Raw genomic sequence first — 144,179 nt, 5'->3', positions numbered from 1 at the left:
TCTTCCAGTGCACAATGTCAGTTGCTGATCAAATGTACTTATTGATGCGCACATTAGTGGTGTGACGTAATGCAACTGTCCAGGCTGGTGTCAGTGCATGCTTCATTACATTTTGAATCTGAAGCATTCGTTATCCTGGTTGGTGTTCATTGGTTATCCTGCTTCTAATTTATGTGGCCTTTTGCTTGTTTGGAGAAATGCAGTGTGCATCCCAGGACACACCATGTGTTAAATGTTTTAGGACGCACTGTAGATAACAGAACTAAGACAACATAGATTTGTCTCAATCTCAAACCTCCACTTTGTCCATCCTGTCTGTGTCCTTGTTTTCAGTCTCTAACACATGCTTGCGCACATACTCACATGTGCATGCACAGTTACACAGAGAATTCTCATTACCTCATTAGCAGAGGCAGCTCTCATTAGCTCTTTAATGACGGTTCTAGATGATGGGCCTGGTGCTGATCCCAGCGCTGTGACTGGATTAGTGATAATGACTGATCTATGGGAAGTGGACAGCCTCATCTCAACTCTCCCCAGGTCTCATCCTCTTGCCTCGGGCCAACCAAATTGAGGTCCATTGGAGGAACTTCGGCCCTTTATACAATTTAGGAGAAACCAAAAGATTTGAGTCTTTACATTTTCAAAGCATTTAGCCAAGACGGTGACAGTAATTACAAAGTATTTTAGCATTTATATTCAAGCTCTAAATATTTCCCACAAGTCGATCAACACTAATAGAGTTCATTTACATAATGATAGAGGCGACTTAATAGTATTTTCAATGATACTAAACATATTGTTGTGTTGTTAGTTTAAATGCTCCAAAATAATACTGTTTATTAATTTACAATCTGTATTGGCACCTTTTAAAGTTTAGCCAAACAGTGGCAATTCCACTTATTATATGGTGCTATAATAATAATAATAATAATAATAATAATAAATAATAATAATAATAATAAGACAAGCAGCAGACATGCTAGTAACCCAGCAATGACAGAACCCTTCAAATATAAATTAGAATTCTATATAGATGCACATTCCTGAAGTGTCCAGCAGGGGACACTGTTGTTCAGGTCAGGTTCCTTTCATGCATAATCGAGAACAATGTTTTTGAAGGTTTGGCATCACCCTAAGTCAAAAGTTTTATCTGTCCATTAATTCCAGTTTGACCTAGCCCATTCTGTTATATTGTCTGAGGCCCAGGGCCGAGCATCAGCCCACCCCCTTTTTGAAAAAAGTTGGTTAAATGCCCACCTGAAATTAAATTATTATTATTAAATACCCACCTAAAATGATAAATGACTGCATTTATATAATGCTTTTCCACCTGCATCAGAAGATCAAAGTGCGTTACAATTATGCCTCACATTCACCCATTCACACAGACACACTCATACACTGATGTCAGGGTGCAGCCCATGCAAGGTGCTCTCTACACACTGGGAGCAACCTAGGGGATTAAGGACCTTGCCCAAGGGCCATTTGTGATTTCCCGTTCTGGCTGGCTTTGAACAGAGGATCTTCTGGTCTGAAACCCAACGTTTAACACTGGACGATCACCTCCCCAAGTGAGGTGATGGTCACCTCACTTGGGGAACATCACCCCAAGTGTTGTCCCCAAGTGAGGTCATGAATTAATTAAAATAAATTAATTTCATGACCTCTAGCACATAGTAAAAAGCAAAACATAATGGTTTTCAACAATGTTTTTCTCGTCTCTGACTTGAATGACATCATCTGTTTGACCTGTGGTCTTATTGTGAAAGCCTCTTGTGCAAGAAACAGGAGTGTTCTGTTGACAGTGTGACTAGCTATATGCAAGCTCCAGTCTCATGGTGGAGGAGCTACTATCAGTTGTTTGTTGTTGTCCAAACAATCATTTTTACATCTGTAAAATGAGTTCCTTGTCACCTGATATGTGCAATGTTTGACAGAAAATTTTTTATTTTTCCTGCTGTTATCTGATGGATCATTCTGACTTTCCTTTTTTTTTTGGGGTTGTCAGCTGATGTGCACAAAGTTCGACAGAAAGTTTTGTGCGTGTTCAAAACTTTGAGTAGAGATGAGGCAGAGACCTTTAATGCTGCTTGCACCTTTGTTTGCCAGTGCTTGTTTTAAAAATGGTTTTTTTTTCTTGCGGCTGTCTGATGGATCAGTCTGGCATTCTGATTAACCAAAACTACAGCACCAACCAACAAAAGACCAACACAGCACAGGAGAGAAGTCTTGCTGTCTTTCTATTCTTCCCCCTCCCCCTTCTCTCGCTCTTTTTCTCTCTCAGGGAGGAGGCACAGGTCTCATGAACAGTAAAAAAACATGACTTTGTGCTTTCAGACCACCAAACCTCTACTGAAATCCAAAATTTAAAAACTGGGAAAATCCTTCAGCGCATTACAGATTCTCTGTGGAAGGTGATGTCATCTCTCCATTAGCGCCTCAACCCCACAAGAGACTGCTGAATTTGCCATGGACAAAATATTTAAATACTTTGTCAGTCAGAGTGTGACTGTGTGAGCACACACAGAGCTTCTGGACCTTGTGGGCGTGAACACATGTTGACAGTCAGTGACAGTCTGGATGTTCCACTGTTTTCAGTGAGAAGCGGACAGGAAAATTATGGATTTTTTTAATATCACCAACTGGAATCACAGACAACAAAAACTAAATATTCAACCTGCAGAGTCGCCTGGATTTAAAAGGGTAGGGTTTGAAAAGGGTTTTGAAGCTTCCATGCGTGCCACGGGATGAGGACAACGGGATGCTGGACTGACCGTGTGATATCATGCCTGAAACTGATGCAGCAGATATTGCTTTGATTTCCTGTTTTCTGTTTCTTCACCTTTGTAAAAACCTTGTACTTGTCAGAATGGCCTAAGCAGTGGGTCACCCCTCTGAGTCTGGTCTACTTGAGGTTTCTTCCTCAGTAATCTTCAGAGGGAGTTTTTCCTTACCACTTCACCTGTGTGCTTGCTCTAGGGGTTGGTAAGGTTAGACCGTACTTGTGTGAAGTGCCTTGAGGCAACTTTATTGTGATTTGGTGCATATAAAATGAAATAAATTGAAATTACCAGAGTTTTCTGTTTTAATATAACTCTGTGCAAAATGTTTCAGTGAAGTCAATTATTGTCTTGTGGATAACATTGAAAACTGATGGTGCACGTCATGTCACGTCACTTTTTTGTGTTGTGCCATACACCAACTGGCAAGAAACACAGTGATGAAAAAAATAAGTGACAAGATTTAGGAAGAAAAAAAAATCACAGACAGGTGATTTATTCTTTATTTGTGAGGAAATCAGACATTTTATTGAAATGGGCAGTCCAACAAGAATATTTGGCGGAGTTGGTGCAAATCCACACCCCCACTTCAAGCAGAATTTTGTGCGAACACCCAGGACGCTCCGACATGAGAATAGGTTGTATGTTTCAGTCCATATTTTGATGTTTTTTTCAAAGGGAATTGAGACAATGTTAAAACACAGATGTTTTAAGGTTTTGAAACATTTCAAAGCAGTGTTTTTTTCGACTTAGCCATCACTCTGCAGAAGCGATAATTTCAATGATAATTGAAATTAGTGATAGTGAAATTAGTGATAATTTTAATGTGCTATATTAAAGGTTATGAGCATTTGTACTGAATCTTTTCTACATTGAGTCTTTTCAGTGTAGTCTTTTGACTATATGCATTATAAGTATGTACTTAGGATTTTTCACAAGAACAAACTCTATATATTGAACAAAACTTGTAGCGCACACACACTGAACAAACCTGTTCAACATGTGTGCTACAGATGTGTGTTAGTCTATAACTTGTCCTCAGGGAGTGCATACTGACACGTGCTCATCTCAAATACTTATCCTCTGTTATCTCATTGGTTGTCCCTCATCTTGAACATTCCAGTGAGTGAAGTTGTGCATGATTGCAGACATCTGCGGTTTGGGTGCATCATCTTGCAGATGTGATGCTCCATAAATGTTTCCACCTCACCAAAGTCCTCCTACATGGTTAACTGTCACCTCCCCATTGACTGCCACATGTTAAACCCTCAGGCCTCAGCTGATCCATCAGGACTGCCAGTCAGTCTCCCCCCCCAGCATTCGCTAACTAAGGGCTTCCAGTTTAAGACCACGGGAGACTGGGATTTTTGTCTGGAACGCACAGCAAGACCACCGAGACCAACAAGAGGCAAATAGGATGAATTAGTTCAGGCTTTTAGAGTTTGAGGTGTGTATTAAGGTTTGACTGGAACATAATAGTATTAACACTGAGCTGGTTAAAATGCTGATGAGAAAACTTTTTTCAGCCTTCGTCACTGCGTAATGCTGAATGAGTTGAAATACCAAACACGATTTTAAAAATATGAAATAAAAATGAACATTTGCACTCCGCTGCAATAACAACATGACTACTCACAAGATGTCAGGAAACTTGTTATATCAGGAAACTATATTATTTTGCACCAATAAATTATTTTGTTAAAAATATACTTTATGTAAGGTCATGGCTCTCTGGGCTGAACGCACAAGATATTGCATTGAGAACTAAAAGCTGACTTCACCACTCTCTTCTAACAAATTACATGGAAAAAGCCACTGTTAATCCTGATTTTTGTTGTAAATAATTCTCACTGGAATTTGTAGGATGTTGAAGTGACTATTTTCAAATGCTTTCTGTTAGGCTGCACAGTCGTGTTTCCTCTCACTGTATCAGTGTGTCTGTCTGTATTCGAGCGGGGTGACATGTGGATAATGTAATACTGCCCCCCTTCCCCGTCCTCCCCCACACCTTACCCCCACGGTGTGTGTGCCCAAGGCAGTGGGCGCCCTGGCTCCTGTGACAAGTGGGTTTGCTCCCTTCAGCGGCACCACTCATCTCCTTCTTTAATGTCATTTAGCTGCAGGGTGGCCGGTGCCTCGCTCGCCCATTATCCCATTCCAAATGCCATAACATTTCCCAAAAAGCCTCTGCTTCTTAAGGCCGATAATTAGAACGTCTATTTAAAGTTCACCGCTCTCTCTTTGCCGTTATCAATTAAAAGGCCTTTTAAAGGAGATCGGTGGCAATTGTCAACAAATTAAATCTCTTCTTCGCTCTTTGACGTTAAGTCTAGAATGCATAATGGGGGTCAAAGAGGCTGGTGGAAAGAAGAAAATTTTAAATTTCTAAACAATTCTGCTGAGGAGGCGGGTAGCGCTGCTTTAATATACTGTGTGGGTGCACAAGCAGTGAGATTTTTTTCAACTTTTGTAATATGAAGTGATGAGGTGAGAGAAGTTCTGATTAATATTGTCAAATCTTTATGAAAAGGGCAGTCAGACCCAATAATTAGCAAGGTTGGTAGGATTACTTTGAAAGAATACATGTGGATTACATGTAGTATGTACATACATTTGGATTACTTGTAATCCAAATGTATCAAGCAATCTTCCATTCCAGCTTATTAATTAATCAAAAACCAGACAGAGCTTTAATTCATTTGAAAGCTTGACTCTTAGTCTTGTCCATCCAAATTGGAAGTCCCAAAAACCAGTTTTATTTGTTATTATCTATCGTCCACCTGGTCATTACTGTGAGTTTCTCTGTGAATTTTCAGACCTTTTGTCTGACTTAGTGCTTAGCTCAGATAAGATAATTATAGTGGGCGATTTTAACATCCACACAGATGCTGAGAATGACAGCCTCAACACTGCATTTAATCTATTATTAGACTCAATTGGCTTTGCTCAAAATGTAAATGAGTTCACCCACCACTTTAATCATATCTTAGATCTTGTTCTGACTTATGGCATGGAAATTGAAGACTTACAGTATTCCCTGAAAACTCCCTTCTGTCTGATCATTTCTTAATAACATTTACATTTACTCTGATGGACTACCAGCAGTGGGGAATAAGTTTCATTACACTAGAAGTCTTTCAGAAAGCGCTGTAACTAGGTTTAAGGATATGATTCCTTCTTTATGTTCTCTAATGCCATATACCAACACAGTGCAGAGTAGCTACCTAAACTCTCGTCAATAGTTTTACATCCTCATTGAAGACAACTTTGGATGCTGTAGCCCCTCTGAAAAAGAGAGCTTTAAATCAGAAGTGTCTGACTCCGTGGTATAACTCACAAACTCGCAGCTTAAAGCAGATAACCCGTAAGTTGGAGAGGAAATGGCGTCTCACTAATTTAGAAGATCTTCACTTAGCCTGGAAAAAGAGTCTGTCACAAAAAAAAAGTCAACATGTTTATTAGACCCCATTCCTACCAGGCTGCTCAAGGAAGCCCTACCATTATTTAATGCTTCGATCTTAAATATGATCAATCTATCTTTGTTAGTTGGTTAGGTACCACAGGCTTTAAGGTGGCAGTAATTAAACCATTACTTAAAAAGCCATCACTTGACCCAGCTATCTTAGCTAATTATAGGCTAATCTCCAACCTTCCTTTCTCTCCAAAATTCTTGAAAGGGTAGTTGTAAAACAGCTAACTGATCATCTGCAGAGGAATGGTCTATTTGAAGAGTTTCAGTCAGGTTTTTAGAATTCATCATAGTACAGAAACAGCATTAGTGAAGGTTACAAATGATCTTCTTATGGCCTCGGACAGTGGACTCATCTCTGTGCTTGTTCTGTAGACCTCAGTGCTGCTTTTGATACTGTTGACCATAAAATTTTATTACAGAGATTAGAGCATGCCATAGGTATTAAAGGCACTGCGCTGCGGTGGTTTGAATCATATTTATCTAATAGATTACAATTTGTTCATGTAAATGGGGAATCTTCTTCACAGACTAAGGTTAATTATGCAGTTCCACAAGGTTCTGTGCTAGGACCAATTTATTCACTTTATACATGCTTCCCTTAGGCAGTATTATTAGACGGCATTGCTTAAATTTTCATTGTTACGCAGATGATACCCAGCTTTATCTATCCATGAAGCCAGAGGACACACACCAATTAGCTAAACTGCAGGATTGTCTTACAGACATAAAGACATGGATGACCTCTAATTACCTGCTTTTAAACTCAGATAAAACTGAAGTTATTGTACTTGGCCCCACAAATCTTAGAAACATGGTGTCTAACCAGATCCTTACTCTGGATGGCATTACCCTGACCTCTAGTAATACTGTGAGAAATCTTGGAGTCATTTTTGATCAGGATATGTCATTCAATGCACATATTAAACAATATGTAGGACTGCTTTTTTGCATTTACGCAATATCTCTAAAATTAGAAAGGTCTTGTCTCAGAGTGATGCTGAAAAACTAATTCATGCATTTATTTCCTCTAGGCTGGACTATTGTAATTCACTTATTATCAGGTTGTCCTAAAAGTTCCCTGAAAAGCCTTCAGTTAATTCAAATGCTGCAGCTAGAGTACTGACAGGGACTAGAAGGAGAGAGCATATCTCACCCATATTGGCCTCTCTTCATTGGCGTCCTGTTTAATTCTAGAATAGAATTTAAAATTCTTCTTCTTACTTATAAGGTTTTGAATAATCAGGTCCCATCTTATCTTAGGGACCTCATAGTACCATATCACCCCAATAGAGCGCTTCACTCTCAGACTGCAGGCTTACTTGTAGTTCCTAGGGTTTGTAAGAGTAGAATGGGAGGCAGAGCCTTCAGCTTTCAGGCTCCTCTCCTGTGGAACCAGCTCCCAATTCAGATCAGGGAGACAGACACCCTCTCTACTTTTAAGATTAGGCTTAAAACTTTCCTTTTTGCTAAAGCTTATAGTTAGGGCTGGATCAGGTGACCCTGAACCATCCCTTAGTTATGCTGCTATAGACTTAGACTGCTGGGGGGTTCCCATGATGCACTGAGTGTCTTTCTCTTTTTGCTCTGTATGCACCACTCTGCATTTAATCATTAGTGATTGATCTCTGCTCCCCTCCACAGCATGTCTTTTTCCTGGTTCTCCTCCCTCAGCCCCAACCAGTCCCAGCAGAAGACTGCCCCTCTCTGAGCCTGGTTCTGCTGGAGGTTTCTTCCTGTTAAAAGGGAGTTTTTCCTTCCCACTGTCGCCAAGTGCTTGCTCACAGGGGGTCGTTTGACCCATTGGGGTTTTTATGTAATTATTGTATGGCCTTGCCTTACAATATAAAGCGCCTTGGGGCAACTGTTTGTTGTGATTTGGCGCTATATAAATAAAATTGATTGATTGAAATTGATTGATTGATAATCTGATTACTTTTGGATTACATTTCAAAGTAATTCTACCTAACCCTGATAATTAGTAACAGTGCATTCACATGTCAGCAGTAGAGAACCAGTCATATTAGTCGTAACATCAGACTTGGGCATTTGATATTATTTTTGGGCATTTGACATTATATTTATTATTTTTCTTATTATTTTGGATATAACTAAAACTGACAAATCTATTGTCTATATATGCATATTGTGCAGTTCCCTTTGCCCAGACAGAAAATATCTTAAATAACTGGGTGAATGATATTGGTTAACTGCTAGCAACTGATGTCATTTTTACAATAAATTTCACAACAACATACTCTATTCACATTTTTACTGTAAATTAAAATGCATGATGGGAAATTTATCTACAGTCCGGTAATTTTATTGTAATTTCACTGTCAAACCTGGGATTTTACAGCCAAGTTAATGAAATTTATGCCGTAACCGATACCAAATGAAGTAATTTTGTCATTGGAGCTTGACAAAGAACACATCAGGTAAGTGACATAGGATTGAACTGGAAAGTCTGTCCGAGTGTAGTGTAGTTTATATGAGTGAAGCGGCACGAAGCCTGCTCATGGTACAGGGAGTCGCAAACAGGAAGTGCCAAATTTTGAGTCCACAGTGAAACCGGAAATGTGAAATGTTGAGCACTTCCTGCCATGGGTGGAGCTAGAGCAGAGGCCAGGATTGTGCTGGACTCCCCTGAAATCTGACTGGACACAGATGATTGACATGTCAAAACAACCCAAGCACATGAAAAAAAAGAGCTGCATTTTGACACATATTGACTGCTAGGTCCATTCTGTACAGTAGCTGGTGCTGTGTACCACAAAAAATTCTAATCAGCCTTCGTAGAAGAACAAAAATGTTTGATACATCTGAAGCTGAACACGTCTTCTGAACCACAGACTCCAAATGACACCAAAGTTATATCATGAGTAAACAACCATATTTTATGCCAGAAATGTGGTCCAGGTTGTTTAAAGCAGAATTTCTCCTTTAATTGGGTTGCCTTATATATACGTGTTTCTCCAGTGATTTTAAATGAACAGGCAGCTGTTGATTCATGAGATATAACATGAAGACACTCAGGCTGAAAGAAATACAGGTAATTTACTCCTCCTCTGTTCTGTATAAAACCTGTGTAACCTCTTAATTTTGCTCTCAAAATGACTTATTTTTAAATAACATCTTAATGTTGCTGTCTGAGTGACACACCAGTGACACAACTTTAGATAAATAAATATAAAGTTATCTTCTTTAAACTGAAACTGAAAGCAAATATCTACCACTTGATATAAATCAATTCAAAATATAAAATCCAGCTTCCTGATGGAGTGGTGTAGAGGAGGATTTTCTTAAAAAGAAGACCTGAAAGTTCAGCTACAATTTGCCAGAAAGTACATCTGACATGCAAGCCTAGAGTTGATGTTTCGGTGAACAAAACTTTTGTATTTCTTCATAATTGATGTAAATGAAGTCCAAGACATATCCATTGACTTCGAAATGTTCACATTTCCATCCCCTGACTTGTCCGAAGAAAACTGGCAATAAAACTGATTATTATTTACAGGTATTAATAAGTTTTAGAGATTTGCTTTCAGAGTTTGAGGAAGATAATTTTAGAAATGTTTATTCTTTATATTTTGTTTGTATTTCATGTATTGAAATGGCATAAACAAATTAAAATGTGTGAAATACCAATGTTCCAATACTTTTGGAGGGCACAGTATCCTAACCTTATGATGAGGGCAAAATGAGTATGGTATTATTACTGTTTTGTTTAAGAATGTTTAATTTTCACTGTTGCTGCACTTTGTGTGAAATCATAGTCAGATCGTATATCATATTGAGATATGATCATTTGGCCATACTGTACAGCCCTACTGTCAACAAGCTGAAAATTTTGAATATATTTAGATCTAGATTAAAAAATGCTTAAAGTAGGAGTTAAGAGGGCTGTAAGGGGGGGTGGAGCCCCTCAGAAGCTGAAAGGTTTTAGCCATGCTAATGCTCCCCTGAATCATTTGCTCTAAAAAAGTCTGAAGGACCTAAATGACATGGTGAGATGCTGAAGAGCTTCGCTCGTTCATGCATGCGACATATTATATTTAAGTCTATAGATCTATCTGTTATATTACTGATCTCTGAGTGATGTCTCTTTGAGCTTGTTTACGAATCATAATGACTGATATCAGAAACAGTTGATCTGTTAGCTATCGTTAGCATATTAGCTATCTGATTAGCTCAGTGGTGGGCTAATACCATACCAGATGATAGTTTACTTATGTACTTAATTCACAAACATAAACAACTAATATAATGTTTCTCAAGAACAGAGAACCGATGAGAACCAGTGTCGCTGATCGAATGGTCCCCCCTAAATATCGGTCCCCCTACCTTCACTGTGCATGCGTTATTTCGGAGCGTTAGCAGTGATTCACCGATTATCGCCTCGTTTCTGCTTGGAACTGCACTCCACTCATCATGTATCTCAGCGACAGATATCTGAAGCTTTTGTACAACAATCATGACGCATGCACAGTGAAGGCGGGGTGTTAGGGGGAGCCGTCTGGTCAGCGATACCAGTTCTCAGTTGACCAACCTGGTTATACTTTTATAATACTAAGGTTTGGATTCTATGATTTTATAATACTTTTTAATTCATTTTTTAATCATTTATAACATTTTAGATTTTTAGTATTATTCAGATTGTTGTGATTGTCATTTGCCAGCAGGTGCTACAGATTTTTTATGACCTGGCTTGTGAGGCTGCGAGAAACAGGCGGACATAACTGACCTAGAAAAAAACTATTGAACAACATATATAACAAACTAGTTCAAACCAAATAATACTAAAACACAAGGCCAAAAAAAAAAAACAGCCAGACAAACACAGATGTGATGTTGGGAGGACACTTGGAGAGAGAAAGCTGCCAGCCTGGTATTGCCACACCCATCCTTAGGCCTCCAAAAGTGGCCAGATCCACTCAGTGAACTGATTAGATGCCACAGGAGAAAAACAAGCAGACCCTGCCCAAGCAGAAGGCCATTGCGAAAAATACAGTCAGTTCATTTTCTTCTATGAGCTATAGGTTATTATTTATGGTTTCTACACAGTATTCATCACAAGAGCACATCTAGCAGATACCTAAACTTACAACTCTTTTTTTTTTTTGTGTCTTTTCAGAGCAGACGCAGAGGCAGACGGGCAGCAAGGCCGAGAGGAAATGTGGACTCTGTGCTCCTGGCTGCACTCTCTTAAGGAAACTGGACTGTGAATTGATAGGGCTGTAGGCAGTGAACAGGGGACTCTGATATTTTTCAACATGGGCCCTATTTATAGATGTCCAACTTTTCAGATATGAAATGTTGAACAAAATCTGTCCAGTATTGCATTAGAATATGAGACGTGATGTGATATTAACAGACAGAGGCCCACGTTGTGTGCAAATAAAATAGAAGATACCATTATTTTCTTTGTCATTGCAAAAGATGGAAAAACATAAATGACAGTATTTTATTGTAATATTTACAAAAACATTATGCCCTCTACTAAATTACAATATTGTAATTTTGTCCTTTCAAATTATAGGAATACAGGAAAGTTGCCTGTGCAATTATAGGAAATCACAGGCAAACCACTTCCCATAAATATACAGTAAACAATACATTAGAACATTTTACTGTAAAAAAAAAAAAAAAAATCACAGTAGCCCTCTGTATAAATACAATACTGTTCTGTATTAAAGCTACAGTAAAATTCCTGTATATTTCTTAGTGTAAGATTTACTGCAATTAGTTGCCAGAAATTTCCTGTAAAATTACAAGAAATTTCTAACAGTGTATGTGGACTGAATCTATTTTTGACCCCAGAGCTGGTTTTTCATCAATGAAAAGTAACCATTAATCTGATCACACCCCAGGGTAAAATTACGACCAATCACAATTTTGGTGGGCTGCACTTTAGAAAAGATTATTGCCAAAAGAGAAGAGAATACGTTCACCCCAATTTTCAACCAGAATGGGACATATCACTATCAGGAAGTTTCCACTGCCAATAAATGAGAGTCCACATATTTTGCGGCCCAGTAATTATGTGTAAAAATAGGAAGACCAAGGTTTCTCTGTTCCACAAGCTTCCATATGTGTAATTTAGATATATGGGGTGTTTTGCCAGTTAAACTAATGGAATAATAATCAAATATCTTCATGAAATTAGAGTGGCAAAGAAAGCAGACAGTTCTGGATAAGGTAGAGAAAGCCAGACAATATAGCTGAAACTGGAATATAAACGGAAATGAATTGACCAATCTGTCAGAATTATGAGATGATTTCAACCCAAATAGAATCCAACACACTGAGGTACAAACAAAAAAAAGGCTTGAAACACAATGATGTGAAAACAACATATAGAACCAGGACTACGTGTCACATCCACAAAAACAGACATGGATTAACAACCCAGTCTTGCTTTTTGTGCATGTGTGAGATACTGTCATGAAATGTATTACCTTTTTGTGACACAGCCACCCTTAACTAACTAATATTAACCCTAACCCCAGTGCCCCCCCCAAAATTCATCACAAATTTCATGATACCAGAACAAAATTTTTTCATGACACCATCAGAAAAATCTACTCCATTTCATGACGGTATCACAAACTAAAAGATTGGGGTTACTTTTCGTGACCCCATCGCGAACTTGGTGTGAATTCGGGTCGGGATTTACCAGAATGACAGAAAAACACAGGTGAGTTCCTACAGACTACAGGTGAAAATCCAACTACTCCACGCAAAAACAGAGGTGCACCTAAACACACATAGAAGAAAAAAACATACCGGATAAACAAAGTGTAGAATAGACAGCAGTAAACTAGAACAGCACTGATGTGAGTGCAAACAGAAGACATGGAATCAGTGATACAGAAGAAGAAGTAAGCCCTCGATAGGCCCTGAGGTGTCAGTGCTTATCTCTGCATTCCGTAGCATCAAGCAGATGAGAGTCTAGGCTACTTCCTCCAGCTGATGTCAGCTACCATTTACAGCTGGATGAACTTGGACAACATACAGAATAAGTGTCGAGCAGCATGAGCGGGATTCAAACCTAGCTCTACATATTGGCAGGCCTGAAAGTTATCCACTGAGCTATCTGCTCTACACAGATACACGTAGCCAAAAACTGAACACAGAGCAAAACCAGCTGGTACCAGCGCCAAAACCATGACACAGTCTCTGGAAGAAGGAAAAGTCTGCAGTTGTCTCTTAAATTTCAGAGAGTCCAGCACAGTTAAAAAGATCATTCTTTGCAAATTCGTTGAGTCTTTGATGATTTTAAGGCCAAGATTTGAAATGTAATCTGTTTCTTTGAGAAAAACTGCAGTTGCACATCCAGTCTAAAACTTGTGCCAAATCCTGTTACAGCTCTGTGACTCTGAGCACACAGGGACAGTCGAAAGACAACGACATATTCTTATCCTAAGCATTTTTCCTGTGGTCTTTTGTATTTATAGTTGTACTAAGAGTTAGGATACAACAAAACTGGAGACAAGGGAGTGCGTTCGTACACTGTGCCTGATTATTTTTTTCCTTCAAGGAAAGTATGGTTCGACAACGGCACTGGTCGGCTGCCTGCAGTGTGTACGAGATGACGCTGACAATCATGCTGCTGCAGCGGGAGGAGGGAGAATCTCCGTGTCGGAAAGGAAGCTAAAAGATACTGCAAAAAGGGGAGAATTCAGGACTAATAGTGCAAAGGAGCATAGGATAAAAAAAATGGCTCCACTGGTTGGGGACGTTGGACCATTTTGAGGAAAACACAGAACAATGGAGTTCATATACGGAGAGGTTTGAGTATTTCGCGCTTGTTTACAACATTAAAGGAGATCTCATTGTGTCAGCCTTCTTAAGTGTTATGGGAGGAAAGACATTCAATCTACTTAGCAGTTTAGTGCAACCTGACAAGCCAAGAGAGAAGTCATCTGACCAAACAGTGAAAAATTAGGAGCTCATTACTCTCCAAAGCCACTGCTTGTTGCAAAGAGAGTCTGATTCCATGGAACATAAACAGGACGAGCATAGTGACTGTGAGTCTGATGATGAAGCTAGAGTGCATGTTTTATCTATGGCTTACGGAGATGACGAGTGCTCAGTTACGCATCTGATTGAGAAACAAGCAGTGAGGATGCAGGTGGACACAGGTACACGTGTATCCATGGTTTCTGAAGCTGTTTACAAGGAAAAGCTATAGCACCTCATAAAGTTAAAGTTAAGGACCTACATAAGTGAGCCGGTCCTAGTGTCAGGAGTTGTGGACTCTTCCACTGTAGCTCATTTCAGCAAACCGTTTAGTAGTTGTAGTTGACGCACACAGCAAATGGCCTGAGGTTGTTGTCATAAAGAGCACCTCCTCAGAGAGAACCACTGAAACCGACATTAAAATGTGCCTTATTTTAGCTGTTTTGCAGTAAGAAGGGGAAAAGTTGAAAATTGTAAACTTTCAATGGCACATCATGGAATATTGTCGTGAATGTCTTAAATGTTATGGACCCTTTTTTGTATGAGCACAAGTGTACCGTGTCAGATTCAGCAAATGCTTGTAAATAGAAATATTCAATTCAATTTATTTATATAGCGCCAAATCCCAACATAAATCACCCCAAAAGACTTCACAAGGGTAATGTCTAATCTTACCAACCCTCCTGGGCCCGGTTTCATAAAGTAATCTAATCTTGTTTAGTCAACTAAACTCCCTTAACTGACTAATCTTTTGACTTTAGTCATGGCACAAAGCGTTTAGTCAGCTAAAGTTTCACATTACCTGACTAAAGTTCTTAGCCTGGTACAGAGGAGGCTAATCTTATTTTAGTCGACAAAACATCAGTGTCTTACCTCAAAAATGGTGGCTATGATGTACCACCACTTGATGGAACACTCAAGAGCACCTCTGTCACTTGTATTCCTCCAAAAGGAGAGCTTCCTCTGCTTTTGGCCATGGTTGTAACAGATGACTGTCATGATGTGTTTGTGACAGTTCTCACATTAGCCACCGGGCGTCGCTGAGCAGCGATGCCTGCACAAAAAGGCTTGACTGCTGGGAAAGTGTAGTGACACGGACCCACAACAGGGGGCGTAAATGAACGGACAACGGATGAGCCAAAAGATAATTTACTGTTGTGAATGTGCACAATGGAATACAGACAATCACAGATTTAGAATCCAGTCAATATACAAAGGTGACGCGTGGGCAGGCTCGAGGATAGAAGACGTCTGTCCAGAGAAAAGCCGGGTCCCACACGATTTCCACTACCAACGGATCTGGAGCACACTGGAGCCGCCAAGTCCTGAATCCCCAGGTGGCCACCGTCTCCAGCTGTCAGACCTGGTACTGCTGGCAGGAAGCAGAAACAGTTTATGGTGGGTAAGTGCGCACCCAGCAAAACAGTCAGCAAACAGTTCAGTTCCTTTTGAGGGTAAATCTCCACCTCCAACACAGGAACAAAGTTCATGCAGAGCCTGAAAGTGCTACTTATCTGGTTTGGAGTGAGGGGTGAAGAGCGTCACTCCTCTACTAACCACAAACCCAGCTCCCAGCTAAAAGTAGGTAACAGGTACTCCTGCAAAACTCAGAGAAAAAACACGTGCGTTTGGCACAGAAAAACGGCTGAGGGTTTTACCTGACGGGTAGAGCGATATCTCGGCAGGGAGGTGGAGTTGCTGCCCGGCTTTTATTGTAGGTGGTGAAGTGGTGGTGATGAGTGACAGCTGGTGATGAGGTGGTGATGAGTGACAGCTATCACTCCCGGCTGCTCCTGCGAGGCGGCTACGCCCTCTCGTGCCTGAAGCCCTCACTTCAGGCAGGGCGCCCTCTGGTGGTGGGCCAGCAGTACCTCCTCTTCAGCGGCCCACACAACAGGACCCCCCCCTCAATGGGCGCCTCCTGGCGCCTGACCAGGCTTGTCGGGATTACAGGTGTAGAAGTCGGCCAGGAGGGCCGGATCCAGGATGAAGCTCCTCTTCACCCAGGAGCGTTCTTCGGGTCCATAGCCCTCCCAGTCCACCAAATACTGGAACCCCCGGCCCTTTCGACGGACATCCAGGAGCCTGCGAACCGTCCAAGCAGGCTCCCCGTCGATGATCCGGGCAGGAGGCGGCGCCGGTCCGGGGGTGCAGAGGGGTGAGGTGTGGTGTGGTTTGATACGTGAGACGTGAAATACCGGGTGGATCTGCAGTGAAGCAGGGAGCTGTAGCTTAACTGCGGCTGGGCTGAGGATCTTGAGGATTTTGAACGGTCCAATGTAACGGTCCTTCAGCTTAGGGGAGTCCACTCGTAAGGGGATGTCCTTTGTTGAAAGCCACACCTCCTGCCAGGGCTGATATGCATGGGCCGGGGAACACTGGCGGTCTGCATGGGCCTTGGCCCTTGTCCGGGCCTTCAGCAGGGCAGAGCGGGCGGTGCGCCACACCCGACGGCATCTTCGTAGGTGGGCCTGGACCGAGGGGGCACCGACCTCTCCCTCCACCATTGGAAACAATGGGGGCTGTTACCCCAAACACACCTCAAATGGGGAGAGGCCGGTAGCAGAGGACACTTGGCTGTTATGAGCGTACTCGATCCAGGCCAGATGGTTACTCCAGGCCGCCGGGTGCGCGGACGTCACGCAGCGGAGGGCCTGTTCTAGCTCCTGGTTTGCCCGCTCTGCCTGTCTGTTCGTCTGTGGGTGATACCCGGACGAGAGGCTCACGGTGGCCCCCAGTTCTCTGCAGAAACTCCTCCAGACTTGAGAGGAGAACTGAGGACCACGATCCGAGACAATGTCAGTTGGTATCCCATGCAGACGTACAACGTGGTGGACCAGGAGGTCTGCGGTCTCCTGGGCTGTTGGGAGCTTCGGGAGGGCCACGAAGTGGGCCGCCTTGGAGAATCGGTCCACTATCGTGAGGATGGTCATCATCCCCTGGGACGGCGGGAGACCCATGACAAAGTCCAGGCCGATGTGTGACCAGGGGCGATGAGGCACCGGAAGCGGCTGGAGGAGTCCCTGGGTCTTGTATGGTCAGCCTTGCCCCTGGCACAGGTGGTACAGGCCTGGACGTACTCCCGGACATCGGCCTCCATGGACACCCACCAGAAGTGCTGCCGGACCACTACCACGGTTCTTCGCACCCCTGGGTGACAGGAGAGCTTGGAACCGTGACAGAAGTCCAGGGACTGCAGCTCTTGGCTTCTGGTGGGACGTAAAGTCGGTTCTTGCTTCGGGCCGGTTCGGTTTTGACTTCCTCTTCGTGGACCCGGGACAGGGCGTCAGATCGTTGGGTCTTGGTCCCGGGGCGGTAGTGATCTGGAAGTCAAAACGCCCGAAGAACAGTGACCAGTGGGCTTGCCTGGGGTTCAGACGCTTGGCGGTCTGGATGTACTCCAGGTTCCGATGGTCCGTGTACACCGTGAACGGTACTGCAGCTCCCTCCAACAGGGGTCTCCACTCCTCAAGAGCCTCTTGAACTAGGAGTTCCCGATTGCCAACATCATAGTTCCGCTCTCTGCCGGGGTCAACCTGCGGGAAAAATAGGCACAAGGGTGGAGGACCTTATCGGACTCCCTGCTCTGGGACAGCACGGCTCCTATCCCTGAGTCAGAGGCATCCATTTCAACGATGAACTGGCGCTAGGATCGGGCTGCTACCAGAACTGGCGCAGTTGAAAACCAGCGTTTTCAACTCCCTAAACTCGGCTTTGCACGATCCGACCAGGTGAAGGGGGACTTTTGGGAGGTCAGGGCTGTCAGGGGACTAACAACCTGATTGTAGCCCTTAATGAACCTCTGTAGAAATTTGCAAAGCCGAGGAACTGTTGCAGCTTCCTACGGGTTGTCGTTTGGGCCAATCTCTCACCGCCCGCAACCTTGGCCGAATCAGGGGCGACGAGTTGGAGGAGATTATAAACCACAGGAAGGACAAAGAAGTGCGGTGGTACTCGCACTTCTCACCCATCACAAACAGCTGGTTCTCACAACAACCGCTGCAGGACCTGACGTACATGCTTGACATGAGTCTCATGATCCGGGAGAAGATGAGAGTATTGTCCAGAATACAAGACGAACCGATGCAGGAATGCCCGCAAGACGTCATTTACCAAAGCTTGGAATGTCGCGGGGGCGTTAGTGAGGCTGACGGCATGACCAGGTACTCAAAGTGACCTCACGGGTGTGTAAATGCCATCTTCCCATTCGCTCCCTTCCGGATCTCACCAGGTGGTACGCATTTCTAAGATCCAGCTTTGTGAAGATTTTGGCTCTATGCCGGGGCGGTGAACACTGAATCCAACAGGGGCAACGGTTATCGGTTGCGAAACCGTAATCTCGTTCAGCTTTCTGTAATCAAATGCAGGGACGGAGTCCACCGTCTTTCTTCTTGCCCACAAAAAAAGAACAGCAACCATCGGGGAGGTGGAGTTTCGGATCAGCCCGGCAGCTAAAGAGTACCGGATGTAGGTCTCCATTGATTCACGCTCAGGACGTGAGAGGTTGTACAGCTGCTGGACGGGTACTCAACGCCCGTGATCAAAGCAATGGCACAATCGTACGGACGGTGCGGGGGAAGAGTGAGTGCCAGATCTTTGCTGAAGACGTCAGCAAGATCGTGGTACTCCACCGGCACCACCGGCAGATTGGGGGGGACTTTAACCTCCTCTTTAAGCGTCAAACCGGGGGGAACCGAGGATCCTAAACACTCCGGTGGCAGGTTTCGCTCCACTGAGCCACCAACCCCCAGATGGCCAATCAATCCGGGGATTGTGTTTTACCATCCATGGGAAGCCCAAAATAACGCGGGTGGTAGAAGGAGTTACATAAAACTCAATCTCCTCCCGATGATTCCCAGACACAACCAGAGTTACGGCTGTGTCTTGTGTGTGATTAAAGGGAGAAGGGTGCCATCTAGCGCCCGTACCTTCAATGATGAGGAAGGGCCACTAGAGGGAGCCCTACTTCCTTTGCATCCTCGCTATCCAACAGATTCCCTTCCGACCCCGTGACCACAAGTGCTAGGGCGTGAAGGGTTAATCCCCACAAAGGATCGGACTGGGATGCGTGCAGAAATGCGTGTGTGTCAATCAATCAATACAATCAATTTATTTATATAGTGCCAATCACAACAAACAGTGTGCCCCAAGGCGCTTTATATTGTAAGGCAAGGCCATACAATAATTACGTAAAAACCCCAATGGTCAAAACGACCCCCTGTGAGCAAGCACGTGGCGACAGTGGGAAGGAAAACTCCCTGTTAACAGGAAGAAACCTCCAGCAGAACCAGGCTCAGGGAGGGGCAGCTTCTGCTGGACTGGTTGGGGCTGAGGGACGAGAACCAGGAAAAAGACATGCTGTGGAGGGGAGCAGAGATCAATCACTAATGATTAAATGCAAGTGGTGCATACAGGAGCAAATAAGAGAAAGAAACACCTCAGTGCATCATGGGAACCCCCAGCAGTCTAAGTCTATAGCAGCATAACTAAGGATGGTAGTCAGGTCACCTGATCCAGCCCTAACTATAAGCTTTAGCAAAAAGGAAAGTTGTAAGCCTAATTCTAAAAGTAGAGAGGGTGTCTTGTCTCCCTGATCTGAATTGGGAGCTGGTTCCACAGGAGAGGAGCCTGAAAGCTGAAGGCTCTGCCTCCCATTCTACTCTCACAAACCCTAGGAACTACAGTAAGCCTGCGTCTGAGTGCGAAGCGCTCTATTGGGTGATGATGGTACTATGAGGTCCCTAAGATAAGATGGGACCTGATTATTCAAAACCTTATAAGTAAGAAGAAGAATTTTAAATTCTTTCTAGAATTAACAGGAAGCCAATGAAGAGAGGCCAATATGGGTGAGTATTGCTCTCTCCTTCTAGTCCCCGTTAGTACTCTAGCTGCAGCATTTTGAATTAACTGAAGGCTTTTCAGGGAACTTTAGGACAACCTGATAATAATGATTACAATAGTCCATCCTAGAGGAAATAAAGGCATGAATTAGTTTTTCAGCATCACTCTGAGACAAGACCTTTCTAATTTTAGAGATATTGCGTAAATGCAAAAAGCAGTCCTACATATTTGTTTAATATGCGCATTGAATGACTATTCCTGATCAAAAATGACTCCAAGATTTCTCACAGTATTTACTAGAGGTCAGGGTAATGCCATCCAGAGTAAGGACTCTGGTTAGACACCATGTTTCTAAGATTTGTGGGGTTTGGACAATGGTTTTCTGAAGTGTTCCTGAGCCCACGCAGTAAGATCCTTTACACAGTGATATCAGTTTTTAATGTAGTGCCGTCTGAGAGATCAAAGGTCACGGACATTCAGTGTTGGTTTTTGACCTTGCCGCTTACATGTAGAAAGTTCTCCAGATTCTCTGAATCTTTTGATTATATTATGGACTGTAGATGATGGAATCCCTAAATTCCTTGCAATTGAACACTGAGAAACATTGTTCTTAAACTGTTGGACTATTTTTTCACACAGTTGTTCACAAAGTGGTGATCCTCACCCCATCTTTGCTTGTGAATGGCTGAGCCTTTTGGGGATGCTCCTTTTATAACCCAGTCATGACACTCACATTAGTGTCCTCAGTTCCCAAACACTTACTGAGTGTTTTTAGAAAGAAAGGTGATGTAACACAGTGGTAAACATACCCACTGTCCAGCTTTTTTGAAACGTGTTGCAGCCATCCATTTCAAAATGAGCAAATATTTAGTTAAAAACAATAAACTTTATCAGTTTGAACATTAAATATTTTGTCTTTGTGGTGTATTCAATTGAAAATAGGTGAAGAGGATTTGCAAATCATTGTAATTCTGTTTTTATTTACATTCCACACAATGTCCCAACTTCATTGGAATTGGGGTTGTATTTTGAGATTTTCATTCGGAAGGCGTCTCATACTGTGACACATTAGTGTTGCACCATAGGAGGAGGATCATTTTCCAATGGAAGCCAAAACCGTATTGTTGGGAATTTACCATCTGGATCTCACAGGGCTGGGCTCCCACATCTATCTTCCAGAGTTGCCACATTAGTGATGAATTATGTATACTTTTAGCAATTTGGGATATTGTTAAGATAACTAAATCATGTAACCAAGTGGAGAGTAATAATTTCAGACAGGTGAACCCGTGTGTGTATATATTTAAATGTTATTCTATCTTTAACATTGGGCAGTTACTTAATTAACAGTGAATTATAATAAAGGATATTATAGTGGGCAGTTAATAGATTTTTCTTTGCTGTGTGCATGAATCCAAAGCCCGCCATCTTTGATGTGGTTCGCCGGGGCCACACAGTGTCTCCTTGTTCCTCCTACCTCTGACAGGGACAGGGCAAGCCTGAGGAGGTGTGCCCTCTAATAAACATTTATATCCAGGAAACAGCATGTCCAGCTCCAGCCACAACACAGGCTTTGACACCGGGGCACTTTTGAAGTTAGCCAACAGATTTAGAGGCTTTTCTAAAGGGGGGCCTATTGTTCAGGAGGGTCCCTCCCCCTGCATCAAGAAGCTGGGTGCTAAAGTCTCACAGTAGTCTGCAGCCACTTCAAAAGATGGCCACATGAAAGGGCTCGCTTTGACCCCTGCCCAGTAAGCAGCAGCTAAATTGGTACATCGAAAAGCAGGGCAATTTGTATCAACTCAATAAGTTACTATGCAGCCAAACAGGAAGGTCGTGCTTTAATGCCATGGCCTTAGCCCCGGCACCATAGCAACAACACATCAGTGCTCTCCAAAACACACACTGGCCCTCGCACTCTTTCAAAATGACGAGTGTAAACAAGGCCTGATTGTGGCGAGACAATCGCCCGCCAATTTTGGTAAATCGATGTGCAAAAGGAAGAAAAACTGCACACAGGAAGTGCCTTCATCGCTCTTTTCCCCTCAGTGTTACCACAAGATAACTGTCCTCTGAGATAATGTCTTTTAATGGTAGTCTAATGATGCGAGGACTGATTGAATTAGGCCAGAGGTCCAGCAGGTCAGAGCCCTGGAGCCTACGAGTGACTCACCTTCCCCCCTCCCTCACAATGCACCCTCCTGGGAAAGGCAGAGACCGGTGTCTGCCCCCCTCCAACCCAGTCCCAGTTTTTACAGCTCAACCAAAATTCTCATGGCGCTAAAATCAATGTTGCCATTGTTGAGGCCAAACGCCACGTCCTGACCCATGGCCAATGCAAAGAATTCCAAGTGGCAGGGCCTGCTGGCCTGTTGGGATCTGCAGATTTGATTATAAGGAGGGCCAACATTGTTTTTCAACCCTATCACATAAAGGGAGTCTTGTTTGAGAACAGTACAATGGGACCTCTAAGTGGCATGTGAAACTGACCCGACTGTGTGCAATAATTCAAGCCTTTGATTTGACAAATGTTTTTGTGTCGTCCTCCCACATCTGCAAATACCTCCACTTTTCTCCAATCACTCCGGTCCACTCACCAGATTCGGGTCTGGCTTACATGATATTTGAGGACTTTGGAGGAAAAAGGAATTAAAGAATCGAATGTGCTGGAGGGGAAAAGGTTGGGCGTCCAGATAAGTTTGGCTGTTTGGCTTTTGTTGTTTGAATTAAAATAAAGGTTTCCTTCTCTGCTGTCACATTAGATTAGCGGCAGCTGCGATGGCTGCTATCAGCCGTGCTCTTGGCTGCAGCTTTGTGTGGAGTGAAGCTGGCGGTGTGTGGAAACTAACACAGCCACTGTGCTGTGACCGCGTCACCTGCAATCAGGCCCAGCAGCCAGCCAGATTAATCATGACAGTAGGCAATATTTCCAACATTATTAGAAGAGAAACCTAATATTTTGGGACATCAGGGATCCCGGTGCTGGTGTCCATCAAAGTGAGAGCCTTCATTTAATGCGCCTTGGATGGGTAACCCTGGCACTTAACCCCTTTTAGATATTCCATCTTGCTGCTCTCTTCTGTCTGCACACAATTGCACACATGCACAAACACGTACACAGGCACGCGCTTACGGTTTATGATGAGCGATCCCTCCCATAGAGAGGTGATGCATTTATCCCTGAGACAATTCTCACTGCTATTACGCCACATTTTCACAAAGCCAACAGGAAATTCTACACATATATCCGCCCCATAACAGTCCAACTGCAAAGAGCAGCGGGGGGTCAATGAAAACGAACGGACCTCCTGGCACACATGCACAGAGACGTCCACCTGTATGTTTCTGGTCCCACTTTTTATTCTTTACAGGTGTGTGTGCTCGGTCGGTGTGTTTTAGCTGTGTTGCTGATTTTGATGTGATTGGGTGTGACGTCGTGGTGCAGGTGCTGTGAATAGTAAGATTCTTAATGGTGACTCTCTCGCCGTTCCCCAGGATGTTTCACCCGTCAGAAGGTCAGTCGATGGATGAAGTGTTGTGTACAGATTAACAAATAACCAGACAAACTCACACATGCTGCACCTATACAGTAGTATTCAGAATAATAGTAGTGCTATGTGACTAAAAAGATTAATCCAGGTTTTGAGTATATTTCTTATTGTTACATGGGAAACAAGGTACCAGTAGATTCAGTAGATTCTCACAAATCCAACAAGACCAAGCATTCATGATATGCACACTCTTAAGGCTATGAAATTGGGCTATTATTAAAAAAAAGTAGAAAAGGGGGTGTTCACAATAATAGTATTTAGTTGTATGACAGTTTTTCATGATTTCTTCACATCTGCGAGGCATTAATTTTGTTGGTTTGGAACAAAGATTTTGCTCATTTACTAGTGTGCTTGGGGTCACTGTCTTGTTGAAACACCCATTTCAAGGGCATGTCCTCTTCAGCATAAGGCAACATGACCTCTTCAAGTATTTTGACATATCCAAACTGATCCATGATACCTGGTATGTGATATATAGGCCCAACACCATAGTAGGAGAAACGTGCCCATATCATGATGCTTGCACCACCATGCTTCACTGTCTTCACTGTGAACTGTGGCTTGAATTCAGAGTTTGGGGGGTCATCTCACAAACTGTCTGCGGCCCTTGGACCTAAAAAGAACAATTTTACTCTCATCAGTCCACAAAATATTCCTCCATTTCTCTTTAGGCCAGTTGATGTGTTCTTTGGCAAATTGTAACCTCTTCTGCACATATCTTTTATTTATCAGAGGGACTTTGCGGGGGATTCTTGCAAATAAATTAGCTTCACACAGACATCTTCTAACTGTCACAGCACTTACAGGTAACTCCAGACTGTCTTTGATCATCCTGGAGCTGATCAATGGGTGAGCCTTTGCCATTCTAGTTATTCTTCTATCCATTTTGATGGTTGTTTTCCATTTTCTTCCATGCTTCTCTGTTTTTTTTTTTTTTTTTGTCCATTTTAAAGCATTGGAGATCATTGTAGATGAACAGCCTATAATTTTTTGCACCTGTGTATAAGTTTTCCCCTCTCCAATCACTTTTTAATCAAACTATGCTGTTCTTCTGAACAATGTCTTGAACGTCCCATTTTCCTCAGGCTTTCAAAGAGAAAAGCATGTTCAACAGGTGCTGGCTTCATCCTTAAATAGGGCACACCTGATTCACACCTGTTTGTTCCACAAAATTGATGAACTCACTGACTGAATGCCACACTACTATTATTGTGAACACCCCCTTTTCTACCTTTTTTTACTAATAGCCCAATTTCATAGCCTTAAGAGTGTGCATATCATGAATGCTTGGTGTTGTTGGATTTGTGAGAATCTACTGAATCTACTGGTACCTTGTTTCCCATGTAACAATAAGAAATATACTCAAAACCTGGATTAATGTTTTTAGTCACATAGCACTACTATTATTCTGAACACTACTGTATAGTGCAGCAGATAACTGAAACAATTGTGCAAATGGTGATAAAGCACCAGAGTTGGCACAAATACTCTTTTGAAAAAACCGAATGGCCACTAGAATTTTCAATAAGTGAGCAGGTAGGGGTCAATTAAAGAATTACACAGGGATCAAAAGTAAAAATGCTCAAATCATTTTGAAAACTACACCACAGTATTTGTCTGATCGCAAAGATTCCAAAAAGGTATAGTGTGGACTATCTATGACTGAATGATCAGGAGTTATGGGGTAAAAACAGCAAAAATGGTGACAAAGGTCAGTTTTCAGTTTGTACAGGGGTCAAAAGTTAAAGTTCCTTCAATTTTGGTAAAAAGTTATGCAAATTATTGGTTGAGCTAATAGGATTAATAAATGGAATAGTTTTGATTGTGTTGAATGTTTGGTCTCCAAAGTAAAGGTCAAACAAGGTCAACATCCATTGGATTCTATGACATGTGACATATGTTACCCCGTAACATGATAACTAAGCATGATACATGGTCCAAACTATTCCTTTTAAAAAACCCTGTTACCTCAACTAATAATTTCCATGATTATTTTGCTCTAAATATTCTCTTAGCCGCTGCACTAGTATTGTGTGACCCCATCAGGGCCCTGTCGTGATGATCTACGGTGCTAGTTGAAAGTGCAAATACGTTTTGCGCATATCCAGTTCCATTTTGTAGAGCAGGTAGCTCAGTCCAGTTGTGATACTATCATGAACTGTAGTAGGTTGAATACTGAGTACTGTTCAATAGGAGATGGAGCATTTCTCAAAACAAATGTGAGAATTTGCTGCTTGATTTGTTTGGCTGATGCGATTTTCTTGCATGATTTTTGCCGTCTTATTATTTTGCTGCTGTGAAGTACTGCATCAATGGCCAAATGACTACTAATGATATTGATCTCCAGAATCGGTGCTGTTTATTTGCTTGTCAAAGAGGTTGATGGCAATCAATGCATGGTTAGTTTTCCTTTGCTCATTGACTAGATGTGTGTGTTTGTGCGTAGTTTAACATGTGGGCCATGTCGTCTACATTGTCAGAGCCCTTATTAAGGGAAAGGGAGGGGAGAAATATGTGTGGGCCTTGCTTGTGTTCATCAGGGGGATTGGGGTGCCTAATCCACCATAACAGACCCCCCATTTGTTTAATTTGTAAGGCTCTGACATCAATTTTTGAGCTTCATTTGCCCCGTCGAAACGTCACGTCAGCACTAATGGGACAAGCTGTACACGTGCAAAGTGTGTTTTTGCATGTTTGTGTATGTGATTGTTTTGCTGAGACGGTGGTTTGGGAATGCTTTTAGTTTTCTCCTTGGCACATTGTATGTTTTATTCTAAGATAAAAACAGAATACAAAAAAAAAAAAAAAAGTGATAATTGTAGCAGGAACTGTTGGACCCAAAAACACAGACATCAGGATAAATGCACACTAGAAAAATTAATCAGGTTTTTTGTACTGGTGTCATTCCATTTTTTTTTTGTTCCAATTATTTTGCTGATTTCATTGAACCTGGGTTTCACAGTATGAGCTACTGGGTATTAGTGCCTCTGACCACAAAACCAGTAAAGACTAAGACAAGCTGACATTTGAGCCCGAAAGACCTGGCTTAGTGGTTAGCACTGTTGCTTCACAGCAAGAAGGCCATGGGTTTGAATCTCACCTGAGGCCTTTCTGTGTGGAGTTTGCATGTTGTCCTCATGTTTGCGTGGCTTCCCTCGTGATGCTCCGACTTCCTCCCACATCCAATGACATGCAAGTTAGATGGATTGGAAACTTTAAATCGTCCGTAGGCATGCGTGCAGGTGTGAATGTGTTTGTTTGTCTTTATGTGACCGTGCGACAGACTGGCGTTCTGTCCAAGGTGTACCGTGCCTCATGCTCTGTGTCTGCTGGGATAGGCTTCAGCCCCCCGCGACCCTTAATTGGAGTAAGCAGTTGAAGATGAGTGAGTGTGTGACCTTGACATCCGCCCAAATTGCCTCACCTTGCCAGTGCAATTTTGGAATTCACCAAAGTGTGTGCCACAATTGGTCCAAATTGGTTTAAAAATAAAATTACTTGATTTTAGCCAAAATCAATTATTTTAAGGCAATTTTGTGGTCAACCTTCAATGACTTATCAAATGAAATCAGCAAAAGGACCTGGGAGGAATAGGCCAACCAACACAGAGGAAGACATGGCCGTGTAACCAATTATTGACCTTGGCAGAATTGAACTTTCAATTGCCTGGGCAATTCCAGAACTTATGTGTGCCAGATCTGGTGCACGTTGGAGTGGAAAAACTTAAATTTTGACGTTAGACCTAATGAAGTTGACCCCAGTGATTGACCCTTGCAAATTTATCCTCACCTGGGCAATTCCAGAACCCACCCCCATATGTATGCCACGTTTGGTGCAAATCGAAGACGAAAATGTAAATTTTGTCTTTTGACCTCAGTGACCTTGCTTCCAGAGTTTGACCACTGGTAAATTTGATCTTGCCTGGGCAATACAACAACCCAGCTACAGATGTGTGCCAACTTTGGTAGAAATTGGATTGAAAAACAAATTTTGACCTTTGTCTCCAGTGAAGGAGTGGCCTTTTATTGTGGACAGTCTAAGGCACACCTGTGCACTAATCATGGTGTCTAATCAGCATCTTGATATGGCACACCTGTGAGGTGGGATGGATTATCTCAGCAAAGGAGAAGTGCTCACTATCACAGATTTAGACTGGTTTGTGAACAATATTTGAGGGAAATGGTGATATTGTGTATGTGGAAAAAGTTTTAGATCTTTGAGTTCATCTCATACAAAATGAGAGCAAAACCAAAAGTGTTGCGTTTATATTTTGTTGAGTATATGTTTGTAGCATGGCCCAAGCAGAGGGTCACCCCTTTGAGTCTGGTCTGCTTGAGGTTTCTTCCTCAGAGGGAGTTTTCCTTACCACTGTTGCTCTGGGGGTTGGTAAGGTTAGACCTTACCTGTGTGAAGTGCTTTGAGGCAACTCTGTTGTGATTTGGCGCTATATAAATGAAAATAAATTGAAATTGAAAAAAAAAAGATAACTTTTTCCAAAACAGATCCTTTTAGGGTAATTCCATGCACAGTCATTATCACATTTAAAATAAGGGAACAAAACAGACAGACAGATGAATGTTGCTCCCATGATCATATGATTTAATTTTTTTTCCTGGATAACACAATTAAACTAGATGGGCACTCTGAGAGCACAGTCGTTTTTTTCCAAAATACTGCTGCCCGACAAACAAACCAAATAATATACATACAACCTCTTTGGTGAAGGTGGTAAAGTGCATATATGATCACCAAACTCCTCTTTACTTATGCCGTTGACCCCAGGGTTAATTCCACCTGTTTTCAGGTCATAACAACCTCACTCCTGTGCACTACCCCACTTGTGTAAGTGAATGGAATGACTCCAAATAAACATGTTTCTGAGACAGAAGAATGGATAATTTAATCCGCCTGGCTGTTTTGAAAGAATTAACTGTGTTTATTACATAGAGGACCTTCATGAGAACTGACACAGATGCTGTACGTGATACTGACCAGTGGTCTGCTTGCTGCTGGAAACGATGACTTCAGAGGTCTGTGAGACTCTTCATCTGCTACTGTGGTCCGTTCCTTTCCCCGGGCTGCAGTGACACACAAACACACACAGAGTTGCATGCATGAGCATAAGCATGGATGCACACAAAATCCGTTAGTCATGCAGTGAAAAGAAAAGTGTAGATCTGGACAAACAGAATAAGTGAAGGCCAACGCACCACCGCAATAACCCTGGTGCATGACTCAATTCAGGGAACAATCCCAGTCACATCAAAACGCGCTCTTTGTCACCGAGGCCCGAAAAACATGTTTGTCATGATGCCCTCTGAGGGTTATGTGTTCCCCAACTGGCAGGTCCAAGTATAATTATTCAGGATCTCAATGGTCACCATTCATCGTCTCTTATGGCGAATTGCTGTCCGGAAGTGAGCTAAACATGACCGCGGGAACCTATCAGAGAATATTTGAAAGCAAAGCGGGGGAGTGGGGGGCATAATTCTGTTGTGAAGGGCTAATGCATTCACACCACACAGATTGACTCACCCTGACAAAAGAGTCTGTGTTGTCTATTCTAGGCAGCTGGGCAGGATGGCGCAACTTGGAATCCTTTGTAGGCCGGAAGAGAAGTCGGCCTTTGTCAGATTTTTACAGAGTATATTTTACCATACGCCTTTGCACAGCCTGTCAGGCATTCAACGCTGCAACAAGGCTAAAGAAAGTTTGCATAGATTAGCAGTGTTATTGCAAATGTTGAGCCCACTTACGTGTTAATCACGCTTTTTGTAATGCAGGCTTTGTCTGCCTGGCGTGAAGCATGAAATGGAACTGAGGTTTCAACAGACATATTAAAACAACTATGAGAGAGTTTCAAATGCCGCTATGAACCACAGAGCAAAGTGTTCATGGAGAATAAGAATTCAAAAGAAATGCTATTCAATGTTTGTAACCCCAAGTCAGAAAAAGTTGGGATGGTATATAAACTGAAAATATAAAGCAATGCTAAAATACCCTCGGCCATATGAGCATTATGTTCTTTATAATTTACAGTTGTTTAATTAATAATTAAGATCCAATAGAGGGTTTTCATGTGACGTATTGGTCACGTCATTTTGTGTCCCACAGTCATTGTGGATTACGACACAGTGGCCGCTGTGATACGCTACATGCACTTGGCGAACAATTGCAGAAGCTTCAACAATGGTCAACTTTTGTGCTGTCGTCGGTTGTTCAAACAGAGGTAATAAAATGAGGCAGGTCACTCATTTTACAGGCTGCCAGCAGTTATTCTGCATCAAGCAGCGGAGTGTTACGAGTTTTCTAAGCGACACAAGAGACCTGGCTCAGCAGATTGGAAGGAAGCTTTAATATGGCCAGAACCAAGGAGACCGCCTGGAAGAGTGCTCCAGCTACCGTCGGTGTGAAGAAGCCTCACCGTTATAGGCGTGGCACTGTGGCGCTGAGAGAGATCTGCCGCTACCAGAAATCCACCGAGCTGCTGATCCGCAAGCTGCCACTCCAGCGCCTGGTGAGAGAAATCGCTCAGGACGTCAAGACCAAACTCCGCTTTCAGAGCTCTGCTGTGATGCTCTGCAGGAGGCCGGCGAGGCTGACCTGGTCGGCAGCTTCCTCCATGGTGTATAATGGCAAAGTGGAAAACACCAAAAAGTTCACAATACCGCAGTGTGACACTGTTGGCCAGTTTGTTACATCACTACTAAATTCAGTATCTGGTATAAGATACGGATCCACTGAACCAATTGCTACACATCTATCACAATAAATAGCTTTATCTCAAGGGTTTAAAGCATCGTAATAACGGTACATTCTCTCCACTTTTCTATAACGTGCCAACCTCCTTGTAATCCAGAACGGAGACGGCACCTGTACTGCAGCAAATCGGCCAAGTGATTGAAAACCCTCTATTGTCTTACATATAATTTGTACATGTTCAATAAAGCCCCTCTATCAATCAATCAAAAACAATATTTATATTTTAAGAGCAGAAGTTATGCAAATCAAGGAATATTTGCAGATCACCCTCTGCATTTGCAGGTATTAATGACACAAATGTAACTCTGTAAAAAGTTAGCTTTCAGTTAGCAGAAGTTAGCATGCATGCTAATGTCTGCAAAATTTCTTGTAAATGACTCCAGAGGTGTTATCAGGTTACATAAACCGCGTTTTCAGCTTTAGAAATGTTTATTTATCACTATCTTTACATTATATATGACACAGAAATTATATTTACACACAAACAAACAGACTATTGCAGCTAGCTAGTACCAGCGTGTGATGTCACCATGTCTGTGAAATGGCTTGTAAATAAGTTCAGAGGTGTTATTAGGTTCCAAATCAGCATTTTCAGTTTTAGAAGTGTTTATTTCTCGCTACCTTTTACATAATATATGAGAAACATGTACGTATATACCTGTAGACCCACAAAACAAAGTGATTTTGGAGAGAACATCCACTGACGTCACAGTGTAGCTCTACTCTGATTGGCTGTCACGCCCGTCACTCAAACACAGAACTGAACAAATTCAAACAGAATGTGACTTTTTAACCTCTTAAAATAGGTCAAGGTTAGCCATCTTTGAACTTGTTCAAGGTCTGTGTCCCAAGAATGCTTCCTGTAAATTTGAAGACTCTGGGAGTAATAGGACTGGACTTATGCTGAGCACAGACAGACGAACAGTCGGACGCAAAGATTTCGCCATACCCAATGGCCATATTTGATGGCCTTGGGTAAAAGTTAACAAACAAAATGCAGTGATTCTTATTGAGCATTTCTTTGCAGACAGTGTGAACCTTAGATACTTCATGTGTTGTGTGGTCAACTTCATTTTATTAAAACATGTCCATTCCTGTATTTAAAGCCTGAAACATAGTCCAAAAAAGTTGGGATGGGTCAATTTAGGGCTGGTATTGAGATAAAACAACAACAACAACAAAAATCCCAACTTAATAATGCGTTTAAAACAGGCGATTATAATCATGATTGGGTACAAAAGTAGTAACCACAAAAAGCTGTCTTTGAGGAACAAAATTACTGAAATGTTTAAAAATAGTGTTTCGCAAAGAAAGATAGGAAGAGATTTGCATGTTTCTCCCTCTACAGTGCATATCATTAAATGATTCATGGAATCTGGAGGAATTTCAGTGCATAAAGGGCAAAGGCAGCTGGCACTGCATCAAGAACAGTCATTCATCAATAGCTGATATAACCAAAGAAACAAAGGATTACTTCAGGAAACCTCTATCAAGCACTAAAATATTGAGTTACATTCACAAATACCACTTAAAAAAAGAGAAGTCTCATGTTAACTTTGTCCAGAAGTGGCTCGACTTCTCTGGGCACGATGGCATCTGGGTTGGACCATCATGAGGTGGAACCATGCAGTGTGGTCAGATTAATCAGTATTTAAGGTTTTATTTATTTATTTATTGGAAGAAACGGACACTGTGTTCTCCAGACCTACACGTTTGGTGTGACCGACATTTCTGTCTCAGTCAATCAAAAAATGCCTGAGGGAGTTTTTCCTGACCGCTGTTGCCAATGTGCTTGCTCAGGGGTCGGGCAAGGTTAGACCTTACTATAACAAAGTGCCTTGGGGTGACTTACGTTGTGATTTGGAGTTGTATAAATAAATTAATTTGAATTGACATGGTCATTACAATAGCCTGTTTCCACTGTTTAAATATACACACAGACAGATGCAGAGGTAAGACATGTTTACTGCACACAGCAAAGTGGTTATTGCACTCTGATAGATCAGGGGAAAACTGAATCTAACTACTGACAGTACATGATGCCCTCCAACCTGGTCGTAACCCCTGAAAATCTTATGTAGGTTTTCAGTGTACAGTTTCAAATTTCGCAGTGACTTTAAGATATTTATTCCTGTTTGGTCAAAAACTTTGCATTTTCTCGTTGCCTTGAATGCACTAATAGACAGGGAGTATCCAAGCTGCCAATCAAAATTAGCTTTTTGCCCTGAGCTGGGTGGAAATGGTTGCAGTAGCATTGAATTATTCTGTTTAGTTATTTATTTATCATAAAGGCCTGCTTTCCAAAAACAAGTTTGAGTTATTTAAAAAAAAACAAAAAACAATTTTGCATAAAGAATGCAAAAAACATTTGTGTCCAAGGACAGTGGGATTCCTCTGCTACAGAGAACATAAAGTCCACTGACATGGTTTATTATAATATTAGTAATTTTTTTTAAAGCACTTTGAGCAAAAATAAATAAATAAATAAATTAAAAAAAAATTACAAAGTGCTGTAGACTGCCTGATTTTGGCTTATAAATTATAATTAAATACAAATTAATATGGTTAATCTTTAGTTGTGCAGTGCATTTCACAGAACAAATTTAGTGCTGTGTGCTGTAAATGATACCTTACACCTGCACATCCAGCTCTTCTAGTTAGAATAAGAATTGGAATCAGAATCAGTTTTATTGGCCAAGTATGCCAACACATACAAGGAATTTGACTCTGGTTGCACTTGCTCACAGTACTATCACAACCTAGACAACTTGACATAAATGGGGCAAGGATGAGGTAAGGAATAACAATAAATGTCCTGTTGTGCTGGACTTGTGGCTCTTCATATTTTCCCAGTTAAAAAAAATTAAAGGATCTGTCAATTCAGACAGAAATTGGTTAGTGTCCACCTTAAAGACACTAACCACACGTTTGAGGACAAGGAAGTTAAAATGTTAGCCAGAGAAAAAAATGAGAGAGGAGTGAAGGAGGCATTGTATGTGAAACAGTTGAAACCCAGCCTTAACTGGGGAGGGGGTCTGAGACAGGCTTTGCCCCCTGTTTACAATGGGGTACTCAGGTCTAAGCAGTTTCAGTCTTTTGTGCATGGTAATGAATCATTCATGTCATCAAGAGAGTCGTCAGGAGAGGTGTCAGGAGAGGCGTCAGTCCCATCGTTAGGAGGGACAGCTACCCTGTCATTAAGAGGGTGCTAACTAGAGCACAATAGGGGCTAATTAGAGCAATTGTTTAGTCACTAGCCAATAGCAGTCCGCCTTTCGGTAGGAGGGGTCTGGTTAGGTTTAAAACTCCAGCTTTTGTGGCTTCTGTTATTCTTCTCTACAGAAGTCAGACTACCAGAGCAAGAATTTTAGCTGAGGAAGCTTCTGTGATTTGAAGCGAAACGTTCTCGCGTCAAGCATCCCAGTCCAGTTGAAGATTCAAGCTTCTCCACTATGGAAACCACTTGGACAACTGAGAGCCTACACCAAAACAGAAGCTGGTGCAGGTACTTTCTCAGGTTAGTTCGCCAGCCAAAGCCAGTACACCTTCATACCTGGGACAATGCAGATTAAGTAGCTTGTCCAAACACACAGACAGTTGGGATAACCGTCAGTCAAACCAGGTCTACATATTGATCATCCAACTCCTACCTGCAGCCTTATTCAGATACACAGTAAATGATGTTAAAACAAGCTTATCTGACAAAGAAAGAAAGAAAGAAGTAAAACGGACAGTGGCATGGTTTCCTGCATCATTACTCATAACCATCCCAAAGACGTATCGTTATCTTTGGCTGCTTTCAGTGATGCCGGTATTTGGTTAGACTCTTTCTCTCCGATTGTTCTGTCTGAGTTATTTTCATTAGTTACTTCATCCAAACCATCAACATGTTTATTAGACCCCATTCCTACCAGGCTGCTCAAGGAAGCCCTACCATTATTTAATGCTTCGATCTTAAATATGATCAATCTATCTTTGTTAGTTGGCTATGTACCACAGGCTTTTAAGGTGGCAGTAATTAAACCATTACTTAAAAAGCCATCACTTGACCCAGCTATCTTAGCTAATTATAGGCCAATCTCCAACCTTCCTTTTCTCTCCAAAATTCTTGAAAGGGTAGTTGTAAAACAGCTAACTGATCATCTGCAGAGGAATGGTCTATTTGAAGAGTTTCAGTCAGGTTTTAGAATTCATCATAGTACAGAAACAGCATTAGTGAAGGTTACAAATGATCTTCTTATGGCCTCGGACAGTGGACTCATCTCTGTGCTTGTTCTGTTAGACCTCAGTGCTGCTTTTGATACTGTTGACCATAAAATTTATTACAGAGATTAGAGCATGCCATAGGTATTAAAGGCACTGCGCTGCGGTGGTTTGAATCATATTTGTCTAATAGATTACAATTTGTTCATGTAAATGGAGAATCTTCTTCACAGACTAAAGTTAATTATGGAGTTCCACAAGGTTCTGTGCTAGGACCAATTTTATTCACTTTATACATGCTTCCCTTAGGTAGTATTATTAGACGGTATTGCTTAAATTTTCATTGTTACGCAGATGATACCCAGCTTTATCTATCCATGAAGCCAGAGGACACACACCAATTAGCTAAACTGCAGGATTGTCTTACAGACATAAAGACATGGATGACCTCTAATTTCCTGCTTTTAAACTCAGATAAAACTGAAGTTATTGTACTTGGCCCCACAAATCTTAGAAACATGGTGTCTAACCAGATCCTTACTCTGGATGGCATTACCCTGACCTCTAGTAATACTGTGAGAAATCTGGAGTCATTTTTGATCAGGATATGTCATTCAAAGCGCATATTAAACAAATATGTAGGACTGCTTTTTTGCATTTACGCAATATCTCTAAAATCAGAAAGGTCTTGTCTCAGAGTGATGCTGAAAAACTAATTCATGCATTTATTTCCTCTAGGCTGGACTATTGTAATTCATTATTATCAGGTTGTCCTAAAAGTTCCCTAAAAGGCTTCAGTTAATTCAAAATGCTGCAGCTAGAGTACTGACGGGGACTAGAAGGAGAGAGCATATCTCACCCATATTGGGCCTCTCTTCATTGGCTTCCTGTTAATTCTAGAATAGAATTTAAAATTCTTCTTCTTACTTATAAGGTTTTGAATAATCAGGTCCCATCTTATCTTAGGGACCTCGTAGTACCATATCACCCCAATAGAGCGCTTCGCTCTCAGACTGCAGGCTTACTTGTAGTTCCTAGGGTTTGTAAGAGTAGAATGGGAGGCAGAGCCTTCAGCTTTCAGGCTCCTCTCCTGTGGAACCAGCTCCCAATTCAGATCAGAGAGACAGACACCCTCTCTACTTATAAGATTAGGCTTAAAACTTTCCTTTTTGCTAAAGCTTATAGTTAGCGCTGGATCAGGTGACCCTGAACCATCCCTTAGTTATGCTACTATAGACGTAGACTGCTGGGGGGTTCCCTTGATGCACTGTTTCTTTCTCTTTTTGCTCTGTATGCACCACTCTGCATTTAATCATTAGTGATCGATCTCTGCTCCCCTCCACAGCATGTCTTTTCCTGGTTCTCTCCCTCAACCCCAACCAGTCCCAGCAGAAGACTGCCCCTCCCTGAGCCTGGTTCTGCTGGAGGTTTCTTCCTGTTAAAAGGGAGTTTTTCCTTCCCACTGTAGCCAAGTGCTTGCTCACAGGGGGTCGTTTTGACCGTTGGGGTTTTACATAATTATTGTATGGCCTTGCCTTACAATATAAAGCGCCTTGGGGCAACTGTTTGTTGTGATTTGGCGCTATATAAAAAAAATTGATTGATTGATTGATTGATTGATCATTCTTTCCTCAGATTTAATGTTGTATCACTCTGAAGATTTTTCATTGAATTCCCTGCAATTTCTCTGCAGAAAAGCAAAAGTGAGCAAAAGATTAGAGTGGGACTTGAGATTAACTGCACAGGTGTTGATGCATACGTGTCATCGTTGTTCCTCCATGTCTCAGTTTTCCTTTGTGGAGGCCGCGTTTAGAAAGAAACAAAACACACTATTTGCTGTCACAATGCATTTGGAGCCTCTCATCCACTGTGAAATGTTTAGTTACTCTGACAAAGCTCAGTGGCACAGGGCCCAAGTTGCAAATTAATGTATAGCGCGTGTGCACCTTGGTGATTTGTTATCCAACAGGACTGTTTAAACAAGGCATTTAAGCAGCGCTGCGAATGTACCAACAAAGGCTCTGCTGTTTGTAGCAAATGCAGAGACTGTCATGAACATCACAGAACTGCACCAGACCCACAAACCCACAGCTGGCAAAGAGTTGTGATACTTGAAAAGTGATCATTCTGAAAGCATGAGAGTCAAATGTGTTCAGACCTCCTGTCACTGCTACAACGGCTCATTTGTCATAATACATTCTGCACATTACAGCAGCAATTTGACATCATCCTTGGTAATATACAAGTTTTTGTAAGAGTGGTTTGCAATCTTGACAGGAAAAATTATGTTCCTGCCTTTTACAAAACCTATTACATAGTACATCAAACAACCTCTTCTGAAAAACAGCCATTCTTCACAGAAAGGTTCATATTACTGGCTGGATATTTGGTGTCCAGTTTGGTGTTGTTCTAATCACTGTGATCCACTTTCATTTGTTCTCCTCAGTGTGATCCACTTTTAATGGTTCTCGTCACTGTGATCCACTTTCATTTGTTCTCGTCATTGTGATCCACTTTCATTTGTTCTTGTCATTGTGATCCACTTTCATTTGTTCTCAGTGTGATCCACTTTCTTTTGTTCTCGTCACTCTGATCCACTTTCAATTGTTCTTGTCATTGTGATCCACTTTCTTTTGTTCTCGTCACTGTGATCCACTTTCAATTGTTCTCGTCATTGTGATCCACTTTCAATTGTTCTCCTCAGTGTGATCCACTTTCATTTGTTCTCCTCATTGTGATCCACTTTCAATTGTTCTTGTCACTGTGATCCACTTTCAGTTGTTATTGTAATTGTGATCCACTTTCTTTTGTTCTCGTCACTGTGATCCACTTTCTTTTGTTCTCGTCACTGTGATCCACTTTCAATTGTTCTTGTCATTGTGATCCACTTTCTTTTGTTCTCGTCACTGTGATCCACTTTCAATTGTTCTTGTCATTGTGATCCACTTTTAATTGTTCTCATCACTGTGATCCACTTTCATTTGTTCTCATCAATGTGATCCACTTTAATTTGTTATCCTCATTGTGATCCACTTTAATTTGTTCTCCTCAGTGTGATCCACTTTCATTTGTTCTCATCACTGTGATCCACTTTCATTTGTTCTCCTCATTGTGATCCACTTTCATTTGTTCTCCTCAGTGTGATCCACTTTCATTTGTTCTCGTCATTGTGATCCACTTTCATTTGTTCTCCTCATTGCAACCCATTTCATTTGTTATCACCATTGCGATGCACTTTCATTTGTTCTCATCATCGTGATGCATTTTCAATGTAGGTGTTGGTTTGTGATGAGTTAAAGAAAGAGAATAAATTCAGTGTGAGACCAGAACAAATAAAAATGCATCCAGTTAACTGATGTCACATGAGTGTGGTATGAGGTCTATTAGAAAACTAACCGGCAGTTTTATAAAAAAAAAAAACTATATGGATTTGAATCACGTGCGATTACACCAGACATGATTGAACCCTCGTGCGCATGCGTGAGTTTTTTCATGCGTGTCGGTGACGTCATTCGCCTGTGGGCAGGCTTTGAGTTAGCACTGGTCCAGCTCTCTCGGCTGAAATCCTTTGTCTGAGACGCTGCTGGAGACGGCGCGCGTTGCTTTATCAAAATTTTTCAGGACCTGTGAGGGATATCCGAGTGGACACTATTCGAGAAATTCAGTTGTTTCTCGGTGAAAAGTTTAATGGCTGATGAGAGATTGTGGAGTTTCTTTCGCTTTAAGGACAGCTCACAAAGCGGATCGGTGTGGCACGGTCGGAGGTGGCGTCCGTCTGGCTGTTTCGAGCTGAAAACTTCCTAATTTAAGGCTCTGTTCACCCAGGTCGTCGTCAGAGAACAGAGAAGTTTCAGAAGAAGTCAGCTTGAGGAGTTTATGCGGACATTCCACTGTTAAAGGAGATTTTGTAATGAAAGAACGTGCGGGCAAATTCACCGAGTCGGTTCCGTGACGACGCCGCAAATCCGTCTGCGTCGCGACAGGAAAAACACCTCCGTGTTGAAAACCATTTGTAAAATTCAGGCGGCTTTTGATGGCTTTCAACAAGTGAGTATCTGAGAAATTGTTTAACAGCTGGGCATGTTCCAACTTGTCCATTAAGGTTTCCAATGGAGGTGTTTTTCCTGTCGTGACCCCCCGCGGTCGGGTGCGGCCCGACATGCGAATCTGCCTGCACGTTCTTTCATTACAAAATCTCCTTTAACAGTGGAATGTCCGCATAAACTCCTCATGCCGACCTCTTCTGAAACGACCTGGGTGAACAGAGCCTGAAATGTGGAAGTTTTCAGCTTGAAACAGCGAGACGACGCCGCCTCGAAGCGCAGATCGCCGTCAGGCGCCGTGGGCCGTCCTTAAAGCGACACTTACACATCAAAATCTCTCATCAGCCGTTAAAATTTTTACTGAAAACCAGCTGAATTTATCGAATGGTGTCCACTCAGTTGTGCCTTACAGTTTTTGAAAACATTTTTATCAAACAAAGCAGCAGTCTCTGAGCCATTCCTAAACAATGAAAAAAATGACGAGAGGGTGGGCCACTCCTCACTCAAAGACTGCCCACAGGCGAATGACGTAACCGACAGGCGTGAAAAAACTCTCGCATGCCCACGAGGGTTCAAGCATGTCTGATGTAATCACACGTGATTCAAATCCATATGGTTTTTAAAAAAAAAAAATAAGGTCGGATACTTTTCTAACAGACCTCGTATAGCTGAAATTCACCTGTTTACTAAATGCCAAAAATCAGCCTCAGGTTTCTGGTATTACATTGTACGGATCCAACAAATAGAGGTCACCAACACGGCTTGTGCTGTGGAACTCAGGGGGTTCAAACATCACAATTTCCATTTCCATGAAGATTGGAAAAAATTAGTGAAATGCCATCACACAGACGGTCCAACAAAGACTTCAGTGGATCGCAGATTTCCTTTTCAACTTAAAATTCATATGACAGTCATCAACATAATAGAGAAAAGAGATGATGTGTTTTAAAAAATTGGGTCTAAAGGGATCTTGTCCAGAATGTATCCTGGATCTTGCCAAATGATCTCTGGGATAGGCTGCAGCTATCCCCCCTCCCCAGCCATGACCCTTAACTGGAATAAGCAGGTTTAGAAAATAAATTATTGAATGAATGGGTGAACGTTAAGGAAGCATATAATGCATTCAAATCCAATCCCACCTACGTAAGCATTACAGATGAACACTGTTCCTGTTTGCCCTCAGATACTCCTTGCAAACATCTTGACGTCAGGCACACGTCAACAGCAAAATTTGTACATCCCCTAGGACCTTCAGTGTTTTAAAAATAAAATTTGCTGTGTTATATCTGCAGAACAATCTTACCACTGAAGTTCCTCCTGAATTGATTTTACAGAGGAACAAATTTAGCTTTTGATGATAATTATGAATTTTGCCTTTGGGGATAATATGATGCTGCTATCAAATTAGTAATCTACAGTGCATCCAGAAAGTATTCACAGGGCTTCACTTTTTCCATATTTTGTTATGTTACAGCTTTATTCCAAAATGGATGAAATGCATTTATTCCCCTCAAAATTCTACACACAATACCCCATAATGACAATGTGAAAAATTTTTTTTTTTAGATTTTTGCAAATTTATTAATAAATAAATAGACAAAAAGAAATCACATGTACATAAGTATTCACAGCCTTTGCCATGAAGCTCAAAATTGAGCTCAGGTGCATCCTGTTTCCACTGATCATCCTTGAAATGTTTCTACAATGTAACTAGAGTCCACCTGGTGTAAATTATATTGATGAACATGATTTAGAAAGACACATACCTGTTTACATATAAAGTCCCACAGTTGACAGTGCATGTCAGAGGACAAACCAAGCATGAAGTCAAAGGTATTGCTTATAGACCTCCAAGACAGGATTGTCTTGAGGCACAAATCTGGGGAAGGGTACAGAAACATTTTTGCTGCTTTGAAGGTCCCAGTGAGTACAGTGACCACTGTCATCTGTAAATGGAAGAAGATTGAATCCACCAGGATTCTTCTTAGAGCTGCCCACCGATCTAAACTGTGTTTGGTGGAGAAGGGCCTTAGTCAGGAACTCGATGGTTACTCTGTCAGAGCTCCAGCATTCGTCTGTGGAGAGGAGAACCTTTCACAAGAATAACCGTCTCTACAGCAATCCACCAATCAGGACTGTATGGTAGAGTAGCCAGACAGAAGCCATAACTTAGTAAAAGGCACATGACAGCCCACCTGGAGTTTGCCAAAAGGCACCTGAAGGACTTTCAGACCATGAGAAACAAAATTCTCTGGTCTGATGAGACAAAGATTGAACTCTTTGGTGTGAATGCCAGGTGTCATGTTTGGAGGAAACCAGCCAGCATCCCTAAAGTGAAGTATTGTGGTGGCAGCATCATGCTGTGGGGATGTTTTTCAGCAGCAGGAACTAGGAGACTAGTCAGGATTGAGGGAAAGATGAATGCAACAATGTACAGAGACATCCTCCAGAGTGCTCTTAACCTCAGACTGGGGTGACGTTTCATCTTTCAGCAGGACAATGACCCGAAGCACACAGCCAAAATATCAAAGGAGTGGCTTCAGGACAACTCTGTGACTGTCCTTGAGTGGCTCAGCCAGAGCCCAGACCTGAATCTGATTGAACATCTCTGGAGAGATAAAAAAAAAATGGCTGTGCACCGACGTTCCCCATCCAACCTGATGGAGCTTGAGAGGTGCTGCAAAGAGGAATGGACAAAACTGCCCAAAGATAGGTGCATCAAAGGGTGTGAATACTTATGTAGGTGATTTTTTTTTTTTTTAATTTGCAAAAATACAAAATAAATAAATAAATAATAAAAACGTAGTAATTATCAGGTGTTGTGAGTAGAATTGTGAGGGGAAAAAATGAAATTACCCCATCTTAGAATAAGGCTGTAACATAACAAAATTTGGAAAAAGTGACACACTGTGAATACTTTCTAGATGCACTGTAAAATCGGTGTTTCATGCTCAGATTCCAGTAGAAAATCTTCCTGGAATTTTGCTCAAGTGACTGAAAATAGCTTCACTTCTAACCAGAGGCTCAAACTTTTTTCCAGGTTGGTTATGAAACTGCAGGAGAGACTAGATCACAGCTGCTGCAAAACAAGAACATTGAGACTCTGAGAGACAGGGAAAATAGATGGAGAGAGAGGGAAAAAAATGCCACCACTGCTCTCTTGAAGGTCTTGAAGGTCTTCAAACCTGATCCATCCAGCTATCCGGCAAAAGATCCGAAAAGGAGCCGGAGGTGCTTGTTTTCTCCGGACAATCCGGCCGTGTGCCCTGTCCTTAGGTCTGGGTCAAAGGGCTCTCATCATCCTCGCTTCTGTTCCTGCAAACAGCTGACAAATCAGAACGAGTGAAAGGTGGCACAGAGGGAGAGATGGTACGTGACAGAGTTGTGTTTGCATCAGATGATGTTGCAGCACTGCCTAATTAAAGGATGTTTTCGTGCTGCCAGAGGATGGCAGGTCGGAATAATCATAGCTATTTGTTTATGCGAAAGTACAATTGACTTTTAATGGCTGCAGCCTTCAAAGCATCCTCCTGAATTTTACTTTCATTCCACTGTGGAAAACATTCACTCATCTGCTTTCATGTCCAGGTTTACATGAGGTTTGTGGATTTTGTTTGACTAATGAGTCGGATGGATTGTTGTTTGGAGATTTGGAGAGTTTCTTCCCTGCAACGCAACCTGTTAACCTTTGACCCGTTTGATGGAAGCGTATATGGTATTGGGCAAAAAAATGCTAAATATTTGTAAACAAGTAAAATGACTGACCAATTTTTAACTTGTAATTTGATTCAGGCGACAAAATATAGTTTCTTCTCATTTTCCTGCACAAGATAAGAAAAGAAGGTTGTATTACAGTTTTGCCAACTGTTTACACCCAAAAAGTGAATGCTTTGACTAAAACTTCAAATCCAAAACTTCTTGTAACAATAGCTAAAACACAATGTGACAATACCTTAAGCACATGTTCTGCTTTGCACTTTGCTTGCAATTCTTCAGCATAGTTGTTGCAGAACATTGCATACAGTTTCCTACATTACACACTGAACTCAAAGATAAAATACCTTGTTATCACTGGGAAAACACTTTTAGTAAAAATGCAAAACACATCTGGCAATTGGAAACACTTGTTCACACATCTGAAAACACTCACACAGAAAACTCACCACCAATCAGTCTGATATTTGGCACTACAAATAGAGCTCAGGTAAGACATTTTGTCAAATCTGCAATCATGGAGGCGATAACACCCAGAGAAAGAGGAAGAAGACAAGGAAGACAGATAGAGATACATCTACAAGAACAAAGGCAAAGAAGAGCAAGAAGGAGAAATGTTTCAGATGAAATTCAAACAACTTTGGGAGACCATGTGATCAACCACGGCCTCACACCGAGGGAAGCTGCGCTCTAAAAAGGTGCTGTCTCAATAAGAAATGATGTAACAATTTGCATATATTTTTTCTTTTGTTATTTCAATTTAGTTATTTCATAATGCCACAAGACATCTCTAGGTATGCAAGTTAAAATAACTTTACCTCGTGAAGTTACAGTAAAATAACTTAAGAAAATCTATGCAAATTGTTACATCACTTTTTTTTTTATTCATTTTTTTTTCTTTGATTCATTTTTTAGAGTGTGGACAAAGGGTCAACTCAGTATTATCCACCACACAGTGATAATACTGCCAAGTGTAATATCATTCTGATGTTACTGTACCATGTATGTAAACTACAGTACTGTAAACACGTGTTTTCATTGTTTTGTTTTGAATTTGAACTGTACAGTACTCTGTCTTTCTGTAGGTATTTGTAAGAAATTTGTAAAAATAAATAAATAAAATAAAAATGAATAAAAACAGGGAAACACATCAGTGTGTTGCTGTTGATTTGAAAGTGTTTCAAAATGGTGCATGTATGTATCATTTTGTTGCTAGAATGACTTTTTTTTTAGAAGAGATTGTTAAGTTTTGACTGCAGTGACTGTGAGTAGTTTTACAACTAGTGTTGTGTGTTATCATGCTTGTGTGTAGAGTTTTGACACAGCGAGCCAAATTTTGCAAAATGTGTGTAAGCAATTGACAAAAACTGTAAACCTCTGATCATCACTGACTGTCCTTGTGTGGTGATCAGCGTTGCCACAGTTACTTTGAAAAATTACTTTATTAGTTAATTTATACAGTTACTTAACAGGTTTTTTATGATTGCATAAACACTAAGAACAAAAGAATTACATAATTATTAATACCTTACACTCCAGCAAATTGTTGGACCAGATTTTAACCACAATAAACACAAAGTCAGCCTCACACTGTTTGCAGAACAATACACACAGTGATTTGCAAAACACTAAACCCACTTGTATACACACAGTGGCGGCGCCAGGAAATTTTTGTTGGGGGGGCTGAGGGGGAGCTGGGGTAAACATTGGAGGGGCTCCACAAATGCTGTTGAAATGAACAATATATAGTTGGCTTTCGCGGTAGCTGGCCCCAGACTGTGGAATGAGCTACCTCTTGAGTTACGTACTATTCCTGACCTAGCACTTTTTAAATCTAAGTTAAAGACTTATTTATTTAAACTGGCTTTTAACACTTAGTGGGGAGGTGACATGTTCTGTTATTTTTATGTTTTTTTTTATGTGTTGTTTTAAAATTTAATTTTATATGTGTTTTATTTTGTAAATTTGTGTTTTTAATGTTAAGCACTTTGGACACCAGTCGGTGCTGTAAAGCGCTTTATAAATAAATGTTGATTGATTGATTGATTGAATAACGATATACAGCTTCTGTATATTCTGTGTTAGTGCGCGGCTGCGACTGACATGCTTGATGAATTCGTGCGCAAAAAGTAGTTCCCAGTTAATTGTGATATATTCCTGTGAGATAATAAGTATATCTCATCTAAATCAATTCTAAAATTTACCAGTAATAAAATTAAAAAAGATACAGTAAGCAAAGTTTTAATAAATATTTTGGAAACCTAAATTTTTAGAGTATGGAGTTAAATTTGTCTCATTAATACTTGCAAATGCACAGAGGGTGATTTGCAAATATCCTTTGATTTGTACATATGCTTTGTGATCCACAAAAACAAATTTCTGATTTGTAACTTGTGTGGGTTTTTACAAATAAATGTTTATTTGCAAAACTGAAAGTTCTGATTGTGAAGGGTGATTCAGCATTGGTGGATCACCGAACGCACACATTAATCACTTTGCTCAGTTACGCAATATTGAGACATTCTCAGCGCAAAACTGCAGTTGAGATCCACAAATATGTCAGTCGCTATTCACATTATTGGCAGAATTATTATTATTGAGGCTTAAGCCCCCCCCCCAAGCTCCCCCTTTGTGCCGCCACTGTATACACAGAAGTATATCATGATGTCTCTTCCTTGCAATTCCAAAGCCCTGGCTGACAGATCGTCACACCCATGAGCCAGTTGATTAAACACACACATCAGGTGTGCAAACTCATGATTGCTTTATTGTAGACACACCAATCAGGTTTGAACACTACAAATATGCAGCAGGTGAGTTCACCTGCTTTCAACCTAAATAGAAGAAGTCAGAGGAAGAAGAGTGAGGGTGAGAGGGGGAATCCATGGAGGACAAGCAGGAGGTAGAGGTCGAGGAAGAGGACGACCTGAAACAGGAGAACGTCCTCAAAGAAGTAGCTATGTGGCAAAAAAATGAAAAGTTGATGGATTTCAGAATTATTATTCATTTATTATCATTAGAAATCTCCTGAAAACACCTTTCCAATGACACCAAGCTTATCTTGATATGACAAGTATTAAGGGAATTATGCCAATTTGAAGTATGCCAAATTAGCCCGATTTCAGTCACCTTCAGCTTGAACAATTACCATTGGGGCTGATTCAAAAACTTGCTTGATAGATGATAGATTTTGCTCAAACTTCACTCAAATATTGACAACAACATACAGAATGACACATCAAACTCTGAAGTAGTATTTTACTTACCTTTAGAAGAAAAAGGGTATTTTGTAAGTTATCCCAATACCCTGAAAAGAGCTTCCAAAAATGTATGCATTCAGTGGCTCAGTTTACACTCTGAGCAAACTCCAAAACGAGGCTGCTGCTCAAGTTCAGCATCGCTGAAGTGGGGAATTAGCACATAGCTAGAAGAAGAGGACCAAATTTGTCAAATGAAATTCGTGCAACACTAGTTGTTCATGTCATCAACCATGGATTGACGCTGAGGGAGTTCAGCCAGATGTGTGTGTGTGTGTATGTACAGTGGGGTAAAAAAGTATTTAGTCAGTCCCTGATTGTGCAAGTTCTCCTACTTAGAAAGATGAGAGAGTTCTGTACACTTCAACCGTGAGAGACAAAATGAGAAAATAAAAATCCAGGAAATCACATTGTAGGATTTTTAAAGAATTTATTCGTAAATTATGGTGGAAAATAAGTATTTGGTCAATAACAAAATTCAACTCAGTACTTTGTAACATAATCTTTGTTGGCAATGACAGAGGTCAAACATTTACTGAAGGTCTTCACCAGGTTTGCACACACTGCAGCTGGTATTTTGGCCCATTCCTCCATGCAGATCTTCTCTAGAACAGTGATATTTTGGAGCTGTCACTGGGCAACATGGACTTTCAACTCCCTCAACAAATTTTCTATGGGGTTGAGGTCTGGAGACTGGCTTTGCCACTCCAGGACCTTGAAATGCTTTTTACGTAGCCACTCCTTTGTTGCCCGAGCGGTGTGTTTGGGATCATTGTCATGCTGGAAGACCCAGCCATGTTGCATCTTCAATACTCTCACTGAAGGAAGGAGGTTGTGGCTTAAAATCTCATGATACATGGCCCCGCTCATTCTTCCCTTAACATGGATCAGTCGTCCTGTCGCCTTTGCAGAAAAACAGCCCCAAAACATGATGTTTCCACCCCCATGCGTCACAGTAGATATGGTGTTCTTGGATGCAACTCTCCAAACATGACTAGTTGAGTTTTTACTAAAATGTTCTATTTTGGTTTCATCTGACTACTTGATATTCTCCCAATCCTCTTCTGGATCATCCATATGCTCTCTGGCAAACTTCAGACGGGCCTGGACACGTACTGGCTTAAGCAGGGGGACACACCTGGCACTGCAGGATTTGAGTTCCTCTCTGCGTAGTGTGTAGCCTTTGTTACTTTGGTCCCAGCTCTCTGTAGGTCCCTCCGTGTAGTTCTGGGATTTTTGTTCACCGTTCTCATGATCATTTTGACCTCACAGGATGACATCTTGCGTGGAGCCCCAGATCGAGGGAGATTATCAATGGTCTTGTATGTCTTCCATTTTCTTACAATTGCTCCCACAGTTGATTTATTCACACCAACCTGCTTGACTATTGTAGATTCACTCTTCCCAGCCTAATGTACATCTACAATTTTCTTCCTGGTGTCCTTCGACAGCTCTTTGGTCTTGGCCATGGTTGAGTTTGGAGTCTGACTGTTTGAGGCTGTGTATAGGTGTCTTTTATACCGATAACAAGTTCCAACAGATACCATTAATACAGGTAACAGGTGGAGGACAGAAGAGCTTCTTAAAGAAGAAGTTACAGGTCTGTGAGAGCCAGAAATCTTGCTTGTTTGTGGGTGACCAAATACTTATTTTCCACCATAATTTACAAATAAATTATTTAAAAATCCTACAATGTGATTTTTTTTTCTCATTTTTGTCTCTCACAGTTGAAGTGTACCTAGGAAGGGGGCCCATATTCACACCACAACAAGAGAGAGAGAGATCACAAACATGGTTTTGGCCAATCATGCCATCAGGCTCAGGGAACTTCAAGCCAACATTATTGGTAACAATGCCATTTTCAATAATGCCCATCAGATCTCTCTGACAACACCAGCCCGCATCCTGAAAAGACATCAAGTTCAAATGAAACAACTTTATCAAATGCCTTTTGAGCAGAATTCAGAGAGGACCATACAGCTGCGCCATGAGTATGTGGAGGGACATATTGTTCACTTTAGCATTGTGATGTTACAGACTGCACACATAACCATTTTCACATGTTACTAGACCTATGCTGAACTACACAATCTTGTCTTTCACTGTATTTTAGAGTTTTAAAGATGGATGCTGAGGAAATCCCTCATGAATTCATGTACATAGATGAGGCAGGGTTCAACCTCAGGGCCCCTTCACACATAGTACGAAAAAATACAACTCAGGGCAAATCACTGTGGAAGAGCTCGTATGAGTGAACCACGAAAACATCGAGCTGACAGGCAGGCATGAACAATGCTGCTCCGATGGTTTCGTGCACGTGAGAACACAGTGCGTGCAGCTGCACGATGTATAACCACATTGCGCAGCTGCTCGCACTGTTTCATGCACGTGAGAACACAGTGCGAGTAGCTGCGCGATGTATAACCACATCGCGCAGCTGCTGTGAAGAAAAAATAAATAAAAAATAAAATACATGCAACAGTTTTGTGCATGCGGGAACACAGTGCAAGCACGTGGGTGACGTGACACTCAGATTGCCTGTTGCGTGTTATGATCTAACGGTCCGTTTCATCTGGGGTAGCCAGATTTGCAACAGCGATATAGGTTTTTGTGTATGTCCACGTGAGGACAGCAAGCAGACACATGTGTGTCACAGTGGACAGTTGTTAGTTCTTGTCCGTCAAAACACATTATGTGTTCCCCAGCCGTGACGTCCAGATCCACAGATCTCCACAGCTGTTCCTGTCGGCGGACACACCCCCTGTCAGTTCAGCGCACACACCAATGTGTCACTGTGTCTGTTTGCAAAGCCACACTCGTGAGGGCACTTAAGCCCCTGTCACAGTGGTGTATTCGTAGAGTTGCTCATTGCAGCATTGTGTTTCATTTAAATACGCCCGAAATACATGCGTACTCAGCCTTTAATAGTGTTCGTTCATACTTGCAGCTGCGTGTGTTCCTGTTTTAATTAAATGTGTGCACACAGTTGCGTGTGCCATGCCGCACCAGTTTCAGTGCTATTTTCTGCCTCTGTGGAAATGCGCTCTGTTCTCTACTCCATGGTGTGGTGTGGCTCAAAAACAGAGTCATTTAACATTCTTATTATTATTATTTATTTTTTATGCGGCAAGTGCGAGTTTATTTTAGAGTCACAGCTCTTTCCAGCTTTGATCAGACTGATCGATCAGGGCGTTTGATGAGCGCACCAACATGCAGCGAGTGTGCGTTTATTTTAAAGAGTCACAGCTCTGATTAGACACACACACAGAGAAAGAGAGAGAGAGAGAGAGAGAGAGAGAGAGCGCTTTTATGAAATGATACGACACAGTGAAACACTCCTCATATAATTAGTCCAGTATGATAAAGTGAAGCAACAATCTTGCAGTATTTATAGCTCCAGAAGAACAACAGGGAGATGTGAAGTGGTGCACTGTACCATGTTGAAGCGTTGGCAGGCTCACAATAGCGGACAGTAGCACGGTGCTGCGTGTACTCGCGTGAAGGCTCCATGCTGTGCTGTACGCCGAAGAAAATTAAACAGGTTTAATTTCTTCCGTCCTACGCGCATAGCCCTCAACATACTGCTACGTATTGAGAAAAAAGTCCTCGTGAAGAGCTGCTCATTACAGCGTAGACGATACGCTGTAATGAGCAGCTCTACGAATACGCCACTGTGACAGGCCCTTTAGACAAATTTTACATCCAGCTCAACAGTGATCATCTGCTGACTGTTGTTGTGCTAATAGTGCGAATGGCCACACATTTTCTAAGTGCCAGCGAGTGGTGTTAGATGTTCGTGTGTGTCAGCTGGAATTTGGGTGACACCTGCCACGAGAGAGTTCGATGGGCTCGCACAGAGCACACTCTGTCTTTCAGCCGCTGGTGTACGCAAATAGTTGTAGCAACCGGTGTACGAGGCGTTAGAGCAGGGGTGGGCAACTTGTTCCAGAAAGGGCCAAGAGGGTGCAGGTTTTCTTTGCAGCCACTGATTCCACCAGGTGATTTCACTGATTAATATCACTTTGAGCAGATGGAATCAGTTAAACAGTGAAATCACCTGGTGGAATCAGTGGCTGCAAAGAAAACCTGCACCCTCTTGGCCCTTTCAGGAACAAGCTGCCACCCCTGCGTTAGAGGCAGCTACGATTGTAAACGTATTGAATACAATTCCTGCTTCATGCACAATTCGACCACATTCGTACTATGTGTGAAGGGGCCCTCAGTAAAGCAAGAAAGAGGTGCAGAAATATCATTAGCCACAGGGCTATAATTAATGTCCCAGGGCAACGTGGAGGTAACATCACCCTTTGTGCTGCCATTTCACAGAATGGGGTCCTTCATCGTCATACCAATATGGACCCTTACAACGTAGATAACATTCTTGAATTTTTAGACCGATTGCACAACCTCGACACAGTAATTAACTAAATGCACCAGGTGCAACACATTATCATCTGGACAATGTGTCATTCCACCACTCTGCTCTGGTGCAGAACTGGTTTCAACACCATCCACAGTTTACAGTACTGTACCTTCCACCATATTCTCCATTTCTAAACCCCATCGAATTGGTTTTCTCGGCATGGAGGTGGAAGGTTTATGATCTCCGGCCCCAGGTTCAGGTGGCCCTCATTCATTCAGGCCATGGAAGGGGCCTGTGACCAAATCAATGCTGCAGCTGTGCAAGGATGGCTCCGTCATTCAAGACCGTTCTTCCCACGTTGTCTTGCCAATGAGGATATTGCCTATGTTGATGAAATTCTCTGGCCAGATCCAGCTAGGTGAAGAGATGTGTAGTATTTAATATATTTTATTCAGATTTCTTTTTGTTTTCTTCTTTTACTTTACAGTGCTGTCTATTTCCTGTGCTTACAGTGTTGGGACATGTTTTGTTGTGATTGTCTATGTTGACTGATTTTGGTTATATGTAGAGAATAAATCATATTTTCAATAGTCTGCAGCATTGATCTTGTGCTGTGTTTGGTGAATTTACCATGTTGTATATTTGCACTTTCTCTGTGTGCTTCACTTACAGTAATCTAATGACTGAGAAGAATTGCTAAAGGTATTTTAAGTTAAACACAGCAGTGTGTAACTGATTCAAACAGAATTAAGCCTTATGAAATGTGTGTGTTTCATATGCACTGAAAAAAGAAAATGTTTGAGCCAACTTAAAAAAGTGTTACAATTTGTGAAAACCTGAATGAATTAAGTTATTTGAACTTAAGTTTGTAAGAGTTGATTTAACTTTCAAACTTAAGTTCAAACAACTTAATTCATTCAGGTTTTTACAAATTGTAACACTTTTTAAAGTTGGTTCAAACATTCTCTTTTTTCAGTGTGGTAACATAATATGGTTTTTATAAATGTGTATATAGTTTTTAAAGCGTGTTTCATTTTGCACAGGATCTGAGGTGTTCTGCGTATTGTGTGTGTGGTTGTGCTAACTGTGTGTAGTGTTTTGAAATTCCGAGCCCTGTTTTCAAAATCTTACTTAAGCAATCGTAAAAAAACTTTATTAGCAGCTGCGGACAACTTTTTGGCAGCTGCTGAATGTAACTAACTAGTGTTATTTTTAAGAGTGAGTATTCAGAAAAGTAACTATTAGTTACTTTGCTGATTACTTGATCTTAAGAGTAACCAAGTTAGATTACTAGTTACTTTATTTGATATATTTGGCAGCTGCCAACAAGTTGTCCGCAGCTGGTAATAAAGTAACTGTATAGAGCAACTTTTTAAAGTAACTGGTAACACTGGTAGTGCTACACCAAAATACATACAATTTTTTTTTGAAAATATGATTTGTAGCTTGATAATTTGAGTTATTTATATTTGGCTGAAATTTTAATATTTTGGCAATTCCAATTTCCATAAAAGTGCGAGTAATATACGAGGTCTGTCAATAAAGTAACGGTCCTTTTTATTTTTTTCAAAAACTATATGGATTTCATTCATATCTTTTTATGTCAGACATGCTTGAACCCTCATCGCATGCGTGAGTTTTTCCACGCCTGTCGGTGACGTCATTCGCCTGTGAGCACGCCTTGGGAAGGAGTGGTCCCGCCCCCTCGTCGGATTTTCATTGTCTGGAAATGGCGGAATGATTTGGGGTTTTTTTCAGAAGCTGTTAGAGACTGGCACCTGGAAACCATTCGAAAAATTTATCTGGCTTTTGGTGAACATTTTACGGGCTTCACAGAGAATAAGGTCTGTTACTACAGCTTTAAGGACCCCTTTAAGGACGCTCAGCGCGCCACGCTCCGAGCTGCGATGACGCGGCACAAGTCACCAGACCATTTCTAAACGGATGGCTCTGTGAATACGAGACTGTCGTGTGCACTTTCTCTGGTTATCACAAGAGCTGGACATCAGCCATTTTCCGGCAGATTTCACTTTTAACAAGAGATTTTGTCATGGAAAGCCGCATGGAGGCTTCGCGCGTCACGACCGATTCGCTTTGGAAGCGAGACAAAGGAACACCTCCGTTTTGGCGTGTCAGAGGACAAGTTTGGACATGTCCAGCTCTCCACAATTTCACTGATACTTACTGGACTGGTAAGCATTGAAAGCCGAGATAGATATGTCCAAACTTGTCCTCTGAACGCCGAAACGGAGGTGTTCCTTTGTCTCGCTTCCAAAGCGAATCGGTCCTGACGCGCGAAGCCTCCATGCGGCTTTCCATGACAAAATCTCTTGTTGTGGCGCGCCGAGCGTCCTTAAAGGGGTCCTTAAAGGGGTCCTTAAAGCTGTACTAACAGACCTTATTCTCTGTGAAGCCCGTAAAATTTTCACTGAAAGCCAGATCAATTTTTCGAATGGTTTCCAGGTGCCAGTCTCTAACAGCTTCTGAAAAAATTCTGATGGAAAAAAAGTCCTTTTCATTCTGCCATTTCCAGACAATGAAAATCCGTGGAGGGGGTGGGACCACTCCTTCCCAAGGCGTGCTCACAGGCGAATGACGTCACTGACAGGCGTGGAAAAACTCACACATGCGCACGAGGGTTCAAGCATATCTGATGTAAAAACATATGAATGAAATCCATATAGTTTTTGAAAAAAATAAAAAGGACCGTTACTTTATTGACAGACCTCGTACCACGACTAAACATTATCTTGTTATTCATAACTGTGTCATTATGACAATGACATAAAGTATTGACTGATTGATTGAACAGTCCATTTGACACAAATTCATTCAAGTAGTATTAAAGATGTTCTAGAGAGACCAAGTACCAAAAGCATCCAATCATTGCCTTAGTTTGTTTGCTCGCTATCAATAGCATCCAGCATTAGCGGGCTAGTCAGGAGGCAAAAACAGGAGTAATTTATGGTTTTTCAGTTGGTTTCCCATTAAATTACTAAGATAAAATGCAATTAAACAGCGAGTCTTTTGTGCCCGCACTTGTTCTTGGGTCTTGTGATGCAGTATTCCATTGGTTTTGCATTCATCCAAGCATATGTTGCCTCTGCTACACATTGTGTTTAATTCTGCTCAGCTTTAGAAATGGTGCTTAGTGTTGTTGGCATTTTCTCTCATATGAGCTCAACCAATCAGTATTGAGCCCTGCCTAACAGCATTTCAGGGCCACCCAGAAGTATGTACTCCAAGGACAGTAACCCTGAAAAAGGCTCAGAAAATAAATAAATAAATAAATAACCGTTTAGAGTTGGACCCTGCGGTGGAGACACGGGGTGTCGGGCCCCCTACAGTATGGTCACAGCATGAACTGCAAAATCAAGATCAGTGAAACTTCCCTCACCGACAAACACTGAAATTTCTGTACTCCACGATCACCAACATCCAGTACATGCAAACAATGAACAGAGAAGGAGCCATAACACATCCCTGGTGAACACCAGTTCAAATGAATTCTTTGGGAATTTACAACAAGTTGGTGGTCAGAATTCTCAAAACTGGCGGGGGTGTTGCTCTTATTTATAAATCTAGGTTTAGCTTATTAGCTGTTGGGGGTCACAAATATAACTCATTTGAGCATCTGATTCTCCACTCTGCTCAGGATATTACACATTGCCAAGGTCAGAAGAATAAAAATCAGTCGTATTACTTTGTCACTGTATATAGGCCTCCTGGCCCATATTCTGAATTCTTAGATGAATTTTGCCAAGGTCAGAAGAATAAAAATCAGTCGTATTACTTTGTCACTGTATATAGGCCTCCTGGCCCATATTCTGAATTCTTAGATGAATTTGGTGCGTTCATCTCTAACTTGTCAACTAGTGTAGATAACATTCTGAGCATTGGTGACTTTAACATTCATATAAATAAGCCTTCTGATCCCCTCTGCAAATCATTTATGGAAATTGTGGATGCAATAGGATTTCGGCAATGCATTCGGGATTCGACGCACAATAGTGGAAATACCCTGGATCTGGTTCTCGCACGTGGTATTGCTGTCACGAATATTGACATCATGCCTCTTACATCAGTGGTGTCTGATCACTCACTTATTAAGTTTACAGTTTCGCTGCCATGTTTAGTGGAACAACAACCTTATGGCTTAGCTTCACATTTGACAAATACCCAGTCAGTAGACAGACTTGTGGATAGTTTAAACTCAGTGCTAAAACTACACTCGACATGATTGCACCACCTGTGTTAAAACCGCGCTCCCCCAAATCACAGTCACCTTGGTTCAATGATTATCTGCGTGACCTCAAGCATAAAGCAAGAGGTCTAGAACGTAAATGGCGTAGTTCAAAATTAGAAGTACTTCACCTTGCGTGGCGTGATGCTATCTTAGACTATAAGCATGCATTATTGGCTACAAAGCGGACCTACTACTCTGATTTTATCAACAAAAACAAGCATAACTCAAAGTTCTTGTTCGACACGGTGGCAGCACTTATGCATGGACAACCACCTGTAGTTCGTTCTCCTTTTACAGCACAAAATTTCCTGGATTACTTTGGGAAGAAAATAGAAGTCATCAGGTTAAACATATCCCGGCATGCCTTAACCCAGCCACTACACCCTGCTATTGAGGTGGGCGCAACTACTGAGGTATAACCTAGATTTAAAGAATTTGATAGTATCTCACTAGGCATGCTGACAAAACTCGTAATGTCAACAAAAAGCACAACCTGTTTATTTGATCCTATACCAACAAAACTGTTTAAGGACCTGTGGCCCACTCTTGGGCCGACTATGCTGGAAATTATTAATCTTTCTTTAACTTCTGGATCTGTTCCTAAATGTTTCAAATCTGCAGGGATTAAACCATTACTTAAGAAACCTAATCTTGACCCTAGTGTATTGAAAAACTATCGGCCGATATCAAATCTATCATTTTTCTCTAAAATTCTGGAAAAAGTGGTGTCATGGCAGCTCGTACACTATCTTACTGAGAATAATCTGTTTGAGCCACTGCAGTCTGCTTTTAGAAAATATCATTCCACAGAGACGGCTCTCACTAAAGTGGTGAATGATGTTCTGCTTATAATGGATTCGGACACCACTACGGTTCTGTTGCTGTTAGATCTCAGTGCTGCATTTGATACAGTGGATCAACATATTCTACTTGATAGGCTGGAAAATCATTTTGGGATTACTGGGAGTGCCCTTGCATGGCTGACGTCATACTTGATCAGTCGTTCTCACTGTGTTTTGTACGGTAACACTACCTCTAACCTTAGTGACATGAAATTTGAGGTTCCACAGGGGTCTGTCTTAGGCCCCCTGCTTTTCTCCCTTTATATAGCACCCCTTGGACACATATTGTGGCGTTTTGGGATTACTTTTCATTGCTATGCAGATGATACTCAGTTATACATGCCGATAACTGCTGGTAATCTCGCTCACATAAAATCCTTAGAAGATTGCCTTGCAGCAGTGAGAAGTTGGATGTCTAGAAACTTCCTACTTTTAAACACTGATAAGACTGAAATGATGGTTCTTGGTCCAGTGAGACATCGGCATCAATGTGACCAGTTAACGCTCAGCCTCGGCTCGTGTGTCATACATCACACTGACAAAATGAGGAACCTTGGGGTAATTTTTGATCCTTCGTTGTCCTTTGGCCTCCACATTAGAAATATTACTAGGACTGCTTTCTTCCACCTGCAAAATATAGCGAAGATTCATCCCATCCTGTCTATGGCTGATGCTGAGACCCTGATCCATGCATTCATCTCTTCTAGATTGGACTACTGCAATGTTCTATTTTCTGGTTTACCACAGTCTAGCATTAGGGGTCTCCAATTGGTTCAAGATGCTGCAGCCAGACTTTTGACACGAAGCAGAAAGTTACACCCATTACATTACATTACATTACATACATTACATTACACCCATTTTGGCATCCCTTCACTGGCTTCCTGTCCCAGTGAGATCAGATTTTAAGGTTCTGCTACTAACCTATAAAATTATTCACGGACTGGCACCTCCCTACCGAGATGACCTAATTAAACCTTATGTACCGGCCCGGGCTTTACGTTCTCAGGGTGCAGAGCTACTTTGTGTCCCTAAGGTGAATAAGAAGTCTGCGGGTCACAGAGCTTTCTCTTAGTGTGCCCCTGTTCTGTGGAATGATCTCCCTGCGTCAATAAAACAGTCAGATTCTGGGGAGATTTTCAAGTCCAGACTTAAGACGCACTTATTTTCCCTTTCATATGGCTAGCATACTAGTACAGTTTTGTTTTACACTTTTTACTCTTTTAATTCATTTATTAGTAATTGGAGCGGGCTGTGGCTTCAACTTTACCTAAATTCTGGGTCTTTTAGTGAAGTTTAGGGCTAGTGGCCGGCGATCACCTTAGTATTTCTCTGTTTTTCTTGTTGCTTAATGCTGGCAAATTATACAGTATTTTTTGTCTTTCTGATGCCTGATTCTGTTTTTTTCTCTCTGTTTAAGGTGCAGCTCCATCCAGAGATGGGAGTTGTATTCGTGTTGGCGATCCTCCTGTCCTGTGCGCCAATAGCATTTCTTGTGTATTAGTCTGTGAATTGTGTAATTTATGTTTGTAGCATGGCCCAAGCAGAGGGTCACCCCTTTGAGTCTGGTCTGCTTGAGGTTTCTTCCTCAGAGGGAGTTTTTCCTTACCACTGTTGCTCTGGGGGTTGGTAAGGTTAGACCTTACCTGTGTGAAGCGCTTTGAGGCAACTCTGTTGTGATTTGGCGATATATAAATGGAAATAAATTGAGGAAATGGAGGAAATCCTTAATTTTTTACGAAAAAAAATATTATTATTATTTAAAAACCAACCAAATATACCATTTTGTTTCAAAATGCGAAAGTAGAGACTGCAGGCAATTATTAACGTGCTGACTTTCAAGGGGCACCAGTTTATTCACTGAGAGATAAGTTTTGTCTGACCTTCTCTGAGGCAGGGTCAGAGGTCATGTTGCTGAAGGGGCTTTAAAGACAGCTACTGCTGCTTGTGGTGCCCGTCTTCACTTTAGCCTCCAGGGTAGAAAATTCCTGTTCTCCAAATTTAAAAACAAAAGCTGCCTTGTTATCGTGCATTATTGGTACCTAGCACATTGTAGGGATACATGACTATGGGATGTTACAGCGGCAATGTGGAGAAGGTTTTAGCACAAAAAAAAAAAAAAACCAACAAATCAAGCATTAGTCAGATGGTGGTGATGATGCTGCTAGCTTCTTTAAAATATACTTCTAGTGTCATATTCTGTAACATCACTTCCCAGTTCCAGTAACTGGGGGCACTTTGCAAAACCTTGTAATTGTTAGAATGGCCAAAGCAGAGGGTCACCCCTTTGAGTCTGGTCTGCTTGAGGTTTCTTCCTCAATTTCATCGAAGGGAGTTTTTCTTTACCACTGTCACCTGTGTGCTTTCTCTAGCCGGTTGGTAAGGTTAGACCTTACTTCTGTGAAGCATCTTGAGGCAGCGTTGTTGTGATTTGGTGCGTATAAATGAAATAAAAATAAATTAAATGAATTGGGGGAAAAACTGACATGGATCATAAGCAACAAGGGAACTGGAACAAAACTTGATGGCTTTTTCAAAAATCCAAAAGGATGGAAAGCATTCATAAACGGACATTCTTCAGGATGTCCTGAACATGTTGTTGGGTGATAATTCTTTGCCACCTCTTTAATGAAGTATGAACTCTGAACTGTAAATTTCCTGAGAACTGATTTTTAGAAGTCCATGGATCACAACAGAGTGGGATTCCAGTGGGTTCCAAGGCCATAAGGAATTCAGTTCAGTGTTCTCTGTGAGGATGACACGGCTGGTAGACAGCTGTGGTGCTGTGACGGCTGTACTTGCGCACACGAGAAATTATTTAATGTTTTCTGCCAAGGTTAGCAGTGAGGCGGAGTTAGACGTACAGCTGGATTCCAAATGGGTTCCTTGATCAGGCCTGAACATTAAATGGAACACAGACCAAACCAGACAGCAGTGGCTCCAAAACAGTAACTTTTTCTTTTTTATTTGAAGATTTTCTCAATGTTTCTTGTCACTTTCCGTCTGTGCTCATGTGATTCAGTTTACAGGAATATATAATCTCTCCAACGAGTTCTGGTTCAATTACTGGGAATCTCCTCAGTGTTGGAAGTTCCAGAAAAAAACATCCAGTCAGCATCTTAATGACAGAACTGAGACACTTCAGGTGACTCCTTTCAATGTGAAGGAGCAGTGAAGGAGCATCCACTCTTCCTGGATGTTGTAAACCTTGATTCTGTCTCTTTATCACCCTGCGAGAAAACATGTTTTGACTGGTTGAATCTGGAATTTCACTCTTTTGAACACAACTCAAAGTTTGTGACCATTGGTGGCTGGATCATAGGTCAACTGGTAAGCTGAGAGCTTCACCTTCTCCTCAGCTCCTTCATCACAATGTTGCTGATGCTTCTCCAGTCCACCCAGCCCTTCGTTCTACCTTCGATCATGAATAAGACCTGAGATAGCTAAACTCCCGATCCAGATCAATCAATCAATTCAATCAATCAATTTTTTTATATAGCGCCAAATCACAACAAACAGTTGCCCCAAGGCGCTTTATATTGTAAGGCAAGGCCATACAATAATTATGTAAAACCCCAACGGTCAACCTGATGGAGCAATCCACCATGTACCAGCAGACTATCCCGGCCAAAGATATGATAGCAGTGATTCTGAAGCTGCTTAGACTGGGACATGCACAAAAACAAAGCACATTTAATAAGCACTGAAAGGCATCGGCATAGTATTTAAGAGTATAATCGGCAATTGAAGATATACGAGGAGTCGAGTTACGAAACCAATTATCGAGACATTGCTTAACCCTCTGGGGTCTGAGGGCATTTTTTTGGACAGTTCACTCACCTGGCATAAATGTTTTATTATTGCTGTTAACAGCTCTCCCTGCATCCCACAATCAAGTTTTAGGTGTCTTTTTTCAGGACAGCCTGTGCTTTCAGAATATATATGCTATAATGATGTTTGATAAGTGTAATAAAGGTTTATAATCAGAAATAAGAAAGGAAAAAGTAAAGCGAAAATAATTTTCCACACATTTATTCAAAACACACAGCAAACTATAATAAACAATTGTTTTGACGCTTTAGAAGGCTAATTTGAGGTCTTGTGTGAAAGACTGTACAACAAAAGGTTCAAACAATAAACACAAATGCACATTTTGAACAATATATACAAAACGGTCTATGCATTTTGTTTGTCTTCATCTCAAAGCAATTTCTGTCTGCTATTACACAAAGGTTACACCACAAACTTCTACTTCTATGAAGGGTGTGTTGACTGTGGCTGCACTGTGAAAGCAGTTTTAACACTTCAAGGCCCATTCACACTCTGAGGAGCGGCCCCTGCCCCTCATTCCATTCATATGGTAAACAGTGCTTTACGCCGGAGCAAAAGAGCTTGCCACAGGCTTATCCAATAACATTCACAGGCAAACTAGTGGAGCAATCCTGATACTCACACACTCTTTGTTTGAGCACGTGAGATTGTATGAGAGGCCCTCCGTCTGCTCCGTCTGCTCACTTTCACTGATCGCTGTGCGTAATGGCGCAGGGCACATTGGAGCCAGCAGCCAGGGGGCTATTCAAATGGGCCAACTAGTAACACATCACTACTAAAAACAATCTTTGGTTTATCACGTGAGATAAATCTGTCGGTGAACCAATTCCGATTGGACACTCACATTACGCACGTCATCACACAGCTTCTATGAGGAGTACAAAGATGGTAGACGGCTGGCTCGAAAGTCTGCGGAGTTAACCTTTCAGCAAAAAAGTAAGTTTCTATCTCATAGCATTAAAAAGTTATTTATAATTTAGTAAAAATTGGTCTCAGCTGTCGTATACGATGCCGTCTTCCCCAGGGGGTTAATCTTCTCCTAGTGGTTCCAGAGATCCAGGGCAGTAGTGACGTAATTTCATTACATTTCAGTGACATCACCATGACATCATTTATACCATTCAATGACCAATGATTATGTGATTGATATAAGCTGTGGATCACCTCCCTAGGCCTGTTTTTTACTTTCACTTTTGATACTCTGTGTGCTTCTTACCCTGTGTGCTGCTATACAATGCTGCTGGAACCTCAGTTTTCCTGAGGGAGTCTTCCCAAGGGATCAATAAAGTTCTATCTAATCTAATTGGTTGCAGAGTTATCCTGAAAAGTTTTTTTTTTTTTTTTTTTTTTTACAATGATGTCTTTCTGACAGTTATGTCATGCATACCATTTGATTCCAAATTATTTATGGTGATGATGTAAGGTTTAAATAGTCTCTCAAGCCATATTGGTTGCAGAGAAATCTTAAAAATGTGTTTTTCAGACAATATCTTTAACAACCTTAACCTTGACTCTAAAACATAATCATCTGGAGAAAGTCACCCAAAGAATATTCCTAATAAATTTCATGAAAATCTCTTGACCTGTTTCAGAGATATTTTGTACTCAGATAGACACACAGGGTAATAAAATACACAGTTAACCAAAGGAATTTCGTAGAGTAGGTGTTACAGTTCTATTCCTCCCATTTCTACATTAAAATATACAATCAAGTTTATTTTGCAAACAAAAGGCATCATTTCCATTGTTGAAATCAAATGTGCAAATCACTCACTCTCTCTCTGTCTCTCTCTCTCTCTCCCCCTTTCACTCTCTCTCTCTCTCTCTCTCTCACACACACACACACACACACACATACGGTGATGTTTAATTGTATTAACATGCAATATCAGTCGTTAGTAGCTCGTTAATTATGAATGAAGACAAAATGATATCGCCATCAATATTTAATTAAAGGGCAATAAAGTGTTATTTGGCAACATTACAAAACTCGACACTAATAAAGGAACGTCTTTAGCCGTAATTATTGCAGGCAGAAGAGGTCTCTTGTCGCTTTTAAAATGTGACTGTTTGAAAAGACACAAAGAGGACACTCAAAGGTCAAAGATAGACGCATTCGTGTCCGTTTGCTCCTTATTATCTGCACCGGCTCTCTCTCATTAACGGGACTGAAGCAGAACAACCTGAACAATGACAAATAATATTTTAGAAATGTTTGTGTGACAGTTTTAGATCAGCTAAAATTCTTGCTCTGGTAGTCGGACTTCTGTCTTGACTCTTGTAGAGAAGAGTCAAGACAGAAGTAGTAGAGAGAGTAGTAGAGAGAACTCTTGTAGAGAGTTCTCTACAAGAGTCAAGACAGAAGTAGTAGTCTTGGTAGTAGTCTGGTAGTCTGACTTCTGTCTTGACTCTTGTAGAGACACACAAGAGTCAAGACAGAAGTCAGACTACCAGAGCAAGAATTTTAGCTGAGGAAGCTTCTGCGATTTGAAGCGAAACGTCCTCGCGTCAAGCAACCCAGTCCAGTCGAAGATTCAAGCTTCTCTACTATGGAAACCACCTGGACAACTGAGAGCCTACACAGAAATACTGCCAGAGTCTTCAAATTCACAGGGAACATTCGTTGAACACAGACTTTGGACAAGTTCAAAGATGGCTAACCTTGACCTATTTTAAGAGATTAAAAAGTCACATTCTGTTTTATTCTGTTCGATTTTTTGTTGTTGTTGTTTTTGTGAGTGGCGGGGCTGACAGCCAATCAGAGTATAGTGGCACTGTGAAGTCAGTTGCAGGTTTCTGTAAAACTGCTTAATTTATGTGTTTATATGACATGTTTTCAATATATTCTGTAAAAGCTAGAGAGAAGTAAACACTTCTAAAACTGAAAATGCTGTTTTTGGAACGTAATAACACCTCTGAAGTGATTTACAAAACATTTAACTGACGTTAGCGTGGTGACACCACAGGCTAGCTGCAAATCATTTTGTTTGTGTTTAAATATAACCTCTTTGTCATATATTATGTAAAAGCGAATGAGAAATAAACACTTCTAAAACTGAAAACGCTGTTTGTGTAACCTGATTCACCTCTGGAGTGATTTACAAGACATTTTGCAGACATCAGTGTGCATGCTAAGTTCAGTTAACTCAAAGCTAACTTCTGCTCTTGCCAAAAGCTCTTAAATGTAAATATTGTTTATGATTGATTGATTGACTGACAGGGGGGCTTTATTGAACATGTACAAATTGTAAATAAAACAATAGGATCTTAATAGTTAACTAGTTAACACAAAAATAACAATAAATGTGTGTGTGTGTGTGTCTCTCTCTCTCTCTCTCTCTCTCTCTCTATATATATATATATATATAAAATATGCATGTGTGTCATGCACTCGATTGGCCACAGCAGATGGTCACCCCACTGAGTCTGGTCTGCTTGAGGTATCTTCCTATAATTGAAAAACGCTGAGATATTTTTCCGTTACCACTGTCACCAATATGCCTGCTTCATTGAGAGGGTAAGGTCTAAATTCTAGGACCTTACTTGTGTATCACATTTTGAGGTAATCTGATTTGGTGCTGTGTGAAAAGGTTGAATTGAAAGGAATCAAAATTGTTGCAGTCACAAGATATGCAGCCAAGAGTACAAATATCTTTTTTTTTGCTGGCATTTATTATTTAGGGCCCCATCACACATAGTGTGAATTTGGTCAAATTGCGCATTAACTGTGCATGAAACAGGAATTGTATGCAAACCGTATACTTTCGTAGTTGCCTCTAACGCCTCGTACACCTGTTGCTACAAATATTTGCGCACACCAGCGGCTGAAAGGCAGCATGTGCGCTGTGCAAGTCCATCAAACCTTCTCGCGGCAGGTGTCGGCCAAATTCCAGCTGACACACACGAACATCTAACATCACTTGCATGGCACTTAGAAAATGTGTGACCATTCGTACTCTTGGCATGACCACAGACTGCAGACGATCACTGTCGTACTCGCAGTGAAATTTGTCTAAGTGCCCCACGAGTGTGGCTTGGGTATGACAGAAGCGGCTGTGGAGATCTGTCATTCTGGACATCCCAGCTAGACAACATGTATTTGGACGGACATGGACTAACAACTGACTACTGTGATGCACGTGTGTCTGTTTGCTGTCATCAAGTGGACATAAATAAAAATATATCACTGTGGCGATGAGCTGCAGCAAGAGAGCATGTGCACGGTGCACACATGGACAGGCTGCTCCCAGGATGAAACGGGCTGTCAGATGATAACACGCAGCAGGCAATCTGACTGTCATACCACCCACGTGAGCTCTATTCCACATGATACGGTATCCTGCAGCAGACCATCCACAAGACATGCGTGTTGGCAAGACACGCACCAACAGATGTGGACATGAATGAAATGAGTGAACTGATTCTCATTCATGTCATTTCATGACTGTATGTCAGTGACCACGGGTCATCTACAGAGGAACAAACGGATCATATTTGTATTGCCCGCTTGATGAGAGGGATTTAATACAATGCAATGTTTTTATATGGTGCGTTGTTTTAATTTTTTTTGTATACATCCATGTGCTTCCTGAAATGAGGCAGTGTTCAGCATGTTTTACAGAACAGCAGTGGTAGCTTACTTGGTAAAGTTTTTGACTGCAATCACAGCTTTTGGGAGGCATGGGTTTGAATCCCGTGGGTGACACACATTTTTTTCAGCTGCTGGGGAAAATCTGCTGTGTTTCCATGTGCATGGAACCATCGCAGCATGTATTTTTTTTATTTGTTTTTTTTTTTTTTCTTCACACCAGCTGCACGATGCGGTTACACAGCTAATGCAGCTGGTGGAACTGTGTTCCCGCGTGCACCAACTGTCGCACCAGCATTGTGAACGCCTGCCTGTTGGTGCGATGTTTTGTGGTGCGCACATACCAGCTGCTCCGACGGGTGTCGCCCTGGAGTTGTAAATATTCACACTATGTGTGAAGGGGCCTTTAGATAGAGAACAGAACCAAGTAGCTGAACCCAAATGATAGAAGGAAGACTTGGAGGATTTGTCTCTTGCTTGATTCCTTACCCAAACCCAAATCCTAACCCATCAAAAAGCACCTATACATGATTTCATGACGTTCCAAGCTATTACTTGCTCACAAGCTTGACTGTTTGTGAGCAAATAATATTTGACAGGTGTTTATCTAGTAACGTGAGGCTACTAACCAGTTACTGATCTTATTAAATAGTCCAACTCTGCAGCTGTAATTTGAATGATAACTCAACACTGCAAATATAACTGTCGAGACCATTCCCACAAGAAGTCTCTACACCACCAGTTTTCAAGCTCCGTCCATTCTGTTCAACATGGCAATAACATTTCATTTCCAAATGTGACTATGGCCTAGTCTTAGAGGCACAGTAGGTAGGGCTGTGCCCAAACTCTATCCAGATAAGAATTCATGATTCCATCAGGAGAAGCACAGTCATTAGCATCAGACAGCCACAAGTCAACATTGGGATGCTTAAAGTGTAACTTGTCAGCACAACTTTCCTCATCTTCTACTCGTGTGGCCACTGTTTCGTTGGACAAAAGGCACAATGTGGCTCTCATCTGCGAGTGGGCCGCTCCAACAAGGCGAGCAGTCAGCTGGGCACTCTGGTTTGCTCTGGAGTGGATGTTTACATGAGTGGGAAGAAGCATTGTTTTAACCTACAAGGGTATAATACACACAAACCTTTGAGAGCCAATAGATAAACACAGCTCGTGTCATATAATGGGCACGCTGTTTTCGTTGTCAGTGTTTGCCTTTCAGTTTTTGTTCCAGAACGTTGTCATACATACATTCTTGCATCCTCTTTATTCTTCTTCTGGATGGTGTCCTTCACTATCAGAATTGGGATTTCACTGTTTGCAGAAATGCTTGTATTTTTCTGTATGTTCCTGATGTGATGAGTTGTGCGTAGCGCGCTTTGTAATGCAACGTGACAGCCTGTGTTACATTAACCACTGGCTAATGAGTCACATGTGCCTTGCTTCACTTAGAGCAGTCAGGTCAGGTCCAGGAATGGTTGTTGGAGCTGTGTGCTGTTGCATCCGTCACCCTACACAATCTCCCTGAGTCCCTGATTGACAATAAATAATGTAATTAAGAGACGATGCATATATATTTATTTATTTTGGCCCTTTCCTTAACTTGTGCTGATTGTAAGAAATGCTCATTCTAAACATTTGTTCCAGAATGTCTTGAGTCTCTGTCAATATTACTTTGGACAATTATGGAAGGAAACAAAAATGAAACAAAACGTGTCTGCAAATCTTTCAGTAGATTTTACTTAATTGCAGCAAGAGATGTTCTCCTTTCAGCACCAGTTTTTTCCACAACCATGCCTTTGTAATGCATGCAGAATGTAGTTTTGTATTGTCTTGGTGAAAAATGCATTGACGTCTCTGGAAGAGCTGTTGTCTTGAAGGACACTTTTGTTCTTTCAAATCTCAGTGTACTTTTCTGCATTAATGCCTTCATCACTAAAGTATAAAACACCTTTGCCAAAGGCTTTGACACAACCCCCTACTGTGACAGACCCTGGAATTTGGACTTGTAGCTGACAACAGTCACACTTTTCCTTTCTTTGGTCCTGAGTAGACTGCGTCCATTATTCCTAAAAAAGATCTGGAATACTGATTTGCTTGACCACAATAAATGTTTCCACTGTGGCAAAGTCCAAGCCAGATGCCTCTGAGCAAAGAGAAGTCCAAAAGTTAACAGTTAAAGCTGAAGAAGTAAAAAAGTTAAAGTTAACTTCTTCAACCGTTCAACCAGTGCTGCTGAAACCTCAGTTTCCCTGAGGGAGTCTTTCCAAGGAATTAATAAAGTTATAGATAATCTAGTCTAATCTAATCTGGTTTCATTTTTGCAGAGTAAAGTTCTAACTGGCTATTGTGAGTGTATTTCAATACTGCAGTTCTTAACATAGGTTTCTCAAAGTAATCCCTTGCCCATGTGGTTATATCAGCTATTGATGACTGATGGTTTTTGGTGCAGTGCCATATGAGGGATCGGATCTTTTGTACCAGATCATGATAACAGTCACTTGTTGGCATCACATGTTTGAAATAATTGTTTTAAAGGTCATTACTAACCCTAAATCATGCCCATTCCAACTTTTTCTGGATTATGTTGTATGCCTGAAATGCAGGAATGGATGTATGTTAACGAATGAAACAAAGTTGACCACACAAAGCATGAAATATCTTGGATTGTTTTGTTCATTTTGCTTTTTTTTACATTTTTATTTGATTTTATTTATTTTTTTGTACCTCCAAGCTTTGTTTGATTTGGGGTTGTAATAATGTAAAATTTGACTTCAACTTTGTTTTTTTATATAATCACAAACAATGTCAGAATATTGTTGGGATTTTTATTCCAGTGGAGAAGACTGATCCTCAAAAAAGTAGCAGAATATACAGTATGGGCATAACATTATTACTCATTGGCAGTGAACCTGAAAAAAGAGTCTAATATTTGCTGATAGTTTTGAGAGATTTATTGAGAAAATCTGTCCCTGTCTTTTTTTCCCCCTTCTCTGCTCCATCTGGCCTTTCTGTCTCGACCGCACGTTAACCAATAAATATAAAATATCTTTAAAAAAATAAATAAAAGAAGTGTCTCTCCCGACTCCTCCTGTTCAGTATTCAGGGCGGGCAACAACTCAATTAACCAGAAGCCCCCAGCCATCACAGCAGCAGGCTGCCTCATAATATTTCCCATAATGTTTCATCCAATTTTGGAGAGTTTGGCGTTTACCCCCTGCAGGACTGCAGCGAGAGACAATGACTGAAGGCGGGAGGGCACTGAGGTGCTGCTGGAGCGTGTGTGAGGAAAATCGCCGCCCGGGCCTGCAGGCGTGCATGCATCATCACATCGATTTTTTTATTTTTATTTTTTATACTAACTCGTCCAAAACTTTGCATGTACAGAGGCGTATTCTACAAATCCTTGCAGATAAACTTAACAATCCACAAGAAAAAGCATGCTTAGGCAGATATGTGGGGGAAGAATGCGTAAAAAATTATTTTGTGAAATATTGTACTCACTGCAGCGGTAATGTAGTGCTGAGAGAGAGTGTGTTTATGGTGCAGCGGTACTGGGTAAAGATAATGTTTTAGGAGAGTTTCACAGAGGTAGAGCCCATAAGATCCTCCACTCTGAAGAGTTGGGGAAACCTTCGGCGCAATTTTAAGGGCTTCTGTCATTGGCATGACCCTGCTTTTGCCTCTCTACCACCTCTCCCCTAACCCGCTTTCTTCCTCGTGCTCTCCTCCTCTTTTCCCCTCGTTATCTCGTACAGATGACTGTATCTAAGTGATGGCAGAGGAATCACCTTGGTGGAACTGATGCCCCCAATCAGTGATGGGCTGGAAAAGCATAAAGACAGAACAGACGAGTGGTGGAAGAAGAGCAGAACGCTGAGACAGCACTTTAAGAATCCGCGGAGGAAGCGAGAGCAGCGGGGTAGAGTTAGCAAGGTGGATAGAGAGAGGTAAAGAGGAGTGGGGAAGGATGGAGGGGTCTCATTTATGATTAAAAGATAGACCAGATAACCCTGCAAGCCTGGCCCATCCGTCTCCCTTCAAATGAGATTCTAATGGCACCGGGGAGGAAGGGGAGGTCTGAGTGTCATTAAGCAGGATCTGCGGATCCGTATCCCGGGGTTAGGGTCGCTCTCGCCTGGGGACAGAGAACCCCTAAGGTGCGTCAGAGCCGCGGCTGATCACGGTGCGGTGTGTGAAATGTGTGTATCACCTCCGTCCGCCACGGCTGCGTCTCTCTTTGCCATGTCACTCCTAATGAGGAGGTGATTAACGATAATGTGTGTCATTAGTTAAAACAGGTTTCATAATGACACAGAGTGCTGCTGGAATCGCCGTGTTCAAATATGGCTTTTCAGAATTACCCTGACTGCGACTCGAGCATGACTATTTATCCCTGAAAAGAAGAAGGTCAGAATCCGATCTGATGCAAATCTGCTCATTTTATTAGTGGAGTTGACTTTTGAAAGCGTGTAAAGACTCAGTCCAGCCGCAAGGTCGCAGAAAATTCAAGTATAAATAAAAAAGTACCAAATGTTGCATCACATTTAAGCAATTTAAAGCAACAACGATTCTCATGTAAAAGATTGTTGAGATGATTAAAAAAAAAATGCCTTTGTCTTTGACCTGATCCTGGATAGGTGGTTGAAGATAAGATGAGATGAGATGAGATGAGATGCCTTTGTGTTCTGCTGACAAAAAAAATGGAAGAGGGGCACAAGAGAAAAGTTATTCTTCCAAATACAAAACTGCAGCTGTAGTCTTTTGTACTGCGTGGCTATGAACAGCCTCACTGTGTTTTTTTCAGGCCGGGTTCAGGTGTGTGTGGGGGGGTGGATTTTATCACATGCAGGAGAATGAAAAATGGATCACAATGATGAGGAAAATGGTCAAACCTATTTACCAGCATCATCATATAATCAGAGCCTTTTTATGACTGTTTCAGCCCATCTTTGAGTGTGTGGCGTTGAAAAGTCTATTCTATACTGTTCTATTCTATTCTATATTTCAACATTCTCCTTATGAAGGAAACACCTGGTTAATACTGAGATTTGATGTGAGATTTCCCACAGAGAAACTGCACAAAAATTTGTTTGGACAACAAGGGGTCACACATACCGTGTATGCGCTCATAATGCATTGGGACACCTTATCATATAACCCATACCATCTGATTACAAATGATTTACTGTTTCATATCAGCTTAACATCATGTATCTAACTCGGTTGCTAAGATGTCCTAGACAATGTGCCTTTTGGACTATATTTTGGACAACTTTGACATCACCCAAAGAATATTTCACACACATTTGGTGAAAATCAAGTTACACGTACTTTGTTCATAGAAACGTGGGATTACAGTACCTTGTGCAACCATGCCAATGCATGCAAGTTCAACTCCAATGGAGTCAAACATTCACAAAGCTTAAAAACATGTCAAAAGTTCTTTTTTTTTTTTCTTTTTTTTTTTACTGGTAATGTCATACACTGCATGGAACCAGGATGTTGGGTTAGGCACAAATATAGCATAGCACAGGTTCTACCGGAAAGACTAAGAGTTCAAGCTTTTATTCACATTTGCTAATTAGTAACAGACGTATCTCTCATCAGAAGCATGTGCATTTGTTGGTATGTTTGACTGTCAAACAGCAGGATTACACAAAACTATCACACTGAATTTCATGAAACCTGGAGGAGACGTGGACCAAGGAAGAACCCAACAAATTTTATGTTGGAAATTCATTCATTTTCAGCCGCTTATCCAGGTCGTGGTGGCAGCAGAGCAAGCAGCTCATCCCTCACTTCCCTATCCTTGGCCACGTCCTGTAACTCTTCCCAGGGGATCCCGTGGCGTTCCTAAGCCAGATGGGAAATACAATCTGTCCAGAGTGTCCTGTGTTAGAAATATGATGTAAATCTTTATGAAAAACAAAAAAGTCAGGTATATTTATAGTGACAATATTGATGAAAATGTAGCATTTATTTCAGAGCCAGTGTATCAAAATACATTTTTACGGGATTAGACAGAAACAAATAGGGCAAAGAGACAGTTGTCACAGAAAAGTGGATTATTAGCCATGATGGAGGTCTGCACTCTACAAATCCACTTCTCGTTTCTAAATTGAATTTTGGATTCATGACCGCACTCAAAGAAAATATGATGCATGCACGCATACATTCAAAGATAACGACAAGGGGAAACATTACCGAATCCCCCTCATTCCATTTTTTCTCTATTCTTTTATTCTCATCCCCTCACGTCTCTCTCGCTGATCTTCATTAAACTGCTCCCTCTCCTCAACAATTTGCAAACACTTTCCAGCATCGCTGTGGAGGAATGCTAACAGTTTGCAACCCGAGCTGCTGTCTCTGCAGCGCGAGCCGCACAGGACAGTCCAACCAGCCTGAAACCAACACGTCAAACTTTCCATCACTCATATTGAGATATCAGTGTCTTTATAGTTAGAAATCGTCCATATTTTATCAGCACTTTTCCAGCTGGCCCCATAACTCTTACTTTGGTGGCTCTCAAGCAGCATATCTGTCTTATTTTAGAGCACATATTTACACAGTGTTTCAGTCTGAAAGAAGATACACAGACGTGGTTGACATCAAGCTGTTCAAGGAGCCACAGCAGGCAGAACATGAATCATTCTCTCGATGACTTTCCACTGCTGATAACACATTTGGACTCTTACTGCTGGGATGCAAATCACTTTATGAGCTCTATAAACCTATAATGTAAATTTACTTCATGTTTTCTTATGTTAAGCTTTGATCCATGTTTAATGTTTGGATTGTGTAAGCAGGATTACTTGGAAAGTTTTCATCTGATCTCTAGTAAACCTGAAAAAACATCTGTCATATCAAGACAAAGAACTGAATAAATGTTGGTGTTGCTCAGAATCCATTTTTAAATTTTACTTTTGCATAAAGTTTTTTTTTTTACAGTTTGATCAGTTTCTCATGCTGCTTTTATATAATGTCTGTGCAATGAAACTTGGTGGTATGATCAGTGTTACAGACCTATCAGACCTCATGTCACCCGTAGCAACCAGGTGGCGGCCATATTGCTGGGTCTATGCATGCTAATGCAACAGCTGCATGAAAACCACATTTAGCTTCTTTTTTGTAATTAGTTTATGAATATGAAATGTGTACATCAAGTGTAAGAAAAATTATTAGATATCAGCTGAGCTTTCCTGCCAAGCTGTGTCATTTTAAACCCAACCACAGTTGTGGTGGTGTGTGCACAAGTATATAATTATTTCCAGCAAATCTTGGATTAGATCATTCAGTTAAAAAAAAAAAAACCCTCATTATAGAGTTGAATTTCTTGCAAAGTACAGTAAGAAATTTTCAAGATACAGTGTCATAATTGTGAGACTTCCAAGATGTTTGTCATGAAACTCCAACCATATTTAAATATGAATGATTGATAGAAAGAATGCCCAGTGACAGACTGGTATCCTGCCCAGGGTGTACCCCGCCTCACACCTTATGACTGCTGAGACAGGATTCAGCTCGACATGATCCTTAGTTGGCGTAAGCAGGTATAGAAAATGGATGGATGATAGAAAGAATGATTTTGTCAATATGACCCATTTAAGGCCGCTGCATACTTCGTTTGAGTGAGATTATACAACCAAGAACAAAGAAATGGCACAATGATACAGTAAGGCCAACTCAACAAGTTCAACATATTCCACTTTTTCCTGTGTTTATATGCAGGAGAAAGACTGGAAGCAAAAAAGAAAAAAAAAATAGCACAACTGGAGCATGTGCTGCATCTGAATTTTACTAAACAAAAAAACAAAAATGGCATGAATCAAACAAGTAGTGGCAGCATGGCGGAGCAAGCAGTTAGTGCCCATGCATCCAAGACAGCAAGTTCTCTGGTTCCCAGTACAGCACAGATTCCTTAGATCTGGTGTGCCCAACCGGTCAATCGCGGTCGAGGTTCTTATTTAACGTGGGTAGCCAACAAAAGCTAGAAGCTTGTTTCCAGAAGAGCCTACAGGACGTGTCTCTCACTCCACCCCAGCACTCCTGTTGAAAGTGCCAGTTGGGAGCGTGGCTGCAATCAAGAATCGATCCCAGATCGCTGACATTTCAGTCCAACGTGTGAACCATTACACCACGGGCCGAGTTCCAGTCAATCGCATGAAAAAATAAAAGAAATCTGGACTCACTGAAAGGACTTTGTGCTGTATAACAGACTGATGCAGCAGGTGGCAGCAATGCACCAATAAGGATGCTGACTGCTGTTAAACGCCGAAAAAGAAGACGAAACATCATAGAGGAAGAGCAATTTTGTTGCTAAATTTAGCAACTGTTCAGACCCCTCCAGTGACTTTTTTTTTTTTTTTTCAAAAAAGCAACTAGTAAGAAATCTAGTGACTTTTCCTGGTGTTATTGGAGACTTTTGGAGACTCTGATGTGAAAGCAATGAGCAGCGGGTGCTGCCGTCTCAAAGCACTCCCCGGAGACCGACTGCCTCCTCCACTCACATGGAACAGGAGCCAAACAGCCACAGTGAGTTAACTAAAGTAAAAAAACAAATAAAAAAACAAAACAAAACGCAAAACAAAAGGAAAAAAAAAAACAAGTAACTCTGCCAGAGTGTTCCAGGAATCAACAGAAGAAAGTTAATTTGTATTTCCAGTGTAAATAAAAACAAATATAAACCCGAGTAAACCATGCGCCGACTTGAAAGGTCCGGAGAAGAAAAGAAAAATAAACATAAAATTTAACAGAATGAAAGCGTGTAAATGAAGAAACATAAGCCAATTATGCAACTTAGGTGATGAGGTAATTTGTTGATACTAGTCCAAGGCCTACTTGTGTTTATTCTTTGCACCAATGCCCATTTACTTCATTGATGTATTATTATTGTTAAAACTTTATATTTGTGCCAAAAAACTGTTATTATATTGGTTCACAATATAGGAGGTCTGTTAGAAAAGTATCGGACCTTTTTATTTTTTGCAAAAACCTGATGGATTTGAATCACGTGTGCTTTTGCATGAGCCAACCTTGAATCTTCGTGCGCATGCGTGAATTTTTTCAAGCCTGTCGATTGCGTCATTTGCTGGCAAGCAGCCTTTGTGTGAGGACGTGTTGTGCTCTCGGCGGATTTTCATTGCAAGGAAAATGGCAGAACGACTGGAGCAGCACGACTACATCAAATTTTGCCAGAAACTGGGCATTCCACTGTGACAGAAGATTTGGCCATGAAAAGAGTGGCGGTGAAATTCATGCCGAAGCTGCTAACGGCGGAGCAAAAGCACCTCCGTGTTGAAGTCTGACAGGACATGCTGTGACATAACCACCTCTTCCACAATTTCTCGGATAGTCACACGACTTAAAAGCCAACGAAAGCCGTCTGAATCATCTGAATGGTTTCCACCTGGCTGTCACCCAGTTTCTGGCAAAATTTGATGTAGCACTGCTCCAGTTGTTCCGTCATTTTCCTTGCAATGAAAATCCGCCGAGAGCACAACACACACCTCACACAAAGGCTGCTTACCAGCAAATCACGCAATCGATAAGCGTGAAAAAATTCATGCATGAGCATGAAGGTTCAAGGTTGGCTCATGCAAGCACACGTGATTCAAATCCATCAGGTTTTTGCAAAAAATAAAAAGATCCGATACTTTTCTAACAGACCTCGTATAGTGGCGATGCTATGGATTTCAATATGGCTTGGTAGCTCTCTATACACTTTCAACTTTAAAAGTAGATCTTGGTTGAAAAAAGATTGGACACCCCTGGCTTAGATGGTCGTTTAGTAAAATTAAATGCACAGTAAGCCATATTATCTCAGATATTTCTAATAATGTGCTCAGAAAGTACAAATACAGCTGAGTCCAGAGCAGGTCGCTGTGTCTGCTCGGGGGCCTGTGGACCCACTGTTACACTCAGTGTTACTTAATGCAACCACACACCGAATATTCATACCTTTATGGCTTGAAATATCTGAAATTGATGATTTATATATATATTCTCTGTACAGTTGTCATAAACAGGAAAACTAGCTATAGAGACAAAAAACAAAAAATTGTCCCATTGTAATATTTGTTTCCAATGTAAAGTTGGAGATTTTAACATGGCCTTCTATGAGGAGTGACTTACTTTAGATAGCACCTTCAAGCAGTCATTGAAGGAACTGCAAGTTTTGGCATTTCCGCATTGGCTTCATTTTTCACCATTGGAGGTTGGTGCTTGGGATTATGCAGCAAAAAGGAGGAGCAAGGAAATTTTTTTTCTTCAACCATTGCATTGGAGTTTCAGGTCTTGGCAGATATACTGTACGCACTCCAACGAGTGCCATAATCATGTGCCTTCAATTGAAAGCATGCGGTGATATCTGTTTGGTTTTTGTGCTGTGGATGGGGACAGGTGCCCACCGTGCGAGCATGGTGTGAATGTCTGTGTATGTGGGTGTCGAGGGGGCAGTGTTGACAGTGGGGGGGGAGGGGGGGGAGAGGCCTTTTAGCACCTCCATAAAAGCAGCATTTAGCATTGTCACAACAGCTGCTTAGGAAAGCCTGCATGAAACAAGGGCAATGATGCACTACAAAGTCACAACCTCTCACCGTAACCACCAGCCAGCCGGCGGCCTCCGCCACATAACTTACCGCCCGTGTTGTACACAGTTTCAGGTACACAGCAGCAGGAGGGAAATCTTCTGACTGATTTCCAGTCTGAAGTTATGGTGTTGATTAGCGCAGTGACAGGTGCCGTGATTAAAATGGCCGATAGTAATAGTGCAGCATTCATGCATTGACAACTTTGCTCTGCATGGCTTTGTGAGTGGTGATGTATGACACCATTAGGGTAACCTCAGGGCCCCGGAGGACACTTATCTCCCTCGTCACGTCCTTCACACTTCCCATTCTCCCTCCAACAAAAGGACGTCTGCTCCCCAGTCTGCATGCTTATGAATTGTGTGTGTGTGTGTGTGTGTGTGTGTGTGTTCACTGTCCATCTCTCCGTGTGAACATGAATACTGTTACATGTGTAGCGTGTTTCATTATGTCTCCAAATATGTTTCCGCTTGTAAATTTGTCTGTATGTGTATGCTGATTTTTGTAGTATTTACATACAGCAATGCGGCCTTATTCTGCACATTTACTGTAACAAAAAGAAAGTATTGTGCAAAAGACTTAGGCATGAAAGAGTCATTAATAATGTATTGTTTGAGCTTTTTTTTTCTTCATCTGGTGGTGGTGGGGGCAGAAAGCAAATATGAAATTCCATATATATATATATATATATATATATATATATATATATATATATATATATATATATAATGTGTATATTTAACAAAATTATAAACGCAACACTTTTGTTTTCGCTCCCATTTTTCATGAGCTGAACTCAAAGATCTAAAACATTTTCTACATACACAAATTACCTATTTCTCTCAATTATCGTTCACAAACCAGTCTAAATCTGTGTTAGTGAGCACTTATCCTTTGCTGAGAAAATCCATCCCACCTCACAGGCTGCAGCATATCAAGATGTTGATTAGACAGCATGATTATTGCACAGGTGTGCCTTAGGCTGGCCACAATAAAAGGCCAATTTGAAATGTGCAGTTTTGCATTATTGAGGAGGCCTGTGGGGGGAGGGGGGACCATTTGCTTCATGCAGTGCAACACATCTCCTTCACATAGAGTTGATGAGGTTCTTGATTGTGGCCTGAGGAATGTTAGTCCATCCACTTCAATAGCTGTGCGAAGTTGCTGGATATTGGACTGGAACACTCTGTCGTATACGTCGATCTAGAGGATCCCAAACATGCTCAATGGGTGACATGTCCAGTGAGTGTATGCTACCCATACAAGAACTGGGATGTTTTCAGCTTCCAGGAATTGTGTACAGATCCTTGCAACATGGAGCCGTGCATTGTCATGCTGCAGCATGAGGTGATGGTCGTGGATGAATGGCACAACAATGGGCCTCAGGATCTCATCACTGTATCTCTGTGCATTCAAAATGCCATCAATAAAATGCACCTGTGTTCTTCGTCCATAACAGACACCTGCCCATACCATAACCCCACCACCACCACGGGCCACCCGAACCACAACATTGACATCAGCAAACAGCTCACCCACACGACACCACACACTGTCTGCCATCTGCCCTAAACAGTGAAAACCTCGATTCATCCATGAAGAGGAAACCTCTCCAACATGCCAGATGCCATCGAATGTATTTGCCCACTCATGCTGGTTATGATGATGAATTGCAGTCAGGTCAATACCTCAATAAGGATGATGAGCGTGCAGATGAACTTCCCTGAGACGGTTTCTGACAGTTTGTTTGGATTGTGTCTAACTGCAATTAGGATGGGTTAAATCAGAGGACAAACTTTGTTGTATATACGTATGTACAATGAAAATGAAGGCACTTTACTTTAAATAAGACATTCCATACATTTAAAGCTGAAACACACTTTACTTTTTGATATGTATTCATAAATATTCAATATTTAGCAATTTTACTCTTTTATATATATATATATATATACGTATATATATATATATATATATATATATATATATATATATATATACAACCCCTGGCAAAAATTATGGAATCACCGGATGGAGGATGTTCATTCAGTTGTTTAATTTTGTAGAAAAAAAGCAGATCACAGACATGACACAAAACTAAAGTCATTTCAAATGGCAACTTTCTGGCTTTAAGAAACACTATAAGAAATCAAGAAAAAAAGATTGTGGCAGTCAGTAACGGTTACTTTTTTAGACCATGCAGAGGAAAAAAATATGGAATTACTCAATTCTGAGGAAAAAATTATGGAATCACCCTGTAAATGTTCATCCCCCAAATTAACACCTGCATCAAATCAGATCTGCTCATTGACATTGACCCTATGCCATGACATTGACCCTATGTGTCTTTTTGCAAGGAATGTTTTTGCAGTTTTTGCTCTATGGCAAGATGCATTATCATCTTGAAAAATGATTTCATCATCCCCAAACTGTTGTGAAAGTGTAGGAACACGGACCCACAACAGGGGGCGACAATGAACGGACAATGGAGGAATCAAATAACACTGTTTTTACTGTTGTGAAAAAAGGGCACAACAAATACAACTGATAACAATAGAGAGATTAAGTCTAATTCAAAGGTGTCGTGTGGGCAGGCTCGACGATAGGAGACGTCTGTCCAAGTCGAACCGGAACCAACCCGATCTCCTCCGCCACCGGACCCCGGGGATACTGGAGCCGCCAAGTCCCGAATTCCCAGGTGGCCACTGCCTCCGCTCGCCGGATCCGGTACTGCTGGCAGGAAACAGAAACAGTCAGGTGTGGATGCGGCTGCACCCAGCAACACGGAGGGTGGAGAGTCCACCTCCACCTCTCGTCAACAACAATCAAGAATGTGCAGAGTAAGCAGTTATCTCTCAGGGGGAAAAGGAGTGCAGTCCTAGCTCCCAGTCACCAGCTCCTGCGGTCCAGAGATTAAACAGGTACTCCTGCAAAAACACATACAGAACAATACTCACGAACGGCTGAGAGTCGTTACCTCTTAGGTATGGCGATATCTCGGCAAATGAGGTGGAGATGCCGTCCTGCTGATATACCTCCGTATTGATTGGGATCAGCTGTCTCTAGTGATGGATGACAGCTGTCGTCCTGGCTGCTCCTGTGAGGCGGCAGCGCCCTCTGGTGCCTGGAGCCCGCACTCCAGGCAGGGCGCCCTCTAGTGGTGGTGGGCCAGCAGTACCTCCTCTTCAGCGGCCCACACAACACAAACATCCTTTCAATTGTCTAAAATATCAACATAAACTTGTGCATTTATTGATGATGTAATGACAGTGCCTTTACCTGACATGCAGCCCCATATCATCAATGACTGTGGAAATTTACATGTTCTCTTCAGGCAGTCATCTTTATAAATCTCATTGGAAAGGCACCAAACAAAAGTTCCAGCATCATCACCTTGCCCAATGCAGATTCGAGATTCATCACTGAATATGACTTTCATCCAGTCATCCACAGTCCACAATTGCTTTTCCTTAGCCCATTGTAACCTTGTTTTTTTCTGTTTAGGTGTTAATGATGCCTTTCGTTTAGCTTTTCTGTATGTAAATCCCATTTCCTTTAGGTGGTTTCTTACAGTTCGGTCACAGACGTTGACTCCAGTTTCCTCCCATTCGTTCCTCATTTGTTTTGTTGTACATTTTTCGATTTTTGAGACATATTGCTTTAAGTTTTCTGTCTTGACACTTTGTCTTCCTTGGTCTACCAGTATGTTTGCCTTTAACAACCTTCCCATGTTGTTTGTATTTGGTCCAGAGTTTAGACACAGCTGACTGTGAACAACCAACATCTTTTGCAACATTGCGTGATGATTTACTCTCTTTTAAGAGTTTGATAATCCTCTCCTTTGTTTCAATTGACATCTCTCGTGTTGGAGCCATGATTCATGTCAGTCCACTTGGTGCAACAGCTCTCCAAGGTGTGTTCACTCCTTTTTAGATGCAGACTAACGAGCAGATCTGATATGATGCAGGTGTTAGTTTTGGGGATGAAAATTTACAGGGTGATTCCATAATTTTTTCCTCAGAATTGAGTGATTCCATATTTTTTTCCTCTGCTTTGTCTAAAAAAGTAACCGTTACTGACTGCCACAATCTTTTTTTCTTGATTTCTTATAGTGTTTCTTAAAGCCAGAAAGTTGCCATTTGAAATGACTTTAGTTTTGTGTCATGTCTGTAATCTGCTTTTTTTCTACAAAATTAAACAACTGAATGAACATCCTCCGAGGCCGGTGATTCCATAATTTTTGCCAGGGGTTGTATATCACATTAGATGTGCCTAAAGGTTTTGCACAGCACTGCATGCAATAGGCCTAACCTTTTTTTTTTTTTGCACAGCACATTATAAAATAAACCAAAAACATTTGCACTGCACAAATGTACTTATAAACTTTTCCAAAGTGTGCTATAATATATGTTTAAAACTTTTGTAGTGTTATGCATAAATGTTTCCAAATCTTTTCCAAGGCACTGTATAAAATATGCCTAAACTTTTGTAAAGTACTGTATAAAATAAGCCCAAAACTTTTGTGCTGTATTGTATAAATGTACTTAAAACTTTTGCACATTACTGTATAAAATAAGTCTCAAAATTTTGCACTGTATTGTATAAATATGCCGAAAACCTTTGTACAGCACCGCATAATTTTGCTGAAAATGATGCATATTTAGCCCTGCAATAGACTGGTGTCCTGCCCAGGGTGTAGCCCGCCTCTCACCCATTGATTACTGGGGTAGGCTCCAGCCCCCCATGACCAAGGGTATAGGAAATGAATGAACAGCGGATGATGTGTATTTATTGGTAAAAAGTATCACAAATGATAAAACGTCCAATGGCTCATGTATAAGCGAATGCATCAGCACAAAAACCATGTCTATGCTGTTTCTCACATACGTATGAAGTAGAATTTATAAAGAACATGCAGTGAGAATGCACCTCACACTGTTTCTTCAGACCAGGTGTACACACATTTTTCAGAGCAAGTCAGTCTGACTTACTGAAGTGGAAATGAAAAAGAAGCCAACAGGTAATTTAATATGAAACAAAGGAGCCAGTGTGTCACTGAGCTTACATTTCTTATTTCTAAAATATTATTTCTGTTCACGCACATGCTCCAGTATTAATATGGACAATTTAAAATTCACACAGTACATTGTAAAAAGTGACTGTGTGCTCTTCTTCTGATTATTATTATTTCCTGATATAGTTTGCTGATTGTGAGTTCATTAGATATTGCAGCGCTGAGCTGCGCTCGAGTTGATTCCGTCTGTTATTTCTCTATTATTCAGTGGCTGTTGTCTTGATCATGATCTCAGAATTGATGTTCCCAAATGAAATGAATTTCCTTTTCTCGCTGTTGGGTCACTCAATTTCAGGATCAGTGTAATAAAGCAGCACAGCCTCGTTTGAGGGTGGGTGCTAAAGGGGTAAAATGTGACGCATATGACGTAATTTCTCGACTTCCGGGGTACAAACTGCGGCATTTTCAATTGGGTTTTGGGCAAATTACATGCAAACAAAGTGAAAATGCAAAGAAAAACAGACGATGTGGTGGGAAAGTGGACATATGTTGCAGTTTGTTTATGATTTTGCACGCGAGAGAACATAGCTACTCTGGTTAGCTGTGTAGGCTAACACCGACACAACGTCTCCTACCTCCTCACCTTTTCTTCTCCACCGGGAACCGAAAAAAAAAACAAAACTTTTTCGCGACTGCTTTGGTGATTGCAGCCAAAAACGAAACCTTACACCAATTATCCATGTGAAGGTATGTTGTGTATATATTAAATGGAGGTCCCCATAAGTGGTGAAATCCCGCAATATCACGGAGGGTTCAAATGAGACTACGGTCTCCTATTATGCTTCTTCTGTGCCTGCGTCTTTTTTCATTTCTGTGTTTTTGCTCTGTGACAGAACAGGTGTTTATCACATATGACAACAAAAATCTGCCTTATACTCATAAACCAGCCCTCATGAGATACAAGAAAAAATAGGGCTGATAAATCAAACACTTGTCCTATCAATTTTACTGCCCTGAAAACTGTGGCAATACAATCAGGGCGATACAAATCTTAAAACAAGGTGATACAAAAAAAAAAAAGACACTGAAAATACCAGGCTTTGTATCGCCCCACTTTTCATCCAATCAGGAGCCCCCATTTCTCAACCCCACCAATGACACACCCCCATTTTGTGTTACTCTGGTGACAAGTGCAGGATCCTGATACAGGATCCAGATCATTTCATTCAACCAAGATGTCTGATCAAGGTGAGAGAGTTTTAGCGGGATGAAGGTCCCGGGTCCTGACTGAAAAGACGTTCCCGCTAGCTTGGCTAATGGGAAATTCCTCTTTGGCTGACATGGTAGAGGAATGGTCTTTAGTGCGAGCTGCCCGGGTTCGATCCAACTGCCGTCCCGGCCACAAAGGTCCTGCGGTCACATTAGCTTATGACAAGCTAAAAGTGGAAACTGTAGTTATGGCCAAACAACTCTCCAGTTTCTGAGTATTCTGTGTTAGTACGCACCTGCGGCCAACATGCTTGATGAATTCCTGCGCAAAAAGTAGATCCAGAATTTACCAGTAATAAAATTATAAAGATAACTCAAGTTTTAAGAGTGGCCATAATAAATATTTAAGAAACTTACAGTTTATGAGCAACTTCACCTGTTATTGCTCAAGCACATTGTAAACATTGACACAATGGAGTTTGATGCGGAAGAGTTCAGAAAGATACGATTGGAATGTTTTGATGACCATTTACAGTTGGCGATGAAAGACTTGAGTGTTAACGTCATGTTAAAGTCAGAACAAGAAGCTACACTGAAAGAAATCTATCTGGGAAGAGACACATTCTGTGTGTTGTTGCTCCAATGAGAGCGGCACGCTGAGCAGGGTGCGTTTTAGCCTCCCTGGCGGGGAGAATTCTACAACTCGCCAAAATTATCAATATTCTCCTTGTCTGGAAGTAATTTAGAATTTTGACCCACATGGATTAAAATACAGTAATAAGATGCTTTGATACACTTGCTATGGGGGTTTTTCTGGCTCTCGAACATCAAACTTGGACAGTGTCAACATCAAGGAGCCAATGAAATGTGATAGACCTTCATTCCAGACAATGAAGTAAAACTGAAGCAGAAAGAAAGCAATGGACACAGCTCATAAACATAGGCAGCCAGAGGTCCAATTAGAAAGAATTGTTGAAAATCTTGGACATATTTCATATTAAAGTTTTGCTGGATATCTGCTGAACAGGCAAAACACTCACACAGGTCTTATGTGTCATCAATATTAGTGTTAGTTACAGTTTCAGTTTTCCAAAGCTAAACCTTGAACCTTGTGTATGAACTTCCTCCTTAAATGTCATCTCGAATATCTGATGGAGTGAACTCACGATATTTACCATGTATTTTCCCCAAAATACAACATAGTTACGTTACCAGTAATACAATCAGCTGCAAATATGTAATACACCACAGAAATTAAAGCACTGTATAATACTATTGAAGTTCCAACATGAAGTAAATTTAGTCAGGTTTGTGTAAAATCAGAGGTACTTTTGATTTAAGTCATAAGACTGAACATGTGGGGACATCCATGGCATTTAAGTGTTGTAATTCAGATACCAAGCTGTAAAATGTCATGTGCCATTGCGGTTACACTGCTGTATAAAGTGCTAGGTAAGTGTTAACACATCTTCATATCAGGGCTGTCCGTCGCGCTGCGCTAGGCAAATGTTTGTGAGAACACGTCTGTAAACATGCACAGCCGCGGCAGGGTCAGCCAACGGGTAGCTGAACCCCCCACCCAACACACCAACACTGATACCGCAGTCATGTCAACGGAAGTGTAAGGCAATACCCAGTTTTCCTAACACGTCCAACGCAGCTGGAGGCACCGTGGCATCCCGAGACTCCAAACACGTGTCCCCTCCCCAATTCTAAAATACACCGTTATTTCTGGCGGCATGCAACCCTTTAATTATTTCAGTTGGCTGAATTTGAGACGAGTGGGTTCTTAAGGTTTTTGCGGAGGGCATGAGAGAAGCACGGGAGGATACAGTTTAGAGGATTCACACTCAAGCACATGCACAAACTGCTGTCCCTGTCTCTCCGAGTCGTGGCTGCTGTTGGACGGCTACGCCCGACCGCTGATGGTGAGAAAAACAAGCAGACGTGTTAAGCTCTCTCTCTCTCACCGTGTCACTGATAATGTTTGTGATTGAAGCACTTATGTTGGAGTGCCAGCTGTCTCGAGCTTGGAAGGTGGTTTCCAGACTGTGTCTGTCTGTGTACTTGGGGGTCAGGGACGGGGGGGTGTTCAATGTGTTAAGAGTGTGTGGTGTCCACACGGCCATTAGCAAGCAAACACAGGTGCAGAACACTAAGATCACATTCAGGAGTTAGTTCTCTGATTCATATGAGGGGTTTTTGGTTTTTATTTTTTAATTAAAATGACCAAAAGAGAATGGATGAAATATTATTGGAAGAATTACTTCTAACAAGTAAGTGGGAACCAACTTGAAAAACCATCTAATGTAGCAGTGGGTTCACCTTCATGCCACTTTAGCAATGGAACAATGGAAGACAACCATAATGCTGCCTTCGAATACTCATACTAGCTTACAATATAGTCAGCAAAAAGCAGTATGTCATAATAAATAAGGCATTTGAATACTCAAGAATTATATTTAGTTGTTCATTTATTAGTAGTCAAATGCACTCGGATGATCTACTACCTCCACAGCGTCCAAAATGGACTAACTACACTGTGCTATCCCATGAGGCAGCTGGAGCCTGGTAACTGAAGAAGAACAACTTCCTGGAAGTCTGCCATTGCAAAATAGAACTTTGATTGGCATATGTGGGTATATCCAAATGTGTCATGTGGAAACAAAGGGTCAAAGGATGGGTAAAATGGTGGCAGGGCAGTATGTCTGAATTATTTCTCTACTACTTGCTTATTTACTTCTACTACATACTGTACGTACTGTAGTTCATACTTCTAGTACAGTAATGGTTGGGTTCGATGTTCCTAACCTACCTGTTACTCCATCCTGAGTATTGGGATGCAGGGTCAGTATATATGTTCAATATATGTTGGTGAGATCAGCTCATATTGCCTGAATTTCCCTCCAGAAAAGCACAGAACTGACAGTCCTACATTCTAGTCTGATTTCATTCACCAACGCTGACATAACATTTTTACTTTTTTACGTACAGATCACACAGTGAAGAAATTATATTGTCTTTGCCTAGGCAAAGGATCATTCTTTGAGTGAACAGTATAATAATGCCTCACATTCACCACACAGTCATGCAATGTTGTCAAGAACTGCCATGCAAATTGCACTTCGGGAGAAAATAAATAAATAAAAAATGGACGTTGCTCAAGGAAACCTTTTAGGGATGGTACACTCTTCTTTATCTACCCCCCCCCACACACACACACACACTACCCAGTCACATTTTTGTCTCAACCTCCTCAGTCACCAGTGCCCCAAACACAGAACCATTTTGACTTTGGGCACATAGAATTCATATTATAAATTTTGATGTGGCGTTTACTGCCCCCTACTGGTTGTGGAAGATATTGACATTTAGCAACCCTTATTGGTTGTTTGGCATACCCAGCTGGTTTATACATGTCTTGATGCTACCTTTTCTATAATATTGAGTTTTTTTGTTAATGGACATATCATTTCTTAGTTTATGAAAAACCATCATGGTGTACCACTGATTACTTAGTTGAGAAAGTTGGAAAATATGATCTGTATGTAGTTTGCTTTCTGCCTCACACCTCCTGTTGGACACCTGTTGTTGCCTGTGGAGATGTTTATGTTTTCACTGATGTAATGGAACAGCATGGATATAATTAGAGTAATAATGAAACTGATGTATACTGTGGTGCCAGAATTTGTGCAGTGAAGGCAAACTAAGTTCAGGGCGCAAGGTCTGTATTGTATTTCAGAGCTGACCCAAAGTCCTGCAGAGACTTGTTTATTTAATTTAGTATTCACCGTGGCATTGGCTATGGCACTGTTAAGCCACCCTGGAGCCTTAATACAAGTAAAAGACTCCAAAGTCAACTCCTAAATCAAATAAAGGGCCAAATATGACTTGAGACTTGACTTGGGACTTTTAAGGCATGTTATTCCCATGTCTTCTCACTGAAAATCACAAGGCAATATCAAATGTCTCCAATACACAACTGCCAAGCTGACATGAAAGTTGACTTGGTATTTTCATTGGAAGTCACTCTTGAAGTGTCATCTCCCAAAACATGACAGTCCGGCGTATTTGTGACTGCAAGTTCCAAGTCAAATCCCATGAAAACTCCCATTACATGACTTGGGACATTATTGGCACTTGCAGCATAAGTTACTTTCATCTCTTGAGATGACAAATCACAATTCAAGCCACAGCTCATTTCCCAATACACTAGTGTCAAAGTGACCTGAACTTTATTTAAAACTTGTAGTGCAAAGTCATCTTCCAATATTTGACAGTTAAGCAGATCTGAGACTTGACCTGATTTACAGCACAAGTCACACCACATCTTGAGAATGCTCGTAAGTCATGTCAAGTGGCTTGTAGCCTTGCTACGTGGTGAACTACTAGTAAAAAAAAAAAAATCCCAAGTCATTTTCCAGTGTATATAATTCAAGCTGACTTGGGACTTGCACTGCAAGTTATACAAATGTTTTGAAACCTCAAGTTCTAAGTTAAGGACGAGGTCACCTCACAATAATGACAGTAAATTTAGGAGTTGCGACTTGTACAAGTCACTCTCTTGTCTTGACACTGCAAATAAAGATCCAACTCATCTCTCAATATATGACTGTTAAGATGACTTTGGACGTTCAGTACCAAAATATGAGAGTGACTTGACAAAGAAAGAAAAAAAAAAAAAAAAAAAAAAAAAAAAAAAAATATATATATATATATATATATATATATATATATATATATATATATATACGAGGTCTGTCAATAAAGTATAGGTCCTTTTTATTTTTTTCAAAAACTATATGGATTTCATTCATATGTTTTTACATCAGACATGCTTGAACCCTCGTGCACATGCGTGAGTTTTTTCACGCCTGTCGGTGACGTAATTCGCCTGTGAGCACTCCTTGTGGGAGGAGTCGTCCAGCCCCTCGTCGGAATTCCTTTGTCTGAGAAGTTGCTGAGAGACTGGCGCTTTGTTTGATCAAAATTTTTTCTAAACCTGTGAGACACATCGAAGTGGAAATGGTTCGAAAAATTAAGCTGGTTTTCGGTAAAAATTTTAAAGGCTGATGAGAGATTTTGAGGTGATACTGTTGCTTTAAGGACTTTCCACGCAGTGGGACGTCACGCAGCGCTCCCAGGCGCCGTCGTCAGCCTGTTTCAAGCTGAAAAACTCCACATTTCAGGCTCTATTGATCCAGGACATCGTGATAGAACAGAGAAGTTTCAGAAGAAGTCGGTTTCAGCATTTTATCTGGATATTCCACTGTTAAAGGAGATTTTTTTAATGAAAGATGTGCGGACGGGTCCGCGCATCGGGACACAGCCGGCGCGGTGCGGCGGCACAGGAAAAACACCTCCGTGTTGATAACCATTTGCAAAATCCAGGCGGCTTTTGATGGCTTTCAGTGGAGTGAGTATATGAGAAATTGTTTAACAGCTGGACATGTTCCAACTTGTCCTTAAGGCTTCCAACAGAGATGTTTTTCCTTTGGCGGAGTGTCGCGGCGGCTGCGAGCCGACGCTGCAATCCGTCCGCACGTCTTTCATTAAAAAAAATCTCCTTTAACAGTGGAATATCCGGATAAAATGCTGAAACCGACTTCTTCTGAAAGTTCTCTGTTCTCTCACGACTTCCTGGGTCAATAGAGCCTGAAATGTGGAGGTTTTCAGCTTGAAACAGGCTGACGACGGCGCCTGGGACCGCTGCGGGACGTCTCGCACCGTGGGAAGTCCTTAAAGCGACAGTATCACCTCAAAATCTCTCATCAGCCGTTAAAATTTTCACCGAAAACCAGCTTAATTTTTCGAACCGTGTCCACTTCGATGTGTCTCACAGGTTTAGAAAAAATTTTGATCAAAGCGCCAGTCTCTCAGCAAAGGAATTCCGACGAGGGGCTGGACAACTCCTCCCACAAGGAGTGCTCACAGGTGAATGACTTCACCGACAGGCGTGGAAAAACTCACGCATGCGCACGAGGGTTCAAACATGTCTGACGTAAAAACATATGAATGAAATCCATATAGTTTTTGAAAAAAATTAGAAGGACCTATACTTTATTGACAGACCTCGTGTGTATATATATATATATATATATATATATATATGAGGTCTATTAGAAAAGTATCCGACCTTATTATTTTTTTCAAAAACCATATGGATTTGAATCGCGTGTGATTACATCAGACATGCTTGAACCCTCGTGGGCATGCAAGAGTTTTTTCACACCTGTCGGTTACGTCATTCGCCTGTGGGCAGGCTTTGAGTGAGGAGTCGCCCACCCTCTCGTCGATTTTTTCATTGTTTAGGAATGGCTCAGAGACTGCTGCTTTGTTTGATCAAATTTTTTTCAAAACTGTAAGGCACAACTGAGTGGACACCATTCCATAAATTCAGCTGGTTTTCAGTAAAAATTTTAACGGCTGATGAGAGATTTTGGTCTGGTAGTGTCGCTTTAAGGACGGCCCACAGCACTTGAAAACTTCCACATTTCAGGCTCTGTTGACCCAGTAAGTCGTCAGAGAACAGAGAACTTTCAGAAGAAGTCAGCATGAGGAGTTTATTCAGACATTCCATTGTTAACGGACATTTTGTAATGAAAGAACGTGCGGGCGGAGTCGCATGTCGGGCCGGACCCGACCGCGGGGGGTCGCGACAGGAAAAACACCCCCGTTGGAAAACTTAACGGGCAAATTGGAACATGCCCAAGCTGTTAAACAATTTCTCAGTTACTCACTTGTTGAAAGCCATCAAAAGCCGCCTGAATTTTACAAATGGTTTTCAACACGGAGGTGTTTTTCCTGTCGCGGCGCACACAGATTTGCCAAGTCGTCACGGAAACGACTCGACAAATTTGCGTGCACGTCTTTCATTACAAAATGTCCTTAAACAGTGGAATGTCCGCATAAAGTCCTCATGCCGGCCTGAGTGAATTAAGCCTTAAATTAGGATGTTTTCAGGTCGAAACAGGCCGACGACGGCGCCTGGAAGCGCTGCAGGACGTCCCGCTCTGTGGGAAGTCCTTACAGCGACAGAAACACCCCATAATCTCTCATCAGCCATTAAACTTTTTACCGAAAACCAGCTTAATTTCTCGAATAGTGTCCACTCGGATATTCCTCACAGGTCCAGAAAAAACTTTGATAAAGCAACGCGCGCCGTCTCGAGCAGCGTGTGAAACAAAGGAATTCAGCCGAGAGGGCGGGACCACATCTCACTCAAGGCCTGCCCACAGAGAAATGACGTCACCGACACGCGTGAAAAAACTCACGCATGCGCACGAGGGTTCAAGCATGAGTGGTGTAATCGCACGTCATTCAAATCCATATAGTTAAAAAAAAATAAAAGGGTCGGTTTATTATCTAACAGATCTTGTATATATATATATATATATATATATATATATATATATATATATATATATATATATATATATATATATATATATATATATATATATATGTATATGTATGTTGTGGAACAGAAATGTTTATTTGACACAATGGTAACTGGTTAACAATGTTTTTTTTTTACTTTCATACAAATTAAGCAACAATATATAGTAAAATATAGCCTATATCAACAGACGTGTATAATATCTGTAAGTTACATATTTAAAGATGGACCCCAAAACTACAAACATGCATATACAGATTCTACTTAGAATGGACCAGTTAAAAAAAAAGAATGGATGGAAGGCCTGCTTGATTTAACATCGTCTGCTTGTGAGCTCAGAAATCCTAAAACCTACAACGTAAGAAGGCTATATTTTAGTAAATTATTTGGTTTGTCAAGTAAAATAGCCATCGCGTCTCAACAAGTCCCCCTGAGTCCAACAAACATTTAGTGTTCTGCACATCTAATCAACGCCGGACCTGCTGATCAATACAGAGTGAATGAGAGTAATTACTTTCACCTTAAAACACACATCTTCCAATTAAATCCAGTTGTCACAAAGTTGCATAGTTGTTCGGTGAATTACATCTTAAATACAAACAATCCAATTCAGATTATGTGAAGAAAGCGTCGAAAGAAATGGCGGTGGTATAAAGACGAAGCACAGAGCTGGTTTCATCATTAGAAAGGTCAGGTTTCATTTCCTTTTACATTTGTCCTCTCTGCAGAATTAAAGTTTGAAAGTAAGTTATACAAATGACCTGCAGAGATCGTGGCTCCCAAATGGCAAGTCTAAAAGGAACAACTCCGATAAATCAAGCTGCGAAACTTGAGTCCGGGGCTGTTGTCAGAGATTTATCGGCAGCTGTATTTTTCTAGCGTCAAGTGATGTTCCCTCAAACATAGCCAGCGTTTTACGTTGCTTGCACTCATGCTCCCTGTCCACGTCTCACACACACACACACACACACACACACACACACAGACTCGGCTGCACTCACACCCTCACCTCCTCTTCTATGCCACTCCGTCAACAGCCGTTCGGCATTTAAATTTGAGACGTAGTCCTGTGAGACTGTTAAACACGACATATTGAGATGAGTGCTAGCGTTAGCCCACTTATCTTATTAGAGGGGCAGCTCGGAAACATTCGATACCCCTCGGCTACTGCTGCTGTCGGCCTCAGGGACCCCGCCAGGGGCTTCAAAGACCAGATCTGGCGTCCTGGTGGCTCAGCATGCAGAAACACATACCGCAGTGATGTCAGTTTAAATTCAGTCTTTGACAGTTGCTGCGTGTCCCGCTGTCACTCGAGCTTGCCAATGATTACTTGGTTTAAACTATTTGATGAACAAGTTCAGAGTGAAAAACAGAAGAGCTTCCAGAATGACAGCAGATGTAAATATGTCGAGTGACATTTGACTTGTTTGGTTGGCATAAAGAAGGTGCTTCTTGGATAAATATAACTTGGAAACAGTTTAAAACCACATGGGAAATCATTTATAATAATTGTGCAGGTTGTTGGCTCCCACCTCCCATCTATTTTATGCTGTCTTTCTCTCACTTAGGAGACCAATATGTCTGTTGTCCTGTGTGCGCCAATTCCTAACATCCTCTTACATAGATCAGTACAAATGTCTGTGCGCCTCTCGTGCATTTTTCAAGTCAAGTCTCGAACCATGCGCTTGTGCCACGCTTCACCACATACATGACACCAAGGGATTACATTGGATCCAGGATGGCAACCACCCAGACAGACAAACAGTCCACGAAAATAACCATCTATCTTCTGCACCAGGTGAAGTGTGGGTGTGTCCTTGACCTTCTCCATGTTGCAGAATGGCCTAAGAGAATTACTTTAACGTTGTATTATTCAAGCAAATGCACAGAAATAAACAAGTACAAATTAATGCTGGATAAGTAATATTAGCATATTAACAGTGACAGACTTAATCGATCTAGTACGTCATTGCAACACATTTTAATATACTTTTAAACATATCGTTAGATGGGACAGGAACAATGCCAAAATAACTTTGGTGATTGAAATATTGTATCTATGAGAATGCAGATTGCAAAAGCAGCCAAAAGTTTTCATTTAAATTTTGTCCATTGTCGAGCTTCATGTCACCTGACTGAAAGTTTAAATGTCTTCAAAGCAATAACAGTCTGCATGCTGCATTTCTTAAACCACGGTGTGCACTGTGTAGACTGCAGGTAGGTTTTACGAGTGTGTTTGTTTCGAGTCCGCAACAGAATAAATGAGATTTTTAGAAAACGGTAGCAACAAGAACACTGCAGTCACACTCCCAACTCATCACATGTTGATGCAAGTAATACATAAAAATCTAAGAACTTTTCGCCCGTTTTAATTAAGATGGAAAACATTAGAATTAGAGCGGTTGCTACACAGCAAATCTAGTCATGTGGAACTCTGAAAAATATGATGTTCAACTTGAAAAACTGCAAAAGAATAGTGATTCAACTCAGAAATCCCAGCTGGATGTCCACAGAAGACGTTTCTGACAAACACAATATGAGTGAGCAGATGGTGTGTGTCATTTTAAAAGTATTCACCTGAGTGGATTGGCGTAACTGACAAGTGTCGTGTTAATGATACGGTGTGAAGGAGTCTCAGTGTGGTACTGTAAGTAGCAACACATAAGTCTAACCTTTAGCCGCTTACTGAAAACTGAGAGGAGGAGAGGTGCTTTGAGGATTTGAACCCAGTGCATATGCATCAGGAACGCACACACAAGCTTTACAGATACTTATTTGCCAACATGAATTATTATTATTATTATTATTATCATTATTATTATTACTACTACTACTACTTGTACTACTCCTGAAATGATAAAACAGAGCATAGGCTGTCATCAGTTTTCAGCAAACAAATTATTTCTTCTGGTGGGCATTTTCAGTAGTACAACATTCAGAGATACTACACATGAAATTTATCATAAAACAGCGACTTTCCGAAACTACAAGTCATTATCTGGCAACAACTTTGTCCAAATCTTTTGGGGTGACAAGGTGACTTAGGGGAAGATCTGGAGAATATTTATTTGTTATTGAATAGTAACCAGTAAGACCCTTCGGCTGCTCCCTGTTTTTTTTTCCCCTCCATTCAGGGTCATGATAGAAAGTCTGAAGTGGATCTGTATGTTGATTTGGCACATGTTTTATGCCAGACGCCCTTCCTAACGCAACTGTTATTGAATATTAAATATATATTATTATCATATACCTATAAATTATACGCCAATATGATTGGATAAAACACTAAAGAATAAATAGCAATACACCCTTTTCGCAGACAGGTAATATTTTTCATACCACCCGAGCAATCAGCCAATCCGGACAGCGGAGCGGTGCCACGACGAAGAGGTGCGGTCAGACGAACTGTGAAATACTGTTCAGTCACTATTAATAATTTCTTACATGTCCAACCTCGTAGGTTGATCATTAAAATTAAATTTGTTAGTTCTAAAAGCCATCATAATTATTTATAGGAAAACATTCAATTTTTTTTTCTAAGGTTTGAACTTTGAGTGTTTACACAGGAGAGAAAAGTGAGAAAATGTTAATGCCTGTTTGAGAAAAGTGTATAAAGTGTGTAGTGAGGGTTTTACAGTCTTAAAACATCTATAATATTTGTAAAAAATAACGCTGACTACTTCGCGGATTTCGCCTATTGCGGGTTATTTTTAGAACGTAACTCCCGCAATAAACGAGGGACCACTGTATATGATAAAATCGTTATCAAGTTGTTTTACCAATGAATATGGCTTTTTACACCCTTCAGAAAACCATACAACATTTATCATTTATAGGTATATGATAAAATCGTTATCAAGTTGTTTTACCAATGAATATGGCTTTGTACACCCTTCAGAAAACCGTACAACATTTATCATTTATAGGTATATGATAAAATCGTTATCAAGTTGTTTCACCAATGAATATGGCTTTTTACACCCTGAAGAAAACCGTACAACATTTATCATTTGTAGGTATATGATAAAATCGTTATCAAGTTGTTTTACCAATGAATATGGCTTTGTACACCCTTCAGAAAACCGTACAACATTTATCATTTATAGGTATATGATAAAATCGTTATCAAGTTGTTTCACCAATGAATATGGCTTTTTACACCCTGAAGAAAACCGTACAACATTTATCATTTATAGGTATATGATAAAATCGTTATCAAGTTTAAGAAAACCATACACCCTGAGGCCGAATATTTATTTGCAATTGCGGATGTGCTGTTTTAAAATAATCACACATGAAATAACACCAAAACACATCAAAATGTAAAGTTTAGTTCTATACAAACTGAACCTGGCCTCACGGGTACAAATGAAGGATAGTCAACTATTACCATTTCTCTATTTTCTTTAACGCTGTTTCACCACCCTGGGGTTCGGCCTCTTCTGCAAGACTTTTTCTATTCTTAAAGGAGGCATGTGCATGTGTGAACATGTTGGGTGGGCCTACGCTGCACTGTTCACCTGCTTTTCTTTATAGTGCACTCTTTCTTTCTCACACTTTCTTTTCTCAGCCACACACACACTTGTCACCATAAACCAGACCGTGTTGTCAAACGTCCCGTCAGCGTTCTTGTTTCTCTTTGCCATATAGGAGCTGTAAGCAGCTCTCTCAGCTGTTCGTCACAGTTGAACCGCAATTAAGCCCATGCACATGCATGCTCACGTGCACCGGCATGCACGCACTTACAAAGACATGTCAGTGGTGCTCTCTCTCACTTACCCTTTCATGATCGATTTGCACACTGCAACCCAGTACCTGCAGCAGGCCTAATATTCATGTCTGTTTGGGTGCACATCACTGACTTTACTGTTTTTCTTCTGTGTTTCAGTGCTTCCCCGATCATATCTGCATTTTGATGTATGTTTCATGGAGAAGATTTTTTTTCATCCCTTTCTATATTAGACAGCATTACCGGCTGTATACGAGGTCTATTAGAAAAGTATCCGACCTTATTATTTTTTTCAAAAACCATATGGATTTGAATCACGTGTGATTACATCAGACATGCTTGAACCCTCGTGGGCATGCAAGAGTTTTTTTCACGCCTGTCGGTTACGTCATTCGCCTGTGGGCAGTCTTTGAGTGAGGAGTTGCCCACCCTCTCGTCGATTTTTTTCATTGTTTAGGAATGGCTCAGAGACTGCTGCTTTGTTTGATCAAAATTTTTTCAAAACTGTAAGGCACAACTGAGTGGACACCATTTGATAAATTCAGCTGGTTTTCGGTAAAAATTTTAACGGCTGATGAGAGATTTTGGTGTGTAAGTGTCGCTTTAAGGACGGCCCACGGTGCCTGACGGCGATCTGCGCTTCGAGGCGGCAGCATCTCGCCGTTTCAAGTTGAAAACTTCCACATTTCAGGCTCTGTTGACCCAGAAAGTCATCAGAGAACTTTCAGAAGAAGTCGGCATGAGGAGTTTATTCGGACATTCCATTGTTAACGGACATTTTGTAATGAAAGAACGTGCGGGCAGAGTCGCATGTCGGGCCGGACCCGACCGCGGGGGGTCGCGACAGGAAAAACACCTCCGTTGGAAAACTTAACGGGCAAGTTGGAACATGCCCAAGCTGTTAAACAATTTCTTAGTTACTCACTTGCTGAAAGCCATCAAAAGCCGCCTGAATTTTACAAATGGTTTTCAACACGGAGGTGTTTTTCCTGTCGCGGCGCACACAGATTCGCCAAGTCGTCACGGAAACGACTCGGCGAATTTGCACGCACATCTTTCATTACAAAATGTCCTTAAACAGTGGAATGTCCACATAAAGTCCTCATGCCGGCCTCTTCTGAATCTTCTCTGTTCTCTCATGACGTCTTGGGTGAATTAAGCCTTAAATTAGGATGTTTTCAGGTCGAAACAGGCCGACGACAGCGCCTGGAAGCACTGCGCGACGTCCCGCTCCGTGGGAAGTCCTTACAGCGACAGAAACACCCCATAATCTCTCATCAGCCGTTAAACTTTTCACCGAAAACTAGCTTAATTTCTCGAATAGTGTCCACTCGGATATTCCTCACAGGTCCAGAAAAATTTTTGATAAAGCAACGCGCACCGTCTCGAGCAGCGTGTGAAACAAAGGAATTCAGCCGAGAGGGCGGGACCACATCTCACTCAAGGCCTGCCCACAGGAAAATGACGTCACCGACACGTGTGAAAAAACTCACGCATGTGCACGAGGGTTCAAGCATGATTGGTGTAATCGCACGTCATTCAAATCCATATAGTTTTTTAAAAAAATAAAAAGGTAGGATACTTTTCTGATAGACCTCGTAAATACCAAACTCATAAACCAAGAATAAACTTAAACAGAGCTCTGTCACTGTAAACCAAATGAATGTGCATGAGATTGAAACGGGTGGCATGAATGTAATGTGACAGCTAAATAAGAAAATACTTTGTGCAGCACTCAGTACCCCCCCAATCTGTCTGTTTTTACTAGATATAAGTAATAATTATTTGTTTAATTTTGTATCTAAAAAATATGTGGATGTACACAATACTGACAGTTTTACAAAATGTTCTGATAGTTGATAAATATATAACATTTACAATGTATTATTTATCACTTACTTAAAATGTATTATGAACAATTTAATTATAAAATTCTGCAAATATAAATATGCAAAGCAGTCAGTTTTGTATTCAAAAAGGGATCAGTACTTGAAAAAAAGGCATTAGTACTTAAAAAAAACTTTTAAAAATACAAGCAAACAAAAAATACTATAAAAATGTGCAATAAAGAGATATGGGATATGTAATAGAGTTGAAATGGGATATGTTTGATATAATTCATTTTTGACCTATATATATTCAAGAGGTGCACTTCTGGCAGCCTGTCCAGCCTCCCAAAGACCCTTGACTGGGGTAAGTGGGTATAGAAATTAAAGAATATTAGACAGGCAGTTTAGACTGCCACCTTTATTTGCGTACCATTCCAATGAATGAATGAAATGCCAAAATTCTGATTCCTGGTTATTGTAATGTCTTCTGATAATTCAGAATACACCTGCTAGAGATTTAACTCAAACCAAGCGATTTGATCTGATCACATCCATACTGGCCTCCCTTCATTGGCTTCCTGTGAATTTATGAGCAGATTTTAAAGGTTTTGATATTGACCTACAAGACTCTGAATGGTTGTGCACCCAGCCACCAACAAATCCCACAGCCGCTTACATGAAAATTCAGTAAGGTATATCTTATATATTATATTCCATTTCTAAGGTGGAACTATGCTAGTATACTAAGGTATATTTAAATATCTAAAAAGGAAGAGTAAAATAGAAGAGTAGAAAAGAGTAGAGTAGAGCCACTTAGGTGCCTGGTCTTGAGAACCAGGGATGGTTTTTATCCCATGGGAACTCTCCCTACCCACCCAAGCGGCTCAAGAAAAAAAGGTATATATAATAATAAATAATAAGATATAAGAAAAATAAGACATCATATATATATATATATATATATATATATATATATATATAGCTAATATTTAAATATTAAGGGTAATAAACAACATATACAATAAATAGTAAGTCCCTTCGGCTGCTCCCTTGTTTTGCACTCAGGGTTGCCACAGCAAATCCAAGTTGGATCTGCATGTTGAATTGGCACAGGTTTTACGCCGGATGCCCTTCCTGACGCAACTCCACATTACATGGAGAAATGTGGCAGGGGTGGGATTTGAACCCAGAGCCTTCTGAACTGAAACCAAGCGCATTAACCACTTGGCCACCACCCCTGCTAACATATACAATAAATATGGTACTATATAATATACAGGAGTAGGTATTAAAATCTAAACATTTGATTGTAGGAGAAGATTGTAGTATAGGTAATTTAGCATGTAGACTAGTAGTAAAATAAAATTATACTTAGTAGGCTAAGCTATAATATGGTATTTTATTATAGAAACAGAAGCTATGATTTAATGTGTATTGGTATCTATCTAAAGTAACTCTGCTAGCATACTATAGGAAAAAAAAAAGCATAATCTATATGCTATCAAACGGAAACCTAAGAACCTAGGTACTATATGTTGATATCTTTAAAAGAACACATAAACTGATGAATCATTAAAAATCTACACCATGTAAAATAAAATTGTAAGTAACTCCCTTGTTTGCACTCGGGGTCACCACAGCAAATCCAAGGTGGATCTGCATGTTGAATTGGCACAAGTTTTATGCCGGATGCGCTTCCTGACACAACTACACAATACATGGAGAAATGTGGCAGGGGTGGGATTTGAACCCGGAACCTTCTGAACTGAAACCAAGCGCATTAACCACTTGGCCACCACCCCTCTATGTAAAATAAAATTGTAAATAACAAAAATAAGCTAGTTATGTATTAGTGGTCCTAAACTATTTGTGATTAACTGGTCAACCCTTGTATTGAAGAACCCAACAGGCCTGTTTTGACAAATACAATGTGCCAAAAAGAAAAAGTCCAACTATTTCTCCTTGAAGACATCAGACTGGAATTATTTTCTTTCACGCACATAGTCACATTGTGTGAAGTTTCACGTTAATCCATAAACTGATTTAGTAGGACTTGTGCTAAAAAGTCTCATGGACAGGCAGGCTGATTTCCAACACCCCCCACCCCCCCCCCACACACACACTTTTTCTCTCGGTCTTGGTGTGTATATGCACACTTTTACAATTCCCATCTTGCTTGCAAATGAAATTTTCACTGCATGTGTTTTAAATTACATTTCCCCAGCATGTGAATGTTGTTGCCAATTGTTGACATGGTGCGTCGAGTGTAGCTGCTCTTTGAAGAGAATGGCGTCGGTGCACGCATTGCCGGTGCCAGCGGAAGCTTTAATCGTGCGGTTAACTGGGCAGTGATGAGCGTATTTGTCAACACGTGCGGTTTCCTACCGCTGCGAACAGCAACACTTCATCGCACAGCCAGACTTCTGTCTACCGAAGCACAATACAGTCGTGGAAAGCATTAAAATCCAGCCCCCCCGACTCACTCCATCACCATTTCCAAAGTGATCTGATAGAGATATTACCTAAATGGCTGGCAAGCTGTGGGCTGCTAACTAAATGCTAATATGTGTCAGAGCCAGAGTGAGGATTTATGGCTCACCATCTGCTCACCAGCATACAGTACAATGTTAGCTTACAATGTTAGCTTTGATGAGGACCACCCTGTTCATTTCTTACAATCACTCATCTGAGTAGGAATTAGCATCGGGTTCCTCGAACCTAATCATGTTCTCTGCTCCACAAATTAATTAGCATTCTGCTTGCGCCATAGCACAATAAAAAACGCTGTTATTTTAATTTATATAACAATTAGCGAGCGTGTAAATAAGTGGTCATTAAAATAGTGACAACCTGATTTTTTTTTAATAATGTACGATTAAGGTGTTATTTTTTTCACACTGTGGATTCAGCTCCTTTTCCCGTAAACACTGAGATAAACTTGTTCTAAACGTTTGTGATGGCGCACTTTGTCTTTGAAAACATTGTTGAAAATGTAATTTAGAGTGTGCTTGTCTCTGTACTTATTGCTCAAACACTGTGTGACATTTAATAGAAGCCACATAATGAACTAACCGTTTGCTAGTGATGTATATGGATCTGTGAGGGAAAATAGTGAACTTTGAGAGGAATTCCATCCAATCCATCTGTCCAAACAAGTTTATTCTAGCATTTGTCTTCCTAGAGAATCCTCTAGGCCCAGAGCGTGCCTAATGCCATTTGATGAAACAGTAAAGATTCTCCATATCTTTTCCACAGTAAAAGGCTAATTGCTCGGCTGCAGTCAGATTTACGTCCTCCCCGGTTCTCCTTTATGCGTCAGGCATCTGTAAGCCTTCACGCCGCCAGTCTCTGAAGGGGTGTATGTTATGATCCCATGTCAGCGAAATCAATCCTTATCAATTTTAAAGTTCAGATTTTTATTTCATGGCTTTCAAGGGAGCGCCTCTCAAACGAAAATGGCTATTCCAGCTCTTTTTTTTCCCGCCCTTGCCTCTCAACCCATCTGCGTCCATATTGATTGTCTGTGTGTGCGGCTCCCCTGTGGTTTTTTGCCCTGTGGCGGCTGCTGGACTGTTGTGATCAAGTGCCTGAAGACATAGCTGAGTTAAATCACACTAACTAGAGACACTGTCTCCACGCGGCTTCCCAGTGTTAGCACGCTATGGCAATTGTCATGTCTCCACGACGTCTGGGATGGCACCAAGAAAGGTCAGACGTAGTGATGCAAACAATCAGCTTTTCCTTGACAAAGAAATGGTTCTTTTCATATGTGTATTTACATTTCATTTATTATCTACATTATAATAGCCAATTAAGTGGCCTCTGTGTGCCTGTGTATGGTTTTGATCACGCAAAAACCGGCGAGAGCAGACAATTGCTGCTTTTGTATGCTTATGTATTTTAGGTTAAGGATGAACGCTGCAAAAACAGAAAGTTGATAGGACAAATATTTTTGGAGAAATTAGGAATTTTAGCTAACCAGTAAACAATGGACATTGTGCTGCAATGCACCAAGGAGTTTGAGGTTTTGAGGTTTTAAATGTTTTATTGTCCATTTTAGTTTAACAGTGTTGTTAGTGTGGTTTTTGTAGTTCAATTGTTTTAATCAGTTTAGTTAAGTGTTATGTTGCTCCTACCAAGAGTGAGTTACGTAAGGCTCATGTTGGTACCAATAGTGAAATGTGTGGAGGTTTTAATGTCTTCCGTCATCGTCTTTTTTTGTCAGATTAAAAGCACCTGCTTACAGCAGCTGTGCATGCGTGTGTGTGTGCATGTGTGCATGCATCTTCAATCATAGACAGATTTTGGACAGCTGACATTTGCCGTTTGGTATGCTTATGTACTTTGGGTCAAGGGTGAACTCTGAAAAAATGGAACGCTGATAGGACAAATATTTTTGGAGACGCTACAGATATTAGCTAACAACACTGAACAATGGATGTTGCTAACTGGTTTATGGACTCACACGTCATTCCAGCAGGGGGCGGTAAGACATCTTTATATTAAAAATGTGAGTGCGGTGAGTGATTTTATTTAGTAATTTTAATTCAAGTACATAATATGACTGTAAATACATTACAAATACATGGATGACACAAGAAAGTGAAAACACTTATTTCCGTTGTGGTTCATTTAAAATGACAAAATAGAAGTAAAAATAAAATAATAATATTAATAGTGTGTATTTGATCAATCAATCAATTCAATCAATTTTTTTTATATAGCGCCAAATCACAACAAACAGTTGCCCCAAGGTGCTTTATATTGTAAGGCAAGGCCATACAATAATTATGTAAAACCCCAATGGTCAAAACGACCCCCTGTGAGCAAGCACTTGGCTACAGTGGGAAGGAAAAACTCCCTTTTAACAGGAAGAAACCTCCAGCAGAACCAGGCTCAGGGAGGGGCAGTCTTCTGCTGGGACTGGTTGGGGCTGAGGGAGAGAACCAGGAAAAAGACATGCTGTGGAGGGGAGCAGAGATCGATCACTAATGATTAAATGCAGAGTGGTGCATACAGAGCAAAAAGAGAAAGAAACAGTGCATCATGGGAACCCCCCAGCAGTCTACGTCTATAGCAGCATAACTAAGGGATGGTTCAGGGTCACCTGATCCAGCCCTAACTATAAGCTTTAGCAAAAAGGAAAGTTTTAAGCCTAATCTTAAAAGTAGAGAGGGTGTCTGTCTCCCTGATCTGAATTGGGAGCTGGTTCCACAGGAGAGGAGCCTGAAAGCTGAAGGCTCTGCCTCCCATTCTACTCTTACAAACCCTAGGAACTACAAGTAAGCCTGCAGTCTGAGAGCGAAGCGCTCTATTGGGGTGATATGGAAAAATGCTTGAAAAATGTCAGCTACCTATTTTATATACACTACCCAATCTAGAGCCTGTAGATCCCCACGGGCAACATGATAGTATTAATAAATAACTTACTTGTGCTGTTATAAATTATTACAACCTTTTTGTCCTACTATGTATTTCTCCACTTTTCACACTTTAATTCTTCATAAACGTGAACTTAAGTGTCCTTTAGTTTGAGGGGTTGCGCTAATTTAACAAAAGCTTGCTTGCCAACAAATAACATACAAAATTAATTTAAAATTCAATACAACTTATTTCTACAGTACAAAATGACATCACCCCAAGGCACTACACACAAGTAAGGTTTAAACCTTACCCACCACATGAGAAAGCGCACTGGCAACAGTAGTAAGGAAAAAAATCCCTCAGTCATCTCTTTGATTATAGGAAGAAACCTCAAGCAGACCAGAGTCAGTGGTGTGACCATCTTCTTTGCTCATTCTAGCAAAATAAAACAAAACCATAACAAGGACTTGTCAGATAATACGAGCGAAGCGCCGCACAACGGTGCAAAGCTTGTTTTATGGTACAGGGAGTCCCAAACAGGAAGTGCCAAATTTTGAGTCCACAGTGAAACAGGAAATATCAAATGTCAAACACTTCCTGGATCGACAGACGAAATCCCATGGAATCTCACAGCACTCAGTGGCAAGTTCACACTGAAACAGGAAGTGCCAAATTTTGAGTCCACAGCAAAACAGGAAATGTCAAATGTTGAATGCTTCCTGCCATGGGTGGAGCTAGAGCAGAGGCCAGGGTTGCACTGGACTCCCCTGAAATCTGATAGGACACAGATGATTGACATGTCACAGCACCACATGTCTGGTTGAAAAGAGCTGCATTTTGAAATCAGTGAGTCACACTGACTGCTAGGTTCCTTCCGTGCTGTGTACCACAAAAAGTTGCAATCCATGTTAGTAGAAGAAGAAAAATGTTTGCCTCAGATTTGAACTAAACATCTCATTTGAACCGTGGACTAACAATGATATCAAAGTTATATTGGTAAGTAAACGACCGTATTTTATGCCAGAAATTAGGTCCAGGTTGTTAAAAGCGGCATTTCTCCTTTAATTTGGGTTTCCTTATATATGCGTGTGTCTCCAGTGATTTTTAAATTAGCAGGCAGCTGTTGATTAAATAACCTCTTAATTTTGCTGTCTGAAGGACTTAAATAACCTCATAAATAACCTGTACTCAAAAGTATTGGAACACTTGGCATTTCACACATTTTAACTTGTTTATGCCATTTCAAATACAAATAAATAAATAAATCTAAAGTTATTATCCTTAACCTCGAAGTGAAAGCAAATGTCTACAACTTGATATAAATTAAATAAAAATATAAATCCAACTTCCTGATAAAGTGGTGTAGATTTTCTTAAAAAGAAGACCCAATAGTTAAGGTACAATTTGCCAGAAAGTGCATCTGAGATGCAAGCCTAGATTTGATGTTTTGGTGAAAGAAAATTTTGTATTTCTTCATCATTGATGTAAATAAAGTCCAAGACATATTCAGTGACTTGGAAATGTTCACATTTCCATCCCCTGACTTGTCTGAAGCAAACTGGCAATAAAACTGATTATTATTTACAGGTACTATCAAGTTGTAGAGATTTGCATTCAGTTGGAGTTTGAGAAAGATAAGTTTAGGAATTTTTATTCTTTATATTTTTTTTGTATTTCTTATATTAGACAAATTAAAATGAGTGAAATACCAAGTGTTCCAATACTTTTGGAGGGCACAGTATCCTAACCTTATGATGAGTACAAAATGAGTGTGGTATTATTACTCCTTGTTCATGTCCGTGACATATACATATTATATATTACAGCTCAGCAAAAATATGCATATAATGTCCAGTGTTCATAATTACCAACGGTTGAAAATACAGCCAGCATGTGAAGAGCAGAGTCTCAGTAAAATGCACTACAGTTGGCGAGTCTGTGTTTGCATTGATGCCAGATCAATCACTGAAACAGGATATTCCCCTGTTTTCAACTCAACCCTAACACATCTCCAACCCCATCAAAAGATGTCCCCATTTAGACAGCACACAACTTACATTATCTTAGAATAGATTGCACATTATACTAATTGTAGTTGAAGGAACACAAGTCAGTTTGCAATTTTAAAGTGCTTTCACTCCTACCCTGTTTGCTCAGTTTCAATCGGACCATGGTTTATCTACTCAGATAGTTGGGGAAAGTGACAGCAACCATTCAAACGCTGGTGTGGACCAAACACATGATTCGTGGTCCATTTGAAAAAGAGGAATTCAGTCAATTTCCAGGTGGACTGTAGTACAGTTAACTGAACCAGTGTACCAAATACTCCAAAATAAATTAGAATTTTACATGTTATCCAGTTAGATTTGCTACACTCTTCTTGAATTAGTTGACTTTACTAGAAAATTGTGTGTAAACCCATTGCCTTAACCTACTTAACTTTCTACACATGGCGAAACTAAACAGGTCAAGTTATGTGAACATAGAACTTTAACTGGATGTTGTAGCCTAAAGATTCTACATAAAAAAAACAAAAACAAATTAATGATAAGAATGACAAAATATGGCATCTAATGGGGTGACAGAGGTAGAATGGAACCAAACCAGTCAATACTAGTGTAGGACCTTTGTGGCCGGGACGGCAGTGGGATCAAACCCCAGACGGCTTGCACTAAAGACCATTCCTCTACCAGGTAAGCCAAAGGGGAATTCCCCGTTAGCCAAGCTAGCGGGAACGTCTTTTCAATCAGGACCCAGGACCTTCATCCCTCTACATATCCCTCCACCATTTTTGACTTCATCCCGAAGTCACAGATGCATTTAAGCATGTTCTGTGACTACCCACATCCTGCCGACAACGCCAATTGTGACCATAGGACCTTTGTGGCTGGGACGGCGGTGGGATCGAACCCCAGATGGCTTGCACTAAAGACCATTCCTCTACCAGGTAAGCCAAAGGGGAATTCCCCGTTAGCCAAGCTAGCGGGAACGTCTTTTCAATCAGGACCCAGGACCTTCATCCCGCTACATATCCCTCCACCATTTTTGACTTCATCCCGAAGTCACAGATGCATTTAAGCATGTTCTGTGACTACCCACATCCTGCCGACAACGCCAATTGTGACCATAGGACCTTTGTGGCTGGGACGGCGGTGGGATCGAACCCCAGACGGCTTGCACTGAAGACCATTCCTCTACCTGGTAAGCCAAAGGGGAATTCCCCATTAGCCAAGCTAGCGGAAAGTCTTTTCAATCAGGATCCGGGACCTTCATCCCGCTACACTAGTGATAGAGTTTTCATAATGAATTTATTTATCGATTATTTCCTCAGTCACTCAAGGTCTATAAAATGTCAAAAAGTGGTGAAAAATGTCAATCATTGTTTTCCAAAGCCAAAGGTGATACATTCAAATGTTTTGTCGACAGCCCAAAGATATTCAGTTTCATCGATAAATCATTTAAAACATAAATGCAAAGCTTCCGACTGACAAATGAAAAGCAGGATGGTGTATTCACATGTGGCTGATATTCATAAACCTTGGCCCACATACAAAGTTTACCCATATGTAGGCAAATCAAAGGTAAAAGTGCAATATTTTAACATTTTTATTCATGGGTGAAACAAATAAGCTATGTATATGAAGCTACAGGGAGACTCACTTCCTTGAAATGTCACGACAGGTAGCTGAAGGTGTAAACATGGGTGGGAATTTAGGTATGGCATGGTAATCTAGAGTGACTACATGAGATTACGTGCATGTGTTTGGACTGTGGGAGGAATGCTACGCAAAACAGAACATGTAAATTCCACACAGAAACACATCACCTTGGTGTGCTTGAATCGATTTATTCTTGACTGTCACTATAAAATGCAAAAAAACAGTGTATTTAAATCCCAAGCGGCAGGTTGCATTTTGACTCCAAGTGCAGTTCCTTGACTGACCACTTGAGAAGAAGCCCATTTTAAAATGTCCAACCTTAGAGCAGAAATAAACATGCTTATAGCGTTCTACCAAAAACAGTGTTGGTCTCCATAGGTAGTTTCCTCCTACGTGACAACTGTACAGGGGTGATTTTTTTTCTCTTACTTCTTAGTTTAAGATGTTTTAATTCATAAAATTCTGCATAATTGTGGACCCCACAGGTCTGTGAATGCGTTTGTATATCTATATGTGGCCCTGCAACAGACTGGCATCCTGTTCCAGGGTGTACGCCGCTTCACACCCTATGAATGCTGGGATAGGCTCCAGCCCCCCGTGACCCTCAGTTGGAGTAAGCGGTTGAACATGAGTGAGTGAGTGAGTGCATAATGGTGGGTGTGGTTGCTTTGCGTGACAGCGCTGTGTCAATCAACTCCTCCTCTCGTAGTCTCTGAAAAAAATGGAGCCACTTGCTTTTATGTATGTTTGGAGTATTTTATTGCAAATGTCTGGAATAATATGGCTTGTTGTGCGATGAAATGCCCTAACGGATCATCTCAGACATCCCTGTTGCAATATTCATGCTGAGTGAAAATCTGGTCTTATTTAATGTTGTATGCTAGCGGTGTTAGCACTTTTAGCAGCTGTTGGTAGGTCCGCTTAAGGCACCATTACTGGGGAAATACGCAGTGGATAACTTTTTCTGTCCACACCAAAATAAACCATTATGAGAACCACCATGCTACGGAGCCCTGGAAGTGTCATTGCAAAATGTTTTGCATGTGGAGAGAATGTGTGCACATTTTATTATATTGTGCGCTCGTTTTATGATATTGTGTGCTCATTTTATGAAATTGTGCGCACGTTTTATTATATTGTGCGCTCATTTTATGATAATGTGCGCACATTTTATGATATTGTGCGCACGTTTTAAGCATCGTTTGAGTAAAACAAGGGCATGATCTACTTAAACGTGGCCATAATTTGTAAAACATGCACTCAATATTGTCTTGACACATAAATGTTGGCTATTAGCCAACAAACGAGGAGACAGTGTAATACATTTCCCCATTAGAAATGGACGTGGTCAGAGTATATCATCATGGACAAGGACAAATGGAGGCATCATCTGGAGTTTAAGCACATTAAAAAGGATGCTGAGGGCGAAGCATCTCCCCATCGTGATGATGACAATTTAGGTCATATCATTTTGAACGAAAGCAAAATGTGCACAGCACACGTTTTATTATAATTCGAGGGCTCAATTAAAGGAAAACGTGCGCACGAATTATCACAGCCATTAAAAGGTGTGCACGAATTATCACGACCAGGAAAACGTGCGCACGTTTTATTAATTTGAGAGCATGTGTTATTAATTTGTGGGCTCAATTAAGGGAAAACGTGTGCACAAATTATCATGGCCAGAAAAAAAATCTTACTTTAAGTGATCTCTCCCAGGTTCCGTACCATGCTGAACCACCATGTATGAATTAATAAACACCCGAACCCAGGTTAGCTGTTAGCTTGAGCTTGGGGCTCAGAGAGAGGAGCGTGTTGAGGCTTTTTTGTCACACATGGACCCACCCATGTTCCAACATGGTGATGCCCAGAAAAGGGGGTCATTTTGGCTTTTTTGGGTCGCTGTACCAAACCAATGAGTGACATATTATGTAGGCTCCGTCTAGTTTATATACATTCTATGGTAAATCCTGTGTACTTTGAAGGTGATTGAGGGCTAAAAATTCCATCCATTGAGGGGAGACCCCTTGTTGACCAGAAAATATCATAAATGGTCTTCTGCTTATTTGTGACTGTGTAACATGGTCTAATCATTCAGCTGTATGTAATTGCAGAAAACCTTACATAGGCATTTTAAAACTTTGTAGCTTTTTTGGGAGGTGTTGGTGGGTGTCACATGATGTACTCCAACAATGACTCTTCTTTTAGTGATCAAGACTGTCCTGGAGTAACTGGATTTCTATGTGGAGTGCACTTCTAATTATACTGGACATTGTTACAGTAGCATGTCGATTCTGGCTACAGGTGGACTGTATTAAATCAAGCACAAACAGTGATTAGTGTTAGCATATGTCATCATGCTAATTTGTGTTAACTGCAGTAATTATTCACTTTGGTTCACATAAGTGAGCATGCTAACTGTGCTAATGTCAGTTGACCATGTATGGTGACTGCACATGCTAATGCTAACCGCTAACCACCATTAGTATGTTCTTTAATGTGATTCATCAGATGTCACATGCACCATGTAAATGTAGCAATGTCTGGTGTAATTAGTGGCATGCTTCACATCAGGAATTTGGTAATTCCCAGAAAAATTTCAGGACTCTTGTTTGTACCCTGGTGGTTTGTACAAGCATTGCACCTCATGGATGTGCAGAAATTTGCAGGCTGTGCACAAAGAACTTTCAAAATACCAAATCTCAGGGCTGGATCCAGAGTGAAAATCTGACAGATGCAACTGCATCAGTCCAAACCAGTCTGGATCCGGGCCTGAATCTCACACATAATTTTGAACACTGTGACTCATGCTTATGTTGGACTTTTCTTTGCTCATTATTTTGTCTTCTCATTTTCATTGGAATAACAGTCATTTTAGATCAAATCTTTAATGAAGTGAAGGATTGGTTTTACGGACATTATCTTGTCATTCTTTTGGTGCAACAATACAGAAATAGTTCCTGATAGTGACAAATCCAAGCATTTACTGGAAGCCAACAAAGTTTAGCGCTCAGTTTCTTTGACTCTTTTTCTTTTACAACTTGTGTCAGGTAAACACTGAAGTGTTGAAGATTAAGCGGACGAGCTGTTGTCCACATTGTGTGCACGTCTAAGTGCGTATGTGCTTGTGTACCGTGGAAGGGATAGCTGTGAGGCCTCCAAACAGTAAACTAATGGTTCAGCGCTAACTGCCCACTAAGTGGGTGGGACAAGGATGGCCTGACCCCGCTGGCCTTCCCACCAGTCCCCTCTAACAGCTTTGGCCTCGGGGTCAGCTCAATTTCCCCACTGCTGAGTGGTCATTACGGAGCGCAGCTTTGATAAATGCTCAGGGCTGCTGCTGCTCACGCCGGCTAGACGCACCGCACATCTCCCCGACTCAGAAATCTCCACTGTGCAGCCGTACAGACAGAGAGGAGGGAAAAGAAATTGGAGAGAAGAAATGACAGAGGACAAGAAAAGAAAAGGCGGAGGATTAGGAGGAAGCAAGAGAACCAGCAGGATGGAGATGCTAAGAAGAAGAAAAAAAAAAACTCCAGCTGAAGATCCTGGTGCTAAAAGCACTGGAGTTACAAAATGTCCTTTCTGAGAAAATGAAATCTGAAAATATCATTGAGTCATAATACTTCTTGCACCTGGCTAGGACTTTCATACTCCTGGTGTGAACATTAGGAAAGGATTTAAGCAGATCTCCCACTGTCAGTTTCTGGCATGCAATTATTTGTTATCGTGGCTAAAACAAACAAACAAACAAAAAAACAACTGGATGCCCAATCGGATCATGCTATCATGAGTAATCTGTGATAATACTAGCATTGCAGACTGTTGGCATCCCATCGTGAAGGTTTTGAAAACGTACAAAAAAGTTGTAACATTGAGACAGATTGTGATCCAGTGTCGCAGACCAAACAGTCCGCCCCTAAAAATCGGTCCACCGTTTGCATCTGCGCATGCATCATTTCAGACCACAGCAGCACGTCTGAGAGGAGTCTCTTCACCCAAAGCAATCAAATGGATTAATGGGCTTATTAACCATGAGATGATAAGGTGAAACTCTTAAATCATTCTAAAGTCAATTTTAAACAGAAACTCGACAAAATTCCATAACGCTGTGAAATGTCCGACGCGCAGTAAACGCATCAGCTAGCACCTCGTTTAGCCGCAGCGCTCTGATTGCTTCCGCCACCTTTTGTGATGAAATAATGCTGAATTTATGTGGAAATGATGGTTGTATAAAGCTTCAGATATCTATTACTGAGATAGATGATGACTGGAGTGCTGTTTGAAGCAGAAATGAGGTGTTAATCCGTGAACCGCGTCATCTGGGGGGACCGATTTTTAGGGGGACCATTCAGTCGTGTGCTGTCAATCAGATGTGCTGTTCAGGCACAAAAAAAAGAAGAAAAGCACATTCTAGCCTATGCAGCAGTTAGCATGGGCCCAATTGGACAATTGGGATGAAATTATACCAACCGGACCGCACATTGCACATTATAGCATGCAGTCGGACTGTGCACAACAGCATCTGACTGCTGGCGAATGCTATCGATTCATGAAAGAAATTGTTGGCACATATCAACTGGCAGTAATAGTACACATCCAGTGCAGTTCTGTTTGATCACAAGATCTGGCCAATCGCGCCAGATCACCCACATGTAGGAAGTGTCCATCCCCTTTTCTTCACATGGAGCCGCAGAACGCAATAGAGACACAGCATGGAAGCAGCACCGCAAACATAACGCCACAGCAGAAGAGTGATTGATCAGAGTGGGTCGATGTACAGTGCGAGGCATGCGCTGGCGTATGTGCACCGCCTATCATGGCCTTCTTATCGTGTGTGATCAGCGATGACTGGTTCCAATCTGATGACACAGGATTTGTTATGTGTCGGACGCAGCTCGGAGAACCGACCAGCGTTTGAAGGACCCAGTATGAAATAAGCAGAGCACGGTACAAAGGCTAACTGAATTTAATACATAACAGTGATACAAAAAATAACAAAAGAAAGTGCGGTCTGGCGTGGTGCGCTCCCAGCAGCGCTAACGGTCCGGAGCCAGAAGCCGTTCGGACCCAAGGACCCCGCCGACACCCCCCAGGTGGCCGCAACAAACCGAGTCTGTGAAAGAAGGAACCATTATGTGAGTCCACACTCTACACACAGAGAGAACACTTAAAGGTGTACAAACAGCAAACACTTCCTGGCTTGATTACTAATCAGCTTCCCAACCTGCAGGCATGGAACATCCAGTTCACAAAACTCCACTGCAGTGGAAGCCGATACATGACTAACATACAGCTCAATATAAAAAGGTGTGAGGGACACCACATTTACTGACTGTATAAATGTTAGTCACAAAATCTAACGTACCTCAGAAAGTGTGCTGACGAGCGTGAGACCTCAACCCCCTCCTCTTTCACAGACCGTGCATCAAACCCTGGACGTTCTCTGCATCCACTGATGATGAGATGGCTCCCGAGACGACGATCTCACCCGTCTGGTCACAAGGTCGAGTCTCTGGCAAATACACACTGTATACTCCAGTCTTAAATGCCACCATGTTCCAATCCATATAGATGCACCTCAGCTGTGAGTCCTGACGAGCCGCAGGTGATCAGGGTGAGGTCCTGATAACCTCAGCAACACAGCCACTCAGTCCCAAATGCAAGCCACCTGGAAGGAAAAACAAAAGACAGAAACAAAAAGGCAGCCAGGCCCCCCAGCCATACAACAGGATTGCTGCCAACAGTTTTGGGCAATCAGGGCTGATTACTTTATATTTGGATTGTAGGTATCAGTCAAATCAGACTTCGTCAAATCAGGACCTTCAGCGTGCACTGGGGTGGTTTGCAGCCGAGTGTGAAGCATCCGGGATGAAAATCAGCACCTCCAAATCCGAGGCCATGGTTCTCGACCGGAAAAGGTGCTTTGCCCTCTTCAGGTCGGTGGCGTGTCCTTGCCTCAAGTGGAGGAGTTTAAGTATCTTGGGGTCTTGTTCACGAGTGAGGGACGGATGGAGCGTGAGATCGATAGACGGATTGGTGCAGCATCTGCAGTAATGCGGTCGCTGTATCGGACTGTCGTGGTGAAGAGAGAGCTGAGTAGGGGGGCAAAGCTCTCGATTTACCGATCGATCTATGTTCCAATCCTCACCTATGGTCATGAGATTTGGCTCATGACCGAAAGAACGAGATCGCGAGTACAAGCGGCCGAGATGAGTTTCCTCTGCAGGGTGGCTGGGCGCTCCCTTAGAGATAGGGTGAGGAGCTCGGTCACTCGGGAGGAGCTTGGAGTCAAGCCACTGCTCCTCCACGTTGAAAGGAGTCAATTGAGGTGGCTCGGGCATCTTTTCCGGATGCCCCCTGGACGCCTCGCTGGAGAGGTGTTCTGGGCACGTCCCACTGGGAGGAGGCCCCGGGGAAGACCCAGGACATGCTGGAGGGACTACATCTCTTGGCTGGCTTGGGAACGCCTTGGAGTTCCCCCGGAGGAGCTGGGGGAGGTGTGTGTGGATCGGGAGGTCTGGGCGGCTTTGCTTGAGCTGCTGCCCCCGCGACCCGACTCCGGATAAAGCGGAAGAAAATGGATGGATGGATGGATGGATGGATGGTATCAATCAGGAAATCTGAAATGGGAGACTGACCTTGGTCACTGTTCGTCACAAAAACTGTGTATTTAGACAAACGTTTCAGATGGTGAATATAATCTACCTCTGGACAATAAATTTTCATCACAACTACAATTTGAAGGCATTCAGTTGTGCATTCATGAACATGTTCATATGTCGGTCAAAAACACAACAAAAACTCTTGAAGAATGCAGATACTTCAAAGCAACCACATCACCCAGTGCAATACTGGACGTCTTTATCCTGAAGAATGAAGTCAGTCTATCCTGGCAGACATGTACGGAACAGAAACATCTACTCTAAACCTTCTTCAGCTTCAACAGCCTCCTGCTCCACAGCATTACCTTGACTGTTCAAGTTGTTCTGAAAAGTAACTTCCAGGATGAGGTTTACCTGTTCCAGTAAGGAAAGAATGTCATTGTATTTTGCCTCTTTGATTGCCAGTAAATGTAAATGAGCTGCTGGGTGCATCACTGATGTTACAGTCAACAGCCTGCCCTGTTTCAGTGTGCTGAAAGACCCAGTGAGCAGTCATGGAGATGCAGGACAAAGATCTCTCCAGACTGAGGCACTTTTAACACTGAGGCACTCAGTTACTTCTTGTGTACCAGAATATGATCACTTTTTGTTTCCACAGAAAAGAGACTTAGGCATCTTTTCTACTACACAAATACAACATGTTTCTCTGCTCAACTTGAATAGTCTGTATTGTGACTTCAGTCCTTTTAGCACCAGGGTCTTCAACTGCAAAACACGACTTGGATCGCAACCTTCTGACACACTTACCCATGTTGCCTAGCAACCCGGAGGTCTTAGTCTCCTCACATTTTCACTCAGACAGAAAAGGTAGATTAAGAAAGAGAGATAGAGAAGGCAGTGAGCGTGGAGGAGGAAAAACAAATCAGATGAAGATTGCTACAGACTCCAGCGACTGCCCCAATCTCTACCTCACCGTCTCTCTCTGTCTTACTCCCAGTGAGACAGTGTTGATAAAACCTCTGAATGCAATCATCTCACATTGTCCAAATACATAATAAATGCTCCAAGGTGCTGCTTTGACAGTGGAGGGCGCTTGGGCAGATTTGCTCGACTGATTTACGTGGCCTTGGTGCCCGCTCTCCAGCATGGCTTCTGCCTTTTTGCTGGCAAGCTGATAGCAACAGTTCATTTAAAATGACATAAGTGTTGTAGGGGTGGTGGTGGTGGCCAAGTGGTTAGTGCGCTTGGTTTCGGTGCAGAAGGTTCTCGGTTCAAATCCCACCCTTGTCACATTTCTCCATAAATGCAGAGTTGCATCAGGAAGGGCATCCAGCGTAAAACTTGTGCCAATTAAACATGCATTGCATATCCACCTCAGATTTGCTGTGGCAACCCCGAAGGGGCAACCGATGGGACTTACTTACCTATAAGGTAAGTATTATATATCTTTTGTAACATTATTTGAGAAAAAAAAAAAGGGGGTTTTGTGTACAATGGCAAGGTGTGATAAATTGCACCCACTACTCTAAAGACCCATCTTGAGACCCATTTGGCAAAAACTCAGGAAGAACAGCCCAATCCAGCCCAATCTCCCAAAAGTAGCCATCTACCTACCTTTGGCCTGTTGCTAGAACTCCTCAGCACTGGGACACTTTGGAGGTTTGGGGAAGTGATGGTTGAGAGATTAGAGAGGTGGTTTTATGACCAGAGGATCTGGGGTGCTCCTCTGTGGTTTCTTTAGTGTTGCATTTCAACTCTGCTGCTGAACTGAAGAACTCAAAAACTCAAATGTTGTCTGTTTTTAGCACACGACGCATATTCACGAATATGTGCAAATTTACAGACTTACTCAAACACAAATTAACAACTGCACAGACCCTGAAGACAAACACTCTCTGACATCAAAACCAAACCGGTTGAGCCATAAACCAAACACCATTTAGTTTGAAGTTAGGGAGATAAAAGGGTTTGTGGTTGAGGAGCGGTATGTTTGGTACACATGTGACATCTGTTTGTTTTGTCAGAAATGAACTGGATGCCTTGAATTATGAAGGTGTTATTTTTACACTTTTTCCCGTGCCAACCAGATGTTCAAATGTGAGCGTTCTCGTCTTGCCTTTCTTCCACCATCATTCTAACAGTCGACGTGTAAACAGGAACTAACCAGGCTAATTTAGTTAAAGAACATTGGTAGTGATGTCTGTCAGCGTTGATTGTTTTTTGTGTGTGTGTGTGTGTGTGTGTGTGTCAAAAATAAAAGTTTCTTGAATCAACAACCAACAATAAATGCTAAAGCTTAACAACACACTCAAGAAAAGTGCATTTCAACAACACAGATTAGATTAGATTACATTAGATTAGATAGAACTTTATTAAAAATGAGGTTCCAGCAGCATTGTATAGCAGCACACAGGGTCAGAAGCACACAGAGGATCAAAAGTAAAAGTAAAAAACAATTTGCAAAATGTAAATATAAATATAAAACCAGAAATACTACTCGCTACTGGTTTACTGGCTACGACTGCTCCTCTCCTTCCCTTTCTGTCTTCCTGTTACTCCTCCTCCCCCTGCCTTAGGAGCTGTACAGTCTGATGGCCCGAGGAACAAAGCAGGTTTTCAGTCTGTTGGACTGTTAGTATACTAGAAAGTACACAAATTTACTACTTTTTCGGACTAAATTGGAACATCTCAGGATTATAAAAGTATATTTTAAAGTTCGTTTTAAGTTTGCATATAACAACAAGTATACAACAAGTACACTCATCTATATATACTATCAATGTACTTGGTATATCCCTCTTGTATGGTTAAAGTATACCACACGTACACTTATCAATGTACTTGATATATCCCTATCCTATGCTTAAAGTATACCACAAGTGCACTTATCGATATACTGCCATTGTACTAGCTGTATACTTTGAGACCCTATTTTTAGTTTATTATCGTATACTTAAAGTATACTGTTATACACATTGGTTATTTCCCTATTTTACTTTTTATACTTAAATTTTGCTTGGCATATTACTTGTAGCTTACTATTTATACAATGAAAATATACTCCTTAAAGTATTCTTAAAGTTTACTCATACTGTATGTACACAAGAGTGTGATGCATTTAAAAAATCACAAGACAGAATGTGGAAAACAAGTCTGATATATTTTCAAACATTTCAAAAACAAAGACCTATGAAATCAAGTCCTTCCTTTGTGGAGAAAATTAAAGGAAAAAGTGCATGTAAAATGTAAACATAATGGTCTCTCCAAGATCAAGTCCTTATTTGTAAAAATGGTCTGGTATAAATAGTACTATGTAAAAAAAAAAAACAAAAACAAAAAACAACTTTTTTTTTTTAAATCAGACACTATTAGTTAAACATGGCAAATTTGGCGACTGGATGGACCATGACAGAGAAAAGACTGAGTCACTGTTAGCACCAGCATATGCAGATATACATTACTGATTAGCATTAGCACAACCATGTGTTAGCTGTTAATGTTGGCATATGCAGATATACATTAGCATATGCAGATGCATGTTAGCTGTTATATTAGCATATGTAGTTATCCTAACTGTGGTTGATGCTAACAATTACAATATGACAAACATATCCATACATGTAATATACATTTTAACCACATTTTTCATGTTTTCTGGAATGCACTCTGTCAGCACTTATATGTGCCCTCTCTACATAACAATAGTAATTCCTTTCAGCTGCTCTCTTGTTTTTCACTCGGGGTCCTCACAGCAGATCTGATGTGGATTTGCATGTTGAATTGGCACATGTGTTATGCCAGATGTCCTCCCTGACACAACTCTACATTACATGGCGAAATCGGCAGAGGTGGGGTTTGAACCGGGAATCTTTTGCACTGAAACCAAGCACCTTAACCACTCCCTCCACTCCACCAAGACACCACAGCCTGACATCACAGAACAATGGCGGCACCCACAGAGGTACACACTGTGACTGGCGAAACATCAACTAATAGACTATAAACTATATTCATCTGTATTTATTGGTTATACATGACATCGTCATTTAACACAACTTGTTCTGCTGAAGGTTAAAGTGTCTTTTTAAAAACAAAGCAAATATTAGCTTATTATTATCACTTTATTGAGGCATTGCTAGGCCAGTAGCGTAGATTTATGTCAACGCTACCTGGCTGTACCCACCCACAGTAGCGAACGAGTATCGACATACCCACCCGCTGTGCGTAAACAAATGACGTCATAGCGCGCAGCCCAAGAACTGTACACAGAGGAAAAGATAAAAAGGCGAGATTTTCTCATGGATAGTCTGACAAAGAGCAGCCAAAGCAGCCAGCTTGACAAGGACGCACTGGCAAATTTGGAGAGCAGCACAGTACCAGCTAACACGACAAAATCCACCGAGTTTGGAATGCGCAAGTTCCGTGACTGGCTCGCGCGGCGCAATATTGAATGCGACCTGCATACTGTTACGCCACGTGTTGTGTATCTCAGTAAAGTGATAATAATGCAAATAACATGCTGTTGTCGTGCGGTATGCAGTTTCAGAGTCCCTCCGTCCATGCCCAGTCGCCCATATCGGTCATTTTGGGTGACTGGGCATGGACGGAGGGACTCTGAAACTGCATACCGCACGACAACAGCATGTTATTTGCATTATTATCACTTTACTGAGATACACAACACGTGGCGTAACAGTATGCAGGTCGCATTCAATATTGCGCCGCGCGAGCCAGTCACGGAACTTGCGCATTCCAAACTCGGTGGATTTTGTCGTGTTAGCTGGTACTGTGCTGCTCTCCAAATTTGCCAGTGCGTCCTCGTCAAGCTGAATGTCGGGCCTCTGAAAATGCATACCGCCCTCCAAAAGCATGTTATTGTATTATTATTATCACTTTACCGGGGCGTTGCTGGGCCGGTATCGTAGATTTACGTCGACGCTACCTAGCTATACCCGCCCACAGTAGCGAACGAGTATTGGCATACCCGCCCGCTGTGCGTAAACAAATGACGTCATAGCACACAGCCCAAGAACTGTCCGCAGAGGAAAAGATAAAAAGGCGAGAAGTGCGTTTCTCCCAATATGGATGATTTTCTCATGGATAGTCCGACAAAGAGCAGCCAAAGCAGCCAGCTTGAGGAGGATGCACTGGCGAATTTGGAAAGCAGCGCGGTACCAGCTAACACGACAAAATCCACCGAGTTTGGAATGCGCAGGTTCCGTGACTGACTCGCGCGGCGACCTGCATACTGTTACGCCATGTGTTATGTATCTCGGTAAAGTGATAATAATGCAAATAACATGCTGTTGTCGTGCGATATGCATTTTCAGAGTCCCTCCGTCCATGCCCAGTCGCCCAAAATGACCGATATGGGCGACTGGGCATGAATGTCGGGCCTCTGAAAATGCATACCGCCCTCCAAAAGCATGTTATTGTATTATTATTATCACTTTACCGGGGCGTTGCTGGGCCGGTATCGTAGATTTACGTCAACGCTACCTGGCTATACCCGCCCACTGTGCGTAAACAAATTACGTCATAGCGCGCAGTCCAAGAACTGTCCACAGAGGAAAAGATAAAAAGACGAGAAGTGTGTGTTGGTTCCAATATGGATATTCAGGATGATTTTCTCATGGATAGTACGACAATGAACAGCACCCAAAGCAGCCAGCTTGATGAGGACGCACTGCCGAATTTGGAGAGCAGCACGCACCAGCCGACACGACAAAAGTTAAAGTGAGCCAACTTTTTATGTACGTGTTACGTGTTGTGTATTTCAGTAAAGTGATAATAATCCAAATAACATGCTGTTGTCGTGCGGTATGCAATTTTCTGAGTCCCTCCGTTCATGTCGTCGCCCAAAATGACAGCTATTCGCCCTCGTCTAACTTGGGCGAATAGCTGTCATTTTGGGCGACTGGGCATAGACGTCGGGCCTCTAAAAATGCATACCGCCCTCCAAAAGCATGTTATTGTGTTAATATGATTGTTCAACTTTGTTCGTCTGGAATGCTTTGAGGTTGGACTTAGTACACTCTAAGTAGGATAAGTCTGATATCAGTTTTCTGGAATGCAGCATAAATATCAGTATGCCCGCGGGGGGCATAAATGCTTTTGTATCTCCTTGAGATGACCATTTTTTTTTGTATCAATTTTAAAAATTTTTAAGTATTTCAGTATTACACATTGCAACCTACTAGTTTGCTTGTACATTGACAGGAAAATATCACACTGTCTGTACACATGGGCTTGTCAGAAAGCGTCGGAATCTATCAGTGTGTGTTTGTCAGAAGGAATCCGCATGTTTGCATGTGCACTTACGGCGTCTGACAGGAGCGAGACAGAGAGTGAGGAATGAGGAGGAGGAACAGCAAAGGTAACAGATTGCCTGTGAAATATTGTGCAGTCTGCCAGTTGCACCATGATGTATTGGGAATCACTCGCTCGCTAATTACCTTAAATTAACAGTAGAGTTGGGTGTGACAGTTCATGTAACTGTTTTTTCTGCCGCTTCAGATGAATGGGCTGAGGGAGTAGATGCCAGGATGCTGTTGACAATCGAATTCGCCTTCAAATTCCTAATCAATTTCTCTCCTTCTCGCCATATGTGCAGGGACCAGATGTAGACGGCCCAGTGCACATGTGACAAGGTTCACAGATTCCAGGGCCACAGAATCAGTTGTGAGATTACAATTTTGGCAACATCTTTGTTTATAAAGGGCCATCGCTGTTCTTTGAATGCAGCAAAAACAGATCTGTAATGTGCGATTCACAGTCCTAAAAGATTTCACACATGCTGCATCATCGGCTGCATCGACACCTCAGCTTACACATTACAATCCAATATCATTTTCCCTGTCATAAAACAGCTAATCTGTTAACAAATATGTTTGTCTGGATGTATTTTACTAGCCATCGAACAAAACATCAACTTAAACTATGAAACAGATATTCTACTCCCAAAGGAAACCACATGGTCGAGTGGTTAAGGTGTTGGGCTTGAGTCCAGAAGATCATGGGTTCAAATCCCCGCCTGACTGGAAAATCACTAAGGGCCCTTGGGCAAGGCATTTAATCCCCTATTGCTCCCGGTGTGTAGTGAACGCCTTGTATGAATGTGAGGCATAATTGTAAAGCGCTTTGAGCGTCTGATGCAGATGGAAAAACACTATATACATGCAGTCCATTAACATACAGCCCACATGACTCAGATGTACAACAGAAGATTTGGATTTAATTTTTTTCCCCGGTATCAATCAATCAATCAATCAACTTTTTTCTTGTATAGCGCCAAATCACAACAAACAGTTGCCCCAAGGCGCTCCACATTGCAAGGCAAGGCCATACAATAATTATGAAACACAGTCTACGTCTAAAGCAACATAACCAAGGGATGGTCCAGGGTCACCCGATCCAGCCCTAACTATAAGCTTTAGTGAAAAGGAAAGTTTTAAGCCTAATCTTAAAAGTAGAGAGGGTATCTGTCTCCCTGATCTGAATTGGGAGCTGGTTCCACAGGAGAGGAGCCTGAAAGCTGAAGGCTCTGCCTCCCATTCTACTCTTACAAACCCTAGGAACTACAAGTAAGCCCGCAGTCTGAGAGCGAAGCGCTCTAATGGGGTAATATGGTACTATGAGGTCCCTAAGATAAGATGGGACCTGATTATTCAAAACCTTATAAGTAAGAAGAAGAATTTTAAATTCTATTCTAGCATTAACAGGAAGCCAATGAAGGGAGGCCAACACGGGTGAGATATGCTCTCTCCTGCTAGTCCCCGTCAGTACTCTAGCTGCAGCATTCTGAACCAACTGAAGGCTTTTTAGGGAACTTTTAGGACAACCTGATAATAATGAATTACAATAGTCCAGCCTAGAGGAAACAAATGCATGAATTAGTTTTTCAGCATCACTCTGAGACAAGACCTTTCTGATTTTAGAGATATTGCGTAATGCAAAAAGGCAGTCCTACATATTTGTTTAATATGCGCTTTGAATGACATATCCTGATCAAAAATAACTCCAAGATTTCTCACAGTATTACTAGAGATCAGGGAAATGCCATCCAGAGTAACGATCTGGTTAGACACCATGCTTCTAAGATTTGTGGGGCCAAGTACAATAACTTCAGTTTTATCTGAGTTTAAAAGCAGGAAATTAGAGGTCATCCATGTCTTTATGTCTGTAAGACAATCCTGCAGTTTAGCTAATTGGTGCGTATCCTCTGGCTTCATGGATAGATAAAGCTGGGTATCATCTGCGTAACAATGAAAATTTAAGCAATACCGTCTAATAATACTGCCCAAGGGAAGCATGTATAAAGTGAATAAAATTGGTCCTAGCACAGAACCTTGTGGAACTCCATAATTAACTTTAGTCTGTGAAGAAGATTCCCCATTTACATGAACAAACTGTAATCTATTAGACAAATATGATTCAAACCACCGCAGCGCAATGCCTTTAATACCTATCCAATCCAGTAATTTTGGCCAAATACAGATTGGTACACCTTTAATTTTAAGCAAGACCAAATACATTTGAACACTGTTAAATCAACTCTACACAGTAAATTTTGCAGAGTAAAATATACTCTGCCAGGATAACATTTGGTTCCAGTCCAAACTGAACTAAATACACTCTATTATAGAGTGAAATCAGCCCTACCGTCTTGTCCAATCAAGTTTTTCAACTCCAATAAGAGTCATTCACAGCATGATAGAGTTGATTTTACACTGTGATAGAACTGTTAGCCCTGTGATAGAGTATATTTAACTCTGGTTGGACTGGGACCAAATATAGTCCTGGCAGAGTACATTTTACTCTGCAAAATTTACTGTGTATCATTATCTTAAATCATCACTGAAGAAATTCAATTAACACTTTTATGTGGGCCAATGAGTTAAATTAACACTGTAGAATTTACTGTGAACAGTTATGTTACTCAAATATAATTACTGAAGATCATTATTCCACTGAGTACATTATAGAAATATTCCATAAATTTTGCTTCATTGGAAAAAATTAAGTTAGAATAATTTCAAAGTTTTTTCATGGAGGAACACGTTGCGTTAATTAGTTGGATCAAATAAATCCTGTTTTTCATGTACTCACTATGGTATTGCTTGAGAATATGTTCATCAACATGCGTCCAAACAGAATCTGTAAACGTGAACAGTTTTTATAGCCTCTCAGTGTCTATCCTGACTACACATGTCCAGGCATGCTTGGGTTGACCTAAACAGCTTTATTTGTATATATGATATGTATCACCAGAATTCTAGTTATTTTCATGGTTCACAGCACATAATCCATAAAATACACCTAAAAGTGTTCAGATGCAAAATCTTCATTATCAAGTGAAAAAATGATGGTTTCAGCTCTAACATATGCAATCTGTACCACCTCTGACATGTGACTTTCTCTACTAAATCTGACTTTTAAGAATTGAGCAAATGCTTAAAGAATTATTACATCCTTATTCACAATCTGTAAAAAGTAGACCAAGTAAATTTTAATCTCAGAAAGTTTGTTGCATGTCACCACTTGATCTCATCCTATAGCATCTCCAGTTTCCTGGGCATCCGTGAGGTATTGTTTATGCACATCATGCAGTGGGAGTTCACATCAACTCAAATAGCAATCTCACACAATCAGTGATGAAAGTTTTTCGGAAATGACCAGAAATCAGGGTTTTTACTCACGTGGTGAACGTTTCCGGGTTATTTTTGACATACGTCAGAGTCCATCCATTCAGTTCATTTCAGTTCCACGCCCAAACAATTGGTGGCAGTAATGCACCGTGTTGGTTTGCAAGGCGCCAATAATTTCCAAAGAAGAAGGGTTCATTTGTTTGGGCTTGAAGAGTTTATAAAGTCATATTTTTGTGGACTGCACTGTTGTCTTTCTAACTGTTTACTTTGTTGTGGACATTAAAAGTCATGAGTTGCATTTTTCCTCCAGTAATCATACATTAAGTGGAGCTAACGGGTGATGCTTCCAGCTGCTAAAAATGCTAATGCCGTTAGCATTCAGATGAGAGTTTGCGAGTCAAAACCACAACATTAATGAGTTTGAGCAACGGACAAAAATTTGTCAGAGGATCAGGTTCAAAGAAAATAGCACAGTGCTGTTTCATATTTCTTTATATTTTAAGAAATATATTTCTTGACCACATCAGAAACATATACATTTGCTGAATGAATGAATGACTACCATTAGTACATGTACATATTACTTTTCATTTTATTTGTCTAAAAATAAAGTTTTCTAAAGTAAGAAAAGTTTTTTTTTTAACTTCAAAATGTACAGTAATCAGAAATTAAAGTTGACTTAAAAGCATATTTTAAGGTGGCCAAGAATTTGAAAGCAGAGATCAATAGCTCCAAAGCTCCTGCAAAAACTAGGAAAACTTAGAAGTGAGTAAAGATTGAACAGGTTGATGTATTTTTGGTGGGTGAATAGACCTGAAAATGCACCAGGATGCATCTGAGATCTCAAAATTTTCTGGGGGAGAACCCCCAGACCCCCCACCAGGGGCTTTGGGCTTTTGGTCCTTGCCAAAGATTTTCAGATTTTTTTTTTTTCCATGGCCCACTTTCACCACTGCACTGTCCAAGGACTGCTGACTGCTACTTACTAAATAAATATGTGTGGTTAGATTTTGAAACATGGATACGAGGTCTGTTAGAAAAGTATCCGACCTTTTTATTTTTTTCAAAAACCTGATGGATTTGAATCACGTGTACTTGCATGAGCCAACCTTGAACCTTCGTGCGCATGCGTGATTTTTTTCACGCCTGTCGGTTGCGTCACTTGCTTGTAAGCAGCCTTTGTGTGAGGACATGTGCAGTGCGCTCTGCGGATTTTCATTTCAAGGAAAATGGCGGAACGACTAGAGCAGCACGACTGCATCACATTTTGCCACAAACTGGGCAATAGCCAGGTGGAAACCATTCGGATTATTCAGACGGCTTTTGGTGATGATCCTCTGGGCATCACACAGATTAAGGAGCGGTACAACCGGTTTAAAGACATCCGCACAACGGTGGAGGGCGCGCCATGCTCCGATCAGCATCAACACGCTGAAACGACCGGATAATTTCCAAAATGAACGCTGTGGTGATGTGGGACTGTCGTGTGATTATCCGAGAAACTGCGGAAGAGGTGGACATCAGCACTTTTTCGGCACATTCCACTGTGAAAGAAGATTTTGCCATGAAAACAGTGGCGGCAAAATTCATCGGCACGAAGCTGATGGTGCAGCAAGAGCGCCTCCGTGATGAAGCCTCACAGGACATGTTGTAACATGCCCTGACATGTCCAGCTTGTCCACAATTTCTCGGATAGTCACACGACTGAAAAGCCACCGAAAGCCGTCTGAATCTTCCGAATGGTTGACGAGCTGGGCATGTTACAACATGTCCTGTGAGACTTCAACACGGAGGCGCTGTTGCTGCGCCATCAGCTTCGTGTCGATAAATTTCACCGCCACTCTTTTCATGGCAAAATCTTCTTTCACAGTGGAATGTGCCGAAAAAGTGCTGATGTCCACCTCTTCCGCAATTTCTCAGATAATCACACAACGGTCCCACATCACCACAGCGTTCACTTTGGAAATGATCCAGTCGTTTCAGCGTGTTGATGCCAATCGGAGCGCGGCGCGCCCTCCACCGTTGTGCGGCCGTCTTTAAACTGGAGATACCGCTCCATAAATCTGTGTGATGCCCAGAGGATCATCACCGAAAGCCATCTGAATAATCCGAATGGTTTCCACCTGGCTATTGCCCAGTTTGTGGCAAAATTTGATGCAGTCGTGCTGCTCCAGTCGTTCCCCCATTTTCCTTGAAATGAAAATCCACCGAGTGCACTGCACACGTCCTCACACAAAGGCTGCTTACGCAACTGACAGGCGTGAAAAAATCACGCATGTGCACGAAGGTTCAAGGTTGGCTCATGTAAGTACACGTGATTCAAATCCATCAGGTTTTGGAAAAAAATAAAAAGGTCGGATACTTTTCTAACAGACCTCGTATATCATCTGTCTCCAACTGAGATAGGTCATTTGGAACAAACAAAACATTTCTTAATTTTTTTGGGGGGGAACTTGTGGATTGGATGGTGATTTCTGGTTCAAAAATTTCCTTATAGCTTAATCTGATTGCAAAGTACAAATTGGATGGATACACTGCAAACATAATACATGACAAGTGTTGGTGTGATGAGGTTGAGCCAGTCATGAAAATGGAAGCAATGTAGTTCTGACCAAAATAAGTAAATAACACTATATCCATGTTCTGAGCCTCTGTGTCATGTCTTGTTTTCATGATCATGTTCATGTTATCATTGGTTTTGTTTCTGATCATCATTCTTTTATTTGTGGTCTTCTGTGTAGTTTTGTCTTAGTTTTATTCTCTTTATTTCAATTCTTGTATTATGCTTGTGTTACTGGTTTGGTTTGGTTTATCTTCTCATAGTCTCTGGTTTCGCTTGATTTACTTTCTGTGTTTAGTAATCTGGTAATGTTCCTTTAGTATTTACTGCATTCACTGTTCATCAGTTAGTTCATTTTATTTATGGCATTATTCTGTAGTCTCTGGTTTTGTTGTTCTGTTCATTTATTTCCGGTGTAGTCTTAGTTTATGTGGTTACCTCATTTTCGGTTATTGCATTTACTTTGATATTTCAATTGGTGTTGGTTCTGTTCTAGTTTTCATTATAATCATTGATCTTCTTGTTTCCCGCCATTTACTTTAGTCACATTATGTCCTAGTTTTGTTCCTTTTGTTTACATTAATTATTGTTGGTTGAGCACCTCACATTTTGCACCGCTGGTTTTTCAATCACTTAGTTATCTTGCCCTAGTTTGCTTTGCTTTTGTGTCACTGGACTCTCTTGCACTTACCTTTGTCTTCCCTGGTCACACGCCCTTCAAGAACCTTCACTGACAAATGTGTCTTCTTCCACTAATTACACCACCAGTTATTTAAGCCCTCACAGTCTCACAGCTCACTGCCAGATTGTTGAATATATTTCACTTTCCAGCCCTCACGTCCTGTCTTGTTTTGCTTTCTGATCAGCCTGCCGGTATTTGACCTTGTTTTGTCTTTGACCACATTTTTGTCTCTGTCTCTGATTGCCACCATGCCGTGTATTTTGACCTCAGCCTGTTTGTTCGACCAAGCCTCAGCCTTGCGCCTGTCTCTGCCTTTGCTTTGCTGCTGGACTGCCTGTGTACCGAATCCCTGCTTGTTTCTTCCATTAAACCCTATTCTAACTGTATTCGCTGTGAGAGTTTGCATTTGTGTCCACCTGGTTGTGCCACGCCCTGATAAATCCAGCCCAGTCTCACATTTTTGTTTTTGTTTTTTTTTTCCGTGCTCCCAAGACAAAATGAGTCAAATTTTCATGACGGGGTGTTTGTTAACTCACTATTCCTAACCCTACTCCTACCCCCGACCCTAATCTTAACCATAACCTAATCCTACTCCTTCCCCCCACCCTAATCACAACCACCCCGACCCCCCGCTTCACTTTTAATTTTGTGCAGCCATCACGGCTTGAATTATTATTCATTTGTGCTGCAGTGACGAAAATTAGATGCTTTTCATCACAATATCACGAACCAACAGATTAATGTATATTTTCTGCTGCTGAATCACGACTTGATGTGAGACCAGGTTGGATAAATTTGAGTAACTGAGATGTTCTCATATTTGTGAGGATTTTTTAAAATGATAAATTTATTGCTTTAATTTTTTTTTCTTTTTTTGAAAAATGTGATATTTTAAGCACATCATTTCCCCCAGTAATTTTTTTTGTATCTAAATTAAATTAATGAATGAATTGATTATTATTTCACTTGCAATTATCCACCATTGTATAATGTTGATATGGTGGAAGAGTGGCCTCTTTTCCTAATTGTAGAGATGTACTTTTTGTATCAGTTGTAATAGAACGGGATTCCATTGAATTGTGAAGGTTAGTGAGGGTTCACAGTAAGGTAGTGAAGGTTACAAATGATCTTCTTATGGCCTCGGACAGTGGACTCATCTCTGTGCTTGTTCTGTTAGACCTCAGTGCTGCTTTTGATACTGTTGACCATAAAATTTTATTACAGAGATTAGAGCATGCCATAGGTATTAAAGGCACTGCGCTGCGGTGGTTTGAATCATATTTGTCTAATAGATTACAATTTGTTCATGTAAATGGGGAATCTTCTTCACAGACTAAAGTTAATTATGGAGTTCCACAAGGTTCTGTGCTAGGACCAATTTTATTCACTTTATACATGCTTCCCTTAGGCAGTATTATTAGACGGTATTGCTTAAATTTTCATTGTTACGCAGATGATACCCAGCTTTATCTATCCATGAAGCCAGAGGACACACACCAATTAGCTAAACTGCAGGATTGTCTTACAGACATAAAGACATGGATGACCTCTAATTTCCTGCTTTTAAACTCAGATAAAACTGAAGTTATTGTACTTGGCCCCACAAATCTTAGAAACATGGTGTCTAACCAGATCCTTACTCTGGATGGCATTACCCTGACCTCTAGTAATACTGTGAGAAATCTTGGAGTCATTTTTGATCAGGATATGTCATTCAAAGCGCATATTAAACAAATATGTAGGACTGCTTTTTTGCATTTACGCAATATCTCTAAAATCAGAAAGGTCTTGTCTCAGAGTGATGCTGAAAAACTAATTCATGCATTTATTTCAGTTAATTCAAAATGCTGCAGCTAGAGTACTAACGGGGACTAGAAGGAGAGAGCATATCTCACCCATATTGGCCTCTCTTCATTGGCTTCCTGTTAATTCTAGAATAGAATTTAAAATTCTTCTTCTTACTTATAAGGTTTTGAATAATCAGGTCCCATCTTATCTTAGGGACCTCGTAGTACCATATCACCCCAATAGAGCGCTTCGCTCTCAGACTGGAGGCTTACTTGTAGTTCCTAGGGTTTGTAAGAGTAGAATGGGAGGCAGAGCCTTCAGCTTTCAGGCTCCTCTCCTGTGGATCCAGCTCCCAATTCAGATCAGGGAGACAGACACCCTCTCTACTTTTAAGATTAGGCTTAAAACTTTCCTTTTTGCTAAAGCTTATAGTTAGGGCTGGATCAGGTGACCCTGAACCATCCCTTAGTTATGCTGCTATAGACATAGACTGCTGGGGGGTTCCCATGATGCACTGTTTCTTTCTCTTTTTGCTCTGTATGCACCACTCTGCATTTAATCATTAGTGATTGATCTCTGCTCCCCTCCACAGCATGTCTTTTTCCTGGTTCTCTCCCTCAGCCCCAACCAGTCCCAGCAGAAGACTGCCCCTCCCTGAGCCTGGTTCTGCTGGAGGTTTCTTCCTGTTAAAAGGGAGTTTTTCCTTCCCACTGTAGCCAAGTGCTTGCTCACAGGGGGTCGTTTTGACCGTTGGGGTTTTACATAATTATTGTATGGCCTTGCCTTACAATATAAAGCGCCTTGGGGCAACTGTTTGTTGTGATTTGGCGCTATATAAAAAAATTGATTGATTGATTGATTGAATTGTGACCAAAATCAACAACAACCCTCTGATGTTGTTGGTTTTGGTCACTGTGTGTTAGACTGAGCCAGAACATGTATCACACATGTTCACACACGCAGCAGATTATCTGCAGCTCCACAAAAAGTGGGCTCAGTGAGGATTTGTGGGTCTGTAGAAAGGACCAAGAAAAATGTTTTCTGATAAATTATTCACAATCCCACAATCCCTTTTGGGCAGAGTGTTGCATTGGTCTATGTGACGCATTACACCTTCTCTCTCTCTCTCTATCTGACCCTCTTCTCTCACTTTCACTCATTCTTTCAATGTGCCCTTTCCCTCTGCTGTGCTTTTTCTCTCTCTCTCTCTCTCTCTCTCTCTCTGCTCTCGCTTTTTTAGTATTCTGCTACACCAGGCCTCACGCCCTCAGGAGAAGGGCCCAGTTTTCGGGCAAGCTGTCGCAGATAATGGAGGCAATTAATAACATGTCATAATCCTGCAGCGAGAGAGAGGGAGAGAATGTGTGCGGCGCTTGTGTGAGAGTACGAGCCGTCACAACGATGGTGAGGGAGTGAATGTTTGTGAAAATAGACTTACACTGGTTGAACAGCTGCAGGTCTTTAGTAGATCTCGTGTTCAGTGGACACAGGTGTTGGACGCGTCGGAGGTCACTGCTTCACACACAGAGCTTCAGGCTGTCGGACCAACGTCGGGCTACAGGCCAAGTCACATCATACTGCTACATAGCTGAGCACAGAATTACACTGAACCGAGAGAGTTTCCTGTGTTAACTCCACTGTCTCCACTCACCCTCAAGTGACTGACATGAAAAACCAGTTGTGCTTTTAATTCTGATGGTGCACGACCTGTTACGGCACAAGTCCCCCACCTGGCAGGTTTTTGGACTGGGTGCATCATTTTGATTTTGGTGTGAAATTCTTAACATACAAATCCACTTCTGTATGATGTCACCAAGCTGAAAGACAGATATTCAACTTAGAGTATATGATTTCAAATGGATCTAAGTAAAAACAGGAATTTGAGGTAATTTTCAGGAAAACATATTTAGCTGAATCAAATAGACACTTGAGGTTCCTGAGTATTTTTAAATCTTTGTTTTTGGCTGTTACCATGCTCATGTTTCAGTTTCTGAAATATTATTCCATTAGATCCTATTGAATGTTGCATTTCACAATTAAATTGATGCTCACATTTAAAGGTATATGGCCTTTCAAATTTTTAAGATTCAATTAATAAAAATAACTTTCTTTGGCACCACTTGAATTTTATTCATTAGCCTTTAAATAGGGGGATTCATAATATAACATTGTCAATATGATCAAAATTCAGGTTGTCTAGAGAAAATTACTAAATTGTTCCCCTGAAGGGTAAAATTTCCAAAGAACAGACAACCTTGAATTACTTATGGTAGCAACCCATACAGTCCATGATAACAATGTCATTGATTACATTGGGCTTCCCCTGACTTGTGCGAGGGATTTTGGGAAGCACAAGGTGACAGCCAGTCAGAAGAGTAGAGAGTACAGAAAGGTTTTTCGCTTGAACAAAAAATCCAAGATGGTGGAAAATGCTCTGAAATGGCTTATTTCTGTGTAAACCAAATATGTTTCTCATGTATTATATAAAAGCTAGCGAGAAATAAACATTTCTAAGTCTAAAAACACTGAACCAGATAACACCTTCAGAGTGATCAGGGACATTAGCGTACATACAACGTGTGGGCGTATCACCTGAGGTCAAAAGTAATTTCCGGTCATTTCAAAAGCTCATGCATGTGTAGCGGGATGAAAGTCCCAGGTCCCAATTGAAAAGACGTTCCCGCTAGCTTGGCTAACGGGGAGTTCCCCTTTGGCTGACCTGGTAGAGGAATGGTCTTTTGTGCGAGCCGCGTGGGTTCGATCCCCACCGTCGTCCCGGCCACGAAGGTCCTGCTGCTTCAATCTGGCGTCACGAACAGGATGTGGATCACAGAGTATGCTAACATGCACCTGTGACTTCGGGATGAAGTCAAAAATGGTGGGGAGATGTGTAGCGGGATGAAAGTCCCGGGTCCCAATTGAAAAGACGTTCCCGCTAGCTTGGCTAACGGGGAGTTCCCTTTTGGCTGACCTGGTAGAGGAACGGTCTTTTGTGCGAGCCGTGTGGGTTCGATCCCCACCGTCGTCCTGGCCACGAAGGTCCTGCTGCTTCACATGCATACATGCAGTAACTCCTGCAGACAGTGTAAGAAGGAAAATAAAATTTTTGTTATGGAACCCCCCCCAACCAAATATGATCTCTTCAGTAAAATGAGCTGTAATTTTGAAACACACTTTAAAAAGTTTACCAGCATTATAATGCTTGGATTTCAGTGGAAACAAAAATGTGTCAATGTTGTGAAATTTGAATGGCTGTATTGCTTTAAATCTTATGATCATGTGTTCTTCAGGTTTTGAGAAAATATTCTTTCCATTGCATGAATGGAAAGAATATTTGGTAAGGTTAGATCTTGTTTGTGCGACCTGCCTTTAGGCGCTTTGTTGTTATTTGGCTCTATATAAACTAAATAAATTAAATTGAATGAATAGGAAACATTTATTTGTTTTATATGACACCTAAATAGATCTGCATCAACTGCTATTTTACCTAAAATTTGACAGGTGTATCTATGTGGAGCAGAATTTGGAGGACAGCTGAAGCAGTTTACCCCCGCCAGTAGGTAGCTTATCGCTGACACGCCGATGCGTTTAGCGAGAGCTGCTGAGGACCTTAGTGGACTGTGTGGAAACTCACCTTTGCTTTCTTCAATCCAGCAAAGAGTCTTGTCCAGTTTTTCATCTGACCGCGCTTAAACAGCCGCTAAAGATGTCAAACACTGTGACTGCTGGATTTAGCTTCCTCGTACCATGGAAGGATTTTTACAAAACGATAAAGGAGGTGTGCAGCAGAGGGAAGTGTATGAGACAAAAATGTCAATTCTGTCCATCTTGAATAAAGTATGGCATGTTTTGGTTCAGGTAAATCTAATAGAATTAATAGAATTCATGGAATTAAATTATTCTTCATATCTACTTATGATGTGTCTTAATAATAGATATGAATTTACATTTAAAAATATTCCACTGCCACTGAGGTGAAACATCCATAACATTAAAACAATTAGCTTTTTGTCCTGTCTCTTGAAATGGAAAAGGGCTGCGTGACATGTTTTTCAACATGCATGTGTGAAATTGTACAATTAAAACAAAACTTTTTGTACAATTTAACCCCTTTAAGAGACTCTATCCTTCCTTTCATTCAGTCCTTTTGTCTTTTATTCAGCAACTAGTTCTGATCCTGTGGGTAAAGTACATACTTATGGCAGATACTCCTCTTTGTCCAAATAGAGTTCCACCCCTTCAGAAGATGTGCTGCTTAGGTGTTGATTTAGTTCCCTCCGTACATCACGACTGCAATCCTGCCTGCACACCCAGGCCTGCCCCAAATGGGCAAAGTTTACAAACCTCGAGCAATTTGTACACTCCTATTAGTGGTCATGGTTGGTGCATTAGTAACTGTCAGCGCGCCCTGCCCGCACTGCTCTCATTTGACCCAAATCATTCCAGTAGGTGTGTCCCCGAGGCAGTGATATATGCCCCCTGTGATTTTACTGATGTAGAATCACTCAGCAGTCTCACAACCCACAATTATCTTTACCTCAATAGGCTGAGGAAACAATGAGATCACCATACATAAGCTTTTGAAGAGGTTGGTGCTTGAGGGGGGTTGTTGAGGTCTGTGGGCGTGGATGGTATATAAAAGCATTCTGTGGATAGGTACAGTGCATCAGGGAGCCTACGCTTACAGCAGCCTATTGGATAAAATGAAAGGAGATAGGGCTTCGGTTGGTGGGGAACCAGGTCTCCAGTAGGTATTACTGCAGACAATGCCACATCAAGCTGATATCATGGGTAATGCTAGCCATTTTTTTTTTTTTTTTGCAATGACTGAAAAGCAAATAAAAGTTTGTCTCAGCTGTATGTGGCGCACAAGCCAGTACATTCTTAGTGTCAGTCCCAAGCCCGGGTTAATGAGTGAGGTTTATGTTCGGGTGCATTCACATTATGACACATTTCAACAGAGAGTGAAAATTTGCTTAACAGTGACCACAACCAAGATTTGTCAGAATCCCCAACAGACAAGTCAGTGAGGTAACACTGATGTTTGTTTTGGTCCCAGAAAAATTCATAACATGCTTAAAATCTTTGATGTTCACGCTAAACTATCAGCAAGAGTTGAGCTCCACGATCACTACGTCACCTCTGCTAGTACGTTGTTACTGCTCTGTTTTCTTCCACTGGCCAATGTCAGAGGCTTGACTGGTTGCACCACCTCCTGTGGGTCCCTTGGGCATCAAAAAATATGCAGAACTATGAAGAAATGTGAAGGAATATATACAGCCTGTCTTGACGATGCACCAGTAGCAAGTGATGCAATCGCAGACATTGAGTTTATATAGGCGACATCACATGACGTCTCCAACGTTGAGTCTGCCAGGATACACTACTGCACCATGGACTGTGCTATACCAATGCGCCTGTCCTCCGATGGTGAAAACTGAACTATATCCTATATTAAGTCAGCAGACCATCACCAGACCTCGAGCTCCATCAGTACAACGTTGCCCTCCACTGAGCTATGCCAAAAAGTGTTGAAGATTGGAAATTTGTACCCCTGGAGCAGTGTTGTATAAAGTACCGGAAAATCACAGTTAAGTAAAAGTACAGATACCCATTAAAAAAATGACTTTGGTAGAAGTTCAAGTAACCGATTGAAATGCTACTCAAGTAAAAGTCTTAAAGTATCTAGTATTTATTGTACTTAAGTATGACAAGTAATGTACAACTAAATGTACTCAAGTATTGAAAGTAAAAGTACAAGTAAATGTTAATAATCAAAAACGGACTGATTTTTTTTTTATATTAAAGTTTATCTAGGCTTGTAAATGACTGGTAGTATTACTCAAAATACTGAAAAATGTGCACATCACACAAAAACACTTCAGAAACAAGGTTTCAAAACCTAAACGAGAGTAGGCTACTCACTAGGTGTGCACAGGAAACATTTATTGATAGTTATTTTCATTGTTACATGGTTTTATCTTTTCTATTGTGTTTTGTTTCATTTGTTTCAGGTTCTTTTTATCTCTTTCTCTAAAATTGTATTGTAGCATTATTAGTCTATTATTATTGACTATAATTGTCTATTACGTATGTAGACTATTATTGTTGTTGCTATAATATATGAATAAAAATAAATTTCAAAAATTACATTTTGACTATTTTACGACAACGAACACAAATCAACACAAACGTGCTGATGCGAACAGCTTAATGCTACCTTTAACATTGTAAACGCCATAGACATGCTAACGTGTTAGCATCAGTCCCGTGTTTAAGTTATAAAATACATCTATCAACTGTTTCAGAAGACCATAACAGGTCAGTTTAACATAAAAATATTAAATATTACTCACAGACATATGCTCTTCAGGGTTTTAGCGGGGAAAAATTAGGATAAAGCAAAATAAAATCCACGAATCATAAATCGAAGCACTGCTTCGACCTGCGAATCACTGCTTCGATTGGTTCAAGGTTCAAAGCAAAGCCGCGCTGCAGAAAAGTTGATTACAGACGCGCTGCAGGTCTGTAATCAGTGCAGAGAAATGATCATTTTCCTGACAAACACCCCACAAGTGTGCAACTGCAAAAAACCCTACAGGACATGCCTCATGACAAATCGGCCCGACTTCGTTGCAGTTACTAGTAATCAGTGGTGTCTCTGGCTGAAAACATGACTTTTTTCGTGTGTGTGTGTGTGTGTTTTTTGTTTTTTGTATCGAGTAACGGCATGGCGCATAGAAAATGTATCAGAGTAGAAGTATGCAATTAAGGTCGGAAATGTATTGAAGTAAATGTGAAAGTAAGCTGAATTTAAAAAACTCAAGTAAAGTACAAAGTCTCCCAAAACGTACTTAAGTACAGTAGTGAAGTATTTTTACTTTGTTACTATACAACACTGCTCTGGAGTGATCCTTCTCCGGCATTTCACAAAGAATCTTGAGAATCTGCTATGTTGGCCAGCATCAGCCACTTCATCTTCATCTCATAGAAGATCATCGGTGTAAAATTTGTCAGACCAAACATGCAGATCACAAATTGAATTGTCACACCAGACCGACTGAGGCCTGCATTAAAAACGACCTTCACAGGTACTGTTGTCCAGCATCACTGTTGCAGTGTTAATGCCCCACTTTTCTGATGCTCCTATAAGTCATTGCTTGATTGATTGATTAATTGAAGTATTTTCTGCAGGTGAATTTGAACATCCAACTTTCCAGGCACAACAAATGAAAGTCCAAATAAACATAAATGCCATTTGTATTTGACTCTACAGAGTGGTCTTTACCATTCCCACGAGGCTAAGAAAATCACTCACAGGTTGAAAATCAGTGACTGACAGGTTACTCATCAACCCGTTTCTTACACCAACATAGGTAGTTTCCAAAACAGGTGAACTAAAAGCAGAGATTGATTAGCTTCGACCTGCAGTCATGCAGTCACTGTGGAGACCCCATGGAGACATGAGCACACCTCTTAAAAGATAAAACTTCACATTTACAATGCTTCAGTGGTGTCAGTCCTCCTGTATGGATTTGAGACCTGGACACTAAACAAGACATTGGCAGTCAGGATCGACACCTTTTACAGCAGAGGCCTCAGAAGGACTGCAGGCACGCAACGGTTCCACCACACAATCAATGAGGAGCTCAGAGCACAGACCCAACAACCACCTGCTTCCAATGCAATGCTAAGAACCCAATGGTCCAATGCGATGTCATTGTTGTGTGTTGGGGGGTGTGGCTGGATGTTTTGGTGTTCTTTTCTTTTCTTTGCTCCTCAGGTGGCATGGAAACTGATTTGTCTGTGGAGAAGGTGCTGGCTGAAGAATCCTCACCCTCATCAACATCATGTGAAGCACCTGTGACTGGTGCTCACATGCAACCTTAAAGACTTTCAGCTGAAGCAGATAATTGGATGGCGTTCTGCTTTTAAGGCATGTGTGATTCAAGCAGAACTGCCGGGAACTCGACCTTGTGATGTTCGTTTGTGAGACGCTGAGGACCGCACCTGGGTTTGACACATCGAGCCCGTGAAGCAGGGAAGGGTGAGGACACATGCTGTCAGCACACATTAAAGGTAATTAAGTATTTGACTAATTGTTGATAGTAACTTGGTGTTTTGTTACATAGTATACTTGAATTGTGCAGCTTGCTTCTCACTGCTGTGGCGTGCAGGATAAGTGATCCTCCACTTGTTGTGAGAAGCTGCTCATTTGCATAAAGATAAAAAGTACAGACCTGAATGTGTTGCTGATAGCGTGTGTCTTTCGAAAGATATTGTTGTAACTGCTGACTTACCTCACATCTTCTTTGCTTCACAGAGAGTCAGTTTGTCGTGTCCACCTGGGGGGTGTTTGTCTGGTGGTAGTGGGTCCAAGAGCGCCGGGCTTTGATCCTTACGGGCGCTGGAGAGCGTGCCAGCCTTCACTCCACCAGAAGGACGCTATTTTTGTTTTTACACTTTTTATGCACAGCGGGTGGAATAAATATATTGTTTTTGGAACCGCTTTCTGGTTATTTTTAGCGCTGGGTTCTGTCTGACGCAGGTTCGCTCCTCAATCCGCGTCGACACATAACAGTAGTTCCCGGCCATTCCATAATGGACCCAGCGGCAGAAGCGGTTCCTTTTGTCGAAAAAGTTCAAGAACACTTGGAGAACATACGGGAGCAATTACAGCATCTCGCGAACCAAATTAAACAAACAGACGCCCGTGTTACGGAGCTTGCAGCGCAAGCCGTTCTGCTTCCTGCTGCTCCAGCTGCGGCACTATCGATACCGGTGCCGATAACTCCGTCACCCACAGGTTGGAATGCCGCAGTTTTACGAGGCGTATTTGTAGATGGGTTGGATGAGTCATTGAAAGACGAGCTGGTAGTCCGTGACGAGCCAAACGAATTAGATGAGCTAATATCGTTGGTGATTCATCTAGATGATCGGATGAAGGAGCGTGGACGCGAGAGAGGACGCCCATCAGAGCGGGTTTTTTCGTCTCGGGGCTTTCCCCGACACAGATCTGGGCCGCCTCTTCTTTGCCCCACTGAGGCTCCTCCGACGGGACCTCTGGCTCCTCCTGTTGACGAGCCCATGCAGCTCGGACGAGCAGAGATTACTGTATTGCCCCGACATGTAAACGTCAAGAGAAATAATGGTGACGTGTCTCCAAGTGTTCCGGGACAGGCAACATAACACACATAAAAAAAAAAAAAAAAAAAAAGAAAATCTAGCACGGGTAAACGTTTTTTTTTTTCTTAAATAGGGGTTATAATTGTATGGGGAGTCAGAGGCGTATCTGGTGGAGTGACTGTTAGGCGGTTGGAAGTCCGCCTGGGATCACGTCATTATTAATTTTTTATGTGTTTTTAGGTATTTTCTGTTTGGGTTGTTGGGTCGTTTTATTTTGTTGTTTTTTATTTCTCTACATCCCTAACCCCAACCTCACTTGCCCCAAGACCGTTTGTCTTGTGGGTGGTGGGGTGGTGCAGGTTGGTCACGCTGAGCATTCTCAGAAGACCTCTGCACCTAGGGGGGGGGGGTGTTAGAGGCGTTTTTTTTGGTTTGCTTAGGGCCCGGTTCCACTCCAGCCTCGGTGAGCCTTTGTACCGTTCGTCATTGGTGTTGCCAGGGTGTGGTGCAGCGGAGACTTACCTCAGTCGGAGGGGTGGGCCGATCTGTTGCCGTTCGCCATTTCGGTAGTTCCACCCCTCCCGAGAGGCTGGGGTATGGTCGAGTTGGGGCACCGGACGTATTTCCGGTTCTCTGCTGCGCCTTGGGGTTGGAGCTGGGTTAGTTTTTTTTTCTGTTCCCTTCTCCGGCTTGATATTTTGAGCCGTTCGCCAAAATTGAGCCGCCGAAGGCTCTGGGAGGGACCTGGGGTCTTTCGAGGTGCCGGGGAGGGTAACAGGGTTTTCAGTCGTTTTATATCCCCCCGGGGTTGTTTTTGGTAGTCCTCCGGGGGTTGATGTTTGCTTTTGTTCTGTTTCCTTCCGGGTTCTACCTCCAGGGTTGATGGGACGGTCCTCTGGGGGGGAATTGGCTTGGGGCCAACTGGCCAAGTGTGACCGGGTGTGAGGAGGGTACCTCCTGGGGTTGATGGTACGGTCCCCTGGGGGGCGCCGTTTTGCTCCATGTATACCTGGGGACCTGTGTGGGATCATGGTTCTGGCTGTTCCTTCTGGAACTGGCGATGAAGGCCTTCTGGGGGGGGTTGGACTCTGTAGGTCATTCTGGGGGGGTTGTTTGTTTTGTTTTAGACATTTTTTTTTAGACATTTTTCCAAATTTTATTTTTATTTTATTTTTTTTATTTTATACACTCAACAAAATATAAATGCAACACTTTTGGTTTTGCTCCCATTTTGTATGAGATGAACTCAAAGATCTAAAACTTTTTCCACATACACAATATCACCATTTCCCTCAAATATTATTCACAAACCAGTCTAAATCTGTGAATGTGAGCATTTGCCCACTCAAGTCGGTTACGACGACGAACTGGAGTCAGGTCGAGACCCCGATGAGGACGACGAGCATGCAGATGAGCTTCCCTGAGACGGTTTCTGACAGTTTGTGCAGAAATTCTTTGGTTATGCAAACCGATTGTTTCAGCAGCTGTCCGAGTGGCTGGTCTCAGACGATCTTGGAGGTGAACATGCTGGATGTGGAGGTCCTGGGCTGGTGTGGTTACACGTGGTCTGCGGTTGTGAGGCTGGTTGGATGTACTGCCAAATTCTCTGAAACGCCTTTGGAGACGGCTTATGGTAGAGAAATGAACATTCAATACATGAGCAACAGCTCTGGTTGACATTCCTGCTGTCAGCATGCCAATTGCACGCTCCCTCAAATCTTGCAACATCTGTGGCATTGTGCTGTGTGATAAAACTGCACCTTTCAGAGTGGCCTTTTATTGTGGGCAGTCTAAGGCACACCTGTGCACTAATCATGGTGTCTAATCAGCATCCTGATATATTGTTGTTGTTGAGTGTGTGTATATATATATATATATATATATGTATGTATGTATGTATGTATGTATGTGTGTGTATATATATATATAAACAAAAAAATAAATCATATGTATATAAGTATTTACAGCCTTTGCCATGATAATAATTGAGCTCAGGTGCATCTTGTATCCAGTAATCATCCTTGAGAAGGAATGGACAAGACTGCCCAAACATAGGTATGCCAAGCTTGTGGTGTCATATTCAAGAAGACTTGAGACTGTAATTGCTGCCAAAGGTGCATCAACAAAGTATTGAGCAAAGGGTGTCAGTATTTATGTACAACCCCTGGCAAAAATTATGGAATCACCGGCCTCAGAGGATGTTCATTCAGTTGTTTAATTTTGTAGAAAAAAAGCAGATCACAGACATGACACAAAACTAAAGTCATTTCAAATGGCAACTTTCTGGCTTTAAGAAACACTATAAGAAATCAAGAAAAAAAGATTGTGGCAGTCAGTAACGGTTACTTTTTTAGACCAAGCAGAGGAAAAAAATATGGAATCACTCAATTCTGAGGAAAAAATTATGGAATCACCCTGTAAATTTTCATCCCCCAAATTAACACCTGCATCAAATCAGATCTGCACATTGACATTCACCCTATGTGTCTGTTTGCAAGGAATGTTTTTGCAGTTTTTGCTCTATGGCAAGATGCATTATCATCTTGAAAAATGATTTCATCATCCCCAAACATCCTTTCAATTGTCCAAAATATCAACATAAACTTGTGCATTTATTGATGATGTAATGACAGCCATCTCCCCAGTGCCTTTACCTGACATGCAGCCCCATATCATCAATGACTGTGGAAATTTACATGTTCTCTTCAGGCAGTCATCTTTATAAATCTCATTGGAAAGGCACCAAACAAAAGTTCCAGCATCATCACCTTGCCCAATGCAGATTAGAGATTCATCACTGAATATGACTTTCATCCAGTCATCCACAGTCCACAATTGCTTTTCCTTAGCCCATTGTAACCTTGTTTTTTTCTGTTTAGGTGTTAATGATGCCTTTCGTTTAGCTTTTCTGTATGTAAATCCCATTTCCTTTAGGCGGTTTCTTACAGTTCGGTCACAGACGTTGACTCCAGTTTCCTCCCATTCGTTCCTCATTTGTTTTGTTGTACATTTTTCGATTTTTGAGACATATTGCTTTAAGTTTTCTGTCTTGACGCTTTGTCTTCCTTGGTCTACCAGTATGTTTGCCTTTAACAACCTTCCCATGTTGTTTGTATTTGGTCCAGAGTTTAGACACAGCTGACTGTGAACAACCAACATCTTTTGAAACATTGCGTGATGATTTACTCTCTTTTAAGAGTTTGATAATCCTCTCCTTTGTTTCAATTGACATCTCTCATGTTGGAGCCATGATTCATGTCAGTCCACTTGGTGCAACAGCTCTCCAAGGTGTGATCACTCCTTTTTAGATGCAGACTAACGAGCAGATCTGATATGATGCAGGTGTTAGTTTTGGGGATGAAAATTTACAGGGTGATTCCATAATTTTTTCCTCAGAATTGAGTGATTCCATATTTTTTCCCCTCTGCTTGGTCTACAAAAGTAACCGTTAGACTGTCACAATCTTTTTTTCTTGATTTCTTATAGTGTTTCTTAAAGCCAGAAAGCTGCCATTTGAAATGACTTTAGTTTTGTGTCATGTCTGTGATCTGCTTTTTTTCTACAAAATTAAACAACTGAATGAACATCCTCCGAGGCTGGTGATTCCATAATTTTTGCCAGGGGTTGTATGTGTGATCGCTTAGTTTTTTGTTGTTTGTTTTTAAGAAATTTGCAAAAAAAAAAAAAAATCATGTTGTCATTATGGGATGTTGTGAGTAGAATTTTGAGGGGAAAGTGAATTTACTCAATTTAGGAATAAGACTGTAACATAAAATATGGAAAAAGTGAAGCGCTACGAATACTTTCCACATACGCTCTACACCAAGGTTGGTATGACTAAAGAACAGGTTTTGTAGGAGATAGACTGTCACCTCAGAACTTGATCTTAAGCTAAATGCATTACCTTAATTTCTGTTAATATCATATCATTTGAAAACTTCAAGCTTCAGCACAAATACAAACCTCAGTAAAATCAAAACATTTGAGAAGACAAATCTAACACTTGACTTCTTTGAATCGGTCTTCTGCGTCAGCGCTAGTAATCTGCGGAGGGTCTTCTCTACATGGGGTAGAGTCGGGTAAGCTAGATGGGAATGAGATGGAAGAGGCTGTTTGAATCAGAGCTGTACCACTGATTGTTTTGTCGGAATTACTCTTCAACATGGATGTGGAAGCGTGAGGATAAATGTTCACCACGTTCCATCCGCGATTGGCTCCCCGTTGTTGTCATGAAAGTACATTCTGTTTTCCCATGTGTGCCTGGAAGGCTCTAATCATTCCTTTTGCTGAGTGTTTGTTATTCTTATGGCGTGGTGGACAGCATCCAGTGTGAGAAATGCATGAGATTTGTCCCAACGCCCTCCTGACCCCAATGCAAAACCACAACCTCCACCCCACTGAGCCGTTTCATCCCAGACCTTTCACCTGTGCTGTCTCTCTATTGCTCTGCATAGCATAGCATAAATCAAACCACGCAAGGCTCGCACTCTTCCTCTTTCTCTCTCTGCCCCTGGAGTCGTACCCCTTCTCCCGGTGTTGCATTGCATTCGCAGATTTAGTGGCATTGTAAACAGATAAACACAAGCAACATCTATCAATGCAGCAAGAAGAGAGGGTCTGTAATCAGAGTGCCGAGTCTGCAGCCGGCAAGGGCTATCTCCATTTACCTTGGGATAAATCCATCGGCATGACCACGGCAGGAACGGCGGATGGGCCTGACAAATCACCTCAGTCAGACCATGGGGCTGCTGGGCCTTATTGGCCTGGCCTCTAACTGGTCTTCCCTTTCAGCGGAAAGGATGGGCCCTGTCAGGCATGGCCAGATTAAAAAGCAGACTCGGAAAGAAATGATTTGTTATTCGAAAATGCACCATTATGAATCCTTAAGGGGAAACATGTATGACAGTGGGAGAGGGAGGGGGCTGTGGGTGCACCTGAGGTGTTTGCATCCACCAGTTTTTGTCTCCACTTCATGTTTTCCTCTCCTCCTCCCCCTCATGCTCGCCTTTTATCTCTCTGCAGTTACTTGTGTGAATGTATTTATCGTATGAAGATCTGAAGTCAAATGGGGAGCCTGTGTGGGTGATGCTGGTGGGTATTAGGGGGTTGGGTGGGTTGAGAAATTTGATTAGTGGTAAATAGGGTTGGGGGTTAAGCGCAAGCAGACATCATCATTTGGAGAGCGAGAGAATTGTTTCCTGTGCATATGGATGATAAAAGATGTTCCCATCAGTGCGCATCACACACACACACACACACACACACACACACACACACACACACAAATGCAAACTCATGTGCAAATACATGTGTGTGCATTACAGACGGTGACAGACACATCTGGCAAATGTTTTTTATCCAAAATGACACAAGACTAATGCTTGGAGCTTCTGTGCAAGATGCTGATTTGTGGTTGAGGTTTAGCTAACTAGCATATAACTGTCTTATAAGCCTGTTGTGCTAATTTTAGAACAAAACATGCGTTCTGCTAATATGTGTTCATCAGGTAACATCAGGCTGCTACTTGTGATTTTGTGCTCCGTTCAAAATCCTTGAAAGGTTGGAGATGTTGACCTCCAGTTTGAGGAAAAATGCCTTGAACACTCTGTCAGGCCAAAATTTGCACTCTGAAAATCCTGAGGAAATTGCACAATCTGTGCAGTGTTGCCAACTTGGCAACTTTCACGCGAAATCTGGGGAACTACCCTCTTGCCAATTTATTTTCTCAAGCGAAAAATCTAGCTATTTTTCCTGGTGTCACTGGAGACTTTTCTGGTGTTTGGCGCCTCAAAAATGAAAGCGCTAGTCTCTGTTTTCGCTACTATATATGTAATATCATCACATTCTATGTACAATTAGTTACATTTTCAGCACCAAAACATTGTTGATGATTTCATTTAGCCCAAAATATAACATTAGCCTAGCTCCGTGATAGGCTAATATGTGATATGCTACTGTTAGCTTAATAGAATCAAAACAACATGATAGACTTTTCATTGTGTCTCAAGGTGCTAAAAACCAATGTAAAATGACATCGGGGTGAATGTGAGGCATAATTGTAAAGTGCTTTGAGCGTCTGATGCAGATGGAAAAGCGATATATAAATGCAGTCCATTTTAAAATGAAAACAGAAAGGCAGTGAATGACAGAGTTAATAAACACAGACCACTAGACATTCTGTTGGGAAGAACGACACATAAAATCTGGACATATTTCCCACAAAGGTTTTTCCTGGATGTTTGCTAGACTCAGGTAAGATAATGCACAGTTTTGTTGTGTCAGTTGTCAATAATACGAATAATCATGGCCTTGATTGTGAGTGAGGCTTTAGTGCAGGATTTGAGTTTAGTACTACAAAGCAGCTTTCTTCACTGGTAGTAGTATCGGTTTGTGCTAATTTCCAAAAACTAGTGCAGTGCCCGTAGGATGTTTTTTTTTTACTTTTATGGGAAGTAGGAGGGAGCCAAATATCACTTTCACTACAAAATAGTGTGGTGTTGGCATATCAAAGTAAAATGATGTTGAACAAAGAAAGATATTAGTTAATACATTTGGTTGCTGTCATTTGATGATTAACCTCAGTTCAAGGTTATTATCATTAACTAGAAGCACTCAGAGAGCGCAAACCTCCGCCAAGGCCATAGGGTCACTGACGTCACATGGAATACCCTTTGGTAAAAAGACTTATTCCACGTTGTTTCACACATCTACCATCACGTTTCAGATTCAGTGGTTAACTCTGGGGTCCGAGGGCATTTTTTTGGACAGTTCACTCGCCTGGCATAAATGTTTTATTATTGCTATTAACATCTCTCCCTGCATCCCACAATCAAGTTTTATGTCTCTTTTTTCAGGACAACATGTACTTTCAAAATATATATGCTATAGTTGTGTTTTATAAGTGTAATAAAGGTTTACAATCAGAAATAAGAAAGGAAAAAGTAAAGCAGAAATTATTTTCCACACACATTTATTCAAAACACACAGCAAACTATAATAAACTAGTAACACTTCACTCCTAAAAACAATCTTTGGTGTGTCACGTGAGGTGAATCTGTCCTACGATTGGATTTTGGAAAACCATGTGACGGTGAACCAATTCCGATTGGACACTTACATTGCTCACATCATCACACAGCGTCTATGAGGAGTACAAAGATGGTGGACTGTGGCTTGAAAGTCTGTGGCATTTCTATCTCATATCATTAAAAAGTTGTTTATAATTTTTAGTTTATACGACGGCGTCGGCCCCAGAGAGTTAAACCCTTAGATCTTTAGCAAATGTATTTACAAAGAGAAACTGTATGACCCACACAAGTTTTTTTTGATTTTCTAATAAGTTTATTCAATGAGGAGAAACAAATGCTAAATTATTGTTGTGTTGTAACTTAATTTTTGTTCAGCCTTTGTGACCCGTCTTCATGAAGTTAGATGCAAAAATGTTGAAATTGGCCCTAGCCTGCAATGATAAAGAATCCTTTAAAAAATTACTGGATCTGGATCGTGTTCCGGATCATTACCAAAATTTAATGACTTCTAAGTTAGGCCAGGATACACCCCTGGTAAAAATTTCATTGAAATCCGTTGAGGATTTTTTGAGTAATCCTGCTAAAAACCAACCATCCAACCAACCAACCAACAAACAGACATGTCCATTTGTTTGTTGGTTGGTTGGTTGGTTGGTTTGTTAGCATGCTTCCTTAAATTCAAATTAAACACAATATTAGTTATTGAATTAAATGTTAAAGCGTGAAGAAGTGCAAGGATACAGACATTATTAGTGTGTGTGTGTGTGTGTGTGTTTGTGAGTGTGTGTGTGTGTGTGTGTTGGGGTGGTCCCAAAAAACGTCTTCAAAATGAAGGTTTTGAAAATAAATCCCCAAAAACTTCATAATAAAGGATTTAAGTTGATAATAAGCACTTTTATGTCATTCGGATCTATGTTTTGATTGATATATTATTATTTGAATATTGTATTTTATATTGTTTTTAAAAATTAGTTTTATTATGAATTATATGAAAATAAAATGATTCCTATTAAACAGGAAGAGACTCAAGCAAAATTAAACAGAACAATTAGAATTTTTGAAACACAGTACTTTGAAACACATTTTGAACTCACAGCAAATATAAGATTTTATTCAGCTTATGTACTTACTGAAACATTGTACAAACAGTGGGGAATTTGTGTTAGAAAAAGTGGATTTTAGCTAATGTCTCAGTGTTGTCAAGTTAAACCCAATCGCAAGGAACACTGACAGCATGCGTTTCACAGTAAAAGTATTTGATGGGATGCTGGCATTGAATGTATTATTGTGAAATGATGTGAGCAACATGAACTAGCTGATGTTATTTAACTTTGCTAGCAGTAACATCAGTGAGCCACGCCATCTTGGAAGTACAAATGCTGCAATGTTAATCTAAATAAAGGTTCCAAAATAAAGGTTTTGAAAATTAATTCCCAAAATTTTCATAATAAAAGATGCACATCATCGTGCCATGCGCAAGCCATGCTTGAATCCGGTTGATAAGCGCTGACATAACGCATCACGTGATAAATCTGTTTCCGGGTCCAAGGATTTACAGTTTAAGTTTAGTATGTGTTTACACTGTGCGCAAACCTCCGTCCCTCCCTTCTCCGCCTCCACCTCCGTTAACTGCATTCGTCTGGTTCTATGGTCAGAACACTTAATAAAACTTTTTTCTTTTACTTTACATATTTTATTATGCACAGGTAAAATATATGTCTGTTTGTTAATAAAAAAATTATTTATTACAATAAACAGGATGTTAAAGTGCAAACCACTTCCTCCCCGAACAACATGAACAGGAAGCGATCGCAGCTCGCAGTAACTCCCATTGAAAATAACAGAGAAACGACCTGAGCGTCTGACATTTTTACATAAAACAAACGCAGTAACAACGTCTAAAAACCCAGTTAATATATCCAGGAGAGTTTTAGGCACAATATACAAAGATTTTAATGTTGCGATGTTAATGCTGTTGTCCGTGTGCAACGGTGTAAGTGCAGCCTGATCATATCGTCTCAGTGCAGTTCTCAATGTTAATGACAGCGCGCCTTTTTTGTTTGGAGGCGGAAGTTGAAAATCACATGATGCGTTACGTCACACTTAACCCCTTAACGCCCATCGTCGCATATATGCTACAATCTCTGACTCAAATATGCAACTTACCAAATTGACCTGTATGCCTGTTGTCGCAAATTCGCAACATACCATCATTATTATTATAACATTATAACATAAAGTCATTACCAGAATACCCAATATTACTATCTAGTTTTTGTGCAAAAGTGAAATTAATAATCTCAACATTATTTACCATCTACGTAAAGGCAAAAACACACACAAAACATTTTTTATATACAGCTATATAAATTCAGGCGTTAAGGGGTTAACAACCGGATACTGAGGTTGATCTGACAAATAGAGAGATATGCGAGCCACATACCCACATACAGATGCTTCTTGCTTCATAGATAGATGAACACAGTGCCTGAGCTGGACCACATTGGAATTCCACTACTGCACAAGACACCTTGGAGTATGCAAAGAGAAAGAACTAAATCCTATATCAGACCTGAGGCCTGCTTCCAGATTCCATAGGATGAAGCAGATGAAACTCAATGACTCCCCCTGGAGGACACCAATCTGACACAGGTTACTTCACCAGCCAAGGCCATTATGCATGGCTGGTTGGATGGACTGAGATAATGCCGATTTTAAGTGTCTTGTCCAACGATATACATAAGCAGTATTCAAACCGAGGTCTACATATTGGCAAGCCAGCACCTTATCCAGTTATCAACAAAAAATAAACCCTAACCCCAATCCTAATCCTAACCCTACAATAAATAAATTGTAAGTTTGCTGGGCAGCTGCAACATGAGGTTGAGAACCTCGTGCCAATACCAGAAACTGGTGGTCAGATTTGGGAGTGCGAAATATTCTAAGTATGTCCTGGTTCACATACTGTGCTAAAGTGTGTCACTTTTTCTGTTTTCTATGTAGCATTTAGCTTTTATAAGATTAACTTTTATAATATTTTGTATTTGAAATGTGAAGGGGAAAAAAATGCAAGTGGCCTAAATGCCACTCATTAATTCAGTTGAATTGATGCAGTACCCCATTAAGATGAATAACATCTGTTGGCACACTGAGAAAAACACTGTGCAATTGTGTCACCAATCACATAGAATAAAAAATAATCAGTATTTTCCAAGTACTTTTCAAAGGCGAGCTTCAGATCACACGGTACATTGTGAAATATACAAGCACCTGGTGCCCTGACAGCGTGGTTAAAAAGAGAGAAAATAAACATTATTTCTCTGTGGTTTACCTGACGTTTGACTTTGAGGGCTGAGATTTAATGACACCTCTGTGCGAAACACTCTGTAGACGCAGCGCACTAAATTATCTGAAGGTTGGGTTCGTGCACAGGTTTACCGACAAAAAAAAGCACTCTATTTTTTGTTACTTTATGTGTGTGTACATGAAAGAAAAGACC

Source organism: Thalassophryne amazonica, chromosome 10, assembly GCF_902500255.1.
Source record: "Thalassophryne amazonica chromosome 10, fThaAma1.1, whole genome shotgun sequence".
Taxonomy (NCBI): domain Eukaryota; kingdom Metazoa; phylum Chordata; class Actinopteri; order Batrachoidiformes; family Batrachoididae; genus Thalassophryne; species Thalassophryne amazonica.
This window is presented reverse-complemented; position numbering follows the sequence as displayed.